Source organism: Phocoena sinus, chromosome 9 (genome assembly GCF_008692025.1).
Source record: "Phocoena sinus isolate mPhoSin1 chromosome 9, mPhoSin1.pri, whole genome shotgun sequence".
In the NCBI taxonomy this organism is placed as follows: Eukaryota; Metazoa; Chordata; class Mammalia; order Artiodactyla; family Phocoenidae; genus Phocoena; species Phocoena sinus.
This window is the reverse complement of record NC_045771.1, coordinates 98,446,771-98,590,949: the sequence shown is the minus strand read 5'-3', so window position 1 is coordinate 98,590,949 and position 144,179 is coordinate 98,446,771.

The following is a 144,179-nucleotide window of genomic DNA, read 5'->3' as shown; positions in this document are numbered from 1 at the left end:
CCTCCCCTCCAGGCATCCTCAGCCCTGCACCCGGGGCTCTGCCACTGGCTTCTCTTCAGCGGAATATGCCACTCCTGTGCCATTTGTCTTCTGAGAGTCCTGGCTGGTGAGAAAGGGAGTGAACAGTAGCAGGGCTTGTCACGGGAGCCCCAGAAAGGGCTGATCTCCAGCTGGCTCCATCTCTGGGATATGTGAGGATGCATGTGCTCCTGTATATGGATTTTGGTCACCACCCTACCTGGTGGTGGTTTCCCCAGCTGTGGAGAGAGACTTCTGGGATGGACGGTGATGGACGCGAGGCCCAGGGCATCAGCCAGGACCCCCGTGTGGATGCTCTGCCACCTCACTTTTCCCTCAGACGTGGGGGGCTGCTTCAGTGTGGTGAGGTCCCTACTTCTGGCAGAATGGCCCCCAAGTTCCCTAATGCGGCAGGATTTTTGTGTGAATTCAATGAGGTGATACATTTCTTGGTGAGCTTTCAGCTCTCTTTAAAAAAGCCTCGGTGCCATGTTCCCTGTTGTCATACGCTGCTGCTTCTTACCAAATGACCCTCTGCTCCCCCTCTTCCTTACAAAAGGCCCCAACTTGGCTCCTGCATGGGGAAGGGCGCGATCAAGGCCATCCACAGACCTGGGCCAGGGCTTGGCAGGGCGTGAAGCTGTGAGCCGGTTGGTAAGCATGTTGGAGCTGCCTCCAGACATGCTCCCTGATGAAAGAAGGGAGGACAAGCCCCCCTTTCATCCTTCTTGGGGTGCTGAGGGAAGACACAGTGCTTGAGCCAGCTTCTCGAAACCACAAACACTGAAAGAGGCTTGCAGGATGCCCCCGGCAACCAGGACTACCAGTCCTCCCAGGAGCGGAGAAAAACAGCTTAGGACTAAGGGTCCTGTGATATTTCAGCCAAATCAGGTCACACTGCACACCCATGCGTGGTTTCTGCAATGCTGTGTGTATCCCATCATTGTGCCGTGCCTTTACAGCTCTACGCACTGGCTCAGGACTCCCTGGGCTGCTATGCCTTCTTCATGCCCTTCCTCCCTGTAGCCTGGTTCCCCAAAGACACTGTGCCCTGGAGATCAGTGATCATCCTGACACTGGAGTCCCATCAGGGCACAAGCAGCAGCTGCCGCCCATCAGGATCAGAGGACAACGCGGCACCAGGCCACGGCTCACTCAGCCCCTTGGGCCCTGTCCCCTGCTTGTCAGGCCTCCTTCCCACCAACAGAAGCACATGTCCCCTCACCCGCCACGTGCACGTTCACATCCCTCTCCAGGTCCTGGGATGGCACCTCCTCTCCTTAGACCAGGGAACCAGAGATGGAAACACAGACCTACACAGACAGGGAGATAACAGAACCCTGTCACTGAAACAAGATGGCCTGCCCCAGTTCCTTTACCTCCATTTCCATAGCATTTCCTAGCGAAGACCTGGAATTGATACCAAGATTCTGCTGGATTCCTGGTGTGTCTGGGCCAACCCCCGGGCAGAAGAGTCTGTGGGACGGCTGGGCTCTCTGGGTGGCCAGGGCAGTGGCTTTCACTCCCTTCACTTGCCCAGCACACCTTTCTAGGAGCAAACTTCAGACGCATGCTCTGGAAACACCACCAGAGATAAGCTTTTTCATTAGGAAGCACGTATATCGTGTACGTGACATTGGGGTGAACTCCCTGACCGCCTCATGGGGGAGGAAGACACCCCATGGCACCTGTAGCCCCTCTGGTCCAGGTCCCCCTGACGTGGCTGTTGAGGAGTCGGGAGTGGCCACTGGCGGCAGTGCATTAGGCGGACCCTGAGGATAAAGAGTGAGAGAAGGGAAAGCTTGTCCAACAGCTCAGAGGTGGGAAAGAGCATGACTTTTGTGGAAACACAAGCTGCTTGATGCTTAGAAAGGAGGTGCCTGGGTTGAGAAGTCAAGGTGGGCCACCAGGCACTCCTGCTGCATAACCGGAAGGGGCAGCACTCTGGAATCCTGGCCACCACGTGGTTCCTGATACAGGAGGAATCATGCCACACCAAATCCATTGTTGAAGCCCTAAACCCCAAGACCTCGGAATGTGACTGTATTTGGAAATGGGGTCTTTAAAGAGGTGATAAAGGTAAAACGAGGCCATTAGGGTGGGCCCTAATCCAATAGGACTCGTGTCCTAATAAGAAGAGATCAGGACACAGACCAGCACAGAGGGATGACTACGTGTGGACACGGGGAGAAGACGGCCGTCTACACACCAAGGAGAGAGGCCTCAGAGGAAACCAGCCTTGCTCACGCCTTGATCTTGGACTCACAGCCTCCAGGACTGTGAGAAAATAAACTTCTGTTGTTTAAGCTCCCTGATCTATAGCACTTATCATGGCAGCCTGAATAGATAAAGGCAGCCCCGTTCTCATGGTGTCTCCAGAGCCCATGCCCCTGTCTGTCCCGAGAGCAAGCTGCCCTGTTTGTCTGTCTGTGACCTTCTAAGAGACCAGGATGGGGTGGAGTACTTATTCCAGGATGCAGTAAGTCCTGTGACAATGGCCTGAGTTCCGTGGCCCAGGGCAGGAGCCCCCCTCTCCAGGGCGTAATGCAGGTCAGGCGCAGGATACCAGAACTGTCACATGAGGGCTCAGAAAGGAAAAACAAGATCAAATGGCTACTACAGAACCGCAAACATAGTAAGTCAGGTTAGCTGGTTCCACATGTGCAGTAAGCAGAGAGACCCACGCTCCTTTGTAAATCTGTGTTCTGGCCATGGGTCCCCCATCCTCATCCATCCTCAGAGAAGGACCCCAGCCCAGAGAGGAGCCAGACTGCACAGGGAGCATGCCTCACATTCTCTCACACCTCTTCAGATGCAGGCTTCCTGCTCCCTCACCGGATCAGAATCCCTGCAGGCACTAGGAGCCCCTGGAAGACCAGATGGAGATGGGGACACCCTCAAGGAACTTGGAGCCACCGGGCATAGTAGGCCGGCCCCAGAGGCATCGTGAACAGACAGCCTGCCCAGTCTGGAGACAAATGGGATTTCCTTTCAGATGGTGAATTTCACCAGCCGGCCATGCGTCTGCAATATCTGGGCTCTCCCTCTCTCCCTTATGGCTTGGGGAGGTCACCTCGCCTTCCCCACCTCCACACAGAAACGGTGTCAAGAGGAGGTGATGTCGAAGCCAGCGGAGGCTGGGAGCACAGGACAGGCGTGTGGGGCTGGCCCGCCCCCTGGGCACTACCGCCCATGTGTGCCCAGCCTTCTCACCTGGCTCCCAGCCCAGGCCCCAGGCCACATCACTCCTCAACAACCAGTAACTAGAGTCTGTCTGAGACAGGACCTTTGTTCCCTCAAACAGGAACGGGGTCTTCTGTCTGAATTCATCTCCCTCAATCTTTGGGTACAACTTGTGATGACAGGTTTGGGGACCACAGCCACATCTCAGGGCCAGGAGGAGAGGAGCTGTGGGGTCAGGTCAGCATGCTGCAGGTGGAGGGCCGAGCACAGGGATCCCGTGCATGACCCTGGCTGCCACACGCCCAGCTCCACCTCCAGCTCTGTCTCATGTGTCCGGAGTTGATGTTTGGCCTCCTGGGCCACATGTCACATCCTGGTCATGCATCCCCACCCTGGCACTATTCTCACATTCAGCACCCCGTAAAGTAAATGGATGCCACTGACGGCCACAGTCCCTGTCCTGCTCCCACGCTGGGTGTCCAGGGGCCTGAGCCCTGGACAGTGAGGCTGGCTGACCCTCCTTGACCTTTGGCTGCTACAAGATTCAGTACCTTCAACTGTCCGATGAGCCGGTGGGAAAAGAGCATCCCTAGGCTTCCTTCTAGCTCAGCCTCTCTCAAATTTGTGCTGACATTGCATAAGTGCTGTTCACTCTCTCAATCTCCTGGGAGACGTGCTGAGAAAACCATTTTCTAATGTAGCTTCTGCCTTTTCACAAGCTTGTCTTCCTCTGCATTCCTTCCCAGCGTCATCTCTTCCTCCCCAACCGCTCCTGCTGTGGGTGCTGGGATGGCCCAGTTCCCATGAGATGGTGAGGCCCAGGGACTTTCAGGGAATCACCCAGGGTTGTGCAGACTAGATTCAGCTCTGCCTGACCCCACATGTCAGTCCTTTGAGCTCTGCCAAGAACGAGGCTCGCCCTTCTCACAGAGCCGTGAAGGCGAGGGCTGCACCCTGTGTTTGCAGTTCGGAAAGCTCCTGGGGCCCACGTAAGCCATGACAGGCTCGCTGGCTGCGTGCCCCTGGAGGAGGCCTCGTGCACACTGACCCCTGCATGGTCTCCAAGGAGCTGGTGGAGGAGACAGACAGAGGAAGCACTGAGTCAGGAAGGTGGGGACAGCGGCAGGATTTAGCAAGCACCCTGGGAGCACCAGCACTATTTCAGGAGTTGGGAATGCAGGTGACACAGATACGGTTTCTGTGGGATCCTTGACATAATTTGGGGATTGGGGGCTGTCCTTAGGAAAAAGACACAAATGATGAAATCAAAACTAGGCACAGGGTCCCAGAAAGGGTAACAATCTAGAGCCCCATTTGCTTCCTGGTAACCACCTGGGTGAGCGGGAGGCAGGAAGGCCTGTCCTGAGGTACCTGCATTTTAGGGGATCAGACAGCAAACACAGATATTCAGGGAATCCCGCTGAGGAGGGAAATGAGCACGGGTCTCAAATAGGGGGATACCTGTGAAGCGGGGCAGAGAGCCAGGAGAGGAACCCAGGGGTGGGCAGAGCAGATGAGGAACCCAAGATGGCTGACCAAGGTGACTGCAGGCTCCAGGCACACAGGCAAGGGTGGAGGGAGGGAGAGAGGAGAGGCAGGCGCAAGGTGGGTGGGAGCAATCTCCGGCCTGGGGGACTTTGGAGAAAGATGGGGATGCAGGGATGATCTGACCCAGTTTTCACACCCCACCTCTCCTTCTCCAAACTCCTACCCTTACCTGTATGTCATCCTTGCGTTCCATTTTCATAGCTCGTAGACATGCCCCACATCCTTGCTTGACCATAAGTTGCTGGAAGTGTCAAAACCAAATTCTTCTGAATAGCCTACGCTCTGGCAAAATGCCTTGCATGTAGTCATTGCTCATGAAAGGTTTCCGTAGAAAAGCTTATTTTTTTAAATGTGTGTATATGTATAACCAAATCTCTGTGCTGCACAGCAGTAATTAACACAACTCTATACATCAACTACACTTCAATTTTAAAAAATACTAAACAAAAAAGAAGAAAAAAGGTTTCTATCAAGAAGAAAACCTAAGAATGCTGTCCTGAATCATTCTCTCTGTATTTTTTTTTTTTTCGGAACGTGTAATAAGAAATCATTTAGGTTGGAATATATCTCTCCAAGCAGTTTCGTGTTATGCAAATTCTTGGAGATAAGTAAAGGCATTTATCTTCACTCTCTTCAGAGGGAGGCCGCAGACACTGACTCCACTCACTCAGGCATCTAAGAAAATAGCTCATGCTCTGGGCTGTATTTAGCAACCAGTGATTTCATTTGGCAACTTCTAGAGAAGCGGTAAAGACTTTTAGGGCTCCAGGGTGGGGTGGAACGGGGCAGCCCCATGGAGACGCGCTTGGATGGATAGATGGCCATGAGTGTCAGGACACGCCCGAGTGCACCCCAGCATCAGTGCAGGAAGCGTGGGCACTGTGGTCCCTGGTGCACTTAAATGAATGGAAGGTAGAAAAGTAACTTTTCTAATTTCAAATTCCAGGAAGATAATTCTCTGATTTACCTTTCTTTTTTTTCCTTTCCCAAATAAAAAGACGTGGATGAAAGTGCAGAGTCAAGAGCAGAGCGGCCACAGCAGGACACCTGGGTCCCGATCAAGTCGTGCCCCAGCATCTTTCACAGGCCAGCCCACCTGCTCCACGGGGACATCATGGAGGGCAGCATGGGAGGCATAAAGGAGGCAAGGTTTCTGTCCACAGAGCTGGGCTGTGAAGAAACAGGGAGCCCCATGAGTAATAAGAGAGCCAGGAGACTGGCAGTGCGTGCATGTGTGTGTGTCTGTGTGTATGTGTGTGTGTGTGTAAGCTTTAGGGGCTGAAGCTAGAGCCTGCTTTTCTGTGATGGGTAAAGGGCAGCAGAAGATGGACATGTTCGGGAGAGACAAGAATGGACCAAACGTGTGGAATGAGTGCTCATTTCTGTCTCTTGTCTCAATCTAAATCCCACTGACTTGATAGAAGAAATATCAGATGCCACCCAGGTGGCCCAAGGCGCTGTCAAAGCCCATCCTCTTTCTCCCCTCCTCCCACAAGTGCTGAATTCAGGTGAGCACCTGGCACCTCACCTCCATCAGCCTCTGCTTCTGGGGGATTCAGCCAGATGCAGAGAGATTTCTTCATGTCAAGGATAAAGGGACATTTCTAAAAGCCTCTGAGAAGTTCATTATCTTCAGAACAATGAGAATAAAATGGCCTTAGCCGTCATCCACAGCACTGTATACTGTAGGAAGACAGGTCAGAGTCCTCAAGGAAAATGATTGTGAACCTAATACTCCTGAGGCAACTTCTCTGGAGTTCATCTGTGAAGGGGAGGAGGGGGAGGGAGGAGGAAAGCCTTACACATACAGAGACTCAGAAAACCTACCAAACACAGACCCTTTCTGAAAGCATTATTCAAGACTATAAACTAGCAAAATAAAAGTCATTCTCAAAGGAGGACAGCTTTGGCTGGAAGAAACAATGAAGGCAGATTCACAAACCACATTGTTATCTCTGCATAATTATTATTGCACAATGCCAAACAAGGATCTGAGACTAAGTCTTCAGATAATCTCAGTTTGTAAATGTGAAGCAATGAAAACAAAACGCAGGGAGAGGGGGAAACAGGAGGAGGGGAGGGGTGGGGGGAGAGGGAGGCAGGATGGAAGAAAAGCAAGAAAGGAAAATAGGGGGGACCTTCAAGATGGTGGAAGAGTAAGACGTGGAGATCACCTTCCTCCCCACAAATGCATCAGAAATATATCTACGTGTGGAACAACTCCTACAGAACACCTACTGAATGCCAGCAGAAGACCTCAGACCTCCCAAAAGGCAAGAAACTCCCCACGTACCTGGGTAGGGCAAAAGAAAAAAGGAAAAGCAGAGACAAAAGCATAGGGATGGGACCTGCACCAGTGGGAGGGAGCTGTGAAGGAGGAAAGGTTTCCACATGCTAGGAAGCACCTTCACTGGCAGAGACGGGGGGTGGGCAGGGGGGAAGCTTCAGAGCCACGGAGGAGAGCACAGCAACAGGGTGTAGAGGGCATAGCAGAGAGATTCCCACACAGAGGATTGGTGCCAACCAGCACTCACCACCCCAAGAGGCTTGTCCGCTCACCTGCCGGGGCAGGTGGGGGCTGGGAGCTGAGGCTTGGGCTTGGAAGGGCAGACCCCAGGGAGAAGACTGGGGTTGGCTATGTAACACAGCCTTAAGGGGCCTAGTGCACCACAGCTAGCTGGAAGTGAGTCCGGGAAAAGGTCTGGAACTGCCTAAGAGGCAAGAGACCATTGTTTCAGGGTGTGCAAGGAGGGGGAATTCTTTCCCCATCTGCCCACAGAAGGCAGAGCACCGCCTAAACAAGCTCCAGACATGGGTGTGAGCCATGGCTATCAGCTCAGACAGCCAGAGACGGGCATGAAACTCTAATGCTACTGCTGCAGCCACCAAGAATCCTGTGTACAAGCACAGGTCACTATCCATGCCCCCCAGGAGCCTATGCAGCACGCATGGCCAGGGTCCTGAGATCCAGGGACAACTTCCCTGGGAGAACATACAGCACACCTCAGGCTGTTACAATGTCATGCTGAACTCTGATGCTGCAGGCTCACCCCACATTCCAATTATGACTACCGTACCCCTCCCTCTCCCCGGCCTGAGAGAGCAAGAGAGCCCTACTCAGCCACTGCTTTAACCGCCTCCTGTCTGGGCGGGAAACATGCTTGAGGGCGACCTACACACAGAGGCAGGGCCAAAACCAAAGCTGAACCCCAGGAGCTGTGCGAACAAAGAAGAGAAATGGAAATTTCCCTGTGCAGCCTCAGGAGCAGCAGATTAAATCCCCACAATCAACTTGAGGAACCCTGCATCTGTGGAATACCTGAATAGACAACGAATGTTCCCAAAATTGAGGTGGTGGACTTTGGGAGCAACTGTAGACTTGGGGTTTGTTGTATGCAACTGACTTCTTTCTGATTTTTATGTTTATCTTAGTTCAGTTTTTAGTGCTTGTTATCATTGGTGGATTTGTTTATTGGTTTGGTTGCTCTCTTCTTTTTTAAATTTATTTCTTTATTCTATTATTATTTTTATTTTACTGTTCTTTTTTTAATTTTTAAATATTTTTTCTTTTGAGCCATGTGACTGACAGGGTCATTGTGCTCTGGCTGGTCATCAGGCCTGAGCCTCCAAAGTGGGGGAGCGAAGTTCAGGACATTGGACTACTGGAGACCTCCCGGCCCCATGTAATATCAATCAGCGAGAGCTCTCCCAGAGATCTCTGTCTCAACACTAAGACCCAGCTCCACCCAATGGCCAGCAAGTTCCAGGGCTGGACGCCCCATGCCAAACAACTAGGAAGACAGGAACACCACCCCATCCATTAGCAGAGAGGCTGCCTAAAATCATATTAAGTTCACATACACCCCAAAACACACCACCAGACACGAGCCTGTCCACCAGAAAGACGAGACCCAGTCCCACCCACCAGGGCACAGGCACCAGTCCCCTCCACCAGGAAGCCTACACAGCCCACTGAACCAACCTCACCCTCTGAGGGCAGATATCAAAAACAACAGGAACTATGATGCTGCAGCTTGCAAAAAGGAGACCCCAAAACCCATTAAGTTAAAAAAAATGAAAAGACAGAGAAATATGCAGCAGATGAAGGAGCAAGGTAAAAGCCCACCAGACCAAACAAATGAAGAGGAAATAGGCAGTCTACTTGGAAAAGAATTCAGAATAATAATAGTAAAGAGGATCCAAAATCTTGGAAATAAAATGGAGAAAATACAAGAAACATTTAACAACGACCTAGAAGAACTAAAGAGCAAACAAACAATGATGAACAACACAATAAATGAAATTTTAAATTCTCTAGAAGGAATCAATACCAGAATAACTGAGGCAGAAAAATGGATAAGTGACCTGGAAAATAAAATAGTGGAAATAGTTGCAGAGGAGAAGAATAAGGAAAAAAGAATGAAAAGAATTGAGGACAGTCTCAGAGACCTCTGGGGCAACATTAAACACACCAACATTTGAATTATCGGGGTTCCAGTAGATGAAGAGTAAAAGAAAGGGTCTGAGAAAATATTTGAAGAGGTTATAGTGGAAACCTTCCCTAACATGGGAAAGGAAATAGTCACCCAAGTCCAGGAAGCACAGAGAATCCCATACAGGATAAATTCAAGGAGAAACACACCAAGACACATATTAACCAAACTATCAAAAATTAAAGAAAAAAATATTAAAAGCAGCAAGAGAAAAGCAACAAATAACATACAAGGGAATCCCCATAAGGTTAACAGCTCATCTTTCAGCAGAAACTTTGCAAGCCAGAAGGGAGTGGCAGGACATATTTAAACTGATGAAAGGGAAAAAACTACAACCAAGATTACTCTACCCAGCAAGGATCTCATTCAGATTAGACGGAGAAATTAAAACCTTTACAGACAAGCAAAAGCTAAGAGAATTAAGCACCACCAAACCAGCTTTACAACAAATGTGAAAGGAAGTTCTCTAGGCAAGAAACACAAGAGAAGGAAAAGACCTACAATAACAAACCTGAAACAATTTTTAAAATGGTAATAGGAACATACATATCAATAATTGTTAATCCTTACATTTAATCCTTAAATGTAAATGGATTAAATGCTCCAACCAAAAGACATAGACTGGCTGAATGGACACAAAAACAAGACCCGTATATATGCTGTCTACAAGAGAACCACTTCAGACCTAGGGACACACACAGACTGAAAGTGAAGGGATGGAAAAAGATATTCCATGCAAATGGAAATCAAAAGAAAGCTGGAGTAGCAATTCTCACATCAGACAAAATAGACTCTAAAATAAAGACTATTACAAGAGACAAAGAAGGACACTACATAATGATCAAGGGATCAATCCAAGAAGAAGATATAACAATTGTAAATATATATGCACCCAACATAGGAGCACCTCAATACATAAGGCAAATGCTAACAGCCATAAAAAGGGAAATCGACAGTAACACAATCATAGTAGGGGACTTTGACACCTCACTTTCACCAGTGGACATATCATCCAAAATAAAAATAAATAAGGAAACACAAGCTTTAAATGACACATTAAACAAGATGGACTTAATTGCTATTTATAGGACATTCCATCCAAAAACAACAGAATACACTTTGTCTCAAGTGCTCATGGAACATTCTCCAGGATAAACAATATCTTGGGTCACAAATCTAGCCCTGATAAATTTAAGAAAATTGAAATTGTATCAAGTATCTTTTCCGACCACAACACTATGAGACTAGATATCAATTACAGGAAAAAAAAACCTGTAAAAAATACAAACACATGGAGGCTAAACAAAACTCTACTAAATAACCAAGATATCAGCGAAGAAATCAAAAAGGAAATTAAAAAATACCTAGAAATAAATGACAATCAAAACACGACGACTCAAAATTAATGGGATGCAGTAAGAGCAGCTCTAAGATGAACATTTATAGCAATGCAATCCTACCTCAAGAAGCAAGAAACATCTCAAATAAACAACCTAACCTTACACTTAAAGCAATTAAAGAAAGAAGAACAAAAAAAACTCCTAAGTTAGCAGAAGGAAAGAACACATAAAGATCAGATCAGAAATACATGAAAAAGAAATAAAGGGAAAAATAACAAAGATCAATAAAACTAAAAGCTGGTTCTTTGAGAAGGCAAAGAAAATCAATAAACCAATAGTTAGACTCATCAAGAAAAAAAGGGAGAAGACTCAACTCAATAGAATGAGAAATGAAAAAGGAGAAGTAACAAGTGACACTGCAGAAATACAAAGGATCATGAGAGATTACTACAAGTAACTATATGCCAATAAAACGAACATCCTGGAAGAAATGGACAAACTCTTAGAAAAGTACAGCCTTCTGAGACTGAACCAAGAAGAAATAAAAAATATGAACAGACCAATGACAAGCACTGAAACTGCAACTGTGATTAAAAATCTGCCAACAAACAAAATCCTAGGACCAGATGGCTTCACAGGTGAATTCTATGAAACATTTAGAGAAGAGCTAAAACCTATCCTTCTCAAACTCTTCCAAAATATAGCAGAGGGAGAAACACTCCCAAACACATTCTATGAGGCCACCATCACCCTGATACCAAAACCAGACAAAGATGTCACAAAGAGGGCTTCCCTGGTGGCACAGTGGTTGAGAGTCCGCCTGCTGATGCAGGGGACACAGGTTCGTGTCCCAGTCCAGGAATATGCCACAGAGTCGCTAGGCCTATGAGCCATGGCCGCTGAGCCTGCGCATTCAGAGCCTGTGCTCCACGACAGGAGAGGCCACAACAGTGAGAGGCCTGCACACCGCAAAAAAAAAAAAAAGATGACACAAAGATAGAAAACTACAGGCCAATATCACTGATGAACATAGATGCAAAAATCCTCAACAAAATACTAGCTAACAGAATCCAACAGCACATTAAAAGGATCATACACTATGATCAAGTGCAGTTTATCCCAGGAATGCAAGGATTCTTCAATATACATAAATCAATCAACGTGATACACCATATTAACAAACTGAAGGAGAAAAATCATACGATTATCTCAATAGATGCAGAGAAAGCTCTCGACAAAATTCAACACCCATTTATGATAAAAACCCTCCAGAAAGTAGGCATAGAGGGAACTTACCTCAACATAATAAAGGCCATATATGACAAACCCACATCCAACACCATTCTCAATGGTGAAAAACTAAAACCATTTCCACTAAGATCAGGAAAAACACAAGGTTGTCCACTCTCACCACTATTATTCAACATAGTTTTGGAAGTTTTAGCCACAGCAATCAGAGAAGAAAAAGAAATTAAAGGAATCCAAATAGGAAAAGAAGAAGTAAAACTGTCACCATTTGCAGATGACATGATACTATACACAGAGAATTCTAAAGATGCTACCAGAAAACTACTAGAACTAATCAATGAATTTGGTAAAGTAGCAGGATACAAAATTAATGCACAGAAATCTCTTGCATTCCTATACACTAACAATGAAAAATCTGAAAGATAAATTAAGGAAACACTCCCATTTACCACTGCAACAAAAAGAATAAAATACCTAGGAATAAACCTACCTAAGGAGACGAAAGACTTGTATGCAGAAAACTATAAGACACTGATGAAAGAAATTAAAGATGATACCAACAGATAGAGAAATATATCATATTCTTGGATTAGAAGAATCAACATTGTGAAAATGACTATATAACCCAAAGCAATCTACAGATTCAGTGCAATCACTGTCAAGCTACCAATGGCATTTTTCACAGAACTAAAACCAAAAGTTTCATGATTTGTATGGAAACACAAAAGACCCTGAGTAGCCAAAGCAATCTTGAGAAAGAAAAATGGAGCTGGAGGAATCAGGCTCCCTGACTACACACTATACTACAAAACTACAGTAATCAAGACAATATGGTACTGGCACAAAAACAGAAATATAGATGAATGGAACAGGATAGAAAGCCCAGAGATAAACCCATGCACATATGGTTATCTTATCTTTGATAAAGGAGGCAAGAATATACAGTGGAGAAAAGACAGCCTCTTCAATAAGTGGTGCTGGGAAAACTGGACAGTTACGTCTAAAAGAATGAAATTAGAACACTCCTTAACACCATACACAAAAATAAACTCAAAATGGATTAAAGACCTAAATGTAAGGCCAGGCACTATACAACTCTTAGAGGAAAACATAGGCAGAACACTCTATGACATAAATCACAGCAAGATCCTTTTTGACCCACCTCCTAGAGAAATGGAAATAAAAACAAAAATAAACAAATGGGACCTAATGAAACTTAAAAGCTTTTGTACAACAAAGGAAACCATAAACAAGACAAAAAGACAACCCTCAGAATGGGAGAAAATATTTGCAAACGAAGCAACTGACCAAGGATTAATCTCCAAAATATACAAGCAGCTCATGCAGCTCAATATCAAAAAACCAAACAACCTAATCAAAAAATTGGGCAGAAGACCTAAATTTCTCCAAAGAAGATATACAGATTGCCTACAAGCACATGAAAGGATGCTCAACATCACTAATCGTTAGAGAAGTGCAAATCAAAACCACAATGACGTATCACCTCATACTGGTCATCAAAAAATCTAGAAACAATAAATGCTGGAGAGGGTGTGGAGAAAAGGGAACCCTCTTGCACTGTTGGTGGGAATGTAAATTGGTACAGCCACTATGAGGAACCGTATAGAGGTTCCTTAAAAAACTAAAACTAGAGCTACCATATGACTCTGCAATCACAGTCCTGGGCATATATCTAGAGAAAAACATGATTCGAAAGGATACATGCACCCCAATGTTCATTGCAGCAGTTTTACAATAGTCAAGACATGGAAGCGACCTAAATGTCCATCAACAGAGGAATGGATAAGGAAGATGTGGTACATATATACGATGGAATATTACTCAGCCATAAAAAAAGAATGAAATAATGCCATTTGCAGGAACATGGAGAGACCTAGAGATTGTCATACTGAGTGAAGTCAGTCAGACAGAGAAAGAGAAATATATGATACCACTTATATGCGGAATCTAAAAAGAAATGATACAAATGAACTTATTTACAAAACAAAAACAGACTCGCAAACTTAGAGAACAAACTTATGGTTACCAGGGGGGAAGGGAGTAGGGAGGGAATAGTTAGGGAGTTTGGGATTGACATGTACACACTGTTATATTTAAAATGGATAACCAACAAGCACCTACTGTATAGCACAGGGAACTCTGCTCAATGTTACATGGCAGCCTGGATGGAAGGGGAGTTTGGGGGAGAATGGATACATGTATATGTATGGCTGAGTCACTTTGCTGTGCACCTGAAGCTATCACAGCACTGTTAATCGGCTATAGTCCAATATAAAATAAAAAGTTAAAGAAAGTAAAAGCAGAGAGAGTTAGAGGAGGGTGAGGGCAGCACTTTTGCAGTCTTGCATTAGGGAGGGTCCCAAAAGAAAGAAAAACGTGCCCTTCCTGTGACCTTCCCATCCTGGCAAGTTCACCCCAGAGCCCAGGTGGAGTGAGCAGTTGGACACATAGGCGAGAAAAGGATGCCCGCTGCGGGGGTGGGGAGGGAGGAGGCAGCAATGTGCATCCACCGTTCCCTCCCACTCCCAAGCCCCGGGCCCTCCCCTCCAGAATGAAGGTGTAGTTGCCTCCTTTATCTTGTCCCTCATACAGCTGTACTCACAGCGATGTCCACTCCTGAGACAAGCCTCAAGAGCATCCCTCATATTAACCTGGAATCAATCATGAGTGGCTGACACCTTTCAGAAAGGGGGACAATCTAGAATTTTCTACTGGCTCCCACCCTGCCCAGGTCTTCAGGACCTGTTCCCTGTAAACAGCCACACATTTGCAGAACGCCTTTCTCTTGCCAACGGGTCCTTTCCTCACTAAGAATGCCCGCATTACCCAATTTCCCTGGTGGGGCCAGGAATACACTCTATGGTGTGACCCAACACTTCCCTGTCTCACGCTGACCTCTTGGCTTTGCAGAAAGTCGGAGAATGCCATGTGAGAGGAAAGACCAGAAATACCCACTGAGACAGAGACAGACAGAGACAGGGGTCTGGGCATGAGACAAGCATGATATATGAACTCAGCCCGAAAAATCTTCACGAAAGTTCCCCTGTCTCAGCCAGTCGTTGGCAGAGCAATTCCTGATGCCCTTAGATTCAGCTGATGCAGACTCAGGACTGTCATGGACCCTGTGTGGTTTTACCTTTTCCCACACACTCAAAGCCATCATGGAGCCTTAAAAAGGGAGGTGACCAATGGCCATGTGTCAGTAATATTCCAGCCCTGCTGGCTGGGGTAACTCGACACTTCAACTCACAGAATCCAGAGATCTGACAACCACAGGCATCCACAGCTGAGAAGCGCCTTGTCTGCTGACTGTGGATTTCACTCGGACCAGGTGAGCGGGTAGATGAGTGCAGAGGTATCCCGTGAGCTGGTGGGGAAAGGAACAAGTCACAAAATCACGATGCAGTTCCTGCACTCAGGGGTTTCACAATCTTTGCGGGGGGCACAAATGGACCAAATTAACCCTAAAAAAGACAGATGGGTAGAGATGCCCAAAGAGAGATGTTCTGGGTCAGCAATTCTCTGAGCTGAGCACTGAAATGGACCAGAAGACTGAGAAGGGTTTAGACAGCCCTGGGGATCCCAAGCAACTGACCAACACAGCCATCTAAGAGGCAGAACGTGCTGGAAGCCTCATGTTTCATTTCAGAAAGGCACAGGGGGCAACAGAACCTACCCAAGCGGCAGGGCAAGAAGAGTGAGTGCCAACTGGGCTCTAATGCCCCTGCTAATGTAAGCCCTGGGGAAGGCGGCAGACATCGCATCAGACTTACTTGTTGGCAAGCCTTTGGCCACAGAAGTGTCTCATAGAGCAGTGAACAAACATAATTTCTTATTCCACAGGGCACATTTTTCTTCTGAAAATATCAGCGTCCACTCCCATTGCTACTATTGTCAATTTTGTTGCTATCGTTTGTGGTTGAGATCCGTGTTTATTTTCACTGAGTAAATTCTATCGTTAGTCCTCACCACATTTCTGCAAGATTTAATTGCTATTCCTCCTTTTCTAGTGGATGAAGCCAGGTTCAGAGATATTAAGCCATGGGCTTCTGCAGCCATGCAGGAGAAACAAGGCTGGCATGCCCAGCTGTCAGAGGCAAAGCCGCTGTCCCTCCGCTCTCCCCACAGTGTTGTCCCTTAATGAACACCAGTCAGAATAGCAGTTGAAACACAAAAGATACCCACATTTCCATGGAAAGATGCTGGCAGGATGTCTTGGTATCACGATTAGGCCAGTCTGGTCACCTGATGGTAAGATAGACACACAACTCAACAAATTGCTCTGTTTGCATCAAAGTGAAGCCAGAGAAATGTGACCGGACTGACCAGTCAGAGTAACTCACCCAGCAGTGTGTTCTGGAGAGCTCGGGAAACCCAGATCCACACATTCCACTCTGTGAACGTTGCTGGCATATTTACTGAGGCAAAGGGGAGCAAGTGGGCCGTACCAAGCAAGCAAGCAACGTGCACTGAGACAGGACCAGGAGGGGTTTACACGACTGATCACTGGAACGTCGCAGATGACACATGATTCTTGGCTGGAAAAGTACTGGGAAGGTTACTACATGGCCAAGATTTTGGAAGATGGTGACCAGCAATCAAGACAGGACAGGAGTCAGGGACAGCGGCGGGGGACACCTGCAACCCTGCGGCAAGGGAGGGGGGCGGGAGGAGGAAGGTAGTGGGGTGGATGTCCAGGGGTGACCGCGTAGGAACATCTAAATTCTGAATGAACAGCTGAAAGGGGGTTCAGTCATTCATGTATCCACTCATTCACTCACCAAATCCAGGGACACCCTGGGACAGGCCAGGTCACACCCTCTCCCCGCTCTGAAATTACGGTCTGTGGGGCTTAGAGAACAGGGGGTGTGGAGGACAAGAGCACGGAGTTGACACCACCAGGTGAGGATGCAGGAGTGCACACAGGTCTAAGAGCCACGGGGATGCTCTCGTGACTCCGGCTGCGGCGGCACTCAGCCGTAGCTCCAAGGACCATGGCTCAGTCTACGATTCTCAGATTTGCTACAGAGTGACACCCTAGTACTACTGGGCCATGTGGTCCAAACAGCAAACAGGAGGTCGTTTTTCGGGGCTGTGGACCTCAGGGAGAGGAAGTAGGTTCTGAAAGGGGTCCCTAGAGCCCACCCAATGTTCCCATAGACCTCTTCTTGTTCTGCTGCTCGACAGACTCCAATCTGTGTGACCAGGGTGTCCCTCCCCACGCTTCTGACACTGCTTTGCATTCCAAGAAGGCTCAAAGCCTGAGTCTGGCTCCTGCCTCCTGGAAGATGAAAGGCCATTTATCCAGCAGGACGGCTGAGGTCCCGCTTAGCACAGAAGACTTCCACCCAATTCTCCAGCCTTTACCTGCTCCTCCATCTATTTCCAGAGCATAAATTCCAGTGCAAGGGTGAGCGACCTTTAATCTTAACTAAAATATCTGTTCCAGCATTCCCATTATGCATATCATAACATCAGCTCCAATATCACCACATCTAAGTATTTTTCTGGGATCCCAAGAGCTGAAGAGTATCTCTTTTTTCAAGCCACCTTATTGCACTTGGGCAGCTCATCCCTCATGGGCTTGTCATTTCCAACTTTGTGGAGAAGATGCCTCTGTCCCCAAAGGGTGGAAGCTCTTCACCGACTTAAATCTCATGATGTCCAGACGATATTACCTGAATGCGTAAGTGAAAAATCGTATTGGATTTCCATCTGTGACACTGTACACACGTCTACTCTTTGCAAATCTCACTGACATTCAGTGCCGTCCTTCATCCTCTCCTCTCCTTAATTAGGCGGCAGCCTGCTAACTGCTGGTGCACCTGCCGTCAAGACTTCCTTCTCTTCTTGACCTGACTGAAGCCTCCATCTGACCAGGTCAGCAGCCTGCTCAGAATGTCCCGTACCCACCAAATTCTCCCAAGCTCCCAGGGGCAATGCACCCCTTGACTCCTTTGTCTTTCCCCCCAACAAGTTGACATTCTGCATTCTGCAATGAAACCAGTCTTGAGAGTTATCCAGTGATTTCTCGGTTCAAAAGTGTGGCCCCCATCTCCCCTTCCAGAATGCTTCCTTAGCTCAGCCTGTTGCTATGATGCCCATGTTTCCAGGTCTAGCCAAAGGCTTGCTTTTTTTTTTTTTCTTTGAAGTCCTTGAACCCCACGTTAAGGTTCACCCCTCTCTCTTCTGGGCTCCAGCGGTCTCTACGCCCATGTCTTGTGCTGCCTTGAGAAAGCACGAAAAAAAGATGGGGAGACCCCAGGCCCAGCACCCACCAGCTGTGCAACCCTGACTAGATCCTTAACTGCTCTCATGTCAGCAGTTGGGTGATGACACCTTCTTCTCAGCTGTTCTGAGCCTTCAGCTCAATTCTCTGTGAAAGGCACCTGGTCTATTACTGTGACCTAATAAGTGTACAGTGTTTTTTGTACTAGGCGTAAAGTCTCCTAAAGGACTAACAGAGCCAAACAACGCACCTTCTCAAAAGGAACTAGTATGTGATTTGCTTATGGAGAGATTTAATAAAAACTAAGCTGTGCTGCTAATATTTAATAGAATCGTAGAGATCACTGTGATTACATTAAAATATAAGAAGACTGATTATTGAAAAGGTCTAACTCACTACTTTTCAAACAATATGGCATCATATTGACTACCTATTAAAAAATCCAACAAAATAGTCATAGAAAAACAAAGGTATTAAGTAAAACTACTAGATATTACATAAATCCAGAAATGTCAATATGTTCCCATAGGAATATTAATAAGATAGAAAATATAATGAAGAAATCCAATTTGCAACCAAAAAATGAGAGTTAACTCAATAATGGTACACATGAGTTTTTCTTAGCATTAAAAATGAAAGAAATAAAAATTTGTGTAGCAGAAAGACATATCATATCCATGAATTAGAACACTTAATACATTCAAACAAGATCTCTTTCCAAGTTAATTTGTGCTTTCTATGCTACGCCCCCAAAAGTTAATATTTCAAAATGTCTTTGGATTGAGATTTTTGACATATAACACACATACACAGAGCAAAGAGTTTTGCAAAATTCCAGCCATCATCTTATATTGAAGGGATTCCACTGGCCTTTCCTCACAAAATAAAGGTTTTTTTTTTTCTTTCTGTCAAAAGTAAGCTATCACTCTTGCCTTGGAATTTATACCAGCTTGCCAAGTTAAAAACAACTTCTTGAAAAGTTAAATGAAAAATAATTAGGAAATGTTTTAAAACATTTAGATGGTGAGAGAGAGCAAATCCTTCACCCAAAGTAAGTACTTTAAGGATGAAAAAAGTCTTTGAAGGCTAGACTTCAGGTTGTCACCTAGCGAAGGCCTGTTTGGGTCTGCTTGTCTAAGTCAATACCGCATGTGTTTGTACCTTGGCTAACCCACTTGTTACTTTATGATCAAGATGTGAAACCTTGATCACTTTTTCTTACATCAAGATGTAAACATAATAATAGAACTTATTAATTCTCTATGGAAGTAGGAGAACATTTCACAATGACATCATGAAGGTAAAGTTCTTTTATCAAGTACAGGTGCATAGACACAGAGAGAACCTATAGCTTCTGTTCTACAACTTCAGCCACAGGGCAGCACTAAACACCAAAACTCCCCAGTTAAAATCTCAGAGAGATTTTTTTTTTCCTTCTAATTGGTACAAAGTTCTTAATTGACTTAAGCTCATAAATAGACAAACAGAAAACCAGAAAAGAATAACAAACTATATTCTCCATTATCTCTCTCACATCAGAGAGATCATTCATCTAACATATATCACCAAATGGTCAGACCATTGGTCTGAAACTCACCACAAGGAAAAGGGTACCAAAAAGCAGAAAAGTTTATTCATATTGATCTCATTGTCCAAACTGTCCCCAAAGGTCCCAAATTCGTCATATGAAGTAAATGTGCATAAGGGAAAGTGCATGCAAATTCTTCAAGTGTGTATTGGATATTTCTCATGTCCTTGTCCTTACAGTGAATTGCTTGGATTCCATATCTGAGATCCCACCTATTAACCTGCATGGCAGAGGGAGAGTTTAGTGTAGTTTTGACAAATTCTGATGCTGGCCTGTGCCCAGATGCCAAGGTCAATAGCTGGGGAGATTGTTCTTGAAGTCGGTGACCCACTATCTCTTTCATTAAACTCCCCTCTGCGGGCTTTCCCTAACTCCAAAGGGTCTGCACTACACCTTTCGGGTCCCAAACCCCAAGGAGAGGCCAATTCCTGCAGATCCAATATCCAACAGACAAGATACAAACCAGAAAGCCAAACTGTTAACACAATAAGGATCTACCTAGCAGACTAATTGCCCTTGACATAAAATTCTATTTAAGAGATTGCCATGCAGGTCATTGCACTGTTGGAGAACCCAGGATAAAAGGATGACAATGAATTTGCCCAGATGGGAGCAAACTCTTCCAGCCTGGAGCACTCTTGGACCACCTTCTTCTTCTACTCTCTTGCAGACACCGTGTCACAACTACCAACTACAGTCACCTTACAGGACCTCATGGTGGACGGGTCATTTGCTCACATCAGCCTTTGGAAAGAAATACTTCCCCAAGGATCCCTGAACATGGAGAAGGCCTGGGCATTGTTTGGGGCCAGTGATTGGCAGATTAAAAACAACTAGTAGAAAGGAAGCTCCTAGGGATGTCCTTTAACCTCTAGAAGTTCTAAAGAAAAACTTATTTTTAAGACTTCTTTTCAAGCAATTATACTCCAATAAAGATGTTAAAAAAAAAAAAAAAAGACTTGTTTTCAAAACAGTTGCCATCTAGAGACTCACAGCAGAGACGGTACCTGATTCAACACCCAGTGTAGACAGTGACCCAGGAGGGGTGTCACCAAGACACAAAGTTCTTAATGTGGTTCCTGGAGCCCCTCATCTCACCCCTCACAGTCAAGCCACAGTCACTGTGAACTCATGGTTTCCTAAACATTCCTAATTCTTTCATACCTCAAAGTGTTTGGCAAATCTGTCTGCTCTTTCTAAGGTGTCTTGCCCCACAATATCCTTTGGACAGTTTTCTCTCTCCATTCAAACATGAAGCATTCCCATGGCCCTAAACAGTGCCAATGCCTCTCCGCTCATAGATCTTTAAACCTCTTAAGAACACCCACCTCTGCATCACACTTCTTGATTTCAAGCTATAATAACTAAAATAGTATGGTACTGGAATAAAAACAAACAAATAGATCAATGGAACAGAATCCAGAGCCCAGAAATAAACCCAAGCCTATATGATCAACTAATATTTGACAAGAGAAGCAAAAATACTCAATGGAGAAAAGGCAATCTCGTCAACAAATCGTGCTGGGAAAATTGGATATTCACAAGTAAAAGAATAAAACTGGACCCTCATCTTACACCACTCACAAAAACTAACTTGAAATGAATTAGACTTAAATGTAAGACCTGAAACCATGAAAATTCCTAGTAGAAAACTTAGGGAAAAAAGCTCCTTGATGATTTTTTTGAAAAATCACACCTAAAGCACAAGCGACACAATCAAAAATAAACATGTGAGATTACATCAAACTAAAAAGCTTCTGCACAGCAAAATAAACCATTCACAAAATGAAAAGACAACCTACAGAATGGGAAAAAAATTTTTTGCAAACCAGGTATCTGCTAAGGGGCTAATATCAAAAATAGATAAAGAACTCACACAAATCAATAGCAAAAATCAAATAATCAAATTTAAAAATGGGCAAAGAATCTGAATAGATATTTTTCCAAACAAGATATATGAATGGACAACAGAGACATGGAAAAAGATGCTCAACACCACTAGTCATTAGGAAAATGCACATTAAAACCATAATGAGATATCACCCTCCCACCCATTAGAAGGGTCTTTATCAAAAAGACAAGAGATAACAAATACTGGCAAGGATGTGGAGAAAAGGAAACCCATGTGCACTGTTGGTGGGATCGTAAAACGGTACAGCCACTGCGGAAAACAGTATGGGAGATCCTCAAAAAATTAGAAACAGAATGACCATGTGATCCAGCAATTCCACTTTGGGGAATATATCAAAAAAAAATGAACACTAACTTGAAAATGTACACCTCCATGTTCATAGCAGCATTATTTGCAATAGCCAAGACATGGAACTAACCTGAATGTCCATCGGTGGCTGAATGGATAAAGAATTTCTGGTATGTATATAAAATGGAATATCCAGCCATAAAAAGCAAGGAAATCCTACCATTTGAAATAATACAGTTGGACCTTAAAGGCATTATGCTTATGAAATAAGTCAGTGAAATACATATATGTATGATTTCACTTATATGTGGAATCTAAAAACAAAAAAACCCAGCTATCTCATAGAAAAAGGGATGAGATTTGTGGTTGCCAGAGGTGGAGGATGAAGGGCAGGGGAGAGGCATTGGAGAAAGGTGGTCAAAATGTATAAACTTCCAGTCATAAGATAAATAAGTACTAGAGGTATAACATGTAACACGGTGACTGCAGCTAACACTGTTGTATGATATATAGGAAAATCATTTTTTAAAAAAAGTAGATCCTAAGAGTTCTCATCACAAGGAGTATTTTTCTTTTATTTTTATTATATCTATATGAGATGACGGATCTTAACTAAAACAATTGTGGTACTCATTTCACAATATGTGTAAATCAAACTGTACATGCTGTACACCTTAAGCCTACACAGTGATGTATGTCAATTATTTCTCAATAAAACTGGAAGAAAAAAAAAAACCTGCCTCTGGGAGAACTCTTACCATTCTGGGCTTTAATCCAGGGACTCTGAGTTCTAGTACTGTGTCATATACATTTCTGTAGTTCTGGCATAATGGCAGGCATAGACTAGGTGCTAAGTAAAATAAAAGAAGAAAGTAATGCAAGCAAAAGTATACACAGAAAGGAAACCAGAAAGGAAAGCTGGAAGAGCTCAGGACAAAGTGAGGAGTAAGTGCAGTGTGAGGGAGGGAAGTCAGGGTATCAAGCTGGCATCAGGAGGACCAAGGACATAATCAAAATCCAGGTCAAGGTTCTAGTAGTTGGGATTCAATAGCATGATGAGTCCAGGACACAAACAGACAGCTCCAAGTTAAACCACTTCAATGGTCTTGTTTTTCAAAACTGAAATGCACTCCTTGGTCTTGGGATGTAAGGAACGCAGTACTGACACTAACCGGAAGTGGAAGACTGATGTGTTTCTTACTAGCTGCACCCCTTGCAGGGGGTGAGGGTTGGCTTAGTCTCTGTAGACCTCAGCTTCTAATTTGTGAACTTGGAATCAACTTGAGTCAGCACAATGTAGGAAGATTCCTGGGCCACAAGTCAGGATAAATTGTCTTTACTGCAGCCCGGCCATTACTTTTGGTGGGACCCAAGAGCATCTGGGGCTAACAGGGATGGAGCAGGACCCACAGGCTCTCGAATCCCATGATTGTTGGGCAGAAGAAAAACACTCTCCAGTGTGAAGTAAAGTCCTCCCACCTTGGTTCCTGGACTGTCCAGAGCAACCCCGTTTGACAAGAGGGGTTGGACCTCTGAGTCCCTTTGCTTATGTTTCTCAAGGATGAATGGATGAGGATCTTAGAGGAATAGGGGTCATTGGGAAACAGAAGTAGGTCCCTCCTGTGTTCCATAGGCCACAAGGGTGCTGAGAATGGCCTGGAATGACCTGAGTTGACATCCCTGCCTTGCCAGTCATCATCTTACTTCACATGTGGTTCTGTTTTAAGCACATATTTGCCCTTCTCTTTATTCCAAAATTAGAACCATTTAGGATTCCATTATTAGCCATTATAAGATATTTGCATGCTTATTTGTTGAGTTTTTAAAAGCATTTTTCTTTTTAAGTTATGGGGACATTTTGGAATTGCACTACAGCGTAGTATTTATACAACATGCTGGAGAAGCAGTCTTTAAAATATTGCTCACTCTTTTACAAAAGTCACGCTGCCTTCGTGGGTTCTGAAAGTGCTTATGAAAGGTTCTCATCCACAGATGAGTGTTAGTTACATTTATGTGAGGCCACAGTGGTGCTTTGGGAAGAACTAGGAGAATAAGAACAGGAGAATAAGTTCTTTTCTTGGTTCTGTGATCTGAGTGGAGTCTTTTCATCTCCATATTCCATTTTTTCACCATAAATGAGAGTTTGGACAAGGTCATGGTAGGTTGAGCAAAGGCCCCCTAAGTATTCAATGTCCTGTTCCCCAGAACTTGTGAATGTAGCCCTCTAAGGCAAAAGGAGACTTTGCAGGCGTGGTTAAGTTAAGGAACTTGAGATGGGAGATTATCCTGGATTATCTGTGAGAGCCCAGAATAATCACAAGTGTCCTTATAAGAGAGAGGCACGAAATCAGAGGAAGGAGGAGGGAATGTGAAGATGGTCAGATGCAGCTACAAGCCGAGGCATGCCAGCAGACTCTACAAGCTGGGCGAGGCAAGAAACGAATTCTCCCCTGAACTCTCCAAAAGGAATCAGCCCCCCTGACACTGTGATTTTATTTATTTATTTTTGACACTGTGATTTTACACCAGTGAGATCATACTGGATTTCTGACCTCTAGAACTGGAAGAAAATTCATTTGTATTGTTTTAAGCCATGAAGTTTATAATACTAACCGACAACCCAGAGGGGTGGGATAGGGAAGGTGGGAGGGAGGCTCAAGAGGGAGGGGATATGGAGATATATGTATGCATATAGCTGCCACTTTGTTGTACAACAGAGACTAACAGAGTATTGTGAAACAATTATACTCCAATAAAGATCTATTAAAAAAAAAAAGAAAACTAACACACAACTTTTCTTCTTTAGGCTGCAACATTACTCTAGCAAAGAAAATTTTATTAACAGAACAAAATGCCCACATTTTACAAGGACGGAGACTTGTAATTGAATTTTCCTCATAGGTACTCTTACCCTTATGGTAAGAGTAAAATCTGAAAATTGACTTATCATATTATTGGAATTACTGAAAGTATATTGTATGGCTATCTCTTTAAAGCAAATAGGTAAAATTATACTTTGAGTAGTTAGGCAGTAAAGTTGATCTGAGAAGGGGGAGAAAATTAGAAGTGTTAAGTGCCAAGTATGACCAGGAGCACAGCAAACACCTTCAACATTCATTGTTGACCTTGGTGTATCATTACTTAAAAACATGAAATGGCTCCCTGGAGATGGACAGAATATAGTCCAGTCTTCTTGGCATCATGAAAGGTGGGAATAAGGCATTGAATGTTCTTTCAATTTAACAGATGTTTACCGAGTTGCTCTCGGCCAGGAAGTCTGCCAGAGGCTAGGAAAAGAGCAATAAATACTATATAGCTCTTAAGTTCAAGTCACTCTCTTACGTCTAAGGAGGTAATCAGACATGCTAAAGGATGCTCAGAGAACTCAAATACCAGTTGGTCATTTCCTCCCACCCCACCATGGGAACTGACGGCATTTGGATGCAAATGAAATCACTTCGTTTTTTTCCCCAGCATTTCCTGTCATCTCCAGCCTTCCAGGATTTCTCTAGGAGGGATCCCATCATGCAGGACCCAGAATGTCTCTCTACACTCTTCTCCAGAAGGATTGCTTCCCAAGGCTCCTCTCTCTATCTGCTCGGCCAGCTCCAGTCCTCTCTTCTCCCCCTTTTTTTTCCCACCAGTGCTTAGCTTTGTTCCCTTTAGAAGTTCCCTTGGGCTTATGGATCCTGCTTCTCAGCCAGACTCCCAGATTCTGGAGGCTGCTCCGAGCCCACTGGCCTTATCCAACCTCAGTCTCAGGATGGTGAAGCTCTCTATGCAAACATCATCTCTGGCACAGTGGGGAACCCCACCTAGCGTCACCTAATCCAGCCTGTGACCCTCCAGGGAAGTGAACTGAAGATGGTGATGTTTGGTTTGAGTGTCAGGAGACTTTATAAAGATGAAATGTCAGAGAGAAAAACATAAAGAAGGGAAGAAAAGAAGTTGGTAGGCAATACAGGGCAGCATAAACAACAGCCAGGCCACAGCCTATGTGAAGACAGAGTGACGATGCTTTTACTGCTGCCAGATGCAGATTGAGAACCAAGGAGCGGTGAGCAGGTAGATGCTACAAGTTCATGATGCCAAGGAGACTGGACCATATTCTGTCCATCTCTAGAAACCCAGATAATAGTCTTCAGTAATGATGCAGCACAAAACATGGCTGTCTGTGCATCACTGGTGTGCGGCCATAAGGAGAAGAGAATTGAGAGGTGAATTGGAAGCCAGGACCAGTTAATCTGAGCAGAGCTGAGAGATGAAGAGTGTTTCTACCGGGGAGTCATAAAAGGATTGAAAAGAGGGACAATTTCAAGAAATGTTTAGGAATTAAAATGAGTAGGACTTGGGAATTTATTACATATACAGGGTAAAGAATAAAATTAGAGTCAAGAATGAGATCTAATTTTCTATCTTCAGTGACTAGCTGGAAGAAGGCCCAGCAAATGACACTGAAACTATACAGGTAAAGGAATATTAAAGAATTTGATGATAACTTCTGCTTGGGCATGGGAAAATAGAGTGGTGCAGGGCTCAAAATGTTTGTCATCACCCTAAGGAGGTCCAGGAGCCAGTGGTGTCACAAGATGAAGTTCCAAGCCTGAGCTGAAAGACGCGTGTGTCGGTCGTGAACATGGGCTAATGCTAACGCTTAGGCAGAGTGACAGAACATAGGAGGGCAGCGCATTTCCAAATGACTCACGGGTCAAAAAAGAATCTCAGGAGTAATTTTAAAATATTTCAAACCAAATTAAGATGAAAATGCAACTTATCAAACTTTGTGGGATGCAGCAAAGCAGTGCTTGCAGGGAAACATGACACTGATGCATATATTAGAAAGGAATAAAGATCTGAAATCAATAATCTACCTTAGGAAACCAGTAAGTAAGAGGAATTTATGCATACAGCAAGTAGGAGAAAAGAAATAACAAAAATTAGAGCAGAAGCCAATGAAGTTGAAAACAGGAAAACAATAGAGAAAAAGGTCAATGAAATCAATAGTTGATTCTTTGAAAAGATATATAAAACTGATACACCTCTAGCCAGTTTAACCAAGAAAAAGAAAAGAAAACACCAATTACTAATATTAGAAATAAAAGAGGAATTATCAATACTGGCCCCATCGATGTGAAAATGTTAATAAAGGAAAAATTCAAACAGCTCCATGCCCACAAATTTGATACCTTAAATGAAATGGACCAGTTCCTTGAAAGACACAAACTAACAAAACACACACAAGGAGATATAGATAACCTGAATATCTGACATCTACTGAATGGATCAATTATTAGAAATCTCCCCCAAAATAAAAGCACCAGCCTAGATTGTTTCAGTGGTGAATCCTCTCAGACATTTAAGGAAGAAATTATACCAATTCTCTACAATATCTTCCCAAAAATAGAAACGGAAGGAACACATCCTAACCCATTTTATGACGTTACTATTAACCCAATACCAAAACCAGATTAAGATATTACAAGAAATGTACAGACCAATATTTCTAATGAACATGGACACAAAAATCATCAACAAAATACTAGCAAATCAAATACCACAATGTACAAAAAGAATTATATACCACGACCAAGCAAGATTTATTTCCGGTATGCAAGACTTGTTCTACGTTCAAAAAGAAATTCATGCTTTTAACCATTAATTAAGGTCTGTAATCAATTAATGTGTAATCTATCACATCAGCAGGCTGAAGAAGAAAATTATTATATCATCATAACGATTGAAGCAGAAAAAACATTTGACAACATGTAACACCCATTCATGATGAATACACTTACAAAACTAGCAACAGAGAGGAATTGCTTCAACCTGATACAGAACATTTATAAAAACTTGCAACCAACATCTTACAGGTCCATTAATAATAACCGATATGCCATGGTCAGGTAAGAGATTAGTAACAAGGGAAAAGGGTGTGAGGTAGATGGGAACTCTCTACTCTCTTTGCAACTTTTCTGTAGCATAAAATTATTCTAAAATTAACTGTTTATTTTTAAAAAAGAAGGTAATGTGATCCTTTCTTTAGTAGAGAAGAGAAATATTTTCATCGCCAATTATAAAACAGGGCAGAACATGGAATAGGAATTGTTCTGTTGGCCTTAAGTGGTGGAACTCTAATCAGCTTGGGAAAATAAAGTTGAGAAATTTTAAACTCCACATAAAAATTCAAAGCACTGCTTGGTTGAGAGTCCGCCTGCCGATGCAGGAGACACGGGTTCGTGCCCCAGTCCGGGAAGATCCCACATGCCGCGGAGCAGCTGGACCCGTGGGCCGTGGCTGCTGGGCCTGCGCATCTGGAGCCTGTGCTCTGCAATGGGAGAGGCCACAGCAGTGAGAGGCCAGCGTACCACCAAAAAAAAAAAAAAAAATTCAAAGCACTGCTAAAGGAAGCTAAATGGACGGCCTTGGGAGCAGGACATCCAGTCACCAGGGGCATTATGCAAACAGCAAACGTGGGAGTCCTTGCCTGCGTGGTGTCTCACCCATCGGAGGGGGTGCCAGACCGTGTCTGTGCTTCTGTGCTTGTCCCGTGCATTAAAACCAAAAGAGTTGTTCTTTAAAATTACCATTCCCCGGACCACCCATGGTGGTATTAATTGAGTAGGTCTGCAATGGGACCCAGGAACTTTTCTATTTAAAGTGGGTGTACATTTCAGTCCTAAGCCCTTCTGTTTCGATGTTTACAACCCCCATTCTTTCAAATAAATTATTCAAATAGTGGTTAGAATCCACATCCACATCCTTTTCTCCTGACTGGAACTGAGGAAGCCATTTCCCGTTAGCCCATCCTAGACACGTATGAGTCATTCGTCACTTCCCTGTTACAAACAATGCCCATGCTCCGTTGTTTGATGAATGCAATTCCAGGTACTAATCTCATTTGAACAGTTTCCTCTACGTTTGCACAGCTGCCTGTTTGTCTTTGTCAAGGTTTCACGGTCCCTCCATATTTCAACACATTTGCTCAAGTCACAAGTTCAAGCCTGTGAGCTAAGTGGGGATGGGTCTTTAAGCTAGTGAGAATGAACCTAGGAGTTAGCTAATTTGAATGAAGGGTGTAGCTCAGTAAAGCCTACATTGGATCATTTTGCTTCTCAAACTTCAGTGGGCATTTAAATCCTCTGGATCCTTTTTAAATGTCGATGCTTTTTCAGGAGGTCTAGCGTGGGGAAGAGATTCTATCCCCAGGTGTCGTGGGCACTCTTGGTCTCTAAGTGACCATGATCCTCTCCAGGTGACGGGTGCTGTGTCTCTAAGGCAGTATCCGCTCCAGGGGAGTGAATCTCCAGTTACAGGAGCAGCACATAATCATTTCTCACTGAACTTTCTATAAGACAGAGCTGGGCTTAGAGGATCATGTACCTCGGTATGTATAGACTAAGTCTTTACTTGAAGCTCGGAAATGATGAAAGGGGAAGAATGGCATGACAGGGCATCAGTAGGAACTCATTATTTCTTCCCGGGAATCTTGCAGGCTGAGCAGATGCCACAGGAAGAGGGTCTTCTCCTACAGTCCCTGAGTATCCAGACAGATTTCCCAGACAGAGCCCCACCCTGTGAGCAGTTCAGAGATACGGGAGACACTCCACTCGCTGGAGGAGACTAGGGTTGTTACTACTGTTTACTTGTAAGGTACGTCATTAGTCCCTTCAAGTGCGCCATTACAAAAAAAAAATCAGGAACTTCCCTGGCAGTCCAGTGGTTAAGATTTCGCCTTTCAATGCAGGGTGTGCATGTTCAATCCCTGGTCAGGGAGCTAAGATCACAGCCACATGCCTCGGGGCCAAAAAACCAAAACATAAAACAGAAGCAATATTGTAACAAATTCAATAAAGACTTTAAATATGGTCCACATCAAAAAAAATTTTTTTTTAATCTGTATTGTAATTTGTGCTATGAACTTGAAATTCTGAGAGCTCCTGCAGTAAGATTGGAGCAGCCTTGAGCTGGTAGATACAAGTTGTACCCCTGGTTCTTCCGTTCAGGTTCTCACCCATTTTAGGAATGTCCATGTGTACGACGAGGAGGAAAACAGCCTCTGTTCTCACATAGCTTTCACTGTAGCTCAGGAGACAAGTACGTCAATTCATAAATCACAGTGCTGTTCTATATAAAGGTGACAATATTTACTCAACAGAGATTTTTTTTAACTGCCTATGATATACCCGCACCATCAAAATTTATAAATGGACAAATAAATAGCCAAGAAAAGAAAATCTGTGTCTCCATGGAACTTACCTTCCAGCAGGGGACATTGAGTAACAAACGTAAGGAATAAGTAAATGATATACCATGTGCCCATTAATACGTGCTATGAAAACACAGAGCAAGATAGGGGCTTGGATTCCAGCAAAGCACAGAGAAAGAAAAGACGGGTCAGGCCTCTGTTAACAAACTGTCTGGAATGGCTTTCTGGATGAGATGGCATCTGAGGTGGGCTTTCAAAGAAGCTGAATATTTAGAAATGCTTCCAGAACACCAAAAGGGCCAAAGTATGTCGACCAGAGAGAAGAGCTTAGGAAAAGCACGTGGAGAACCAACCCTGTGCTTTGAGACGCACCACCCCCTTTACAACTTAGGAACCCGAGACCAGAAACTGCAGGTGGAGGGGGTGTCCTACCCTCACCCCATCCTTCCTTCAGGGCCCCAAGTTTGCCCTTACCTTGAAGAGAAAGAGTCCTACTTGAGTATTGAAATTCCTCTTCATTTAAGAGGAAAGGGCAGACATGGCTTTGAAAGCCTTCCATGCTCACTGCAGCATTATTCACAACAGCCAAGACGTGGAAGCAACTTACGTGCCCATGGACAAATGAATGGATAAGGGAAATGTGGTCTATACACACAGGGGAATATTATTTGACTTCAGAAAAGATAGAAAGCCTGCCATTTGCTACAACATGGATGAATCTGGAAGGAGTTATACTAAGTGAAATAAGCCAGACACAGAAAGACAAACACTACATGACACCACAGAGATGAGGAATCTAAGTCAAACTCAGAGAAGCAGAGTGGAATGGTGGTCGCCAGGGCCTGGGGGGAAGGATAGTGGGAAGTATTAGTCTAAGGCAGGGGTCCCCAACCCCCTGCCGGGGCTAGGAACTGGGCCTCACAGCAGGAGGTGAGTGGCGGGTGAGCGAGCAAAGCTTCATCTGCCACTCCCCATTGCTCCCCATCGCTCCCCATCGCTCCCCATCGCTCCCCATCACTCCCCATCACTCCCCATCACTCCCCCATCACTCCCCCGTCACTCCCCCGTCACTCCCCCGTCACTCCCCCGTCGCTCCCTCATCGCTCCCCATCACTCCCCATCACTCCCCCATCGCTCCCCATCGCTCCCCATCACTCCCCCGTCACTCCCCCGTCACTCCCCATCACTCCCCCATCGCTCCCCATCGCTCCCCATCGCTCCCCATCGCTCCCCATCACTCCCCCATCGCTTCCCATCACTCCCCCATCACTCCCCATCGCTCCCCATCGCTCCCCATCGCTCCCCATCGCTCCCCATCGCTCCCCCGTCACTCCCCCGTCACTCCCCCGTCACTCCCCATCGCTCCCCATCGCTCCCCATCGCTCCCCATCGCTCCCCATCACTCCCCCATCGCTTCCCATCACTCCCCCGTCACTCCCCCATCGCTCCCCATCACTCCCCATCACTCCCCATCACTCCCCCGTCACTCCCCCGTCACTCCCCCGTCACTCCCCCGTCACTCCCCCGTCACTCCCCCATCGCTTCCCATCACTCCCCCGTCACTCCCCCATCGCTCCCCATCACTCCCCATCACTCCCCATCACTCCCCCATCACTCCCCCGTCACTCCCCCGTCACTCCCCCGTCACTCCCCCGTCACTCCCCCGTCACTCCCTCATCGCTCCCCATCACTCCCCATCACTCCCCCATCGCTCCCCATCGCTCCCCATCACTCCCCCGTCACTCCCCCGTCACTCCCCCGTCACTCCCCATCACTCCCCCGTCACTCCCCCATCACTCCCCATCACTCCCCCATCACTCCCCATCACTCCCCCGTCACTCCCCATCGCTCCCCATCGCTCCCCATCGCTCCCCATCACTCCCCATCACTCCTCCGTCACTCCCCATCACTTCCCATCACTCCCCATCACTCCCCCATCACTCCCCATCACTCCCCCATCACTCCCCCGTCACTCCCCCGTCACTCCCCATCGCTCCCCATCGCTCCCCATCGCTCCCCATCGCTCCCCCATCGCTTCCCATCACTCCCCCATCGCTCCCCATCGCTCCCCATCGCTCCCCATCACTTCCCCATCGCTCCCCATCGCTCCCCTCACTCCCGCGTCACTCCCCCGTCACTCCCCATCACTCCCCCGTCACTCCCCCGTCACTCCCCATCGCTCCCCATCGCTCCCCATCGCTCCCCATCGCTCCCCATCGCCCCCCATCACTCCCCCATCGCTTCCCATCACTCCCCCATCGCTCCCCATCGCTCCCCATCGCTCCCCATCGCTCCCCCGTCGCTCCCCCGTCACTCCCCCGTCACTCCCCCGTCGCTCCCCCATCGCTCCCCATCACTCCCCATCACTCCCCATCACTCCCCCGTCACTCCCCCGTCACTCCCCCGTCACTCCCTCATCGCTCCCCATCACTCCCCATCACTCCCCCATCACTCCCCATCGCTCCCCATCACTCCCCCGTCACTCCCCCGTCACTCCCCCGTCACTCCCCATCACTCCCCCATCACTCCCCCATCACTCCCCATCACTCCCCCGTCACTCCCCCGTCACTCCCCCGTCACTCCCCCATCGCTCCCCATCGCTCCCCATCGCTCCCCATCGCTCCCCATCACTCCCCCATCGCTCCCCATCGCTCCCCATCACTCCCCATCACTCCCCATCACTCCCCCATCGCTCCCCATCGCTCCCCATCGCTCCCCATCGCTCTCATTACCGCCTGAAACATTATCCCTGAGCTGTGGAAAATTGTCTTCCACGAAACAGGTCCCTGGTGCCAAAACGGTTGGGGACCACTGGTCTAAGGGGACAGAGTTCGGTGTATGCAACGTGCATCAGTCCTAGAGACTGACTGTACAAAGCAGTGCCTGTGGTTAACAATACCATACCGTACACTTAAAAGTTTGCTAAGAGCAGTGAATGCTGTGGGAGCAAGCGGATGACCCTGGCACCAATAAGGGCACTGGCTGGGCAGCCTGGGCGAGCTGGAGCCTACCAGAAAGCTTAGATCCTGTGGCCAAGGGCACAGACCTAGGCGAAGTGGAGCGTGGCAGGCAGCCTTATGACAGCTACTGTCCGTGAGAACTCTTCATACAGATGAAGTATATCCAATAGCTGGAAAGATGCAGTTTTGGAGGATCTAAAAATGGTGATGACTTCTACTCCAACTTAGAAAGGCAATTCTGTGGTGGACCATGACCCCAAGCTTCCTTGATGAGACCACTGCCTGGATAATCAGGTTTATCTATTGTTATTTTCTTAAATTTTGTTGGGAGGGGGGACCTTGAAGATGGCGGAAGAGTAAGACGCGGAGATCGCCTTCCTCCCCACGGATACACCAGAAATACATCCACACGTGGAACAACTCCTACAGAACTCCTACTGAAGGCTGGCAGAAGACCTCAGACCTCCCAAAAGGCAAGAAACTCCCCACGTAACTGGGTAGGGCAAAAGAAAAAACAGAGACAAAAGAATAAGGACGGCACCTGCACCAGTGGGAGGGAGCTGTGAAGGAGGAAAAGTTTCCACACACTAGGAAGCCCCTCCGCGGGCGGAGACTGCGGGAGGCGGAGGGGGGAGTTTCGGGACCGCGGAGTAGTGCACAGCGACGGGTGCGGAGGGCAAAGCGGGGAGATTCCTGCACAGACGATCGGTGCTGACCGGCACTCACCAGCCCGAGTGGCTTGTCTGCTCACCCGCCGGGGCGGGCGGGGCTGCGAGCTGAGGCTCGGGTTTTGGTTTTGGACGGAGCTCAGGGAGAGGACTGGGGTTGGCGGCTTGAACATAGCCTGAAGGGGTTAGTGCACCACGACTAGCCGGGAGGGAGTTCGGGGAAAAGCCTGCACCGGCCGAAGAGGCAAGAGACTTTTTCTTCCCTCTTTGTTTCCTGGTGCGCGAGGAGAGGGGTTTAAGAGCGCTGCTTAAAGGAACTCCAGAGACGGGCGCGAGCCGCGGCTAAAAGCGCGAACCCCAGAGACGGGCGCGAGCCGCGGCTGAGGGCGCGAGCCCCCGAGACGGGCGCGAGCCACGGCTGAAAGCGCAAAACCCCAGAGACGGGCGCGAGCCGCGGCTAAAACCGCGGACCCAAGAGCCGGGCGGGAGACGCTAAGGCTGCTGCTGCCGCCACCAAGGGGCCTGTGTGCGAGCACAGGTCACTCTCCACACCCCTCTTCCGCGGAGCCTGTGCAGCCCGCCACTGCCAGGTTCCCGGGATCCAGGGACAACTTCCCCGGGAGTACGCACGGCGGGTCTCAGGCTGGTGCAACATCACGCCGGCCTCTGCCGCAACGTCACGCTGCCTCTGCAGCCGCAGGCCCGCCCCGCACGTAGTGCCCCTCCTAACCCCATCCCCCAACCCCCGGCCTGAGTGAGCCGGAGGCCCCGAATCAGCGGCTCCTTTAACCCCGTCCTGTCTGAGCGAAAAAACAGACGCCCTCCAGCGACCTACACGCAGAGGCAGGGCCAAATCCAAAGCTGAGCTCCTGTGAGCTGTGAGAACAAAGAAGAGAAAGGGAAATCTCTCCCAGCAGCCACAGAAGCAGCGGATTAAAGCTCCACAATCAACTTGATATACCCTGCATCTGTGGAATACCTGAATAGACAAGGAATGATCCCAAATTGAAGAGGTGGAATTTAGGAGCGAAATCTATGATTTTTTTCCCTTTTCCTCTTTTTGTGAATGTGTATGTGTATGCTTCTGTGTGAGATCCTGTCTGTATACTCTTGCTTCCACCATTTGTCCTAGGGCTCTATCCGTCCATGACTTTTTTTTAAAAAATTCTTTTTCTTAATAATTAAGTTTAATTGTAATAACTTTATTATACTTTACCTTCGTTCTTTCTTTCTTTCCTTCCTTCCTTCCCTCCTTTAGACAACGAATCACCCCAAATTGAGGAGGTGGTCTCAGGGAGCAGGATTTATGATTTTTCCCCCTTTACCTCTTTTTGTGAAGGTGTATGTGTATGCTTCTGTGTAAGATTTTCTCTGTATAGCTTTGCTTCCAACATTTGTCCTAAGGTTCTATCCGTCCCCTTTTTTTTTTTTTTCTAAATATTTTTTAATTCAATAACTATATTATACTTTATATTATTTTTACTGTATCATCTTTCTTTCTGTCTTTTTTCCTTCTTTCCCTCCTTCCTTCCTTCCTCCCTCCCTCCCTCCCTCCCTCCTTTCTTTCCTTCTTTGCTTCTTTCTTCCTTCCTTCCTTTCCTCCTTTCCTTCTTTCTTTACTCATACTTCTACTAATTCTCCCTACTTTTTCTCCCTTTTATTCTGAGCTGTGTGGATGAAAGGCTCTTGGTGCTCCAGCCAGGAGTCAGGGCTCTGCCTCTGAGGTAGGAGAGCCAACTTCAGGACACTGGTCAACAAGAGACCTCCCAGCTCCACATAATATTAAACGGTGGAAATATCCCAGAGACCTCCATCTTAACACCAGCACCCAGCTTCACTCAACGACCAGCAAGCCACAGTGCTGGACAACCTATGCCAAACAACTAGCAAAACAGGAACACAACCCCACCCATTAGCAGAGAGGCTGCCTAAAATCATAATAAGGCCACAGACACCCCAAAACACACCACCAGACGTGAACCTGCCCACTAGAGAGACAAGATCCAGCCTCATCCAGCACAACACAGGCACTAGTCCCCTCCACCAGGAAGCCTACACAACCCACTGAAACAACCTTAGCCACTGGAGACAGACATCAAAAACAACGGGAACTACGAAAGTGCAGCCTGCAAAAAGGAGACCCCAAACACAGTAAGATAAGCAAAATGAGAAGACAGAAAAACACACAGCAGATGAAGGAGCAAGATAAAAACCCACCAGACCTAACAAATGAAGAGGAAATAGGCAATCTACCTGAAAAAGAATTCAGAATAATGATAGTAAGGATGATCCGAAATCTTGGAAGTAGAATGGACAAAATGCAAGAAACAGTTAACAAGGACCTACAAGAACTAAAGATGAAACAAGCAACGATGAACAATGCAATAAATGAAATTAAAAATTAAAATCACTCTAGATAGGATCAATAGCAGAATAACTGAGGCAGAAGAACGGATAAGTGACCTGGAAGATAAAGTAGTGGAAATAACTACTGCAGAGCAGAATAAAGAAAAAAGAATGAAAAGAACTGAGGACAGTCTCAGAGACCTCTGGGACAACATGAAACGCACCAACATTCGAATTATAGGGGTTCCAGAAGAAGAAGAAAGAAAGAAAGGGACTGAGAAAATATTTGAAGAGATTATAGTTGAAAACTTCCCTAATATGGGAAAGGAAATAGTTAATCAAGTCCAGGAAGCACAGAGGGTCCCATACAGGATAAATACAAGGAGAAACATGCCAAGACACATATTAATCAAACTGTCAAAAATTAAATACAAAGAAAGCATATTAAAAGCAGCAAGGGAAAAACAACAAATAACACACAAGGGAATCCCCATAAGGTTAACAGCTGATCTCTCAGCAGAAACCCTACAAGCCAGAAGGGAGTGGCAGGACATACTGAAAGTGATGAAGGAGAATAGCCTGCAACCAAGACTACTCTACCCAGCAAGGATCTCATTCACATTTGATGGAGAAATTAAAACCTTTACAGACAAGCAAAAGCTGAGAGAGTTCAGCACCACCAAACCAGCTTTACAACAAATGCTAAAGGAACTTCTCTAGACACGAAACACAAGAGAAGGAAATGACCTATAGTAGCGAACCCAAAACAATATATAAAATGGAAATAGGAACATACATATCGATAATTACCTTAAATGTAAATGGACTAAATGCTCCCACCAAAAGACACAGATTGGCTGAATGGATACAAAAACAAGACCCTTATATATGCTGTCTACAAGAGACCCACTTCAGAACTAGAGACACATACAGACTGAAAGTAAGGGGATGGAAAAAGATATTCCATGCAAATGGAAACCAAAAGAAAGCTGGAGTAGCAATTCTCATATCAGACAAAATAGACTTTAAAATAAGGACTATTAAAAGGGACAAAGAAGGACACTACATAATGATCAAGGGATTGATCCAAGGAGAAGATATAACAATTGTAAATATTTATGCACCCAACATAGGAGCACCTCAATACATAAGGCAAATACTAACAACCATAAAAGGGGAGATCAACAGTAACACATTCATAGTAGGGGACTTTAACACCCCACTTTCACCCATGGACAGATCATCCAAAATGAAAATAAATAAGGAAACACAAGCTTTAAATGATACATTAAACAAGATGGACTTAATTGATATTTATAGGACACTCCATCCAAAAACAACAGAATACACATTTTTCTCAAGTGCTCATGGAACATTCTCCAGGATAGATCATATCTTGGGTCACAAATCAAGCCTTGGTAAATTTAAGAAAACTGAAATTGTATCAAGTATCTTTTCCGACCACAACGCCATGAGACTAGATATCAATTACAGGAAAAGATCTTTAAAAAATACAAACACATGGAGGCTAAACAATACACTACTTAATAATGAAGTGATCACTGAAGAAATCAAAGAGGAAATAAAAAAATACCTAGAAACAAATGACAATGGAGACACAACGACCCAAAACCTATGGGATGCAGCAAAAGCAGTTCTAAGGGGGAAGTTTATAGCAATACAAGCCCACCTTAAGAAGCAGGAAACATCTCGAATAAACAACCTAACCTTGCACCTCAAGCAATTAGAGAAAGAAGAACAAAAAAACCCCAAAGCTAGCAGAAGGAAAGAAATCATAAAAATCAGATCAGAAATAAATGAAAAAGAAATGAAGGAAACAATAGCAAAGATCAATAAAACTAAAAGCTGGTTCTTTGAGAAGATAAACAAAATAGATAAACCACTAGCCAGACTCATCAAGAAAAAAAGGGAGAAGACTCAAATCAATAGAATTAGAAATGAAAAAGGAGAAGTAACAACTGACACGGCAGAAATAAAAAAAATCATGAGAGATTACTACAAGCAACTCTATGCCAATAAAATGGACAATCTGGAAGAAATGGACAAATTCTTAGAAATGCACAACCTGCCAAGACTGAATCAGGAAGAAATAGAAACTATGAACAGACCAATCACAAGCACTGAAATTGAAACTGTGATTAAAAACCTTCCAACAAACAAAAGCCCAGGACCAGATGGCTTCACAGGTGAATTCTATCAAACGTTTAGAGAAGAGCTAACACCTATCCTTCTCAAACTCTTCCAAAATATAGCAGAGGGAGGAACACTCCCAAATTCCTTCTACGAAGCCACCATCACCTTGATACCAAAACCAGACAAGGATGTCACAAAGAAAGAAAACTACAGGCCAATATCACTGATGAACATAGATGCAAAAATCCTCAACAAAATACTAGCAAACAGAATCCAACAGCACATTAAAAGGATCATACACCATGATCAAGTGGGGTTTATTCCAGGAATGCAAGGATTCTTCAATATACGCAAATCTATCAATGTGATAAACCATATTAACAACTTGAAGGAGAAAAACCATATGATCATCTCAATAGATGCAGAGAAAGCTTTCGACAAAATTCAACACCCATTTATGATAAAAACCCTCCAGAAAGTAGGCATAGAGGGAACTTTCCTAAACATAATAAAAGCCATATATGACAAGCCCACAGCAAACATCATCCTCAATGGTGAAAAACTGAAAGCATTTCCACTAAGATCAGGAACAAGACAAGGTTGCCCACTCTCACCACTCTTATTCAACATAGTTTTGGAAGTTTTAGCCACAGCAATCAGAGAAGAAAAGGAAATAAAAGGAATCCAAATCGGAAAAGAAGAAGTAAAGCTGTCACTGTTTGCAGATGACATGATACTATACATAGAGAATCCTAAAGATGCTACCAGAAAACTACTAGAGCTAATCAATGAATTTGGTAAAGTAGCAGGATACAAAATTAATGCACAGAAATCTCTGGCATTCCTATATACTAATGATGAAAAATCTGAAAGTGAAATCAAGAAAACACTCCCATTTACCATTGCAACAAAAAGAATAAAATATCTAGGAATAAACCTACCTAAGGAGACGAAAGACCTGTATGCAGAAAATTATAAGACACTGATGAAAGAAATTAAAGATGATACAAATAGATGGAGAGATATACCATGTTCTTGGATGGGAAGAATCAACATTGTGAAAATGACTCTACTACCCAAAGCAATCTACAGATTCAATGCAATCCCTATCAAACTACCACTGGCATTTTTCACAGAACTAGAACAAAAAATTTCGCAATTTGTATGGAAACACAAAAGACCCCGAATAGCCAAAGCAATCTTGAGAACGAAAAAAGGAGCTGGAGGAATAAGGCTCCCTGACTTCAGACTATATTACAAAGCAACAGTAATCAAGACAGTATGGTACTGGCACAAAAACAGAAAGATAGATCAGTGGAACAGGATAGAAAGCCCAGAGATAAACCCATGCACATATGGACACCTTATCTTTGATAAAGGAGGCAGGAATGTACAGTGGAGAAAGGACAGCCTCTTCAATAAATGGTGCTGGGAAAACTGGACAGGTACATGTAAAAGTATGAGATTAGATCACTCCCTAATACCATACACAAAAATAAGCTCAAAATGGATTAAAGACCTAAATGTAAGGCCAGAAACTATCAAACTCTTAGAAGAAAACATAGGAAGAACACTCTATGACATAAATCACAGCAAGATCCTTTCTGACCCACCTCCTAGAGTAATGGAAATAAAAACAAAAATAAACAAATGGGACCTAATGAAACTTCAAAGCTTTTGCACAGCAAAGGAAACCATAACCAAGACCAAAAGACAACCCTCAGAATGGGAGAAAACATTTGCAAATGAAGCAACTGACAAAGGATTAATCTCCAAAATTTACAAGCAGCTCATGCAGCTCAATAACAAAAAAACAAACAACCCCATCCAAAAATGGGCAGAAGACCTAAATAGACATTTCTTCAAAGAAGATATACAGAATGCCAACAAACACATGAAAGAATGCTCAACATCATTAATCATTAGAGAAATGCAAATCAAAACTACAATGAGATATCATCTCACACCAGTCAGAATGGCCATCATCAAAAAATCTAGAAACAATAAATGCTGGAGAGGGTGTGGAGAAAAGGGGACACTCTTGCACTGCTGGTGGGAATGTGAATTGGTTCAGCCACTGTGGAGAACAGTATGGAGGTTCCTTAAAAAACTACAAATAGAATTACCATATGACCCAGCAATCCCACTACTTGGCATATACCCTGAGAAAACCAAAATTCAAAAAGAGTCATGTACCAAAATGTTCATTGCAGCTCTATTTACAATAGCCAGGACATGGAAACAACCTAAGCGCCCATCATCGGATGAATGGATAAAGAAGATGTGGCACATATACACAATGGAATATTACTCAGCCTTAAAAAGAAATGAAATTGAGCTATTTGTAATGAGATGGATAGACCTAGAGTCTGTCATACAGAGTGAAGTAAGTCAGAAAGAAAAAGACAAATACCGTATGCTAACACATATATATGGAATTTAAGGGAAAAAAAATGTCATGAAGAACCTAGGGGTAAGATAGGAATAAAGACGCAGACCTACTGGAGAACGGACTTGAGGGTATGGGGAGGGGGAGGGGTGAGTTTTGACAGGGCGAGAGAGAGTCATGGACATATACACACTAACAAACGTAGTAAGGTAGATAGCCGGGGGGAAGCGGCCGCAGGGCACAGGGATATTAGCTCGGTGCTTTGTGACAGCCTGGAAGGGTGGGATGGGGAGAGTGGGAGGGAGGGAGACGCAAGAGGGAAGACATATGGGAACATATGTATATGTATAGCTGATTCACTTTGTTATAAAGCAGAAACTAACACACCATTGTAAAGCAATTATACCCCAATAAAGATGTTTAAAAAAAAAAAAAAAAAAAGTTTGCTAAGAGGGTAGATCTTATATTGAGTGTTCTCATGGCAAAAACTAATAATAACTAAAGAGAGTAGGAGGAAACTTTTGGAGGTGATGACTGTGTTTATGGCGTTGATGCTGGTGATGGTCTCACAGGTGTATACTTATCTCCAACCCTTCAAGTTGTGTACATGAAGTATGTACAGCTTTTTGTATGTCAACCATACCTCAATAACATGGTTTATTTAAAAAAAAAGAAAAAGAAAGGGCGAATGATCAAATGCTAAATTTATATGAAATTTGGGATAGAACAATTTCATAATGGATACAGACAAGTTCAAAGTTAATAACTTACTCCTCCTCTCTGGAGGAATAAGGTCAGTCCAAACACTAAGCACTTACCATGGGGCTTGGCAAGCAGTGTTGTCCCTGACCTTTCTGTGAGTGTCTTTCCTCTGGTGCAGCCATTGTCTGAGGGGAGAGGGGTGGCAGGCAAGCCTTCTGCAGAGGTGAGCGTTTTGACCATGAGCTGTCAGCTCTCTGATGAAGATGGCGGGCAGGGTGAAAGCACAGGCTCTCTCCAGGGTCAGCTCCACATGCCAGAACAATCGTGCAAACCGAAAAACCTATCTGACTACAGCCGGGTGTGTGGCGGCATCTAGACTAAACGTCATGATCATTCGATTTTCAATTTTCACTTTTCTTCCAGATATTTTCTCATTGTGTAGCCGTGACCAACTAGGAGTACATTTATTCGCTAACAAGTAAGTGTTCTGGGGCTTCCCTGGTGGCGCAGTGGTTGAGTCCGCCTGCTGATGCAGGGGACGCGGGTTCGTGCCCCGGTCCGGGAAGATCCCACGTGCCATGGAGCGGCTGGGCCCATGAGCCATGACCGCTGAGCCTGCGCGTCCGGAGCCTGTGCTCCGCAACGGGAGAGGCCACAACACTGAGAGGCCTGCGTACTGCAAAAAAAAAAAAAAAAAAAAAAAGTAAATGTTCTTGTTTGAGGAAACACATGAATCTTGTCTTCCTTTATGAGGATATATGTCTACATATAGTTTTACCCCAAAAGCTAAATAAGAAGACAATCAGTCACCAGACATCACACCATGCCAGTAGCATCTCTTAAATAACGGGCAGCATCCTCTATCTCTGTATTCCATCCTTCAGCACAGAGGGAACCTGCGTTCCACCGTACTCAGCCCAGAGGACACAGGACCTGGGAGAAGCGTTCCTGACACAGGGATGCAGAGAAGAGTAGACTGAATAAATCCATACAACAGACTGCAAAGTGCACCACAGTCGAGGAGCCCCCAGAGCATGTGCGAGACCCCTGAGGATGGACAGCGGGGGAGGGCGGGGATTGAGACTCAGCCAGGAAGGAAGAGCTACAACTGTGGTAGAGGAGAAAATTAGGAAGACTAGGTAGAAATGTGTACTCTACCATTTAAGTGAAAACTGGTTACAAACTCGTATTTCCTTTTCTCAATTGTATTAAAAAAAAAGTGCTTATCTGAGAAAAATGATAGGAGTTGTTTTAAGATGTAGAAATTATAGGTGATTTCTGGGAGGGGCTTAATTTTTATTTAACAGAGGGTATATTTTAGTGTTAACATGAAAGAGGAAAGCCACAAATAAAAATGTCAAAGGTAAATTAAAATATATGAAGAAGATTTAAAGGAACTAAGGTAGAATTTGACACCTTTCTCAGGACTAATACAAATCAAGCCATTTGGTCAAAGAGAATACAGAACACTTCTGCAGAGGTTTTAAAAATGACTTGTTCTCATCTGGGTGGATTCTGGTGTCTTTCTGTCCAGAATTTAAAGCATACTCTAGATGCTATCTCTAGATCACCCTCTAATGTGATTTCCTGAGTATTCAAGCCAATTCTCTCAGGTTCCAGGAATTAGCCAAGCCAAGGAGCAGAAAGAAGCATCTCCTTTGGTGTAAGATCTGTCCTCTCACACCCCTGCAAACTCACGTGGTAAGAAGCAAGCCTCCCCTGAGCTATGCCTGATCCTGTGATAACATAGAACAGCCCCGTGTGCGGGGAAGTCGAGAGTCAAAGACCTGATCTGCAACCAGACTACCCCTCACCTTCTGAGCAGCATATCACCCCGCCCGGGTACCAGCCCCACATGTCAAAGTCAGGATGAAATGAATATTCCCACGAGTGCTGTGAAGTGCAGTTTTGTAAACTGTGACATGAAACAGAAAAGTGGGTGGTTCATGAAGTCCTTAACATTTATGCAGTGTGGATAATGTCAAAGCCTTTGTTTTAGTAAGTAGCATCTAGGGACTCAGGCTCCTGGAAGAACAGATGCGTGTATTAATAATTCTGATGAAAGGAGACGATGGCTCTGCCATGAAGTTGGAGGGTCTTGAGATGGTATCGTGAGGGTGGGATGGGAACAATGGTATTTGCAGATGGTGACAAGGGCTTTCTGGAGCCAAGAAACATAAAAATGCCTTGAGATTGGAAAGTTGAAAGTGTAGCTCAAGAAATGGCAAATTTTGGAGGCTGGCTCTAGAATGTGTGATGAGGGGAGAGGCCAGATAGAAAAGGAGACCAGACTGAGCAGGGCTGAGAAGGAAGCCTGGATTTCATCCCACCAGCAATGGGGAGTCACTGAAGGCTCCTCAGGGAAGAACATGGCACGTCTGGCAGGGCAAACACCAAAAAAGTAGAGTGGGGTGGCTGACCAAAGGAAAGGTGTGATCTGCCAGACACTGCCTTCCCCAGCGACTCTTGCAAGCTCTTTTATTTGAATTCAAAGAGCATCCAGCCTTTGTAGTGACACTTCTGCTGAAGTTTTTACGGCCCTGATCTCAATGAAATCAGCAAAATCATACTGCCTCGTGTTTTGGTAACACGGTTCTTCAACTGACCCGAAATATGGCAATTTTTCTCAGTATTCCACAGGATAAATTAAACTATCACGGTCCCAGCTCCACAATCTGGTTCACTGCAAGCCCTCTTAGAATTTAAAAACTAAGGAAATTGTGTTATCAAAACACTGTATGTACTCAAAGCGAGACTTCGAGGAAGAGCAGGACATAGCCTGCAGGGGGAGGCCGATGCCCGCTGGACCCGTCCCCCCCGTCCCCATGGGTGCCCAGCCCCAAAGGGTGACTGCACACGATGCTACGTTTTTTTTAAAAGATGATAATGGATATTTTTTAATAGTGCCAATCTGTAGTTAAAAGCAGGTTATCAGAAGGAAACAAGCCCTCCACTCAGAATGCTGTCTGAGATGTAGACAGAAAAACTGGCCAGACAAAGCCCAGTGTCTACACAGGCGGCGCTCACGCTGGTCACATGATTCCCCAGTCATGTAGTAGGGAGGGAATCATTGTAATGTCTCTGTGGCCGAAGCCTCACAGCGAAGTGATCTTCCCCTTCCAGCCACAGGCAACCAGGTGGGGAGGGAGGACATTGGATGCATGGACCAAACCAGGAAGAGCCAGGTCCTCAGAGCTCCGCCCACCTCATCTTCCCTAGGATGTCACCTTCTATAGCCACAGTCGCCAACCTCTGGACAAGGTTCGGATCATGGTGCCAGAGTTTGCACGAGAGTAATTTCAGATAAATACCCTGAGCAGACGGTGCTGGAAGGCGTTGCAGGCCAGAGGAGGACCAGAGGCGGGGAGAAGAGAGACGGGCCAGCAGGCTTCCCGGTGGGAGGACGTGGTCCTGGCCATCCGCTTCACCAGCTCCACCTGCCCTGTTGGCTTCTCCTAGGAAAATTAAAGAATTCTATATTTGAGCAGAGGGAGAAAATAGAGCACACATGTCACACTGTGCAGTGCTCAATTCATTTGCACAAATACTTGCTGTTACACGCCCTGTGCCAGGCCCTGTGCTGGGCATGTGACAGGGGTGCCTCCTCGGTTCAGTGGACACTCAGTGCACACACGCGTAAACGCACCCACGGAGCACAGGACACACGTGTACACACAACATGCGTGCACGCACACACACTTGAACCTCATCCACTGTGCCAAATAACAAGCTGTGCATCACTCTCGTCACACCCCGTCTGCACTCCACATGTGGATTTGATGTAGATGTGATGGCAGGTGGATGCGGGAGAGTGAGCTGACCTCAGGGGTGATGCTTGGAGGATGAGGATGAATGATGTAGCCTGGGGGACCAGGCAAGTGGGTGTCCCGTGATGGCACCTGCCCTGACGCAGGAGACCAGGGGGGGACTCACTGTCCTGTGTCCAGCCCCAGAGAGGCCCTGGACAGCAGTTTTTGTTTGGGTCCGGGTCAGAAATCAGAGGTAGGTGCATTTGGAGAGTAAGGGACAGGAGGGAACATTCCAGGTTAATGTATGACGGGTTTTCAATAATTAGAACAGTTCTGAAATGGATGAGACTTCTTCTCAAAATGAAGAGGGGCTTGCTCACCCTGGGGAAATCCCCAACAGCAGCCAAACGGCCACCTGTTGGGGAAGAGGTCCCAGCACTAAGTAGAGCACAGGTGTCTCCAGGGAAGCTCAGCCCTCCCCGCCATGTGCCACTGGCGTCCGCCCAGCCCACAGAGTCTGCAACAGAAACTGAGAGCGGAGAAACAGGGAACGTTAGAACAGGCAGGCCTTGGGAAATAATTCACGTATCCATCCCACTTTACAGATGGGAACACTGAGGCCCTGAGAGGGAAAGGGGTTTGACAAAAGTCACAGATCGTGTGCGTTTATACTTGTGAATATTTTGTAAATATTTGTGTATATTGAAGTATAATACACACTGAAAAAAGTGCAGGATTTGTCAATGCACCGCTGCCATCCACACATCTAGACACAGAAGTGCTGGCTATGCTGCCTCTGTCACAGTCCCCACAGAGATGACCGCTTTGCAGACCACTCACGCCGCTGGTCATTTCTGACTTTTTGAACTTTAAATAAATGGAATCATACAGTGTGAATCTTTTTCTCGACATCACATTTGTGATATTCATACAAGTTTTACGAAGGAGTAATTTGTGATTTTTCACAGCTGCATTGTATTCTATTGTAGGCCTACAACAAAATATACATATCCATTAAATTTTGCAGACATTGGATCCTTTCCAGTTGGGAGCTAGTGTAACACCGCTCGTGGGAATATTCTTGTAATGTCTTTGGTGATTATATATGTATGCTGGTGATCTTGAAGTGCAACAGCTTGGGTGCAAGGGTATGCATGTGTTCATCTTTAGTACACACTTCCAGAGTGTCCCAAAGTGGTGGCTTTGATTCGCACGTCCCCTGCAGTCATTCACTGCACGACCCAAATAGACCCCAAGAGGCCGGTCTCCACCGTGAAGTCGCTGTGACCCGGAAATGCATTTCACTTCCTGGCACCTTTGTTCTTTCTTCAGATGTGTGCGAGGGTGCCTTCCAGCCTTAATTTTTTTCTGATTCTGGAAGACACATGTTTATGTCTGTTCAGGTACCATAAAGAGAGAGAGATTATAAAGGTACGTTTATGCCGATGGTACGTGCATCAAGATTTTGCTTCAAAATGCAAGGTTTTCTGATTATCTGAATCACTCTGAAAGTGATGATGGAATTAAGGAGACAATAATTTTGCTACAATGAATAGTAAAAAACACAGATCTTTGTTTTAAAAAAAAGCCATTCTGGCAGACATGTGAAGAACAATCTAAACACTCACATACTCATTATGAGTATTTGAAGTGTTGACAACAAGCTATGCTTAAACAGGAAACATTAACTCTTATAACTCCTAGGTTGAGTATTGTGATGTCTTTGAGTTAGAAGCCCAATTTCATGTGAGAGAAACACACGTAACTCCTGTGAAAGGGTCAGCCAGGACCTTGTGGTTATATCTTGTGCAAAACCATAGAGCTTTTTACATAATCAATTAAGAAAATCTCTCTACCTCTCCTGAAAGGGGAGGATAAAGGAATACCCAAATATAGTTGTCAGTATGGTACGGACATTCCCCAGCCACCTGCTTATTTTTGACTGTTGGAGAGGAAGCAGACAGCTTCATGGAGAAACTTGCACTAGAATTGAATCTTAAGGATGTGTAGAATTGTTATAGACATAAATAAGGTAGCAAACATTACAACCAGAGCTTGGGGGGGCTGTACATAGGTATTCCAACCATCCATCTAATAGAGAGAAAGTACAGTAAAAGAGCTAAGGGAGACATGCCTGTCTGTGTTGCCAGACAGACCTGTGTAAACAATGGGAGAACTCGGTTCCAGGACTTTCACAGAATTCTGGGATTTTTTAATCACCTTTCTGGGTCAGTTAACTTTGTTCCACTTCACATGTTTTCCCAAGGAGCTTTCCAAAGAGATTCCTAATAAAGAAAAAGGTCAAGAATTCTTGGCAAGATACAGGCAGTAACATGTGTCTCTCTACTTAGTCTTCTCTGAGATTGCCACAGTAGAATATACAATATAGAAAATCTTAAAACAATGCTGGGAATGACCAATCCATGTACCAGAAACAGTGAGGAATTAATGCCAGATAAATTAATTCACGGGTCCAATATGAAGGACTTCCAAGAGGGTGAGTACAAAGCCATGAGGCTGTCTGGGAAGATATTGACCTCCCTGACATCCCTGAGCTTAGAGGGGAAAAGGTGGGTGTTTGCAAAGGTCCATGAGGCAGGACAGGAGGAACACCAGACATCCCTTCTCGCCTCTGTGATCTAGAAGTGATTGGACCCCACCAAGGCACTGGACAATTTCAGGATACTGGCTAGTTGTCCCAACCCTGTCAACACTGTTGAGAAGAGAGAATGGCACACTGGGGCCCTGAGTGGATGCCTGCACCACTCAGAGACTATAAATGCTCTGTCTCAGCTCCCAGAGTTGTAACCTAATACTAAATATGGTCAAAGCCATTTCCAAAACGATGAAAAATGAAGGCAAAAAAGAAATTGCTGTTAAGAGTGACGCTCTTATGAATCTAAAGAAATGCTCCATGCTGAAAGCATCTTCTCCAGGAAAGAAGAAGAGTTCCTAATTATGTTCTCTACAAAGCTGAACACATGATATGATATTCACCCAATTAGAACCAGTATTCAGTAGTAGGAAAAGAAAATTAGGAATTAAAAAGTGAAGTAGACAGAGACAGGCATGCTCAATTAGAAATAATGACAGAGACAACGCAAAGTTGAATAGACAATGTGAGATACTGAGCTATTAAAACAAAAGGCTAACATGAAGCGTTCACGTAAAATGTGGAGGAAGGTGGATGAACAGGGGAGCATAGTTTGGGAAAAGCCATGGAATGAGGAGAATGGATCCAGGGAAGCCACGTTGGCTCTTATCACGAAAGAACATGAAGAAATGCAGCCAAATCGATGATCAAAGAAATGAGGGCAAATATCTGAACCAAAGAAAGATTCAAGTACCAGGTACAGGCGTAACTTAATGAAAAAAGAAACCACCTTGACGGTCTTTAAAAATAATGAAGGTGTATAGATAAAGAAACAAAGTCGTCTACAAAATACATATGTATTGGTTTCCATTTCCACTAGGTTGTAATTAAAACTAATTTTTAAGAGAAACTATTTTCACTCTAGAATTCATTTTCTGGATAAGTTTTCTTTCATGAATAAAGACAAAAGAGTGGCATTTTCAGGTACCCAGGGCATAGAACATCAACACGTACGCTTCCTGAGTATCACTGCCTGAAAATTAACACCAGCCAAGCAAAAGGTTAATCAAGGCACAGAACTCATGACAGTGACTGGAAGAGAAACTAAGTTATGGCAAACATTTTGGTTGGAAATCTAATGTAAGGAACAAAATAATTCTTGAGAGAAATGAAATATTGTTTAAAAAGTACAAGATAATATTAAACTGGCCCTAGGGGAATGAATGATATCAAGAACTGTAATGGAAATCATTACTGGGGGAAATTAATAGAAATAATAGCTTATTAAATTATTCATCTTATTTACTGGTCAGAGGAATTTAATATAAACTGAATGACATTGGGCATTAGAGGGAAACTGTATTCAATATTAGAGTGGAAAAGAATAAATAACTTCCAGAATATTAGAGAAATATATAAGAAAGGAGACCTATTCCACAAATGAGCAGAAACGGGGTGGTGGGGAAAGAAGGTACATAAGATTGAATAGTAATAATACAACTATCACTTATAACAACAAAATGTAAATGTGTCATATTCTTCCATTAAAAGTGATTTTATATTGAGGCAAAAGTAAAACCAATTATCATTTATAAACTGTACACCCACAAAAAAAGAAAATATACAAACTTAATATTAGATATGGTAGATTGCATTAATGGTCCCAAATCTTCTGCACAAGTTCTACCCATGCTCTCTGCCAAGTCAAGATGCAAGCTCTCCAACTATGGGTCCCATAATTCCCCAAACCCAGACTGAGTCATGTGACTACACTTGGCCAATGAGACACTAGCAGACATGACATAAGTAGAGTCTTGGTAACCGCTTGTTCCCTCTTGTATTCTGCAGTCACCAGGAGAAGAGCCTGCCTATGCTAGCCCCTTGGTTACAAAAGATTACGACAGACATGTGCAGTGAGACACCCCAAGCTTCACCTAGACCTGCTCAGCCAACCCTCAGCTGATCCCTGGAACCATGAGTGAGCCCAGCCAGGAGGGACGAAAGGCTAAGCCCCCAGATGCAGGAGAAACATTGTTATTGTTGCATGCCCCTGGTTATTTGTGCTTCAATGTCCAGAAAAAGCTAACTGATCAGAGTCTTTCAACCATAGTACTACTGAGATTTAGAGTGGGATAATTTTAACTTAACAACACCATCAACCAACAGAATCTAACTGACATTTATAGAACACTCCACCCAACAACAGTAGAATACAAATTCTTTTCAAGCACATGGACCATTCACCAAGTTAGGATGAGGGAGACTTTGTGGTGATGGAACAATTCTGTATCTTGATGGTACTGTTGGTTATACAGATCTACACACGTGATGGAATGGTATAGAACTACACACACACACACACACACACACACACACACACACACACACACACACACTGGTGAAATCTGAATTAGCTCTGTAGATTGCTCCAACATCGGTCTCCTGGTTTTGATACTGTACCGTAGTTATGTAAGATGTTATCAATGGGGGAACTGGGTGGGAACACAGGGCCTCTCTGTACTATCTTTGCAGCTTTCCTTAAAGTGAATCTGTAATTATTTATAAATAAAAAGTAAAGAAAAGACACTGTGGGTTATGGTTTATACCCTTCTATACAACGTAATTAAATTTACAAACCAGAAGACCAACCAAGGCAAATGTAACGTTGAGTTAATTTCATGGTGAATATAATACTGGCCTTATTTGAAATAGGCTTGGATTAGTACCTGTTACTCTGCCCCTTCTCTTTTTAAATGACTGATTCTAATTAAATTAATGCTTCCTGACAACAAAGCAATCTTAAACAGAAGCACAAATTTGGTCTTTGGAACCACAAGGCAGTGCTGGAAAATGATATTTTTATCCACATAATCCAAAGTATGCTTACATTTTAATTTATTCTTTATTATTATCAAAATGAACAATTAACTTTTAGAAATCTCACAAAATTCTGAGAATGACTCCAATTAAAGAAACACATAATGTCAAATCTAGCTCAACTGTATCACCGGTATATTTTATACTATCATCCAGTTTAGCTTTGTCGGCCTCCAGTGACAGAGTGACAGATTAAAACAAAAAGAGGCAAGAAAAAAAGTAATGTGCAAAAATGCTCACAAGTTAAGCAATGTGATATTTTTAAAAGCACGATACAAGGCTATGCATATTCACTATAAACCCTATTTTTGTTTTCATATGTGTGTACATTTATGGGTCAGAAAATAAAATGGTGTGCAGTACTGGTTTTGCCTGAGCAGCGATATGACATACCCTTTGTATTACTTTTATAACTATTAGATTTTCTAATGTCTACTAATGAACATGCATAACTTTGGCCCAAGAATCATGTTTTTAAAACAAATTCTGTGACGACTGCTCTTTACATTGCCGTGGCTGACACACCACCTTTCCACACTGGACTTGCCCAACCCCATGCTTCAGAATGTTAGAATGTTAGCATTCTTGATACATTTCTTTTGAAAAATGCTTCACACTTTCCAGGGGATGAAAATCATCTGGGAATTGGGGAAAGACATATATAAAAACAGCAGTTGAGCTAGGATTTCCCATCACTGGCAGAGCAACTACTTCTATCCAAGAAATCTTTAGAGCATATATTTTCAAGAGAACGAAGCTTTTATTTAAAACAGATCTTTATTGGAGTATAATTGCTTCACAATACTGTGTTAGTCTCTGTTGTACAGCAAAGTGAATCAGCCATATGCATACACATGTCCCCATATCCCCTCCCTCTTGAGCCTCGCTCCCACCCTCCCTATCCCACCCATCCAGGTGGTCACAAAGCACCGAGCTGATCTCCCTGTGCTATGTGGCTGCTTCCCACTAGCTATCTATTTTACATTTGGTAGTGTCTATATGTCAGTACCACTCTCTCACTTCGTCCCAACTTACCCTTCCCCCTCCAGTGTCCTCAAGTCCATTCTTTATGTCTACGTCTTTATCCCTGCCCTATGCTAACACATATATATGGAATCTAAAAAAAAAAAAGATACTGATGAACGAAGCTGTTTTTGAAATGGCAGAAGAGTAGCAGTGTAATCCCTCCAACCCTGGGTACGGGGGTAGTTCTGTGAGAACTGAGAAGTATCTCTTACTTGTGAGCAAATGCCCGGGTTTTCTATTCAAGCACATACACATTTCTAAGAGTGCTGGATGAGTCCATAGGAGAAATTAACTAAGTTGCATGTTTTTACCTAACGGTCTGTTTTGGTTACATTGGAGACACAAGTGAGTAGCAGATGACAACTCCACATCATTGATCAAATGCATCCCCTGAACTCTTTGCCGAGTCCTTGAGAGATGGTGGGGTGCTGGCCACTGTCCCTCTTACAGAAACCGGACCTCTCCAGGACACACATTCCCAGGGCACAGCTCTTGTGATGAGCATGTGTTTTTACAAGGCACCTGTGGTTTAATGGAAAGAATTCTCACAGCCAGCCATCTGAGCCACACCCCTGAGAACCAGGCACATAAAACCTGCCTAGAGCTGCATAGAGAGAATCCAAGGAGGTGTCTTGTGATGGGTGTGAAATGACAGGATCAGGCTCACATGCCATGCCTGTCTGTCTTGAAGACATCAACAAGAAAACAATGTAGGAAAAGGATTAAACTTAGCTCACATTTATATGCGTGCAATCGTTCATTTGCACCTTGAATCAAATGTAAGGTATAATTTTCTTCCAAATATTTCTCCTTAAATGTACCTGGTCATCGGCAATATCAGTGAACATTCAGAAATTTACCGTCATTGTGCCGCTCAGCTTGTAAAATGGAGCTTTCGGTATCTCCCTTTCTCCAACTTAACAAGCATGTGCTTTTAAAATGATTACCTCACTTACATTCCGTATGGTTGATAGTACATTACCTAAGTACATAACACAAAATCCATTTAACTGGCCAAGTAGACTACGCAGTTAGTAATCTGGTTGTAATTGCCCCAGTTTAGCTGGGTATAACTGTGGGGCTAGGTGGACGCAGAAGGTGTGGAAGAAAGGGCTCAGGTCAAGAGACAACTGGTAAGAATGAAAGGCAAGGTCCTAGCTGTGCAACCAGGGCAATTATTTCAAGTTGGGGACCCTCAGTTCCCTTCACCGAAGTTGAGCAGAACAAAACTGACTTAGAAATTAAAGGAATAACGTGCTTCAGATGCTGGCCTATCACAAGATGGCTGCTTTCTAATAACTATCCTCTCTTCTGATTCAGAATCAAAGTGCTTCGTAATACCTCCCATGAGTGGCAGGTATTAGATCTCCCAACACTGTGGAAATGGAATAAGTACCAGTCTCGTACACCAGCGTCTTTTCCTTTTGAAAATACCAGCTGTAACAATGTAGGCAAATAGTTAAACGTAACCAATTTTTTACACTACTTACTCTATACCTTGAATATAGGGTCTTTTGAAAAAATAGCGATGATTTTATATTCGCAATTTTACTTTTATTGTCAACAAGAGGAACGTGTAGGTGAGAAGGGCAGTGATGCAACTTACAAAAAAAGAGCCGATGGTCCCACGAGTAACCTTCACCTGGCGGATGTTGAAATATGCTACAAGAGTTACCATAGAAACTGATGCCAGATTCCTGAAAACAGGGGAGGGCTTACAACCACTGTGGTAGTTTACTTTAAAACATTCGTCCCATTTGGGACAGGGTGGTATGTGTTTCCATGGAAACAGGAGCTGTTTGCTGTTAGGAGGTATCTAAGGCATCTAGAATCTGGTTTCCAGGGGCATGTACTGGTTTTCAAAGAACCCACAGTCTTCTGCATCCCAAATTCCCCAAAATCAACTGGTTCACAAGCTGAGAAGTAACTTCATGTCTCTTTGAGGTAAGGAGTTGAAGGCACGTAACCCCACAATCCTAGTGTAGTGGATTCAGCCGACCTGCCTGTCTGCTTCTCGAGCTGGGTGCAGGCTGCAGTTCTGTCCTTTATGAGCTGGTCTGCCTGCATGAAGCCTGAGCTTCTGAGAGTCCATCCTTTTCTCCAAGAAGGAAATCCTGCACTTGTGCATAGGGATCAAGGGATGGGACAGGTTGACCCTGCATGTCTGCCTAACAGATCACTTAACAGAGCTCTTCCTGGAGAAATGTCCACAACACAGAGCCTGACTTAGTTGACAGAAGGAGGATATTTCCCTAATATTTTTTTTTACTCGGTTTATTAAAACTGAGCCTAGAAATCTAAACCTGATATTGAAAACAGAGCACATGATAAAGAAGACGTGGCACATATATACAATGGAATATTACTCAGCCATAAAAAGAAACGAAATTGAGTTATTTGTAGTGAGGTGGATGGACCTAGAGTCTGTCATACAGAGTGAAGTAAGTCAGAAAGAGAAAAACAAATACCATATGCTAACACATATATATGGAATCTAAGAAAAAAAAAAAAAGGTCATGAAGACCCTAGGGGCAAGACGGGAATAAAGACACAGACCTACTAGAGTGTGGACTTGAGTATATGGGGAGGGGGAAGGGTAAGCTGGGACGAAGTGAGAGAGTAGCATGGACATATATACACTACCAAACATAAAATAGATAGCTAGTGGGAAGCCGCACAGCAGAGGGAGATCAGCTCAGTGCTTTGTGTCCACCTAGAGGTGTGGGATAGGGAGGGTGGGAGGGAGACACAAGAGGGAAGAGATATGGGAACATATGTATATGTATAACTGATTCACTTTGTTATAAGGCAGAAACTAACACACCATTGTAAAGCAATTATACTCCAATAAAGATGTTAAAAATAAAATAAAATAAAGAAAACAGAGCACATGACAGGGAGTCCTTGGATTTCTTATCTGTAAAATAAGTGTGAAAGAAGATTAAATTCGAGACATCAATGTGTGTTCCATCACCGACACTCTCAGACGTGTTGAACAAGTCCTCATAATTCTTCATGATGTAGTAATATTTTAAAGAACAGCCATCCTTGTGGAGGGAGCTCTAATACAAAACCCAAAAACCCTTAACTGAGATGAGGAAGACCCAATAATTTCTAACAATGATCCCTAAAATTAACTCTTTTTGTTAATCTAAAAAAAAAAAAAAAGCGCTAGAATTATGCCAGTTAGCTTCTGCTGTGTAATAAACCACCCCAAAACTCTGTGACTCGAAGACAACTATCATTTATTCATCTCTTGATGTGGGGATGGTAAAAGGTGGTAGGCTCAGCTGGGGGGTTCTTCCCATCTCGATTGGTCTCACTGATGTCTGAGGTCAGCAGCTGGCCAGCTGGAAGCAAGCTGACCTGGGTGGGCCTCGGCTGGAAGGGCATGTCTGTTCCACGAGGTCTCTGATCACCCAACAGACTAGCACGGGGTTATTTACTTGGCAAACGTGTCAGAGAGGGTGGGGGGCACGTGTGCAGAGCTTAAACTCAGAACAGTCCCAGCGTCACTTCTGCTGGGGTTGTTGATCACAGGGCATCATCACAAGGCCAGAGTCGGGGTGAGGGATGGCCTCCACCTCTTAAGGGGAAGGGCTGCATCGTCACAGTGTGGAGAGCAGCAAGACGGGGGTGGAGCCGCTACAGCCATGTTCATGATCTATAGCCGTAAACCAGTGGCCATAGACATCCTCTGTGACACCAACTAGTGCATATATGTTAGAAAAATGCTAATTTATAATAGCTTCATGGGAGGAAGATGGGCTTTGGGTTTAAAAAAATAAATAAAAACACTGAATTTAAGCCCAGTGTTTCTCTGCAAGTGTGAGTTGTTACCTAAACACTCAGAACCTCTATTCCCTCCTCCTGCATGGCCCTACCCTTAATTTGTCACTTAAACATCAGACTGAAGTTGGCCAAACCTAATTTCACAGCCTTTGATGGTTCACGTCACCTTTCCTGAACCTCTGAAGATTCCTACAACTTTATTCGTTTTTTTACTTCTGTCCACCTCCCACTCTGCCCACACGGTCAAGGATCAGTGCCAAGGCTCCCCAGTACATACACAGTCCACCCCCTGGTTCCCACAGAACTCCACTGATTTCAACCTGTTAACTGCATCCATGGGTTTTGTAAAAGCAGTTGGGAATTCCCTGGTGGCGCAGTGGTTAAGAATCCACCTGCCAATGCAGGGGACACGGGTTCGATCCCTGGTCCGGGAAGATCCCACATACCCGCGGAGCAACTAAGCCTGTGCGCCACAACTACTGAGCCTGCACTCTGGAGCCCACGAGCCACAACTACTGAGCCTGTGTGTCACAACTACTGAAGCCCGTGCACCTAGAGCCCATGCTCCGCAACAAGAGAAGCCCCTGCTCTCAGCAACTAGAGAAAGTCCCTGTGCAGCAGCGAAGACCCAATACACCCAAAAATTAAATAAATGAATAAATAAATTTTTTTTAAAAAAAGCGGTTGATGGTGAGAATGGCTGCCCATTGCACTAACTCGCCCCCTCGTCTCCACCTTCCCCCTCTTCCCTCCTAGCCCCCCACACAGCTTCCCACTCCCACCCCAAACCCCACATACGTGCCAGCACACACAGGGCCTCTCCCGAGTTCCCCATCTCCCCCCAGCATTCATCCAAGGCGCCATTCCTGCAAACACGGGTCCCCGCCCAGTAGCACTCTGGTGCTTGATATCATTTCACTCTTTCATACTAAGTAGGATAAACTTCAGGTCAAAGACTTGCTCTTAGCATCAGAGCTAAAGATGTTAAAACACCGAGACGAATTCTTGACTCTTTAGAATGACCATCATTGTTAGGATTAGCAGTAATAGGAATAATAATTTTTTTAAAAAACATCAAGCCAAAATGCACCGCTAGCAAAACATAAAACAGGGAAATCATGAGGTATGAAATTGTTTCCATCCATGTGTTCTGTTTCCGTGAATAGGAAGGAGGCACTCATTCCTAGGATGTGGCCACCAGCACCTGAAGTGAACACGAGCTCACGTCCGGGAGCAGCTCTCTCTGAAGCCGGGGGTTTCTCATCTCATCCCTTTCCGTTTCCGGTTCCTTGTCTGTGAAAATAGGAGAGCGGCATCCTGGCCGCAAGGACCTCTCAGCCCCACCCAGAGCTGGTGTCCCCAATTCTACCAGCGGAGTGGTGGGGATCCCACCCAGCGCTCATCTAGATGCCTGCCCTCCCACCCAGAACCTGCACCAGGGTAAAATGACCCCCTCTTTCTGCAGTGTGTCTCGCTTTCCCTCAACAAACAGGCTCCAGCCTGCACACCTCCAGCGCTGGGCACGGTCGCAGCTGCTGCTTCATTGTCAACCTCTAAGGCGGGTGTTGTTACCCGTTTTAAAGGTGAGGAACAGAGGCCCCCGGAAACTTGCCTTCTCCAGCATCACCGGGCCCCTAAGATGCCCACGCACCTGCTTCCGGCCCTTCACCACCCGGTCACCAGCTGGTTGCTCGTGACCTTGGCTCTCCCCTCTCCGCAGTCCCGAGGGGGCTCAGTCCAAGAGCCCCAGATGCCGTGATCTTGTCAAAACGGGCGCCAAGCACACAGACTGTCAGCCCAGCCTGCCCAAGGTCTTTGGTGCTGATGTCAGGATGCCGCTTCACTCAGGAGAGCTCCCGTGTCCGACGCCGCAGTTCCAGGCGCTGCTGCAGGTTCCTTCCTAGACGTGTGGAGGAAGCCCTGCTCTCCGATAACAGTACAGGGGCCAGGTACCACCCCCCTCCCGGGTACCACGTGACTCTGCCAGGTAGTCAGAGCGAGTTCAGAGTTCACAGGAGCACGTGCCCTGAGAGCGAGCCCCAGCCATCGGGGTGGGGTAGGAAGGGGCCCCAGGGACTGTGTCCCCACCGCGTCCTCAGGTCCCCTTCACCCAGCCGATCGCAGCGTGTGAGAAGTGGGAAATCACCTCTGAGAGCCGAGCCTCACAGCTTTGACCGCAACTCCCTGTGGGCAAGATTTGAAAGAAAAAAAGAAAATAAAAATATGGAGGGAGGCTTTAAAATCTGGATGCTTCCTGCCTTTCTAGAAATAGAAATGAATATTATTTATTTTCAAAATTTCAGGCAGGGAGTAATGTGACTAGCCCCAAGTAAAATGCTCAGGATTTCTCATTTTGGTCACAAATTGTTCACCTCAATCAGCACAAGTCAATGGGCCACTGGAGGGCAGGTGGTTAGAGACCATTTATATATCAAGTTCTGGCCCCTAAGACCTGCTGTCTAGATATTTGGATGCAACGGCTTCCAGATGCTGCCAGCAAAGTTGCTAAGACACTAGATCTTAATTGTTCTCACTGCAAAAAAAAAAAAAATCTGATGGATAGAGGTGTTGGCTGACCCTGCGGTGGTGATCACATTGCGATAGGTAAGCGTATCAAATCATCACACTACACCTTAAACTTACATAATGTTTATGTCGATTATATCTCAATAAAGTTAAATAAATAAATGAATAGGCAAGCAAGCCACACACGATTCCTGGATAATTGCATCAGGTCAGCAAGCAGGGTGAGGAGACAGCTCTCAGTACGTGCAGACACAGGGATGACGGGGTGTGAGCACCGCTGTAACCTTCCTACCCAGAGGTGGGAACATATTTCTATCATCAAAGTGTTTACTCCAAGAAAGCTTTCGATTTAGAATAAGAACCGTGGTTCAGTCAGTAGCAAGGTGACTAGACTAACCAGAAACCAAACTCAAAAATTACAACGTTACCACCTTATATCATCACCCCTGAAGAAACACGCCTTTCAATTCATTTATTCACAGCCCACATCATGGGTATAAAATAGTAAGGGAGGAAAGATAATCTAGAGAGGAAGAAACATTTTAGACCATGTAAACTATACAAGAATTTGTTGGTAATTATAGCAATGAAATGTGTGTGTGTGTGTGTATATATATATACACACACGTGGGTGAATGTGTACTTGTGTGTTAGTGTGTGAGTGTGTGTGTATATGTGTTTATAGTTTTTAAAGATCGCTCTGGCCATATGCGGAGAATGGATTGGACGAGGGGGCCTTCTTGGGGTAAGATAGTCAGTGAGGGGCAATCAACAATCGGGGCCTCAAGGTTGAAGGTGATAGCAGCATGACCAGGATGGAGGTAGTGGTGGTGAAGAGAGACAGATGGGTTTGAAAGACACTTAGGAAGAAAAATCAGCTGGACATGATCATGGCTAGAGATGCAATGTCCAGTATGACTCTCAGACTTTGGAGTAACAGGCGCATGGGTTGCTATCCACTGATCAGGAAACCATGGAAAAGGACCACATCTGGGGCAGGATTTCATGAGGTTGTTTGATGAGCTAGCAAAGCCTTGGAGAAATCCAAGTGTGGATGTCCAGCGAGCCCTGGCTGGACGTGCCCCCGTGAAGTTCAGAGGAGAGGTTCTAGTTCCAAAAACGCACCCAAAAGTCATCGTCCAGGCCTCAGGAGAGCCCACCAGAGAAGGGGTTGGGGGCTGTCTTCAGGATCTCCAGTTAGGCACAGAGGATGTCAAAGAAGCCCCGAAGAGTAAAAGCAAAGCCAGGATCCTGCGATGTAATAGAAGCCAAGGAAGTCCAGCCTTGACGGGAGCTGGAAGATGAAGTAGAACCAGGACCCAGAAATAACCACTGTACTCCTGGTGTTGTCAAGTGGAAGGAATATCGTTTACTCAGAGGGAAATCGCCCCTGGAGTGTTGTAAGGGAGAGCAACGAGCAAAGGAAACTCACTCTAGAACATTTGACATGAAAGAGGGCACAGGGTCCCATGGCTTGAGGGAACATGTATTAGAGTGAGGGGTTGCTTAAAATAGAAGTTTGGCACACTCAACTGAGACTAAGTAGAAAGAAGAGACGATTGATATCTTAAGATCTTAAGAAGGGAAGAAATCTAGAACGTGCCTGGGAAATCTAGCAGGAGACAGGAACAAGAAATGAAGAGATGCTCACCCAGGAATGTGACTTTAGCCAACTTAATTTGTCTAAATGTGGGCTGCATCATTTGTAAAGTGATATCAATTTCTCCTTCCTCATCTATTCCTCTTTGCTTGCCCTCTAACTACATTGGCTTTCTTTTTGTTCAACAAGCATGGGACCTCAAAAATAGCAATCTCCCCCCTGCCACAAGGCCTTTGCACATAGAGCTTCTTTTGACAGGAGTCTTTGCAGTGTTCTCACTCTCATCGTGCTGAGATGAAATGATAAAGGTCCCTCTTTCTGGCCTCTGTCACATCACCCTGTTAGTTCTTTTCATTGTACTCACCACCACTTGAAATTGCTAGTGTGTTTATTTCATATTTGAGTGAAAGTGCGATGAAAATCAGCCCTATATCTGTTGTAGATCATGGAACCGCGAGCATACGGTATAATCATTCCTTGTTCATAGAAATTTATCAGAAAAACATTTGTTGAGCGGATGGATACAATGAATGAGTGAGTGATATCTTAGTGATTAACCGAAGTAAAATAATGAAAGTGAAAATATCTAGAAGTTCCAGACACATAGTAGCCATCCACACGTGTCAATTCTATTCTTGCTACTTGAATTTCCCATTGAATCACTTCTGAAATGTGGGGATAGCTCCTAAGGATGACCCCAAATCAGAAGGCGCACACCTTTGGCGTGACCACGCAGAAAATCAACAAATACCCCCGCCTTTTCCCTTCCCTGTGTATGTTGACACGTGTCTGAGCTAAGTGCAGAGTATCTGCACGGAGAACAGCCTCTTTTCTGCATCTCCACACACTTCAGATACTGACTTGATTCACAGGGTGTGAAGGGCAGTGAGGGACCAGCCACGGGGTGGGGGGCGGAAGTGGGAATTCCTGGCATCGCCATCAATACCTGCAACAGTGTCGAGCATGTTCTTGCACAAGGATGTCCTCCTCAGGGAACAGGGAATATTCATAACCATATTCACTTTCTACACTGCGGAAATAGACTGCCACAACTGTAGCAGCTTCAAAACAATGCAGATTTACAATTTTACGGTCCTGTAGATCAGAAGTCTGGTACAGGTCCCGCCAGGCTAAAATCAAGGTGTCCTTTCCAGGGGTTCTAGGGGATGTTTTCTTGCTTATTTGGATTATGGGCAAAATTCAGTTCTTTGGATGTTATGGGACCGAGAGCCCCATTTCCTTGCTTGCTGTCAGCTGAGAGCTGTTCCTATTTTCATTCCTTGGTTTGTGGCCTCTTCCTCCATCTCCAAATCCAGCAACAGCTTTATGAAGCTGTCAAGGTCAGCCATGGTGAAACAGAGGGCCTGAGAGAATGCCAAGGGTCCTCTGGTCTTTGTCATCAGGACCTCTCCTGATCCAGGGACCTGCTTTCACTCCCAGACCTAGGCTGGGGAGACAGAAGCCCGCAAAGAGCTGGTCAGCCAGGAGACATGCCGTGAATCCTGAGGGCTGGTGCTTCCACCTGGGCCAAGCCCATATCCTCCCAAACTCCCAAAGGGAGCCCCCCAAGGGGTGTTCCTGCAACAAGTTACAAGCGAGAATTCCATTTCTGCATGAGGCCGCGAGGGTGGGGTAACCAAATTTAAAGTGTATGTCTACGAACATTAGTAGGCTGAAAACATCAACCACCATGGGATTTTGAAGATAACCTATTTCAAAGGGAACCTATTCCCAGGCAGCGTTGACTTTTACTGAAACCACAGGAAGCTATCATTTGTCTCCAAGTCGCATATGGATCCAGGCTCAGCTCCCTCCCAGTCTGGGCTCACACAGCACTTCCTCATCGGGCTGCACGCAAGCAGAAGAAAAGTCTACTCAGCCACGGCCTCCTTTTTCTCCTGATGTCAATAGCCAGTGTGATTCTGTCCATCTACTCACTTCTTCTCGACAACCATTTATTGAGTGGGTTCTGTAAACCAGGCACCGGTAATGAAGTTAGTTAAGATGTACTGAGGCTGGTATGAAAAGCCATACCAGGCTGCATTTTGAAGGGATGGGGCAAAAAAGGGCCACTAACTTATCTAATTTCATCAAATGAGGCATTTGAATTACTGAATTCCACAAATGTTACATCCGACTTTCAATTTCTTAGTAAATTTTCCATTGAAAAGCAGTGGAGCACAAACATAAGTCCTACTGAAAAGCTAAGCAAAGCATTAGGGAAAAAAAAGTCATCAAGAAAAAGGCCACATTTTCTCACAGATTCAGTAAACTAATTTTAAAAGTTAAAACAGATTGCTGTCTTTTGCAAAAGCTTTTAAGTATTGAGTAGCCGTGAGAATTGACTTGTGTTCGTTATTCTGGAGATGAGGAAACACGTTTTCACACATGTAACTTCACATTATAGGAAAAGGACCCTGAATTAAAATAAGGTGGTGTGGAATGTTTGCCCTTCGAAACTAACCTCTCTGGGCTCCCACCGTATCTGCACGGAGGGTGAATTTTCACTTCCATTTTTTCTGTCCAGTGCCTTTGTCAACACAGACCCCATCCTGCATTGCGCTGTCCCCTCCTTCAAAGCCGTTCTCTTGAAAACACCTCCTTTACCTTCCAATGCTGGGGAGGATTCCGCTCAAAACTGCTTCTTCTCTACTCACAAAGCTATGGACTCCTAACAGGCAGGTCCTTAGGAAGGGCAGGTGAATTCTGATCAGAACACTGTGGTGGTGACATCCCAGCTTTCCCCAGCCAGCGCTGGCCCCTCTGGACAAGGCAGGAGGGGGGCAAGCTCTGAGACACATTTGTAGTGATATCAGCCACCACTGTATGTCTGGCCATTTCTCATGCTTCAGGAGGTAACTACTAATGATGCTGCTCTGGGAAAACTTGACAGAGAGGCTACAGGAAAGCAGGGTGGGCAGCGTGGCCAGATACTGGCTGCCTTGCCCTCACTCAGGTTCTGTTGACTTTGCCGGACAGATACTCATGTGTCCGGCCCATTTCACACACAGCACTCACTCCTATGTCTTCTGCAGTCATCATACTTACAGTTCATTTGTTCTTCTTCCCAGACACGCTAGGTGACTGTGAGGGTTGATTTTCTGTGTCAGCTGGACTGGGCATGGCTGCCCAGACAAGTGGTCAAACCTCATTCGTGGTGTGTCTGGGAGGGTGTTTTTTCTGTACCAGATTAACATGTGAGTTTGTTGCCTGAGGAAAGCAGATTGCCCTCCCTAATGTGGGTGGGCCTCATCCAATCCATCGAAGTAGAAATCAGAACAAAAAGACAGTGCAAAAGGGAACTCCTACTGTCTGACCACTTGAGCTGGGACACCGGTCTTTTCCAGGCTTTGGACTCATCCTGAAACATCAGTTCTTCTTGGGTCTCGAGCGTGTTGGCTTTTGAACTGGAACTCACACCATTAGTTCTCCGGGGTCCCCAGTTCACTGACTGCACCTCCTAGGACTTCTCAGCCTCCGTAAGGTTATGAACTAATTCCTTATCATAAATCTCCTCTTGTGTAGATATAGATATAGATGTAGACATAGATATAGATACATAGATGATAGAGATACAGACACAGACAGATACACATCCTACTGTGTAACTTCACAGAATAGCTCCCCTCTCAGAATCACCCTAAGCTATCAACATCCATACATACGGATGAGGGCCCCAGAGCTCATGGTGACTGGTCCAGGATGACCCTGTGGGTGAGTTGCGGGGTTTGGGAACCCAACCATCCCATGGAATCTCACCTCAGGCTCCCTCTGACTAGCAATCATTGTTCCTATGTCCTCGGGCCCAGGATTCCTTTGCAGGATCTGAGTGTCTGAGGTGAAGCGATCGTCTTCCAGCCAAAATGCCACATCGTGAGTGGGGCAACTGGCAGCACAGTTTGCTTTTTAAAAAATTAAAAGCTAAGAAAGCACTCGTATTTTCCACACTGAGGCTTGGGAAGCCCTTTAGTGTTTAGGAAAGGATAGGAGCAAAACATACTCCTTTACTGCTCACTCTGGCCCTCGGTACAACTTACTTTCTTGTAAGACCTGCATCCTGCTTTTTATTTTTGCTCACCAAAGCATTACACTGCCATGCACCTATGAAGGGGGCACACATGCAAGAGCATCAACAGGTGTGAGGACATCCTGGCACATCCCTCACCAGGTGACCCCACCGGACCATGTCTGCTCCAGAGCCTCCTATTTCATAGTTGACTTTTTCTGCATATTTGTAACTGCACAGGTCAGCACCATCCTCACTCAGGGGGCAGGTTTATGATCAGTCTAGGCTTTGGTCCCTGGCACAAGTGTGGTGGGAAAGAAGAGAGGCTGGCCCTGTGTGTGAGTGGGTATCAAGGCACGGGAGAGGGCTTCCCTGGTGGCGCAGTGGTTGGGAGTCCGCCTGCCGATGCAGGGGACACGGGTTCATGCCCCGGCCCAGGAAGATCCCACATGTCACGGAGCAGCTGGGCTCATGAGCCATGGCCGCTGGGCCTGCGCGTCCGGAGCCTGTGCTCCGCAACAGGAGAGGCCACAACAGTGAGAGGCCCGTGTACCGCAAAAACAAACAAACAAACAAAAAAAGCGTGGGAGAGGAGTCCCCCACCCCAAATTCTGTGTTGACTTTTATCAATGGCACCCATCCTTTGAGAGAAGAAATTCAGTGTCTCTCTCTTTTTTCACCTTCTGTCTAAACCTCAGTTCTTTATAAACAAACTGGCTTTGAAACCACAGAGGCTCATGCTAAGTCTTATCTTGGAGGAACAGGAACACATGCAAGCGGAAGTGGGACATGTGGCAGGAGCACACTGTGTGTGTGCCTTTGAACATAGGCTGCCCTTTCTGAAGTGCAGATTCTTGGGACCAAGAGCTTCCAGGGAGCCAAGCAGAGGCACACAATTCACCAAGGCTCCTTCTGGGAAGATTCCTGCCATCCCACATACCTACCGACCTCTCCATTCCCCAGATCCAGATGCCTTCCACTGCCAGGTACTGTCCCCCTGACGACAGGCTCCTTCACCCCCAGGTCCATGACCATCGTACACCTGATGCTCCACTGTTCTTTACGTCCATCTGTATCCATTACCTTCGCCGCCCAGTTTACTCACACTATGGGACAGGTGATTAGCATCAGCTTCCTTCAAAACTGGGGAACCCAGGGCTCGAGGTAATGCAGCCACGCATTCTACTCAAGGATGCTCTTCCAAACACAGTCACCGACGGAACTTAGTGCACGTGGCAAACTGTTAAGCTGAAGAGGTGAGGAAGCTGCCATGCGTTCTGCTTTTTTGCAACACCAATGTAAGCAACATTTACTGTGAACTTGTTCTAACGGAAGGTTCAATGTGTAAGAAGGAAACCGTGACAGGATTTGGGCTGGGTGGGCAACTTGGGCGAGGGTCCACAGAGACAGGGTTTTGCACTAGATTGGATGCTGTCAGAAAGCGGGGGCAATTCTATGATTGGATAAATAAGTAGAAGTCACTTGTTTTGTAAAAGGGAGATATTAGTATTTTGCGGGTTGCTGTGACCTCATTTTTGTCTGTATATAGACACAGTTTTGAAGATACCTTATTCTGTCTCCTGTTCTTGTGGTCTCAGAGTAACCTTGTCTAAAGTTTGTATTCTGTGAGATTATTGTTATCTAATAACCAAATATCATGATGTAGCTGTGAGTTTCAGGGGCTCCTTTGTAGATAATAGATAGATGACAGGTAGATAGACAGACAGATTTTAAAAGACAGATGGTACACAGTCAGTGCCTCAGTGCTACCTTTTCTAGCCCCAAGACTAGGCCCCGGTTGACTGACACCAGCCGTCTTGGTTCCATGGCCCTAAACAGACAATTCCACAAATAGAGTTGTGTACTTCCCAAAGTCCAAACTGTTGAGTGCTTTCTATGCTCAACACGTAAAATATACAAAGGGTTTATAAATGACGTAGGCTTTTGATGTAATGTTAAAAGTTGAAGACAGGATAAAAATATGATGTAGATATAGACACAGCTATAGCTATAGGTACAGATGTTCTCCCTAATCCAGAATGAAACTTGTAAAATGTAAGGAAGCTCATATCACTTTTGTCACTGAGAAGAACTGGGTCCTCAGGACGGCCTCCAGGGCGCTGACCCCTAACCTCTTTGCTCCCCCCTCCAGCTCCCTCCACTGTCCTGAGCTGCTCCCCTGCCTGGTGCCCTTTTCCCAGAATGCCTGCTGGATTGACCCCTCACCTCCCAGGCGAGGCCCACCTGAATACACTAGGAAACTACGGCCCAGCCAGCCCCAGGCACCAGACCCTATGTCATCTCTGCTCTGCCCATTCCCCCTCCAACCTACCACATCATTTACCTGCTCTTTTTATTATTGCCTTTCTCCCCCCAAAAATCTAAGTGCAGGAAGGTGGTGATCTCTACCCATCTTGCTCATTGGTGGTGTCTGAGCACCTAAAACAAAGCCTGATGGAAGGCAGTAATACACATGTGCTGAACTTGTGAAACTGCATGTGAGAAGTGAAACACCACATGGAAGATGCCATATTAGAAGTTGTTATTACCAGGCTGTTGGGTAGATTATTGACTTTTCTTCTTTATGTACCATTTGGCTTTATTTCTAATGTACAGACAATGTTCAACTTCAATTTACTCATTAAGAAAATGGGATAATAATTTGTCTTCTCACCTTCATTTTATTAAACACATATTTATTAAATATCGATTTTTCTGCCATCAAAGTATAGAGTGATGAAATCATTTTTCTTAATTATGGTAAAGTGCAAACAACATATGTTTAAGATACACAATTTTAGGATAGTGATAAGTAAGGTGCATATCCATTGGCTGTTGGGCAACAGGCTTTTTGGGACAACTTTAGAGAGAAGGGTTAGGTAGGGAAGAGGAAGTTACACACTAAGACCTAAAGGAATTGTGTCCCAGGCAGAGAAAATAACAAGGACGACAAAAGAACCAAAAGGAAGGCAACTGTGACGGGGATTTCACTCACTCATTGTTCTGAGTGGATTTTCCTCTTCCTGCGGGAAGTGTACACATCCCTGCCCAATGGTTCTGTACCCAATTTCAATGTGTGGAGATTTTTCCCACACCACCAAGCAATTCTCCAACACCAGCTGGTGTCCTACAATTAAATCAATTCTGACGCTACTTGCCTAAAGATAGCTTCAGATTCCGAAGGTTGAAAGTTCAGTTCTGCAAGACTTCCCACCCCTTTCAGATGCAAATCGCAAGCCCAAGTGCCTCTGACCGACCAGGTATAGATCCCAGTTTCCCAGAACCCCTTCTCTGGGTCTGATTAATTTGTAGAGCAGCTCACAGAATTCAGTGAAACATTTTGATCAGTTTATTATAAAAGGATATAATTCAGGAACAGCCAGATAGAAGAGATGTAGAGGGCAAGGTATGTGGAAAGGGCACAGAGCTTCCACGCCCTTTCCAGGCACCCCACTCTCCCTGTATCTCCACATGTTCACCAACTTAGAAGCCCTCTGAACCCCGTCCTTTTGAGTTTTTATGGAGGCTTCATTACACAGGTATGATTGACTAAATCACTGGCAGTTGGCAATTGAATGCAATCTCCAGTACCTCTCTCCTCCCTGGAGGCTGGGGGTGAGACTGAAAGTTCCAACCCTCTAATCACATGGTTGTTTCTCCTGACAACCAGCCTCCAACCTTAGGTTACCTAGAGGCTTTCCAAAAGTTACCTCGTTTAACATAACAGAAGACACCTAGATCTTCTCAGAACTAGGAAGTTCCAAAGGTTTAATTAGCTCTGTGCCAGAAACAGAGACGAAGACCAAATATATATTTCTTGTTATAAATCCCATCAGCACATTGCCCATGGTGTGTTGTTTGCAGGCCCCAGTGGGACGAGTCTTCCCTGCCCCATGGATGGTGGATGATGGTCACGATCATATGACTGGCTTGCGCACTGGAAGGGGCGATGACAGTACCATTTGCACGCAAGCAGAAGAGTTACAGCCACTGTATGCTTTAACCACTCTGTCCTCCCACAGCTGTGGAATGGTGTGTCCCATGTAGGGGTGCCCCTTGGCCTGGATACTGGAGGGAAGGTGGTGCATGGAGCGGAGATGTGGCAGCCTTGTGAAACTGGCTACCGTGAGCCCAGTGAAGATCAGAGCTTAATGAAGCTTTAAAAACTGCCCAGGGCTCAAAAAAAAAAAAGTGCTTATTGAGAATTCCAAAAAGCGTGCGAGTCTTAGTGTTTTGGTAGATTGGGAGGTTCCTTTCCAACATGCCTTTGGGAATGTGTGCCCTTCCTGGGGCCCCTCCATGGTTGACTCAGGGTTTAGTCTGCAAACTGCCTTGGCCAACGGATTATGAACACACATGATCTCAGCAGAGGCTTTGAGGACCTTGTACATCGGGAGTCACTTCCTCTCTTGCTGGTTCTGAAACCAGCCCCCATGAGAAGAAGCCCAGACCAGCCTCTGACATCTATAGCCCATGGGGTAACCAGCACCAACCACCAGACATAGGACAGAGGCCATCTTAATCCAGGCGGCCCCAATCAAGACTGTAGGTCAGTCCGTCCAGTAGGACTTTCTGTGCTGGTGGAAATGTTCCGTAGCTGTGCTCTTTTCCATGGCCCTGTGTAGCTAGTTTGGCTGAAGATCTGAAATTTTATTTTTTAAGCTAATTTGAATTTTAAGAGCCACATGTGGCTGGTGGCCACTGTACCAGACAGCATAGTTTCAGATGACTGTAGCTGCCAGTGACCCCAGGCGATACCAGCAAAGAAACGCAGAGCTGAGTACAGTCCACATGTCTGACCTGAGCAACAGACCGATGCGGCTGTTTTAAGCCACTAAACTATGGAGTCGTTTGTTACCCGTCACTTGATAACTGATCCACTGTCCCAGAGCGCATAAATAAAAATCTTAATTCATTGCTTGCCTCCAAATCAGAGGCAAGCTTATGGCTGGAAATCATGCTATTTCAGTATAAAAATCTCCATTTTTAGGTTTCACTTTCAAGTGGTATAAATTCCTATGTCAGGAAATTTATTCTCCTGAAATGTCATATGCTTTCCTGAAAGTCACGTAGCACACATTCTTGGTCAAACAAAATACATCTGGATGCAGAAACCAGCAGTGCAACCTAGAGTAGAAATTACAATCAGCACTGACTTATCATTAGGAATGGACCCAGACGGTATAGTCAGAGTCCCAAACCCATCTCTAGGAGCTTTGCATCTCAAGTTACCATCTTGGAGCCAATGAAAAGGAAATTAACACAGCTGTGAAACAAGATCACAAACAAAGAGCCGAACATACAAATCAAGTTGAGGACCACCCGGAAGCTTCCCTCGGGACCAAGGCAGCAACCACACGTCCCCACTGGGGCAAGTGAGCGGCTCGGCTGTGATCTCGGCTCTGCCTTCGTGGCTCCCAGTGGGCTGCACACTGATGTCAACCAGGGGACCCTTCCAAGCTTGAGCCTGTTCCTCCATAGAACCGTCTCTGGGCATCGTACACCACATGACAGGAAGCTGACTGCCCTTTCAGGCATGCTCAAGAAGGGCCAGAACAGGGCATTTATCTGGAATGCTCTCCTTCCCATCCCCCCACCCACCAGACAGGAGTGGACGACATCAAGGCTGACAGCCACAGGAACTGGAGGCACCTAGGCCTTCAGGTGGGGTTACTTGTACTGAGCCTCAGTTTCTTCATTCATAAAATGGGATGAAGGCCCATGCTGAGTTCATCCTCAGGTAGCCTTGGGTTTGAAAAGGGAAAATGAGCAAATTCTTGAAAGTACAGTGAAACCATAAACGATTGTTATGACTGGTATTTCTAGCTCAACTCTCTGTGCTAATTTAGAATAATCTCAAATCTCCACTATTTGTGTTATAAATGTATAGTTTGTAATTCCTATAGTTATGTTATACATCAAGCTTTAAAAATTAACAAAAATCCATCAATCACACTCCTTGATATTTACCCAAGGGAGTGAAAGACTTCTGTCCGCACAAAAACCTGCACATGGATGTTTACAGCAGGTTTATTCGTAACTGTCAAAATTGGAAGCAAAATGTGCTTCGGATATACAAACTGTGGTTCATCCAGGCAGTGGAATATTATTCAGTGCTAAAGAAATGAGCATCAATCCATGAAAAGACGTGGAAGAAACTTAAATGCATGTTACTAAGTAAAAGAAGCCAATCTGAAAAGGCTATAGACTGTATAATTCCAGCTACATGACACTCTGGAAAAGGCAAAACTATGGAGACAGTAAAAAGATCAGAGGTTTCTAGGGATGGGTGAAGGGTGGGATCAATAGGCAGAGCACAGAGGATTTTAGGGCAGTGAAACTTCGGTATGGTACTGTAGTGATGGATACATGTCGTTATACATTTGTCCAAACTCATAGGATGAACAATGCCAAGAGCGAGCTTTGGGTGATTATGATGTGTCAGTTTCGATTCCTGGATCCAACAATTTCTCCTTTTCCATTTCTAATTTTATTGATTTGTGTCCTCTCCCTTTTTGTCTCGATGAATCTGGGTAAGGGTTTATCAATTTTGTTTCTCTTCTCAAAGAACCAGCTTTTAGTTTTATTGATCTTTGCTATTATTTTCTTTGTTTCTATTTCATTTATTTCTGCCCTGTATTTATGCTTTCTTTCCTTCTACTAACTTGGGGTTTTCTTTGTTCTTCATTCTCTAATTGCTTTAGGTGTAAGGTTAGATTGTTTATTTGAGGTTTTTCTTATTTCTCTTCTTGTTTCTTGAGGTGAGATTGAATTGCTATAAACGTCCCTCTTGGAACTGCTTTTGCTGGATCCCATAGGTTTCGGGTCATTGTGTTTTTGTTGTCATTTGTTTCTATGTATTTTTTAATTTCTTCTTTGATATCTTCAGTGATCTCTTGGTTATTTAGTAGTGCACTGTTTAGCCTCCATGCATTTGTGTTTTCTGCAGTTTTTCTCCTGTAATTGATTTCCAATCTCTTAGGTTTGTGGTCGGAAAAGATGCTTGATAGGATTTCAAGTTTCTTAAATTTTCTGAGGCTTGATTTGTGACCCAAGATATGATCTATCCTGGAGAATGTTCTGTGTGCTCTTGAGAAGAAAGTGTATACTGCCACTTTTGGGTGGAATGTTCTATAAATATCAGTTGAATCTATCTGGTCTATTGAGTCATTTAAAGCTTGTGTTTCCTTATTTATTTTCTGTTTGGATGATCTGTCCATTGGTGTAAGTGGGGTGTTAAAGTCCCCTACTATTATTGTGTTACTGTCAATTTCCCCTTTCCTGGTTGTTAGCATTTGCCTTACATATTGAGGTGCTCCTATGTTGGGTGCATAAACAGTTATAATTGTTATATCTTCTTCTTGGATTGAACTGTTGATCATTATGTAGTGTCCTTCCTTATCTCTTGTAACAGTCTTTATTTTAAAGTCTATCTGATATGAGTATTGCTACTCCAGCTTTCTTTTGATTTCCATTTGCATGGAATATCTTTTTCCTTCCCTTCACTTTCAGTCTGTATGTGTCCCTAGGTCTGAAGTGGGTCTTTTGCAGACAGCATATATATGGGTCTTATTTTTGTATCCATTCAGCCAGTCTGTGTCTTTTGGTTGGGGCATTTACATTCAAGGTTATTAGCGTATGTATACTCCTGTTACCTTTTTCTTGTTTGGGGTTTGTTTTTGTGGGTCATTTTCTTCTCTTGGTTTCCTGCCTAGAGAAGTTTCTTTAGCATTTGTTGTAAAGCTGGTTTGGTGGTGCTGAATTCTCTTAGCTTTTGCTTGTCTGCAAAGCTTTTGATTTCTCCATCAAATCCAAATGAGATCCTTGCTGGTTAATCTTGGCTGTAGATTTTTCTCTTTCATCACTTTAAGTATATCCTGCCACTCCCTTCTGGGTTGCCGAGTTTCTGCTGAAAAATCAGCTGATGACCTTATGGGGATTCCTTTGCTGCTTTTAATATTTTTTTCTTTGAATTTAATTTTTGTTAGCTTGGTTAATATGTGTCTTGGTGTGTTTCTCCTAGGGTTTATCCTGTATGGAACTCTCTGTGCTTCCTGGACTTGGGTGATCATTTCCTTTCCCATGTCAGGGAAGTTTTCCACTATAATCTCTTCAAATATTTCTCAGACCCTCTCTTTTTCTCTTCTTCTTCTGGGACCCCTATAATTTGAATGTTGGTGTGTTTAGTGTTGTCCTAGAGGTCTGTGAGATTGTCTTCAATTATTTTCATTCTTTCTTCTTTATTCTACTCCTCGGCAATTATTTCCACCATTTTGTCTTCCAGCTCACTTATTCGTTCTTCTGCCTCAGTTATTCTGTTATTGATTCTTTCTAGTGTATTTTTCATTTCATTTATTGTGTTGTTCATCTATGTTAGTTTGTTCTTTAGTTCTTCTAGATCTTTGTTAAACATTTCTTGTATTTTCTCCATCTGTGCCTCCATTCTGTTTCTGACATTCTGGATCATCTTTACCATCATTACTCTGAGTTCTTTTTCAGGTAGATTGCCTATTTCCTCTTCATTTATTTGGTCTTGTAGGTTTTTAACTTGCTCCTTCTTCTGTGACATATTTTTTTACCATCTCTTTTTTTTTTTTTTTTTTTATGAGTGGGATTGTGTTCCTGTCTTACTGGTTGTTTGGCCTGAGGCTTCCAACACTGGAGTTTGTAGGTTGTTGGGTAGAGCTGGGTCTTGGTGCCAAGATGAGGACCTCTGGGAGACCTCACTCTGATGAATATTCCCTGGGGTCTGAGGTTCTCTGTTAGTCCAGTGGTTTGGACTCAGAGCTCCCACTGCAGGAGCTTCAGCCTGACCCCTGTCTTGTGAACAAAGGTCCCCCAAGCCATGCAGGGCAGGAAAAAATAAAAAGAGAACAGTTCGCTTGGGGGTTCCTCCCATCTCCTTGGGCATCAAGGTCTCCCACCAGCATCTGGCAGGTGCTCTATTTATGCGGAAGTGCAAACTCCATGTCTTACCACACTGCCATCTTGACTCCACCCTCCAAGAGTAAAGTCTTAAAGGTAAAAATTAAATTTTAAAAGTGAAAACAAATAAATACAATAATGCAGAAACAAGCTGTGTACTTACATCATCTATAGTGTTCACTCTGATGTGGACAGTGAATGGTTTTCCTAGGCATAAAGGAAAGAAGGCTCCCCAGGTTTCTTTATCCCTAGTCTCCCCTCCCCAGAATTTATGCCCCTGGGTCCAAGGTAGACTGAGGCCAAAGCCAGGTGGCCCTGCACGGCAAGGCACATTGAACAAGCAGCACCACAGAGCCCAGAGCTAACAGGCAAACTGCAGGTATGGGCCTTTCTGCTGGTTCATAGGCCCCATGCCAGGGAGCGTGTGTCAGCGCACAAGTGTGTGCACACAAAACCCCAGCTCCACACACCCCCAGGCAACTGCAGCACCTCTTGGGAAGCCCCTTGTTCCTGCCCCCACAAGAGTGCAAGCAGATGACCCAAAGCAGGAAGGTGCAGCGGGGCCCAGCACTCAGCTCTCCTCTGGACCTCACTTCTTCACCCCAACAGTGAGGAATGACCACCCGAGATCCCTCAGTTGTTTCTGATTCCTCGGAAGACGTTAGTATTAAGACATCACAGTCTTATAACAGCTTCCCAGGGGCCGTGAGGACCAGAGGTGATGCCCACTCATCTTCCTCCTGCCCAGGGCTCTCCCCTCAGCATGGTGCCCCTTTCCTGCCAAACACGTTGGAAAACTCTTTTTCCTGCCCTTGGAGCCCACTCAGGCAGGAGGGCAGGGTTCCCTACAGCAGGAACTGAGGGAGGAAGTGACAAGAAGCTGAAACGTATTTCCCCACATCAGCATCAGCCAGGAAGAGCAGCCCTGGATACTCTTTCTTGGCTGCTGAGCACGTGGCTGGGGGAGCATGGATCAAGGCCAGTAATGCTGCTTCCCCTCATCCAGAGCCTTCCACCACCAGGCAAACCTCCTGTGGGACAGCCAGGCCCAGGCCTGACACAGGAGTGTCCTCTCTTCACTGCTCCCCTCCCCTAATGTGTCCTACTGACCACACCTTGCTTCTGGAAACCCTCCTTTCCAACACATTCCTCTCTGGACACGCTTAGGCAAACCCCCTTCTTGCCCATGTCCTGGATATGTGGACTCACCCAATTCAATCCTCATCCCCTTTTCATTCACTCTCAACATGCTCTTCCTGGCCAAGCTCGTCCAGGCTTTCATCGCTGCCCACTAATGGTCCTCAAACCCCAAAACACCAGGATCCTAAGGCACCTGCCCTGGGGTCCTCTCCCCTTGAGTTATTAGCAAGCCCAACACATCCAACATGGCCCTCACCTGTGCCTGCTGCCCCTGGTCTTCCTCCTCTCGTCCTTTCCCCTTGGATAGCATCAGTATTCCATGGAGAATACTCCACAGAACCATCACTGAATCCTTCCTCTCCTCCATACATAGATCCAACCTGCTCCCTTGTTACCACACCTGCAAATTCAAGCCTCACTTCCATCCACTTATCCCCTCCTTTTTAGTCTCCCTCTGGGTCTCCATTCACTTTGTCAAGATTATTACCACCCTCACCTACTTAGGTCTTATTCTCTTGATGATCCTACCTCCATTCAGCTCTGCACAAATACTCAGAGTAATCTTCCTGACCTACACACCAGGTCAAAATGCAGATTTCTGTATAAAATGAGGTTCAAGGTCCTTCTAAGTGAGAGAGGGTGGCCTGATTGGCCCTCTCCCCTTCCTGCTCTCTGACCTCATGGAATGACTTGCTGTCTCCTTCTACCCACTGCCCCCCTGCCTAAGATGCCTTCCACAGACCCCATTTCACATCCCTTCAAGATCCTACAGATCCCACCTCCTCACGATGCTTTAGGCTGTAACTGCATGTGGCCAGTGACATGACTCTCAGATTCTAGTAGTTGAAGCAAAGGTCTTTCAGACTTTACAATATTCAGAATTCCCCCAAAATGTTAATACAAGCTTCTTGGAAATGGGCTAAAATTACACTTAGGAAAAACAACAAAACTCCAGGGATGACGTGATGTACTTTCAGAAGTAAAAGACAGAGATTGGGAGAAAAAAATTTCTTGTCGTATATACCATAAGTCAAATTTAATATTGTCGCAAATGATATACCACAATCTCCTTGGGAGTATTTCCTCAAGGGCTGTTTCTCATCCATTTCAATTCTCTGGGGAGCTGTAAAAATGAGACAACATGATGCAATAAACATAAGACACTAATATTTCACAATCGTATAGCTCTTGAATGTCAACATTTATCCTTATATGACGTCATTCAAATTTTCATTGCCTCTTAGAATAGCTGTTCCGTGGTTATAACCAGTTTTTCTCAATAGTTTCTCATAGGACCTTATTTATCATGGTATCACGTTGTCTCTCTTTCAAGCACTGCCCTTGGCATTGAAGGGTTGTGCACACAACACAGTGGGGAGACTGCAGCTCCCTTAAGTCTCCCTACACCTGCATGAGACACACAAACACTCTGAGGTCCAGGGAAGTGGCATTGGCTCCCTGAAGTACATAGTTATCCTCCTAGGCTTACTTTATTCTGTCCGTATCTCCTCCCTCTTGTCCACAAACATAGTCTCTTTTCTGTTTTTATCTCTAAGAACAAGATTGTCTTATTCTATGTCTAGTTTGCCTTGACAATCCACAGATGTACATATCTATGATAGTGGTAAGTAACGTGACTGTCCATTGGCCGTTGGAGAGTCAGCTTGTTGAGACAACTTTAAACAGAAGCATCTGGGGGAGAGGAGATCAGAATAGTAAAACCTGAAGGAATCACATTCCAGACAGAGAAAATGACACGGGCAACAAAAGAACCAAAAGGAAGGCTGATGTGACAGGAATTGCACTCCTTGTGAGGTCCTTTGGTCGACTGAATTATTGTTCTGAGTGCTTTCCTCTTTTTGTGGGAAGCCTGTACTCTGCTGCCCGTGGCGTGTTGCTTGCAGGCCCGGTGGGAGATTTCCCAACTGGACGTTTCTATGGCCAGAGCAATCCAATTTTCTCTCCAGACCCATGCAGCCTTCTTCAAGGAGCAGAATAATTTTTTATTGCAGTAATTCTCTACATCTTGGGAGGCAAATAATGAAACAAAATAAACCCTGCCATTTTAATAATAGGATCTTACAGAAAATGTCTTCTCCATTCTTAAAGGGTCACGTGGTACATATTTATGTACAAAGTTAGAACAAAGTAACGTTCCTTCAGACCCCTGGAAGTGAAGACAGCAACCACGCAGTGTGGAGGACACACCTATGTGGTCTGAGTGGACTTCTCACAGCCCTGAAGAAACAGGACAGTGTTTGGTCAGAACTCTACAGACAGTTACGGTGAAACTCCACCATTCCTGTTGGCTTTCTGTCTACCTCAACATCAAGTCTGGCTCATAAACCAAGTGTATTCCCACTTTATAAACTCAGCCATTTACACCAGACACCCTCTTGTAAAGGGCACACTTTCAAAGGGTGTGGGCTAGATTTGGACTTGAAGTCAGCCAAGTCAGGAGTACTAAAACTTTGCAACCTTGGTCATGTTACATTCACGCACCATAATATATTCCTGAGCAAAATGTTATACCTCAAGATAAGAGTGGCACTAAATTACATAGAAAGCTGAATCAAGGTGGTATTCAGTCTAGACACTGTGACTGTAAAAGGGGCCTTGAGTGTGTTCAGATCCTTTTCCCAGCTCTGAGCTGTGCTCGGCCCCGGGCGTCCCCGGGAGTCCCGACCAGCAGGACAAATCCTTGTGAGTCCGAGGAGGAACCTGTAGGGGTTGAAAAGAGAAGAAGGGGCAGGAGACGCGAAAGAATGGAGGCAAGACAAAATCCTGATCAAGCCTCAAACCTTTATTGCTGCAGTAGCTGTATTTATACAGTACAGAGAAAGGGGGGCGGGATCCAGAATAAGGGAAGTACTTGGCAAATTATCATTGGTGCTGCGTGCGCGGGCTTTCGTTGGAAGCGCGGGCTTTTATCTCATTAAGCAGGAAGAGAAGCAGGATGTCGGCCATCTTCTAATGGCGAAAACTTCTTGGCTCCCAACACCGAGCACCATCCTTGGCTTCCATGGGGGCTGCCTCTAGTGCCACCTGGGGCCTTCCTCAGAGGACTGCCCTCAGGCTACTGGACTGAGTGTACAGGGCAGTTGACATCCCCAGGGTGGCCCCAGTTAATATCTCATTCCAGCAGGAGAATAAAAGCCCAGCTCATTCCTTCAGGGGCAGAATTTCTGCAAACACATTGCTCCTCCCCCAAAGTCCCCAAGTGTCACCTGAGCCTGGATATTTGCCTGGATCTTAATCGGTTCCTTCCTATACCCCATCCCTCCCCAGCCCCTTTTCTTTTCCAGTTTCTTCTTGGAGCAGATGCTTAATGATTATTTTATACATGAAGCCTTGGCTCAGTGTCTGCTCTGGGATAACTTGATTCAACACAAGCTTTAAAGGGCAGGGAAGCTGTAACAAAGTAGAGTGTGTTTGACTCAATACGAACTACCTTTCTCATGGACTCATTGATAAAAGAAATAGTGTTTTCTTTATCACTGGAGGCTTCAAGACACGAGGAAACCATTTGGTCCATAATGATCAAATCAAACATAAAAATAATTATTTCAGAGCGTTTCGGACTTGACCACGGGCACTCCGTTGGGTGACATCAGCCATAGAGGTAGGTGGTCGTCAACTCAGGCATAAACATACACGTGACAGACCTCTCAGCTTTTGTAAGAGGATATCAACCAGAGAGGTCAGATAGGACCACACAGGCTTAGAGCACACAATACCAGAGCATGTACAGCACCCCCTAGAGCTGTGCAGAGCACATGTAGCCAAGCCGGTGGTTCTGTGTAAGCATCATGGTGGTGCTTCATTGTACACCTTGGAAGGGCTCTTGCATCTGAAAAAGGTTGGCTTAGATGCCCTCAGGGTCTCTCTCATCTCCTGGAGACAACACTTGCATGATCTCTGATCATATGAAACCTAACACATCACCATGACTCACTGTTCACCTTCAGAGGAGGATTCTACTGACTCATGTAGAACCCACGGCAGGTGTTCTTGATCTCCGCGAGGAACCTTGATCCTCCCAGCAAAGCTGAGCTGTGAGCAGTGACAGCTTCTCTAATATGCTCAGATAGCATATCTTTCCTGAAATTTGTCCCTGAAGAGGCGCATGGGAAGAAGCAGTGAGAGCCCAAGCACCTGCCAACTGAGCCTGTGGGTAACACACGGATGGCTCAGGGCAGTAAGTGATAGCAGTGTGTCATAGCTCATTGAGGCCGGGAGAGAACACACAAGTTCCGACAATGGAGCTATGAAAATTAGAAAATACCTCTGGCTCACAGATTAGTTCTCCTCTCCTCTCTGCATTTCATGGAATGCAGGAAGTTAAAACACTCATCGTGAACACCAAATAACAGCACTGAAAGAGACTGCCCCAAACAAGCTGGCTAAAATCAAACACTGGTCTGTGCAGCCCTACCTGTATGTAAGCTCAACGTTCAGCAAGAGCTGCCCAGATATTTTCAGAACCAAGCTTCTCTTCCCGGGTAGATGGTAGAAAACTTCAGGGTGGAATTTACTGCAATCATTAGAAATGTAATCCCTCCATTTCCCATGACAGATTATTAAGGATCTCAACGCCTCACCTGTTTAAAGCATAGCCAAAGATAGAAAAAAAATCACAGCGCAGGAAAAATTTCCCTTTGCTTGTGCAATAGCTTTTCTTGTGACAATACCTTGCTTATGAGACTACTCTGGGTAAAAGCTCTTCCAGATGAGACTTCATATATAGAATAGAAATTTTTACAGAAATTCTCTTATTGAGTCATGAGTTAACGGGGGAAAAAAATTGTACTGCTTTCATTCGGTGGATGTTTGCACAGAGGTGCGACGTTTATTCAAAGTTGAAGCAAGGCACGAACAATTCCATGGAAGGTGTGGGCTGTCCTTCCCAGACTCTGCATAACGCTGCTCAGACAGCATCTGATATTCTTCTGTTGACATCACAGTCGGTGTCATGGAATGGTTCTCTAACTTCAGCATTTATATGGTTCAAACTGGGCAAGCTAAAGGACCCTGGTGACTTCGTTGGCATTTAGTGTTCGCTTACATTTAAAAACCACTTGGCTCTCTTTAACAAATGCCCTTGAGAGAATCTTCACTTTACTTGAAGCAGCGAATTAATACTTTAATTCTGAAGAAAAGTCCCTAAATTCATGTTGACTTTTTAAATAATTCATTGAGTGAAGCCTTCCTGTTTCTTGTTTATTGTTTTCAAGATTTCTGCTGCAATAGGATTATGCAAATCCAAAGATAAACAAATAACATTACGACACTTAAAGGGGATCTGTTGAATGCAGGACAGAAATAATAGAACAAAAAATGCATCCCTTTAAGCGCCAAGGCTATTATTAAAAGGAACAACATGGCTTATAAACAGGAAAAGACATTCTGAGTTGAAGTGAATAATTATGATGGCCCTTGTCCTAACTGTGTTTGAAATGGATTTCATCCCTTTAAGAATTCTTTGACACAGGTGTTACTAAAAACTCTTCCTGCATGGGAACGGGTAAAATCATATTGTGTAATGTTGAAGAGGAAGGGAATAAAAATTGACAGTGGTGATTTTGTGTGTGTGTGTGTGTGTGTGTGTGTGTGTGTGTGTGTGTGTGTATGAACAACATTTTAAAAAGTCGTTGAACAAGAGATGCTACAGAATCCTGAAGAATGGAAAAGTAACTTCTACCAGAGAAGGTGGTATGATACGCCTCCAGAGCTCAAATTTGCTGGACAGTTCTCAGAGCTGCCGACTTTCTGCCTGTACATGCTCGGTAGACCAGCTCATAATGCTGACATTAAGCACGTCTTCTCACTAATAAATAGTCAACAGACAAAGGAATGAAATAAGGGGTAGGTGGAGACTTACCATTTACTTCAGATAAATAAAAAGTAATTTTTAGTACGAATAGCTCCCATGCAATATTTTCTTTTATCTCAATGTACGCATGCATAGGCAATTAGAAATCAAATTAAACCGGGCATCCTGCCTTTTTATTTGCTGAATCAGGCAACTGTACAGTGAACCCAGCCTGACTTGGAATTGGAACTGGAGTTTGTGGGCTCAGCTTCCAGGCTGGCCTCTCCCAAGCTGGAGGACCTTCAGCAAAGCTCTTGCCCTCTCTGGTTTTTCTCCTCATTTAAAGAACAGGGAGAACGCTCATTTAATAGGGCTGTTATGTTGAGTAAATGAGAATGTTTACGAGAATGAAACTATATGTAAATGAACACAAATGTGTTCATTTCAAAAGAAAAGTGAGTTGCTTACTCTCCTCCCCTTTTTTCTATATGCCTTAAAAGTCAATTATTATCTAACACATTCCTAATGTCTTTACTTATTTGACCTAACTATTCAGCTCAATCAATGTCTACTTCGGTCATTTTTTAAATTTATTTTTCTTGTTTTTTTAATATTCTGTTTCTGATCCACAAAATGTATTCCCCACTGAACCATCTTCATCTTGACGCCTTGTCGAGGTGACCCTTAGCTTTCTGGATCTTCTTCAAGCTCCTGAATGAAGAGGACGAATCTGGGGTGTGCGGGTCCCTTGGCCCCGACCGTAGCACGGAGGACGCTGCAACACGGGACTGGACCCTTGTGCTCCCAGACATCCTGCGCCATAGCCAGATACAGGGGACCCATGCCCACTTCCCTGGCATCCTCGTCCAGGATCGGGGCTGGCGCCAGGAGCTCTGCATCCCCAGGTAGGGCTTCTCCCCTCTCCTCAGGGGTAAGATGGGGTCCCAGAAGCTGCCCCCCTTCCCCCCACCACTCACACCTGGGATCTGCTCTTTCTCTCTTCTGCAAGGCATCCCTCCCCACAAAAGGCTCCCAACGCAGCTCCCACCCTGCTCCCCATGCGGTCGGCCTGCCCTGTATTTCACAGCTCTTCCCAGCCCTCCCGGCCCAGTAAGGCCCTTTCACCATCTCTCTGGAGCACTCCTGCAGGAGCCTGGTAACAGACCCCGCCCTGGGCTTCTCTGTGGTCCGTTCACGCAGCAGCCAAGCGCTGTTTCACCAGGAGCCTGACCGCTCCTCTCCCAAAGCACCTCCTAAGGCGCTGCCTCAACTCCACCCGCGGCCCTGCTCACTCTAGCCTGTCGCTCCAGCCTCCTCGCAGCCCCTAGCGCTCACCTGAGGCTCCTTCTGGTCTGTCTGGGACCCTCGGCCCACAGTGCTTTCCAGGCGGCTGGCTCCCTCTCTCGCCCCAGTCTCTGCTTCTGAGAACCAATCAGACCACCGTCCAGCAGCTGCACCCCACCCCCTGCCCCTGCCGCGCCCGAGCCCCTGTACCTGCGCACTCTTCATCCCTGTAGTTTGCTCTGGCTTCTTTTTGCCCTGGTGCTCAGCACCTGCCTACTTCTCTGTGATTCACTCACGTATCCTGTCTATGGATTTTGAAGGTTTTTTTCCCTGTTCGAACCTAAATTCTGTAAAAGCAGGGATTTCTTTTGTTCAGCAGTGTGTCTTAAGTGCCCCCCGTTGAGACCTCTACGTAAGAGGCACCTGGGAAAAATATGTTGGATGAATCAATCTACACCATAGGAGGGATGTGAGGGCGCACTCCAAGGATGCTGTAAGCCCAGCACTCCTGTGGGTTTGACTTGGCTTGTGGGAAGCAAGCCTGCAGCACACAAGCTGGGCATGGTTCTAGGTGATGCTTCATAATGCAAAATCTGGGGAGATAGTGACAACAGCAATGCCAGGCTTCCGGGTCATTCTGCTGCCCCAGGAAGGTGAAACACAATCACTGGACCCGCATGCACCAAACACACAAGTGGCCACCCAGCATCTTCTTTTCATAAATGTGCTCTTTGACCTTTGTCTCTCTCCCTACCCCACTTTCTGAAATGTCTATATATTTTAGGGTTACAACTGAAAAATATATCAGTTATAGAAGAAAATCCATTTCTTTTCATTGCTGACAAATCTACTTTCTGAGGAAGAGAGTATGGTTCTTATTGTTTTTCTTTATTAGAGATGAAATAATTGATGAAGTCATAATAAATTCTCAAATATTTGCCGATATCAGGAAACAAAGTCGAATTATACCATTTTTTTTTTCAAATTCTGCAGAAACTTTAATTCCTTAAAAAAATTAATAAAATCTGGTTTCTGGCCAGGAGAGGAAATGGAAATGTCAAACCTCCCCCAGAAAAGCATATTTGGCCGTAACTTGGAATAGCAGAGCCAGAAACCCCATGAGAAAGCCTGATTTTATTGCCCTCCCAGCTTGGTCAAGACTGAAAACAGCTACACCCCAGCTTCACCCCTAACCGTTGGCACAATGAACCCCACACTGCCCTCTTTTCATACATCCATAATGGAGATGCCAGGAGTAGAGCCCGGCTGTCAGACAGCCACATAGATAGTTAAGATTACCCTGAGTCTCAATACATTACGAATTAATTCCAAGGATAAAAGGTAGTTAGCCTGACATGCCTTTGAATAACTGTGGAAATAGAAACAATGGAAAACAAGGTGGGTTATTATTATTGCCCTAGAAAATACCCTCTTTCCCTTCCAAGCCCAATGTTCTAAAAGCTCTGAGAAGTCGAGAGCAGTGCTGGGTAGAAGAGATCAGAGAGGTCCAAGCAGGAGGCACAGACCAGGAGGAAGTGTGGCAGCTCGGGGGTACATCCTGAGACCCAGTCAAAGCAAACTGGTCCCTCTATAGGGGTTCAGGTAGACTCCAGCCAGGGGACGGAACTGGCAAGGATCTGATTCTCGGTAGGTTGGCTGAGCCTTGCTGCCGGGGGAAGAAGATGATAGCAAATCCCAGAGGACAGGCCTTGACCCAGTGACAGGCTGGGCAGGGCAAAAGTTCCTGGGTCTGGAGCCTGGATCCAGGGCAGCCTGGGAGGAGCAAAGTCACTCAAGGTCATGGCTGACTAGCAGGGCCAACACCACTGACCCTGACCAGAGGGGGGCCATTCCCCTTGTGAATACATAATGAACCCATTCACACCTTTCACACCCCAGCCTAGATTCTCATGTTCTCTGGTCTGAACAATTAACAGCCTCCGAACGGGTCCTCCTGACTTCAGATGCCCCCTCTCTGTACTTCCCGGATTCCAATCCTCCCTACACTCACCTGCGAGGATTTATGAGTTCTCAGGATTCGCCCGCATTGCGTCACAGGAGGGCTGGCCAAAACCCAGGTTGCTGGGGGCACCTCCAGAATTTCCAATTGCATAGGCCTGGGGATGCGCCCAAGAATTCACATGTCCATGAAGTTCCTAAGTGAACCTGTGGCTGCTGGTCTGGAGGCCACACTTTTAGGACCTCTGATGAAAGGCTACGATGCCAGGGGAAGAGGCCTTCAGAAAGCCAACCAATCAGCAAAGAATGGAGACAAAATAGCTTAAGGTCTTCAGAACGCACGTAGCAAAGCCATGTCCTAGACCAAAGAACCCAGCAATGCCTTGTGAGAGCTCAAGTAATGAGGTGTTAACAGGACGGATCTTACTAGAGCCAGCCCCAGATGAGCCCATTTACCCAGGAAATGGTATAAGGACAGTCTATGAAATGAATAGGGTGTAAGGAGACGTAATCACGCATCTTATTTCTGGCTGTTGAGGGAGAAAGCAGGAGCTGCATCGAGAGAGGAAGGCCTGGGTGCCAAGGCCCAGGCTCCAGGAAGACTCAGCTCGGCCCCCCTCACCCCTCCACCCCCGGTCCGTGAGGATGCCTCCCTCCAGCCTGATCTGTGCTTATTCCTCACCATGGTTTGTTCTCATCTCCCCTTGTAAAGACAAGGGGAGGAGGAATGAGGCTAATGATGGAGAGGTTATGCATTAGTCTACCAGGGAAGGGACAGGGCTTTTTCTGAGGGAGTGGGTACCACTCCCTTTTTATCCTTTTTTGGTCCTTAATGCCCCATCATGGCCACCGGTAGGTGTGTCACTTAATATGCTAATGTAGTAAAATCAGCATATAATGAGACTCAGGGTCTGTTGGAGGTCAGATTCATCACCATCGTGGTCCCAGCTGGTTCCATCTGGGTTTTTTTTTTTTGTTTATAGCTTCCTTCTCTCTGGACCTTTAACCTAAAGATTCATGCTAACTCCTGCTAAAGATGGGGGTTGTCAGGTTTTGAGCAAAGACCTGGAGCAGCTCCAACTGCAAAATCCCTAGACCTTCACCCCAGAAGGGGAAGACGACGTGAAGGTGGACAGTGCAACCACGAGGCTGCCACCCAGTCTCTCCATTCCTTCAACAAATACTTACTGAACTCGGCAGGAGACCAGCTGTCATCCCCTAAGTGCTGGAAGACAACAGTGAACAAACCAGTGAAGGCTCAGAGCCAACTAGACTTTGACAAAAAAGAGGCCACTGAAAAAGGCCACATGTTTGAAAGACTGGCCATAAATGAGAGAAAGGGCTCAGAATGTGAGCATCAGGGCAGCAGACAGAGGTGAAAGGGAGAAAACACCAATTGTATGTGAGAGCCCAGAATAAGAGCCAACACGCAGGGCACAGAGAGGTAGGACGAGGGAGAAAAGGACTTCGATGCTCTGACACAAGGAAAGGCAACTCTTCCATTGAAACGGAAAGAAAACTGAGCATGTCCGCAACAAAAAACATGAAGAAAGGAGATGCCTAGGGCGCAGGGAGGATGATAAGCTTGCTTCAGTGGATCTGTGGTGCTGGTAGAACCACGGGGTTTGATCGGGACTTGGCCTCTGGAGCGAGGACAGGGTGCCACTCCCACTCAGTGAGAGGGAGAGAGCCTGCCTGCTTCCTTTCACCCCCAAACCCACAGAAAATCAGACCACAGTGCAGGCAAGGGCTCTGTCCTTTGACCCCAGGTGATAAAAAGCAGAGGAAAAAGTCTTTGGGAGTAGAATTTCTGCACTCAGCACCTGTTCTCAGAGTTATTTCTAAGCCAGGCCACTTCCTACCAGGTGTGAGGACCAACTCCAAGCACGAACAGCCTAGGATCACATCCAGGCTTTCGGAGGTCAAGTCCAGGTCCGCCTTCTGCCTCAGCTTCCCCTCCCTCCCCACCATGACCAATCCACTCCCTACTCCAGGAGACGAGGAATGTATTATTTTTCTTTTTAAATGTGTCTGTGTACTTCCTTCCGTCTTTCTTCAGGACCCATGTGCCAATGCTGTCTGGCATGTAGCAGGTGGTTAATAAATATATAAGGAGTAGAAGAGAGAAAGGAAGGGAGGAAGGGAGGGTGGGTGAGCTCACCAGTATAAAGAGTTTAAAAGCAAGTCAGGAGGAGAACTTGGTGGGAATAAGGGTACGGATTCAAGTATTGGATATAAGGGTTGGTTATAAGACTTATAAGTTCCTTCCAGCCTAATTTTTCATATATTTGATTTCAAGCCCTAATCAGGACTTGAACATTCCAGGAACTCTTCTTAAGGAATTACCTACAGATTTGGTGGCATGTGAGATCCTTGATACCCATGCCTGGGCCAGGAGCTGGTCGTCAACTCCCTCAGCCCTCCTGGAGGCCATAGAGGTTTGGTGTCTGCACCGTGACAATGAGAAAACAGGCTGTGAGATTCAGGCGATGGTGCCCAGCATCGCAGGAGAGCAGACGAGAGCTGAGCGTGGTCCCGCACCTCTGGGTCCAGGACTCCTTCAGCCCCATGTTGTGCTAGAGCCACCTTGTGAGGCTGGGCTTAATTCTGTAAAACATTCAAGTGTATTAAGAACCGACTGAGGTAAAATAAAATTAAATTGTTCCTGTTATGTGATAAGCTCACTTTGGTGTTCTATGTCACCTTCACCTTGACTTAAACCACCTCCCAGGACCAATATGCTGACTGCCAGGACCTTCATGCCCTGCTACCCTTCCACCCTGGGAGGGTAGAACTGTAACTCTGGGGTCTGAGCCCTCAGACCAGGTGATGCATTGGTCCCCTCCCCCAGGGCCTCAGTCTAATCGCGGGGCAGGAGGGCAGGCAGGAGGCTTCTGAGCTTGAGAAATGAGTCATCCACCCAGGGCTCTGCTCACGGCCACCTTGCCAAGGACAAGCCAGGGAAGGACTTTATTTTGTCTTATTACTCATGGTTTTAGAGGAAAAAAATTTTAGGTGGCTATTTCAGTACTCCACAGATTAATCAAATTTAATCAAATCAGCCTATTTTCAGATAACAAAGGAAGCAAATTTGAAGAAGCAGACGAATTACTCTGCACCACAGATGGCCACCTTTCACAGATACCAGAGGTTGAAGAAGGGAAAGACCTAGAATGGGCCCGTTGACTCTATTCCTTCATTCCAGTTCACGTATTGAAAGACCAGTGTGTGTTACTGCATTGATTCAAACTCTGGGCTGTGAAATAAAATTCATATTTTATGGCAAGACGTGAAAAAATTTCTCTGCCCTTTGGCCTCCCCTCTCTCCCCACTGTACATTGTGTGTCTGCATTATGCATCAACCTCCCCATCAGCAGAAATACCTGCTCAACCATAAAAAGCAACATTCTTCTAGCACCAACAAGACTACCCCTTAAACGATAACCTTCCTTCCTTATCTAGTAAGGGGCCATGATGACGCATGACCCACCACTCGCTACATGGTGTTAACTGTCAATACTACGTCATTTAGTGTACAGCCCTCTGTCTCTAAATGTACAGCCCTCTGTCTCTAAAACTTATAAAACTGTGCTTTGACCTCTAACAAGCGGGGTTTTCTGAGAGGCTGTTCCTGTGTTATAGTCCTCAAATTGGCTTGAATAAAATTTTCCATTTCTTTCTTAGATTACTTTTTCTGTTGATAGGACCTAACCACTCTCCTCCTCAATCGTTCTAGGTCATATTTTCGTCATTGTAACTAAATTAACATTCAACATTTACATTCACTTTTGCATTCAACGTTGTAATCCCTCAGAACCTAAACACATAAAGCAAACACCATGGGACAGGGCTTCCCTGGTGGCGCAGTGGTTGAGAGTCCGCCTGCCGATGCTGGGGACACGGGTTCGTGCCCCAGTCCAGGAAGATCCCACATGCCGCAGAGCGGCTGGGCCTGTGAGCCATGGCCTCTGAGCCTGCGCATCCAGAGCCTGTGCTCCGCAACGGGAGAGGCCACAACAGTGAGAGGCCCGCGTACTGCAAAAAAATAAAAACAAACAAAATAAATAAAGTGTCTCTCTGAGTTAATCAAACCCAATTGGGGATCACTGGAACATCCAATCTATAGCCAGTTAGTCAGAAGCACAGGTGACAACCTGGACTTGAGATTGGCATCTGAAGGGGGAGGGTGCGGTCTTGTGGGACTGAGTCCTTAACCTGTGGGATCTGACCTTATCTCCAGGTAGATGGTATCAGAATGGAGTTGAATTGTAGGACACCCAGCTGGTGTCAGCATGGATGCATGGGAAAAATAAACCCAACACATTTTGGAATTGGGTGCAGAACCCTTGGTAGCATTGTGTGTAGGGTTCTGTGCTTTGGAGAAAATGTGTTGAACACTTTTGAGGAGACATAGCAGCAGTTTCTCCGTGTCCATTGAGGAAATCAGGCATGGAGTGACAGTTACTGCCGCCCTCCCTGGATAGGACACTGTTCTCCAATATAATAGGGAGATGGTCAAAGCTTGGCCTGCGAGAAAGGGCCATGGTGTTGGAGAAACACCACTTCCAGCTCAGTGGGAGAGTCTCCCAGGATCCCACTGTGGCGATTAATTTTGTATGTCAACCTGGCTGGGTCCTTGTGCTCAGATATGTGGTCAAACAACTCTGGATGTTTCGGTGAGTGACTTTATGTGAAATTAACGTTGAAATCAGTAGACTGAGTAAAGCAGATTGCCCTCCATAAGCAGATTGCCCTCCATAATGTGGGTGAGCCTCACCCAATCAACTGAAAGCCTGAATACAATAAAGACTGACCTTCCCTGAGCAGGAGGGAATTCTGTGAGCAGATGGCCTTTGGACCTGAACTGCAAGAACTGCAAGTTTCCAGTCCAGCCTGCCAGCCCACCCTGTAGATTTTGGACTTGCCAGTCTATAGTTGTATAAACCAGTTCATATATAGATATAGATATTAGATATATAAATAGAGATAGAGATAGATTAGTTCTGTTTCTCTGGAGAACACTGATAATACACCCAGGCAGTGATTCGAGGCCCCCCAGACATGACTTAAAGCACAGGGACTCTACCGGCAAGTTTATCTAAGACTATATTAGCCTATAAAAAAGGCAGAAACAGCCAATGAAGTTCTAGGCTTGAACTTGACCCCTCTGCAGTGCAGATGGTTCCAAAGTCCCTCCCCAAAGGCAAACCCCAGGTTAAACACATTTACATTCAGTGCCTACTAATCCACTGGTATGGAAGGCCTGTCCTCACACCACAGTCGAAGGAGGCTGGCCATCCTACCATAGCCCCAGACAGTGGAGCTATGACTGAAACCAGAAGTGAGCCCATCAGCCAGAAGTGTGGGAAGCAGGGCAAATCCAAGCCTATCCCACTTATGATCCTAATGGGGCATCGAGTTCTATGGAAGCAAGGGCAGCTTCACAGCGAGGATGAGGCATGGATGAGCATGGAGTTCATCCCCAAATTTGTCAGTAGCATGAAATGATTTTCATATTACATTTTAGAAGGGTGACTCAGGTAATAAGGTGACATTTATGCCAGGCACTGTGCTAATCAGTTGGGACCCAGAACTGAATAAAGATGTCCTTTCCCTGAATGAACTCAGAGTCCAGTGACTGGATGAAAACACACACGTCACCTACAGAGCATGACTGTCCACCTTGTGGAGATCCCATAACCATGGAAGAGAGGCTCTGACTTGAGTGTCTTAGCAGGGGGTTAGAGAAAGTGGAATCCTTTCATCTACCCACCTACCCATCTATCCAACCTGCCAGACTCCAGGTTCCTTAGGAAGTATCTTCTATGTTTTTTTAAGTACTCGTGTTGAGCACGGTTTTATTCTATAAGCAATGACAAGTTGTGTTGGCTATTCTGTGTCTTTTGCCTTTGTATATCAACTTTACTTTGTCAATATTCATAAAATAACTTGATGGGATTTTGATTAGCATTGCACTGAATCTATAAAGTTGCATTTAGATTATTTACATCCAAAGTGATTATTGATATAGTTGGATCAGATGAAACTTTAAGGAAGTTTTTAAACTGGGGGTAGAAACATGGAAAGTCCTGTGTACCTCCAAAAGCATCTTTGAAAAAGATATGTGCATTATCTAGGGAGCAGTTTCAAGCATTTTTCATAGTTTCGAAGGGCTCAAGGATTTTATAATCTGGGGACACCCCTGCCCTGGAGCTGATACCACAAACCTGCTAACCATTTACAGGGAATCTGCTGTGCAAGGCAGGACAAAGAATGTTTCCTAAGAGTTTCTTTCTTTAATACTCATGGCAACTGTGTCAGGTGGGAATTATTTTCCTTATTCAATAAATGAGAAACCTGGGCTTCTGTACAACTTCGTAACTTTGAGGAAAAAGACATAGCAAGTGGTTACTGGATCCAAAATGCAAAATCATGTCCCATCTTCTACTCAGCGGTAGACTAGAAAGTCAGTATTATTTTTACCCACAGGTTTCAATGCAGAAATTTAAAAGATCTCCATTGAATCATTGATTTATTCTAAACATGTATATTCACTGGATTGTTTCCTAACCAACTGCTCCTCTTTTCAACTGGTTTGTAAGCCCCTCCAATTCTCCGTAAGAGACCTCTCATCTTCCATTTTGACACTCCTCATAGCTCTAGCACAGTCCCGGGAGGTGCAGGGTACAGGGGAAAATAACTCTTTTATGCCCAAAAGATCTGAGTCTGCATCCCAGCTCCTCTGTTTACCCCTGATTCATCATTGGACAAGCTCTACATCCTCTACGCCTTCTCTATAACACGGGGTGATCTTAGCACCTGCCTGCTGACCTCTCAGGGTTTGGCAAGGAGCAAATGAGACCAATAAAGTGAGAGCTTTGTAAATTGTAAAGCATTCTATATTTGTTTATTTTGGTGGGCACTTAGCAAATAATTGCTAAGTTGATGTCAATAATGAATGAAACTCAGGGAATGATTAATGGAATTTTTATCTAGAAAACATAAGTAAGACATTTTATACAATATTTTGAATTATATTTTGTACTCTTTTTTATTTATAGTGTGGTAAAATATGGACCTAAGACAAAAGCATTAATAACCTAGCCTAGTAAAAGACAATATGATTGAACAAATTGTCCCTGTACAATTTATGAATGAACAGGAAAAATAGACATTTTATGAAAGCCTTCACAACCGTGACCTGGTTCCACTTATTCTAATCAAAATAACCAGTGTCAACCCAATATTTGAATGAGTGAATTCTTCAAGATTTTCCCTGACAAATATTATTTGCTTCTAAAAAAGTTCCTTTTACCCATGAGTTGTAGTCTCTCCTGTGTAATCATATTTTAAAAGTTCATGAATATAGCAGCAACTCTCATCAAGACACAATGTTCTTTCTAATGAAGTCGTGAGAATGAAGCCACGTGCCTGCTATTTGTCAAAACCGTGACCATCTACAGCAGCTGTTTAGGGCGAGCGAGTTCATTCAGCCCGTGAGGTTCCAATTTTGTTCCACCTGTTTTGAGTTTTCTTATAAACTGCACGTGCTTCTGTACATAAATTTCAGGACTCCCATGTTGGCCCTCAGACTTCCTGCAGGGGGTTTGTAATGAAGTTATACAATTACGTGGTCTGACAAAGCTTTGTCCCTACAGCTGCGAATTATAGGTAATCATCTGTTCCAACGTAATACTAACCTTATGGGTCCCATGAGTGCACTTTCTATGGCCACGAAAGCTCGCATAACTGGTGTCTAGTTCCATATTTAGAAAAGCAATTTTTTAAACTTTGAATATAAACACTGCAGATAGACCATGCTAATGGGCGCATACTATTTCTCTGTGTTCTGAACCAAAGAGGAAAAAATAAGCAAATTTTTAGACAAATCAAAGAACTATTCATAAATAGATGAATGGTTTTAAAGCAAAACTTAGAATATACATTTCGGAGAAAATATGCTTTCAAATGACAGATTTAAATTATGGGGCTTTTCCTCTTCACTGTGGGAGAATTACTGTGATTTTGAGAAAATAAGTCCAAAGTATAGTCTGACTTGAATATTCTGGAACAATCTTCATTATTTTGCTACTCAGTTTAAAAATATTGTGTGTGTGTGTGTGTGTGTGTGTGTGTTTAAGGAACAATGTTATGTTTTATAGAATTCAACACAGGAAGGAATGACAATTCTCAGAAAATTAACCCTGAAATTTAAATTACAGGTTAAAATTTGTATTGCATATGTTCATAATTAATAGAACTTTCAAACTGAAAGGTGTTTATATTTCATTTATTTGATCTAGATACGGAATCAAGACTCGCCTAAATGATACCCACGAGACATTTTTCCAGGCCCCATCTGACTGTGCCAACAGTAGAGAAATGTCCATCCCTTGGACTTAATTCCCACTGGCCACAACCAACCAGTGGCTGGAGGTCAAGGGTGCCCAGTAATGCCACTTGCAGAGGTCAGCCCAGTAGGAAACAGGACTAGAGGGGCCAATGGAGAACATCTGGCACAAACCAAATATGCCCCACAGTCATGAATGTTAAGGATTAAGCAGTTCTTGGAATTCTTGTCCAGACCTCATTCTCATATAAAGGGTCTGAGGCCTGGGGGAGGAATGTCACCTCCCCAGGGTCACCTAGAAAGGCAGGCAAGGCAGGTTTGAAACTCCAAGTACACTAAGTCCCCTACATACACACATTCAAGTTGCAAACTTTCAAAGATACAAACATGTGTTCCATCAACATCAGGCATGAGTGACATTGCAGCTTGCCCTCCGTCTCCTGTTGCTGGCGATCCTTCAGCTCTACCATCTCCCACCTCCTCTCCCTCCTCCAGTCAGTAACTCTTCTTGCCTGTTCACTCAATGCCAGCCTCTGGATGCCAGCTGTTGTACTGCACTGCTGTACTTTTCAAGGTACTGAGCTGTAAGATTAAAAATGTTTTCTTTATTTTTTGTATTTGTTTTTATGTATTATTTGTGTGAAAAGTATTATAAACCTATTACAGTACAGTACTATATAGCCGATTTTGTTACTTGGGTACCTAGGCTGACTTTGTTGGGCTTACAAACAAATTGGACTTATGAATGTGCTCTCAGAACAGAACTCATTTATATGTAGGGAACTTTCTGTGTAAAACTTTTTCATGCTTTAGGTGGATTTGTATGGCTTTCTCTTAGGACAGGGATGATTAGTCTGTTGTGAGAGAAGGCAGTGAAGTGTCCCCATATGAAACAAATCCAAAAACTTGGCCTTAAGAATCTTGTGAATTATCCAAATGAGTGAAACAGTAAGAGGCCCACCTCCTCATCTCAGAAGGCAAGCTGTCTTGATCTGCAGGGCAAAAAGACAATCAGTGCTCTAAAAACATGCTTAACCCTTTCTAAAGAGCCAAAGTTTGTGTCTCTAACCCTTCTTCATTTGGAAATTAAAAAACTACAATGAAGAAAATGAGAATTTTATTTGCAAACCACATTTTAATGAAAATATAATTAAAAATTCAATTTTAAAATATCATATAAAATGTGTTAGTTATGTTTTATAGATGTGAACTCAGAAATTCATTAACTTGGTAATTATTTCCAAGTGCCCACCAGAGTTAACAAACAGAATGAGTCACAGTTTACAAACTAATTGCTTTGAAAATGTCAAAGAGCTCAAAGTAAAAACCTAAGAGCCCAGCAGGTACATGATGATAAAAGAGAGAAAAGATAACCCTTAAAAATGGGGGCAGCAGGGCTTCCCTGGTAGCCCAGTGGTTGAGAGTCCACCTGCCGATGCAGGGGACATGGGTTCATGCCCCGGTCTGGGAAGATCCCACATGCCGCGGAGCGGCTGGGTCCGTGAGCCATGGCTGCTGAGCCTGCGCGTCTGGAGCCTGTGCTCTGCAACGGGAGAGGCCACAACAGTGAGAGACCCGCGTATCGCAAAAAAAAAAAAAAAAAAAAAAAAAAAAAATGGGGGCAGTGAAAGGGAAATAAATACTAACAAACTTTAAAAAGAGACATTTCTCTGCGTCCTGAGAAATACAGCTAAAATTAAATGGAAATAAATATTTAAAACAACTAAAAGTAAAATGTTAGATAAGGGAAAAGAAACAAAGGAGTTTCATGAATATGTAATTGGTATAATTGTAGAAACAAGCTATATAGGTGGAAAGGGAAAAAAAAGCTGAAGACATAATTCAAGAAAATTTTCCAGAAATAACATGAGATGAATCTAATCATTAAAAAAACACTCCATCTCAGGGAAAGTTTTCATAGGGCAAAGCATACCTATAAATATATTAATAAACTGACTGGACTTCAAAGATAAAAATGAATATTTGGGGCATGAAAGCATAAGAACCAAATTGCCCATAAAGGAGAAAAGACAATAAAGATATATTCAACCAGGCTTCCCTGGTGGCACAGTGGTTGAGAGTCCGCCTGCCGATGTAGGGGACATGGGTTCGTGTCCCAGTCCGGGAAGATCCCACATGCCATGGAGTGACTGGGCCCGTGAACCATGGCTGCTGAGCCTGCACGGCCGGAGCCTGTGCTCTGCAATGGGAGAGGCCACAACAGTGAGAGGCCCGCGTACCGCAAAAAAAAAAAGATATATTCAACCACCATTGTAGTGAGAGAAATGTAAATTGAAACAACAATGAAATATCATTGTTTTATAAAAATTAAACATGTATATAGTTTTGTCCAGGAATTCCATTTCTAAAAAATTTATCCAACACATATAGTGTCACATATGAGAAGTTAGGTATCTATGTTGGTGCATATGACAGTCAATTTTTTTCTCAATACCACTAGATAGGAAACAACCTAAATATCCATCAAAGGGAAATGATTGAATCAATTATAATCAGTTTGTAGAAAGGAATTCTAAAAAGCCATTAAACAAAATGCTACCATTCCATGACTGTCATGTCCAGTGTGTTTATTACTTGCATGTTATCCATATATACTCTTGGCACATGGAAGCACGTGTCAGCGTTGGCATATAAAGAAAGGCTGGTTATGAGCCCTTGGAAGGACTGTGTATCTGGAATGATAAATAGGAATCTGATAATGGTAACTGTCCCCAGAAAGGGGGTACAGTAGTTATATAACAGAGCAGGGCCCCATGAGACCTTCCCAGGACAGACCACCCCTCCGTGTCCTCTGCCTGCCTCTTGCCTGTAGAAAGACTTTAGTCAAAGAATAAATTTAATCAGAAAATGCAGAAGTAAAGGAAAGCAGTCAAACAAGACCAAATAATAATAGTCTAGTCATTAAACAAAATCAAGGACCTTTAGTTCCTCCTCAAGGGCTATAGATAATATTCTGAGTCATATCCTTTGAGCCGTTCTGTAGATACTGAAACCCCCACCAGGTGGAAGAAGTTAACTACATAATGATTGGAATATAGCCATGACTCCAAGAACTGAGCTCAAAGAAACGGGAACAAACTGGCCCTGGAACTGAAGATTAACTGTACTTAAAACAATCAAGATGCCATTGATCAGACCACTGCATGACTAATTTTAAGGTGACTATCAGAGCTGACTGTCTGTTCTGCATGTAGCCCCCTCCTTCTGCCTGTGCACCGCTGAAACTCCCTTTTAAAAACTCTTGCCCCCTGATCAAAAACGGAAGTTAGTTCTTTGGGACATGAGTCCACCTTCTCCCCAGGATTTCTGGCTTCCTCAATAAAGCTATCTTTCCTCCTAGCCAGCACTTGTCTCTCAGTATTGGATTCTTAAGCAACTAGCAGCCAAACCTGACTTCATTAGCAGTTGGGACAATGGTGGAAGCTGACGTCTGCTCCGTCTTTTTAATTTTGTGCCATGCACATATGCAACAGAGAGTGACCCAGAAACGCGGTGAGTCAGGTAGAATGCAATACTGTTGGTTTGTAAATATTAAATTTCTTAAGTAGGATGATGACAGGAAGAGTGAAAGAGCAGTCATCCAGTGACTCCAACTCTAAGACATCTGTGCTGCAGAGCTGACACCCGCTCTGGTCACAAGTTCCCCTTGGTGAATTCAGGACCCGATGATCTCGTGGTCGGGGAAAGTTCCAGATGTGAGCCCTGCCGGTGACTCCACACCATGGGTAAAGTGCTGCTCTGCTTTGCAGAAATTCTTTCCTCGGAATCCTGGTTGATTTGCCCTAAGGTTCTCACTTACTTTCTCTTACTCAAGGGTGAGATCACCTAGGAAGGTAGGGAGGCACCATGTGTTTTCTCCCTACTTCATTTGGAAATCTCCCTAACAAGCATTACTAAGGCCAGCCCTGCCTAACTGGTGAAAGCCCACTAATCTCTTGCCTGGGGCACTGCAGCTCCAATGACAGGTGAGTGTGGGGAGTAGAAAAGCAGGTTTCTGTGTAGTTTCAGCTGCCTTAGTTGTGAAGCAGGCGATACCAGGAGGGTGCCACCCTGGAAGGCTCCAGGTGCCCCGTTTCTGCTCCAGGCAATGCACATCAGCAGGCAGTGCTCTCGAGGGGCGGGGGTGGCCCCTTGCACCCCCAGCACATGGTGGGAATACTAATTCACCCCAGTGGAGAACTTTCAGTTCCATGACCAGCTCAAACTGCTTTTGTGCCACATTAGAGAAGCTGCCCTTCCTCCCAAAAGGTAGCTGCTGTGGTAGTAACACACACCTGCAAGGTTTGCTTGTGAAGAGATCCCTGTCCTCGGTGCCCAGTTCGGAGAGCAGAGACATGGCACCCATGTCACAGTGTGGACCACAGTTTCAGAAGCACCAAATGATGCACCTCACGTCATGCTACCTGGAATGGACTAGCTTTAATTCCATGAGGAGAAACAAGACCTAACACATGCGGAGCTGAAAATGGTCAAATATTTATGGGAGATGCCAACATTGCAAGAGAAGAGCCATTTAAAATCTAAAATGTGCTGGAAACAAACAACCCTTGTTTATGACTAAGTCTGCATAAAGTATGATTAAGACTGCTAAAGTGTTAATTGGCAAAAGAAAAAAAATCCCGGTAGCTTACATCTCTGGTGTGGCACCTCCCTGTTGCATGTTGGTAAATCTAATACTCACGTGGATAGGACGTATTGGAAAAAGACAGAATCCTCCACATTTTGATGTTAGGAGGACTGTGAATAAAAGTTCACCAACACAAGATATTCAGTGACAAAGTTCAAACGTGTAACATCAGTAGTTGTCAGAAAAACACAAATACCATAACACACCTTCTAGAGCAGCTGAAATTCATAGCACTTGCCATGTCAAGCATGGGTGAAGATCTGGTGGGAACATAAAAGGTACCACCGCTTTGGACATGTTTGGCAATTTTTAGTAAAGTTAAACACACAATTTCCATGTGACCTAGCGGTTCTACTCCTGGATATTTACCCAAGTGAAATGAAAAAATTCTCAGAAAGTCTTGCACACAAATCTTCAAAATAAACTTCTTTAAAATAGTGAAGGATGAAAACAAAAGATACGTCATGCCTGCAGTAATCATGAGAAAGTTTTGCTTGCTAACATCTCCAGGTCTCCCTTCCCTGGACCTTAGCTAGAGGCACATGAGTGCCTGCATTCATTTTAAATGCCCATCTGGCATTCAGGGTCACATGTATGCAAGCTAAAGATGGAATGTACAAGGAGAATCTGTCTAAGCATTAAAATGAAAGTTTTGCCCAAAATGTCAAGACGAAATAGAAAGAAAATCCCAAAGGTAGACGATCATGAAAATTTTCCAGGGAAAATTCAAAACTGGTTTTTTAATACACACACACACAAACATACACACAAATATTTATATATGTTGAACCCTTGTTATTGGGTGTTAAGCACTTAGGCTAAAATAACTGGAAACAGCCCTAACTTCTGTAAACAAGCAAGTGGATAAACAGTCTGTTGTATATCTATACAATTCAATACTACTCCGTGATAACAAGAAACAATGATGCACCCACTAACAGGAGTCTCTAAAACATTAGGCAGTGTGAGAGAAGTTAAGATTTTTTATATTTATTTGTTGGTTGGTTGGTTTACCTGACAAGATACACATGGTTTCCAGGTTAGAGACAGAATTTTAATTACTCAAAGAATACCTTGTGATTTCCCCAAGCCCCCACTCCCTACAGGCTAATGCCATGAGAGCAGGTGACACCTGTGCGTGAAGTGGGGTTTGTACCCTGGAAGAAGAGCTCCAAAATGCCAAATGTATAATTTTGGTCTGTGGACACTGCTGTCCATCCTCCCCTCTGAAGAAGAAGAGAGAGTAACCCCATCTTACTTATGTAGCCAGGTCTTCTCCTGGGAAGGAAGGGGAAGGGCTTCAGGTCCATTACCTTCTGGAATGTAATCTAGTGGTTCCAGGGGAGATAAACTGTGAATGTCTCTGGAGAGGTTCACAGGCTCTCACCTCCCCAACATGGCTACATCCTTCGACCCTGGTTGGCAGGACATTTTCCTCAAAAGCCCTGATCACGTGAAAATTTGAAAACACTCACGGAGCGTTGTTTCTGAACAGAAGCCAGCCATAAGAGACTCCACGTGGCATAATTCTATCTTTATGAAATTTAAAACATAGAATGCAATGTACAGGGACAGAATCTAGTCAGTGGTTGTCTGGTGCTGCAACCAGTGGCATGACTGACTGAAAAAGGCACAAGGAAAATTTTTGAGGAGATGGAAACATTCTGTATCTTGATTTGGGTAGTAGTCTCGCCTCTGTAATATTTGTCAAAACTCATCCAGCTGAACACTTGAAAGTGGAGCATTTCTATTCACGCTGGCATCTTCAGTAGCATTGCCCATGAGCCCAGCTTGGATAGAGCCCTTTTGAGCTGTTTCTATGGAGATCGTTGGGCACCTTCCAGCCACACTGCCCAACACCCCTATTTATAGATCACCCTTTCTCATCCTTCATCAATTCACACATATATGTGATCATATGCTCAGTAATGTATACATGATGTGCTGCTATAACATAGGCACCAACAACTACAGCCTTCTATTTTCCATTTCTTACACATTCAGGCCTTATCCTTAGCAGACCACATGTTCTTTGCAATTATTGTAATATCTCGTTCGTCGAGCACGCGACCATTGCAGGGATGGTTCTATAATCGCTACCACTCCACCAACAGACATAGGAATATGTCAGTGGGAAAGCTAAGGGTCTGCACTGTGTTCTCACCATATCTAAGGGTTTACTGAGCTCTTTCTTTCCATTTGTGTACAGCATACTCAGAACTAACAAAACGTCTCTTTCCTTAGTTAAAATTTAGCTATTGCCATATGGCCTTAAAATTGATGACAAAAGTGCAGCTTCTCTAAACTTGCAACCTGGGTCCACAGGGGAATGTTTAAGCACACTTGGTCTGTTTGTCTTTTCACTGGTGCTAAAGGGTTGAACTCAAACCATATCCTCTAGCAGCGAGTGATATATCAGTGTAAAATATCTTTTAAATATTTTCTATATGTTACAAACATAATATATTGCCATTTAGAAACATTTAGAAGACAAAGAAAAAGAAGAGGGAAAAAATATCAGCCACAGCATATATTCAAGCCTTTAGAAATTGTTTTCTGCTAAAGGACTCATGATTTATTTACTACCTTTCCCCTTGCCCCTGACTTACCCAATGATTGCTTCACTTCTCTGCTTTGCAGACTCCTCTGCCCCGTGAGCCCAGGAAAAGTCATCATTTTTGTGCCAGCAATCAACGTCATTTAGGGTTTTCACAGGGCGAGAAGGACTTTTGCGTTAGAGACTTGCCATCTCGTGTTTCATGTGGAAATGACGCATGACCCAGACGTCATCCACCTTGCTAATTTTGTATCATTCTTTAGTCTGGAAACACCTTCTTCACTCCAGCTGCCTCCTACTCATGTTCATACCCATCATCACATGCTTTTCTTGTTAACAGAAGTCTAAAGTTTGCATCCATTTATCCCTCAGAAAGTGAAGCACTCCTCCTGAGGGGGTCCTACAAAATAGGGAAGAATCAGGTACAAACCTGTATGTAAGACCAGCACATAAACACCGATACAAGGCAGGAAAGAACTGATAGCTTAAAAAGTGAGTGGAAAGAACAACTCGGATAGCTATATACGCACACTGGGATTGAATGATTAAGTAAATGGATGGTGGATGGTGGCAGCTGGGTTTCTCACTGTTGGGTGGAAGTTTCAGACAAGCAAGGGGAGAAGGCTAAAACGACCTATGTGAAACGGATTACAGTTGGAGACGGATTACAGTATGAATTCACGATTAGCTTAATCTAATATAAATACAGATGGATACATATAGAAGTTTTTATAGAAAAAGATGAACACACGTGGGTTAGTGAGTTTACATATTGTCTTGCTCTGTGAGCTGAAACTCAAAGCAACTACACTCCAGTAACAGCAAGCACACATACCTCGCATCCAGATCTTGGTTTCTAACACAATTGTCTAATAAAAGAAACCAAGGGTCCTCAGAGAAACGGCTGGTTCTAGGGCCAAGTCAGGAAATATACAAGATGAGCCTGGAACATCTTATAGAGCCCGAAAGTAAGGAAGTACTAAAAAAACAATAACAACAAACACGATGATGGGGCTATGCCAGAGGGACACAGAAACCTACCAGAAAGCTCCCAATGGCCAAAGCTGGAACAATTTGAGAACAAAATTAAGTAATATTGGATTATAATCCAAAATAGGAAATAAGTCAACATGAGCCCACACTAATAAAAATCAAAGACTGAATAAATAAATAAATGGGGGAGAAGAGACACATCAGTGCAAAAGCATTCAGACTAATTTATGTAGATTCTCTGCCCTCTAGGAGGAAAGCACGACTGCCCCTCCTTAGGTGTGAGCTGCACACAGCGGTGTCCCGCCAAAGAACAGAGTATGGAACGCTAGGCAAAAAAGTGTAACTTTATGGTGGAGAAACGACAGGCCCCGACCTCAGCCAGGTGATCAAGATGGTATCAGCAGTGACAAGTCACACTGACAGCAGGGGCCCTTGATATGAGGCGGTGAGGACGGCACTCCGACTCTGCTGTTCTCATTTCAACTATGAAGAAACTCAGAAATGCAGCTACTTATCCAGTGTCACAGAGCAAATTCTGGGTAATGTATATATGTGTGTGTTTATAGTATTTGCTGTACTTTTCTATGTTTGAATATTCTTATCAATAAAAACAATCACTGCTGACTCAATAAATACAGCAGCAGAGAAGTCAGGAGAATAAAACATCTCGTCTACATTTAGTAATGAGTCCCCAACATTTGCCTGGTATTTAGGGACATTTTCTTCTCCTTCTTCATGTAAGTTTGGAGTGGGGCCTGTCAGGTAGACTGTAGAATCCTGACCTTCTACAGCCATAGAAACTGACCAGTCAGAGACCCCTGGTCCCCTGACCTGGGCTCCACTGGGGTCCATTCAGGAACCCCGAGGAAGACAAGAGAGCACCCCTCTCCTTCCAGGATCGTAAGATGGACTCAGAAGACCTGACAGTTCAGAGACTTCCTTTCCACCCCAGAGAGAGGTCAGGCAAGAAGGATGCAAACATCATTGAGAGAAGCCGTTCTGGGGGTGGGGCGTGAGAAGCACCTCCATCAGCCCTGTTTGCCAGGTACCACCTTGGGTCGCTCACTTATGCAAGCAAACAGATTTCCCTCTTTGTTCACACTATTTTGTTATGTTGTATGTAAGTGTTTTTTTCCACATCGTTTCACGCATCTACGAGCTACATACAACCCTTATCCAAAAATACCTGAATATCTTTTTTAAGTGCCAAACACTAACAAGGCTGGCCGGGCATCCGAAAGAATGACCCATTTTGCTGCTTTTAGAATAAAGCGTAAGTGCTGTGGTAGGAGTATATTGACAATTTAGTAACATGGCAAATACATACATACATATACATATGTATAGATTTTATATGTATATATATACACACACACACACACACACACACACACACACACACACACACTAAATGTCTATTGAATTAATAAAGGAACAAGTTAATGAGAAATAAAAGTCACCAAAGTCACAAACCCATGGTCTCTAACGACGAGGATTCCACAGGCACATCTTCGCCCAGGGCCGACCCATGGATGCTCTTCTGATAACGTGTTCTCCTCCAAACTCCATCTGGAAGGTTTTCCATCCTGAAGATGGGGCAGTTAGGCCCTTCCCCTACATCCCCTCCGAACTGCAATCCTCGCAGAAACCCTGAGACCATTACTGTTTAATGCTTTTCTTCTAAGTTGTTTGGGGGAAATAAATTGGATAAATCATATATATCAAAACTGGTCCCCCACATTTGATATCTCCCCTCTGGGCACCCAAGGGGAGATTTGGATAAGGACCACCTTGCACATCCTGGAAATGTTGATGACAGCTGGGGGTCATGTTTTTGTTTTTTCCTTTTTCTTTTCCTGAATTTTGCTTAGTGTACAAACATTATTGAAGAATGAAAATTTTTTAAATCCCCAATACCCCACCACTCTAATTTGTAACTGTTTGAATTTCTTCCTGCACTGAAGGAACTATTGAGGATGATGGAAATTTTCTATAACTTGTTTACACAACTATATTCATTTTTCAAAACTCAACAAAATGTTTTCATAAAACTGTGAATTTTACTAAACATGAATTATATGTCAATAAACCGGACCAAAATGTATTTTTAAATGATTGTGTCTGCCTGTGTCTATTGTGTCTGCCTGTGTCCTGTCTTGCAGACACAATCTTGTGGTGTTATAATAACAACATATGTATCATTTTCTCATAACACTATTTCTGCCTGATGTATTTTTAAAGAACCTTCCCATGTTGCTACACTGTCCTGATGCAGCGATTCTAAGAAGCTGCTCTCCAGGACGATCAGGGTCTCTAACCACTGCAAGGAAACAACACCTGGTAACATCAGCATCTTTAAGACATTTCTTGGTGCTATGAAAGTAATTCATTATAAAGTTAATTCAGAAGTGCCACCAACCCCAAATTCATATTAGATCACAGAGGAATCTGGAGGAGTTCAAGCCTGTCAGAGAGAAGAAGGGCATCGTATGTGGGGCAGGAACAGACACCCTCTGAACAGGTCAGGGTCAGGTTTCTCTTCCCTTTTTTCTCATGCTCCCAGCCTGAAGCCCACAGGCCCACGCCAAGTGCACTTTTAGAGACAAAATGCACCAGCCATGCCACTCTTTGTATGTACATGTTGGAGCAGAGGCTGAAGTTGAACATCTGCTTGGGAATAGAGAAGGAACCCAAACAGATGCACTGTGACCTTTTCCAAGAATTAAAGACGTAACATTTTCATTATCAATACCTGATCATCGCTTCACATTCTTTTCACTTGGTCTGTTGCAACGTCACCTGGGCCATTACTAATGTGAAATGAAAATTATCAAGCAATAAAAAAAGCCCAAGGTTCAGATCCCCACAGTGAGCCTTGCCCCCGACCCATCAAATCGTCCTCCTTCATACCAAAAGCAACCGTTGGATGCTTTCTATGACTACCCCCTCCATGGGCCTTTCACTCCCCCCAATTTCTCCCATTTCAATGACCCATCACATTGTAATTTCATGATCCCCTAAGAACCCAAATGTTCTGCAAACCCTTTCAACTCCGGAAACCCCAGAGGCAGCAGTAGATTGAAGTACAGACCAAAAGAGGACACTATAAAAGAAAAATGGTGGGGCTTCCCTGGTGGTGCAGTGGTTAAGAGTCCGCCTGCCGATGCAGGGGACATGGGTTCGTGCCCCGGTCTGGGAAGATCCCACATGCCGCGGAGCGGCTGGGCCCGTGAGCCATAGCCGCTGAGCCTGTGTGTCCGGAGCCTGTGCTCCGCAACAGGAGAGGCCACAACAGTGAGAGGCCCGCGTACCACAAAAAAAAAAAGACAAATGGTGCCATTTCCTTCCCAGGGGATAAAAAGAGAGTCATCAAGCAGGGTCATTGATGTGAGAAATTATAAAGGGGTTGAGAAAGCAGTAATCACTTCTGCAAGGCAGGAAGAGTATCAGTAAAGACATGGTTGGGAAGCCAGTGGAGCACAGATAACTCAATGGTGTTGGGAACATGAGGAAGTTCCAGGGAAAGAAACAGAGGATTCAGGTTTGAGGGGCAATAACCTAGGGAAACAAGGTCCTGAGAGAAATGTGCCATGAGGGCAGGTGGAGAAGTGGTCATTTCAGCAAGTGAGGGGAGCTGTGCATAGGAGACCTGGAAGGAGGAAGGGGGTGGACAGGATGGGACAGTGGGGCTTCCCTGCACACAGCCCTGTGCCTTGGGAAGCTTTCCTCCTTTATTTTTTAACATCTTTATTGGAGTATAATTGCTTTACAATGGTGTGTTAGTTTCTGCTGTATAACAAAGTGAATCAGCTATACATATACATATATCCCCATATCTCCTCCCTCTTGCGTCTCCCTCCCACCCTCCCTAACCCACCCCTCTAAGTGGCCACAAAGCCCCGAGCTGATCTCCCTGTGCTATGTGGCTGCTTCCCACTAGCCATCTATTTTACATTTGGTAGTATATATATGTGCATGCCACTCTCACTACGTCCCAGCTTACCCTTCCCCCTCCCCGTGTCCTCAAGTCCATTCTCTACGTCTGCATCTTTATTCCTGATCTGCCCCTAGGTTCTTCAGGATCTTTTTTTTTTTTTTAGATTCCATATATATGTGTTAACATATGGTATTTGTTTTTCTCTCTGACTTACTTCACTCTGTATGACAGACTCTAGGTCCATCCACCTCACTACAAATAACTCAATTTCGTTTCTTTTTATGGCTGAGTAATATTCCATTGTATATATGTGCCACATCTTCTTTATCCATTCATTTGCCGATGGACACTTAGGTGGCTCCCATGTCCTGGCTATTGTAAATAGACCTGCAATGAATATTGTGGTACATGACTCTTTTTGAATTATAGTTTTCTCAGGGTATATGGCTTTCTTTCTACTGAGTGATTTCTGAAACTAATAAACTGAAGCTTGAGCCCCACTGGAAGGCTATCTCCCACACCCAACACTCGTAAGGTTTCTCCCGCTGGGATTTCTGGTGCTGTACCTGGGTGGTTTTCTGACTGCACGTGTCCCCATCCTTCTGACATTCACAAAGCCCACCCCAGCATGGTTCTCCACTGTGCTATAAAGCAGAAGGCACCATTGAGCATTTTCCAACATTCATTACGTTTGTAGAAGGTTTTTTTCAGCATGGAATCTCTCATGCTGAATAACACCCAACTCCAGCAGAAGGCCTTGCACCCTCTACATTCTCTGATGCCGAATAAGTTTGTAGTTGTATCTGGAGGTTTTCTCCACAGTCAGAGGACTTCCCTCCACTCTGAAGTTTCTGGTGCCGGAGAAGGTGGGCTTGCCACCTACTTCTTGGTACGAGTAGAGTGTTCTCCCCAGGGGCGATTTTCAGCTTCTCTCATGTCAACCTCTGGCACTGGTGAGAGTCTGAACATCGGCTGAAATATCTGTCACAATCACCATATGTATAACACATCTGTTTTCTAGAAATGCTCTGAGCTGCATTGAGATGTGTGTTGACTTTATGCTTTTCCCCCAACATACTGGCTAACTCCTCTTTCCATAGCGAAAGATGATGGCCCTGGGCTGTCAACTCTATGAAACCTCTATTCTTTGACTTTGTTTCCTTCCCTGGATCACATAGCTGGGCTTCTCTAAACTGCCCTGGAAGTCAGGGTGCTGGGGAATATCCATCAACATCCCTGCTCTCGATATCAGTTTGTGGGACTCAGGTTCTTCAGAAACTTGGAAGATGGTTCTCATTCTCAGTCAGGCACCTCTCAGGAATCCTCCCTCCACAGGAGCCCATGGTCTGAGCCCCGAGATGCTTCCCTTCGTTTGAGCTGGGTTTTCAGTTTTTCCTCTACATGCCTTGAGCTTCACGTTAGTAAGTGCTATCATTTTTGCTCCAATTGTCAAGTATGATTTAAGAAATTCATAAAAAGTCTATTCTATTTATATAGTCTAATATTATATTTATTCATATTTTACCCACTCAGTTGTTCTTCTTTCTGTTTTGAAGTTCCAAGTCTTTTTTTTTTTTGCGGTACGCGGGCCTCTCACCGCTGCGGCCTCTCCTGTTGCGGAGCACAGGCTCCGGACGTGCAGGCTCAGCGGCCACGGCTCACGGGCCCAGCCTCTCCGCGGCATGTGGGATCTTCCCAGACCGGGGCATGAACCCGCGTCCTCTGCATTGGCAGACAGACTCTCAACCACTGCACCACCAGGAAAGCCCATCCAAGTCTTCTTCTTTTATCATTTCCTTTCTGTTTGGAGAATTTCCCTCAGCCATTCTGTCAGAGTAAGCTAGCAACATATCCTCTTACTTCCATTCATCTGAGAATGCCTTTATTTCTTCTTTATTCTCACAGTACATTTTTACCATATGTAAAAATTCATGGCTTGGCACTTCTTTTTTTTCTTTCAACACTTGAAAAATGTGGTGCCATGTCCTTCTGGCCTTCATGATTTCAGATGAGAAATCTTCTGTCATTTGAATAATGCATGATTTATTTTGCCTGTTTTCAAGATTTTTCCCCTGGTCTTTAGTTTTCACAAGTCCAATTATGATGTTTCTGTTTGTATTTATTTGGGTTGATCCTGCTTGGAATTAACTCAGCTTCGTGAATCTGTAGAGTTATGCCCTTTGTCAAATCTGGGAAGTTTCCAGCCATTATTTCTTCAATTACTCTTTCAACCCCACATTTTTTTCCTCTCTCCTTCTGGGACTTCAATGATACAAATATTAGTTCTTATGTTACTGTCTCACAATTTTCATACCATTGTTCAGATTGGGTAATTCTACTACTCTAACTTCAAGGTCACTGATACTTTCTTATTTCATATTCATCCTGCTAACAAAACCATCCAGTAAGTTTTAAATGTCAATTGTTATGTTTCATTTCCATCATTTCCTTTCAGTTCTCTTTTATGCCTTCTTTGGTGAGACTTGCTATGTTTTCATTTGTTTCAACAGTATTAATTTTTGCTTGTTGCAGTATTTTTATGAGAGCTGCTTTAGAATCTTTGTCAGACAATTCCAACACCTGATTGTGATCAGTGTTGTCATCTGCTGCTTGTCTTTTCTCATTCAAGTTGTGATTTTCCTGGTTCTTAGCATGAATGAATGTCACTTGTATCCTCAAAATTTGGCATATTATATTGGGAGACTCTGTCTCATACTTAGGCCTTCAATTTTAGTAGGCAGTCACTCTACTTAGGTTTAGTATGCAAATTCTTGGCTGCATTTGTGAGCTGTGGTTCTAATGACAATTTTCAGATGCCTGGCAGTACGATTCTGTACTGTTTTAATCACCTGGAACTTCTGGGGCTTCCTCTCAGACCCTACTTGGGCTTCAAGGACAAATTGTGTTTCCCTGGGCCTGATATGCCTAAGTGGGCAGTATGGTCACTGGGCCAAATGCATGAAAAGTCCCTCCCCAGTCTGCCTGATGCCACTAAGTGGGAGCCCACAGGATGGAGAATGTTTCCAGGGATTCCTCTGGTCCACATAATGCATATGGAGCCCTGAGGCTATCCATGCTGGTACCACACATGTGGGTGAAAACTCCCTCCCTATGGTATGAGGTGCTGTTAAGTGGGGAGGGGGATATGCCAGCCCAGAGGTCTGAGACTATTTCCCCAAACCCACTCTCTGAGTCACCCAGTGTCAGCATGTCTCCTGTTCCAGTTTGCTGATGCCATCAGGAGTGGGAAATGCCTAATAGCTCATCTTCTGACACTGTGTGGAGGTTCTGGAGGAGCCAAACTTGACGTTCCCTCTGTTGAGTAGAGGACTGGGAGACCCCAGGCCCAGGCCACCCTCTGACAGTGGGTGGAGGATTGGGAGATACTGGCTCTGGGTTACCTTCTGCCACTCAGAAGGTGGAGGTCAGGAGACACTGGGTTTCTGTATTGTTCTCAAGTCCCAGGGTAACTAGCCAGTCTGACATCCTCCTTCTACCCTTCAGAGTTTTCTTTTGACTCTCTACTGTATTATTTTCAGAAACTTTAGTTGTACTTAGTGAGAGAAGCAAGGAGAGATGACTTTATGCCATTTTGTCCCAAATCCATGACTACCTGTTTTTGTAAACTAAGTTTTATTGGAACACAGCAACACCATTCATGTACACAAAATCTATGACTGATTCTCACTATACTAACATAACTGAATACACAGAATTGCGATACAGTCCATCTGGCTCACAGAACCTAAAATATTTACCATTTGGCCCTTTACAGAAAAAGTTAGTTGACCCTCGGCTTAGATATAATCTTAAAATCATTTAGAGTTTAAAGCCCTACTACATTAGAATTTTGATAGGGTTTGCATTCAGTCTCTAAGTGGCTTCAGGTAATACGGACATTTTAACAATTTTCATTCTTCCTGTTCATGAATATGGGATATCATTCCATCCATTTGTGTCTTCTTCATTTCCTTCATCAAATTTTTGTAGTTTTCAGTGAACAGATATTTTACCTCCTTGGTTAAACTTATTCCTAAGTATTTTATTCTTTGTGATTCTATTTGTAAATGAAATTGACTTCTTAATTTCTCTTTCTGATAGTTCTTTGTTCATGTATGAAAATTCAACTGATTTTTGCATATGATTTTGTATCTTGCAACTTTACTGAAGGTTTTTTGTTTATAAAATTTCTTTAAAAGATTATTAACTTTTTTTAGGTAAGCAAATCACTAACAATGAATTTGGGGGTTTATGACAAAAGAGGAAGTAAAATTTATGCCAAAAATAGCACAAAGGTAGGCAGACATGTAATAGGAGTATATTGTTGTAAGGGTCTTACATCACACAAAAAGTGCTTTAATATTATTTGGAGGCATTTTGTGATGAGATATATATATATATATTATTTGGATGTGTTTAACAAATTAATACCCCTGTGTATCCCCCAGAGGGGTGGGATAGGGAGGGTGGGAGGAAGACGCAAGAGGGAGAGGATATGGGGATATATGTATACATATAGCTGATTCACTTTGTTATACAGCAGAAACTAAAGCACCATTGTAAAGCAATTATACTCCAATAAAGATGTTAAAAGAAAATAAAACATAAAAGGAGGATTAAAATATCCATCTTGCAAGGTTGTCGTGACAATGAGCTAGTACATACGGGGACCCAAGAAGTAGCAGCTACTAGTGCGTTAATATTATTAATAATGATAAAGATTTTAAAACAATTCCACTGTAATACCTTATTGGCTTGTTTTGTGCTCAGTCGTTTATTCTTTTTTTAATCGGTGGTGTTAGTTGTCAGCTTTACATTGTGTATCTTCACAGGTTCCGTGTGCGTGTGTGTATACACACATGTAAGTGTTCCAACAGGAGTTCCCATTTTCCCATTAGAAGTTTTCTTCTGGAGTCTGTATAATTACAAAAACAAAACATTCAAAAAAATACCCCCAATAAACAGCAAGAATGAGATTGGAATGCTCATTGTTCTTCATAATAAATTTCATTTCCATAAAAAAAAATACCCCTGTGTGATCTCCACCACAAATAATAATAGTAAAACATTAGATTAATAAGACATTTCCAAGATCCCTTCTCAGTCAAGGCTCCACCATTTCAGCACCAGGAAATTATTGATATGCTTTGTGACACTAAGACAAGATTTCCTCTCCCTACAGTCTCAATAAAAATGGAGTCATACAGCATGCACACTTTTGGGTCAGGATTTTTTCCCCCCCGAGCATGTTTTTGAGATTTATTTATATTGTTGTGTGTTCTAGCATTATATTTCTTTTCACAGCTGAGTGGTGTTCTGCTTTTTGACCATACCACAGTTTGTTTATCCATTCATGAGTTGTTTTCAGTTTGGAGTCATTATAAACTAAGCTGCCTTGAACACTTGTATATACATTTTATGTCGATATAGGCTTTTATTTATCTTGGGTAATTACCTAAAAATAGAGTTTCAAGATTGTAGGGTAAGTGAATGTTTAACTTTAAAAGAAACAGCAAAATTGTTTTCCATCATGTTGTACCACTTTATATTTTCAAAAAATATATATGCTAATACTTTTTAATTTTAGTCATTCTAGTGAGGGTTTAGTATTTCTCACAAGAACAGTCAAATGATTTCGACAAGTTTGCCAAGATCATTGAATGGAGAAAAGACAATCTTTTCAACCAGTGGTGCTGGGAAAACTGCATATTCTCATGTAAAAGAATGAAACTGGACTCCTACCTAATATCATAAATAAAATTAAGTCAAAACAAATCCATGACCTTAATATAAGACTAAGGTCTATAAAACTATTGGATTAAAAGAGGGCAATAGCTTCATGACACTGGATTTGGCAGTGATTTCTTGGATATAACACTAAAGGCATAGGCAATAAAAGAAAAAATAAACAAACTAGACCTCACAAAATTTTTTTTTAATTTTGTACATCAAAAGACACTACCAACAGAGATCCCACAAGCAAACCACAGACTGGGAGAAAATATTTGCAAATCACATATCAGAGAAGGAATTAATATCCAAAATATATAAAGAACTCCTAAAACTTTACAAAAAAAAAAACCCAACCCTGATTCAAAAACAGGTAAAGGACTTTAATAGATATTTCTCCAAAGAAAATATATAAAAGGCCAATAATTACATGAAAAGATGCTCAATATCACTAATCATTAGGGAAATGCAAATCAAAACTACAATGAGATACCACCTCACATCGTTTAGGAAGGCTAATATGAAACAAAACAAAACTGAAAAGAAGTGTTGGCAAGGATGTGGAGAAATTAGTATCCTTGTACACCGTTGGTGGGAACGTAAAATGGTACAACAACTGTGGAAAACGGTATAGCAGCTCCTCAAAAATTTACAAGTAGAGGGACTTGACTGGTGACACAGTGGTTAAGAATCCACCTGTCAATGCAGGGGACACGGGTTCAAGCCCTGGTCTGGGAAGATCCCACGTGCCGCAGAGCAACTAAGCTTGTGCACCAAAACTACTGGGCCTGCCCTCTTAGAGCCTGTGTGCCACTACTACTGAGCCTGTAAGCCACAACTACTGAAGCCCATGCACATAGAGCCTGTGCTCCACAACAAGAGAAGCCACGGCAATGAGAAGCCCGCGCACTGCAACCCTGTAGCCCCCACTCACCGCAACCAGAGAAAGCCCGCGTGTAGCAACACAGCCATGAATAATGCAGCCATAACTAAATAAATAAATTTATTTTTAAAAAATTACAAGTAGAATTACCATATGATTCTGAAATTCCACCTCTCGGTATATACCCAAATGAATTGAAAGAAGGATCTTGAAAATATTTGCACACGCATGTTCATAGAAGCATTATTCACAACAGCTAAAACATGGAGACAAATTGTCCATCAACAGATGAATGGATAAACAGAATGTGATATACACATACAATGGAATAGTATTCAGTCTCAAAGAGGAAGGAAATTCTGACACATACTACAACATGAATGAACCTTGAGTACATTATGTTAAGTGAATTAAACCTTTGACATTTTATCAGATTATGTGTCTTACTGAATTGTAAGAGTTTGAATATTCTGGATATTCAAGTCCTTTGTCAGATAGGTAATAAAAATACATATATGTGTTCATTTTCTTAATAGTACATTTTGAGGAATTGAAGATTTTAATTTGATGAAGTCACATTTAGAAATTTTTTCTTTTATGGTTCCTATAATTTGTGCCCTGTCTGAGAAATACTTGCTTATCCCATGGTCATAAAAAATTTTCCACTGTTTCCTTCTAGAAGTTTTATGGGTTTAGCTGTTATCTTTAAATCTATGACTCATTCTGAGTGACTTTTGTGAGCTAATTTTTGTGTATGGCATGAAGTAAGGGCTGAGGTTCATTTATCCTCACATAATGCTTATCCAGTTTTTCCAACACTGCTTGTTGAAAAGACAATTTTTCTCCCCAGTTAATTACATTGAAAATTTTGTCAAAAGTCAAGTTGGTCTATTTCTGTACTTTCTATTCTATTCCACTAACCTACAAGTTTACTTCTCCAATGCCACACCATCTGGGTTACCGTAGTTTTATGATGAGTATTGAAAGAACATGGAGTGATTGATCTCTTTAATTTCATTCACATTTTTCAAACTTTTTGGATAGTTTATACTATTTGCCTTCCTCTCGAATTTTTGAATCAACTTGTCAATTATAAAACAAAAAAACTGATGTTTTAATTGGGATTTTTTTGAATCTCAGAAATGGAGAGTGAAGAATTAAAATCTTAATAATGTTGAGTCTCCTGAAGCATCAACATGGTATATCTCTTTATTTAGATCATCTTTCATTGTTCTGAGTAATATTTTTTTACCTGGCACATATTTCGTTAAATATATTTCTGACTATTATTTTAAATGGTATGATTTTTTTAACTTCAATTGCAATTGTTCTTTACTATTGTATGTATGCTAATTTTTTGTGTAGAGACTTTGTATTCTGTGTCCTTGCTAAACTCGCATGTTAGGTTTAATAGAATTTTGTAGACTCATTAGGATTTTCCATGAATTTAAACATGCTACTTGTTAAAAACAATTTTACATCCTATTTTCTAATATATGACTTTTGTTTCTTTGCCTTGCCTTATTGCCCTGGATCTCCAGTTTAATGGAATCAGTGAGAGTGGGCATCCTAGCCTTGTTCCTATTCATAAGGGAAGCATTTGGTCTTTTACTGATAAGTTTGATGTTAGCTGTAACTTTTCCATAGATGCCCTTTATCAGCTTGAGGGAGTTTCTTTCTATTCCTAGTCTGCCAAGAGTTTATTTTTTTAAATCATGGATATGTGTTGAATTATGTTTATCTATCTATCTATCTATCATCATCTATCTATCCCTACATACATGTATAGATAAATACGTATATATAATATACATACAAAAATTATATACATACATAATTTTTTGCATCCATTGTGATAATCATAGGGCTTTTTTCCTTTATTCCTTTAATATGATGAATTACATTGTTTGATTTTCAAATGCTTATACAATCTTGTATTCACTAAATAAAACTCATTTGGCCATGATTCTTTCTGCAATTTGATAAATTCTACTTGCTAATATTTTATGAAGGATTTTACTGTGACTTTTCATGAGAGCTCTAGTTCTATGATTTTCATTTCTTATAGAGCTTTGGTCTGGTATTGGTATTAAGTTAATGCTGGTCTTCTGAAACGAGTTGGGAAGTATGCCTTCCTCTTCTATGTTATGGAAGAACTTGTATTTCCTTCCCAGGGACCCTACAGCTGATGTGGAGGCTTGGAAAGATGTTTCAGAAGTGAGTCCAGCTGGGAGAGTCAGTGGTTGAATGGGAATAATTCACAGCAGCTGGTAACATCTGAGCTACAAGTCCCAAAGACCGCCAGCCATGGAACAGTGGAGGGAGAAACTTCCCTGCTCTTGGGACACCTCAGCGGAGGGGTGGGACTGACCTGCTGTGTAACTGATGCTGTGGACAATACAGCCCATGGGTGCTGTTACTGTGAGATGCTCACAAAAGTGCCAAACTTCTGGAATCACAGAAGAAAGAAGCAGGAGGAGAAGAGAAGAGGAGGAAGTGGGGAGGGAGGGAGTGCTCTTCCTTACAGAGCCTTCCCTCTGTTTCATTCATCCCTTGTGGGTATCACCGGAGCTGTGGTACCAGCAAGTCGGGACCAGCTGAGATACTGACAACCATTTTAAGTCTGCTCAAAAGAAAAGGATGAATGACAATCTGTACAGTTTTAAGACCAAGTTGCAGTAGTTGTGTTGTGAGCCAAAACGCTAACTTTGAAGGAGTCTCCAAAGCCTTCAACAAGCCTAAATGGAAAAATCCATTTTCTTCCCCAGCAAAGGCTCTCTGCCATAGCCATCTGCGTGTAAACCCAGTTACCATGGGAGAGAGCATTTTTGTGGCGTATCAACTGAAAAAATGACCGACTGCTCTTTCTTGTGCTTTTTGAGCTGATGAGAAGTGAGCCTTCCCAGCAGGACCTGCACGGGGCCAGCAGGGTGATTCTTGAGGAAGGAAACGTAAAACACAGCTCGTGTTAATCAGACAGAGGGAGAGCCTGCACAGCGTGGAGAGAAAAAGAGAAAATGAGCATTTTCCACTCAAAGCTATTTGGAAAATATCTTTTTGATACACTGACTATTCTAATGTTATTTTGTCAGTAGTACATGAAGGCATATTCTATTATCAAATCCTTCTGTAAAAGCATTTCCTCTCTCACAGAATTCACAGAACAGTCATAAAGACTCAAAAGTTTTGCCTTTCTTCAAAGTTTGCTCTAGCCAGAGGAAGACTACTTCAAACATATTTCACAGTCTTTCCTTCATGTTCTAATTGATCCACATCTCACTTTACTTGGAATGCATCCTAGGATGAAATGCTTGTATAATATAAATGACTCATGAAAGTTGCAGTCACTGTGGTGATGCCCAGAGTGGGTGCACCAGCCCGCCACCTGGACGGGCCAGTGTTTCCAACCCTTCCACCACCTGCTGCCTTCATGCCCCAAGTACCTGCCAGGTCTCACTGCAGAACTGCCACCTTGAGATTCTCCCTAGATTCCTCATCCTGTACCAAGAGGGGTCATACGAAAGCAATCTACCCATGGAAATGTCTGTTTTGAAAACTTTGCTCTTCAGACAAGTTCCAATGGCCCACAGCTGCTCTCCAGGCTCTGGCTGTAGCACTGGCTGACCCCACAGGGCCACCTGGAGACCAGGGAGTGAGTGAAAGCCTACTGCCCTCTGCACTCCACTGCAAGCCAGGCTCCACTCTGCTCAGACTCATGGGCACAACTGATTCTGCCAGAGCATGCTTCCACCTTCCTTGTCCATCAACTTCCAAGCGTCCTGCAGGGGTGAGGAACATCCTCAGCATCAGCATCGCTGGACGGGCGCCAAACTCATGTTCCCTTCCTTCTCAGTGCACACAGCTCAGCCCCGTGTCCCAGCCTCCCTGGCAGCCCAGAGTGGCCGATGATGGAGCTCTGGCAAATGCCATGCGAGCAGCAGTCATGGTGACTCTTTTCATCTGGGTCCTGCAATCCCCTCCTGAGAGGCGGTGATACCCACAGCAACAGGCAAGTCACACACTGGAAATGAGAGAGTAGTGGCCCTTCTGGCTTCTGAGTGACCACACGGAAGAGAATGGCTGCCGACCAGAACACTAGTCCAGGAATGTCACATGAGAAACACGCTTCTGGGGCTTCAAGCGACTGCAATGTTGCTTACTTGCTCCCAACCTAAATCATATCCCCTCTCTGATCACCTCCCAACTAAGTCAAGTAGCCTTCTTATGTATGTCTCTAGACCCTCTACTTGTCTGCATTGTTCATTCAAAAATGTGATGAAATGATTGTCTGTGGAATTATGTTTTTTTATATGGGTATTCCTCTGGGAACTATAAGCTCTATGGAAGATTTCAACCTAGCACAAAATAGGTGTTTAACAAATATTTGTTGAATGAATGAACAGTATGCACTCATATTTGTATTATCCCGCTGAGTTGGCTTAGTGGCCTGGAGTGGTCGTCTTCATTATCCTCCTTATTACAGGTAAGTAGGTAAGATGAGTTACGTAATTTGCCAAGTACCCCCAGAAAAATAAAGTTAGCTCTGAGATTTCCACCCAGGACTGCCCTCCATGGAGTACAGTAACTGGGATCACACTAGGGACATAAAGTTAACGAGACATCAGACATCGTGTCTGCTCTGCAGACCCTCACTCTAGTAAGACAGACCTGAGCACACAACGGAAGACAGGTGACATCCACCTGGCCTTAGAGAATGGATAGCACCTTGTTGGCAGAAGGAGGAAGGGCATGAAAGGAGTAAGAAAGGACAGTGCAGAAGCCCAGAGGGAAAGAGAGGCATGGCATAGTCAGGAGGGGTGGAAAGCTGCTGCCTGGGTTCCCGGGTTCAGGACAGGTGAGGAGTATGAAATACCGACTCAGCACTTGGCCTGAGGGCTTCTGTTCTCAGGATCTCGGCCTTCACGCTGCAGGCCAGGAAGGAGGGGAAGTGGCAGGGACGGACAACCTGAGGCTTTTAAGCATAACTGTGATGTGATCAGTCAGTTCTTGGATTTGGAATGATGACTCTGGCAGCCAGGACAGGGGACGATAAGCTGGCTGCATCTGGAGGCAGGAAGAGCAGTTGGCACGTCGATGTGACGCTCCCGGATCCAAGAGCAGCACATCTGGCATCAGGAGGAAGCAGACACAGAAGGGCGAGTCTTCCTGGGGTGGAACCAGCCGGACGTGTGGCCGTGGAGAAGGGGGCAACACGTGAGGAGGAAGAGACAGAGGAGGAAGAGACAGGCGTGGGAAGGGGAGGGGGGTGGCGTGGGCTTTTGAATGAGATCTGGGTCTGAAGGACCACAGTGCAAGTGAAGACCGGCTGACTGACTCGGTCCATCAGGTTTGAGTTTAATTCAGAGCCACGTCCTGGGTCTTCAGGAATCTTCTGCACTCGATGGTAAATGAACTGTCCATCCTCTCACAATGCAGGCTAAAGAGTTGTGCTTTTGGGTTTGCCTTTGAAAAATATTCCATGAGCAGGACTTCCCTGGTGGCGCAGTGGTTAAGAATCTGCCTGCCAACGCAGGGGACATGGGTTCGATCCCTGGTCTGGGAAGATCCCACATGCCGCAGAGTAACTAAGCCCGTGCGCCATAACTACTGAGCCTGCGCTCTAGAGCCCGCGAGCCACAACTACTGAAGACTGTGTGCCTAGAGCCCACGCTCCGCAACAAGAGAAGCCACCACAATGAGAAGCCCGCACACCTCAACGAAGAGTAGCCCCAGCTCGCCACAACTAGAGAAAAGCCCGCACGCAGCAACGAAGACCCAACACAGCCAAAATAATAATAATAATAATAATAATAAAATTCCATGAGCAATTTTAAACAGGCAAAAGCTAAGCTAATAGGTGAGACATTTATGGGACTGTGTCCCAACCAAGCAAAGTATTTGATTACATATGCAGTTAACTACTCTAAATCATTTTTTGAAAGAATCAGCCTCTAGATGAAATGAATTGTGTAGAGAGAGCAAAGCTGCAAGCAATTTCTGGTCTCTAAATGAAAACACTTGCATTTTAAAAAGCTGTGTGCATGGAATCTAGAAACATGGTACAGATGAACCGATTTACAAGGCAGAAATAGAGTCACAGATGTACAGAACAAACATATGGACACCAAAAGGGGAAAGCGGAGGGGCGGGGGGGGGATGAATTGGGAGATTGGGATTGACATGTATACACTAACATGTATAAAATAAATAACTAATAAGGACCTGCTGTATAAAAAAAAAAAAGGAAGTTAAGGGAGCCTAGTTGATACAGTCCATGGAGGTGAACCTTCCAGCACTCAGAATAAATGGGAAATAACCAGAATATAGCCTCTTATAATTAAGTCATTAATTATGCAAAATAGAAATGGAACAATCAACTCTACGAAGAGTACAGCTAGGTTTTCCACTCACCTATTTTTCTATTCAGTCCTTCTTAAAGTGAAAGACTCCCCCACTTTTCATAAACTCCATTGCAGCAAATTTAATTTAGAGAACAACCAGCTTTGGTGAAGAAATAAATATTATTATTCTTTTTTTTTTTTTTTTTTTTAAAAGCTATGTTCAAAGACTGATTTTCCCAATTTTTTCTTGGGAGCTCTGGGAACTAAAGTATACACTCCTGGCAACACATCTGCTCCTAAGACATTGTGAGAATAAGAACAGCAATCCATTTTTATTGAGCACCTACTGTGTTCCAGGGAATGGGCTAAGTGGTTGGGGAAGGGGGTATAATTCTGTAGAAATCCTATTTAACTTTCTTAACCAGTCTGTCAGGAGAGTTGAGGGTCCAGGGGATGCCACCTCCTCTTCCTTGGTTCACTCTCCCGCTCCTCTGAGAGTCCTTGTTTCAGCAGCCAGCACTACCATGCAGCCAGTGTCTGTAGCAAATCTCGGAATCCTTCTGGACTCCGCTTTGAATTCTCAACCAATAAATCCACCCACAAGCCTGATTGCGGGTATTTCTGAATGCATTGACTTCTATTCCCATTGCCGCTGCTTTCTCTAGGTCCCTGGGCCTCCCAGCCTGACCCTTCAACAGCCTCTTCCCTGGTCTCCCTGACTGTAAATCGGTCCTGCTCCAATCCAGGACTCAACCCACAGCCAGAATGGTCTCTCCAATATGTCTCTCATCTTAAAAGGAATGTGAATAACTCACAACATCACCGTTTACGGGGTGTTGTCAGGACTCTCAGTGGTACTGTTGAATGATTTCCATTACTTAGGATAGCTGAACATTGAGAGGCAGCAATGTTAAGGGACATTCAGAGCAGCACTGTTGATGAAAATAAAAACTGGAGACAACGCAAATGCCTACCAAGATACTGTACAGCGGATGAGTGGCTTGTGATAGGTTAACACAATGGTTAGTATAAGGTAGGGAATACGAATGCATCTCAGCTACAAAGTCAGTAGAGATAAATCTCAAATACATGTTGCATTTGAGAAAGAAACACAAGTGTCAGAGGGACACATGAAACGTGATGCCACTTACATAAAAAGCTCATCATCACTCAAGTCAGGCAATGTTTTGCTTAGAGAAATATATACATGATAAAACTAAAGAGTAGGGGGAAATAGACACAAAACATGGGGAGGGGAAGGGGAAGTAATTGGGGTAGCCTCAACAGGGGCTCAAAAGCTCTGCTAAGCTCTCCTTCTGAAGCTAGGCTTTGTGTCCTTTGGTTTTCATTTTAGCATTATTCTTTGAATGGTATAAATAGGTTTTACATATTGTGCATATTTTACAAAAAAATAAAACAAAAGGAGAAAGGATTCAATGGGAGTTCAACCCCCAGGATGAAAGCAGAGCTCCCCAGCATGGATCAAGGGGCTTAGATGACCTCCGCATCCTGGTCACCCTCATCGGTGGAGCTTGTCCTTCTGGGAGCATCCTTGCCCTGGCTTTGGTTCCCTTATCAGCTCTGTCCCATAGAACCTGCCTCCTTTCCTCATGGACTCAGTTAATGCTCACTAGACTTCGGGGTCACTCCAAGGCTCAGTCTGCCTTGGTTCCCCTTCAGCAGGTCCCTGTGCCCATCGGGTTCAGAGCATTGGGCTCACTTCCCCCAGCCACTCACTGCTCCCGACACCAAGCTGGGACCTCGGAGCCCCAGGACCACTCTCGTCCATTTCTACCACTAATAATGCTGTACCTGTGATGGACACGTGAGCTTTTCTTGGAGAAGGTGGAAGGGAGAAGGAGAGAAAATGAGAGAGACAGAGAGAGAGAGATTAAAGCCAATAGATACCCATCAAATATAGGGAACATTCTTTTCAAGAAATATGCTTCGGTTCAATTTCTCCATCACCCGTGTGAGTTCATATGCTGAGTTTAGTGTCCTGTTTTTATATCCCTCTCCTTACCTATTTAACTACTAATTAGTGGAGCATCTGGTAATTAGCTTCACACTTGCATCAGCTGGTGATTCTTCAAAGTAACTGGCACACAGTTATGTCGGCCAGTTCCCGGAGTTGAAATTGAGGCAGACATCTGTAGAAGTTCTGGTGCCAGAAAGGGATTCAATTGAATTAATATGATTACTTTCACCCAATTTCAAAGGCACATGATTGACTACTAATTCCTTCTGTGGTTTTTAAAGTTCAGGTCTGCTTAAAATGAGAGCAGTTGATGAAATACAAGACTGCTTTAATTGGGATATTGAATAAAGTATGAAATAACAGAATAAGGTAGTACAACTGAAAGAGCAGGGTGGGCTCCGAGCTAAACCCACTAATCCATTGCCCTATTTTGCACAGGAAGTAAAACAGAGTCCAGAAATAACTCCCCAAGTCACCCAACTCCTCCCTGGTGGAGTGAAGACCAGTTGTCTCCTGAGTCACATTTTGGTGGCCATTCCTCTCCAACCTCTACCATGCTACCTCAGATGACAATGTTACAAAGAATAAAATAACGAGCACCGATCCAATGCAGGGTGCCAAGCACTGCTTTTAGCATTTTGTGCACATGAACTCAGGGAACACGGGGGCCATCTCAGGATAGAACAAGGTCATAATGTCCATTTCACAGACAAGGACACAGAGCTATGGGTGCTCCCACACATCACCCAAGGTCCCACCACCAGGTGAGGCCTAGCCAGTACCTGGACCCTCCCACCTGGGAACACACAACTCTCTCTATATCATTCACCTTGGTGAGTGATTGCTCCATCTGGGGGCTGCCCCTGTACTCCCTGGATGGTTTTTTCCTGAATGTGGAATGTTTTCAAAGTAGATCAGGAAAATGTTCAGACTCTACACACAAACACACACACACACAAAAGCTGGTTCCACCTTGCTGAAGATTCCCATCTAGAAACTCCAAAGCTAAAAGCAGCATCACCTACAGGGAATCCACTTTATAGACATGCAGGAAGACGTGCCATCAGATAGCAGGAACGGCAGGCCACATGTCCCAGCCACATCTGTTCTCTCTACACGGAAGTGGATGTACGTGCTTAAGATAAACATGGGCCTCCAGAACCAAGTGTTTAAATGGTACTCTGCATCGGATGGCCAAGGAGAATCACATGTATATCCCAGGGCTGGCATAGTGGTGGGGGCAGGGAGGAATGATGGGATGAGCTGAAAGGAGACTTAACCATATCGTCAAATCCCTGGTTAGTTACATATTCTATTTCTGCCCACAACAACCCCAACCAGTAGAATCCATCTTGGCTTGCAAACTTTCCAGTAATGCAATACAATTAATTGATGCAAAATCTCTCCTCAACACACTCTCCCTCCCTCCTTCTCATGCTCATGGCCCCTTTACACAGTACCGTGGCACATAAATGACATGAAGGCAACAGAATTATAAAGACAGAGGAAATGCTAAATTTACTTACCAGCGTCAAAAGTCTTGGGGAAAAAAAAGTAACAGGTTCAGGCCAACCAACTGTCCATTCAAGGAATGTCTGACAGTCCAAACAGCCTCTCTGACAGGATACAGAGAGATGCTTATCTCTTGCTGCTACAGGGTATCTTGCACTGAAACTCAGACTTTAATTGTAATGATACCATTGCTACAAAGATAGCTAAATGCATATATTTGACACATAAACTATGCCAGGGTCAAGGATCTGATAGGACATTGGACGACTGACACTAAGAATGCTTCTAATTTTATGTTGATGTAAAATTTATTCAATATGTATATTGAAATCAACAGAGTTTAACTATCCAATTAAATGAATTTTGATATATGTATACACCTCTGTAACCCATGCCTCAGCCAAGATATGAAATATCTCTGTCATCCCAGAAAGTTTCCCCATGGACACTTCCAATCAATTCCCACCTCACAAAGGCAGCACATGTTCTGATATCTATCACCACAGATTAGGTTTTCTGGTTCTTGATATTCATATATATAGAATCATGAAGTGCCTAACTTCTTCCACTCACTATGCTTTTGAGAAGTATCCATGTCATTGCATGCATCAGTAGTTTATTCCTTTTTATTAATGAGCAGTATCCTATGGTATAGATATACCATAACTTGTGTATCCATTTTTTTGTTGTTGATGAACATTTTGGTCCTTTCAAGTTTGGGGCAATTATTAATAAAGCTGTTTTGAATGTTCTTGTACAACTCTTTTTGAGAATATGTGTTTTTATTTCTCTTAGAAAAAAATATCTAAGAGTAGAAGTGCTAGAGTATAGGGTTGCTGTATGTATACTTTACAAGAAGCCACCAGACTTTTTCCAAAAAGATTGGACCATTTTATGTTCTTATCAGCAATGTATGAGAGATCCAGTTGCTCCATATCTTAACACAGAGTTTGTCAGTTTTTTTCATTTTAGCCATTCTAAGGGATGCAAAGTGGTACCTCACCATGGATTTAATGTTCATTTCCTTGCTTACTAGTGACATCAAGCACCTTCTCTTGTGCTTATTGATTATTCATACATCTCCTCTTGTGAAATGGCTATTCAAATATTTTGCCCCCTTTTCGTTAGCTTGTTGGATTGTTGTTTTCCTATTACTGAGTTACAGAGCATATTCATGTATTCTGGACACAAGTCTTTGTGTACTGTGAAGCTTTCCCACAGTTTGTGACTTGAACATTCATTTTATTACTTGTATCTTTTGAAGAGCAGATAGTCTTAAATCTGATGAAGTCTAATCTATCAGGTTTTATTTTTCTTGTAGACTTTGTGATTTGGTGTCTTATGTAAGAAATCTTGGGCTTCCCTGGTGGTGCAGTGGTTGAGAGTCCGCCTGCCGATGCAGGGGAGACAGGTTCGTGCCCCGGTCTGGGAAGATCCCACATGCCGCGGAGTGGCTGGGCCCATGAGCCACGGCCGCTGATCCTGCGTGTCCAGAACCTGTGCTCCGCAACGGGAGAGGCCACAACAGTGAGAGGTCCGTGTACCATAAAAAAAAAAAAGAAATATTTCCCTACCTTAGGATCATAAAGATTTTCTCCTATGCTTTCTTTAAAAGTGTTGTAGTTTTAGCTTTATATTTAGGCCTATCACCCACTTCAAGATCATTTTTTAGTATGACGTGAGGTAAGGACTGAGGTTTATTTTTTCCATGCAGACATCAAGTTTGGTTTCAGAATCACTTGTTGAAAGAGAATATCCTTCTCCAATTGGATTACTAGGGCACCTTTGCTGAAGCAGTTGCCCTTACATGTGAGAGTCTACACTGTCGTGATTACACTCAGCTTTATTTCTCCCTCGTATTCCACTATGTTCCATTATATAATTTTGCCTCATGATTTTAAGCTTGGTTATGATTTTACATAAGCTCCATTATGAGGTGGTGCACACACATTTCCGATTATCAGATCTAGCTGATAAAATATTCCTTTGTCTTTATGAAATATCCCTTGATCTTGTCAATGTTCTTCGTCTTGGAGTCGATTTCATTTGATATTAATATTGTCACCCATCTCCATGAGCTTGTGGTTTGGATGGTTTCTTTCCTTCTCTCTACTTTCAACTGATTCCATACATTTTAAAATGAATCTATTAAGAACAGCATACAGGGTTTTCCAGGCTTTGGCTTTTTTATCAAGTCTGACAATCTCTGCCTTTTAGTTGGAGTGTTTAATCTGTTATTTGCTTTGGAGAACATTTGTTTATATACAGAAGCTCTCTATAGTCAGAAAGCACATAGAGCTATGCTTTTTACAGGGTGCTGCACGGTTAAAATATAGGCTGTGACAATACCTTATGTGCATATTTTGAGGGCATTTAACATCATGGAACAAGCTGGACGTGTTTCGAAACTATTTGAAAGCACAGCTCCCACCAACACTTCAGAATACTCTTACTCAGTTGCAGCTAAATAATCTCACTTATAACGTATGTATCCACCATGGAGGCTTAGAAACTGTTACCAGTATGTACCTGCAACAGCTTTCCAATGGATGACTGAGAAAGATATTAAAGGAGTATGGATAATATTGAGCAAGAATCCATTTCCGTTCTTTTCCGATTCTGAAAGAATCACTGAAATCATGTATACTACAAAATACAGAGCTGGAAGAGTCTTATAAATCCTAACAGTCATAGAAAATCAGAAATGCCAGATCTTTACATCCGTTCCTTGGAAACCAACTGGGAAACACCTGGATCAGAGCTTCCTAAAAGGTCAACAGTGCCCTAGGACCAGTGTATGATTGCTAGAATGTTCTGGATGAGGCATGGAGGGTGTTATTTGATCGTTGAGAGGAAGGGAAATAGAAGAATGAAGAGAACAAAGCAGAAGGAGGAAAGGGTGAGGCAGGAACAGGCAGAAGATTGTGACCGCAGAGCTCAGGGGGCAGGGCCACACTAGGACTATAACAGCTCCAAAGCCACCCTAAGAGGTGGTCGGGGAGGACCCGAGGGAATAAAAGAGAAGGAGAGTTTCATTTTTAAGTTGTTTTTCTGTACTGCGTGAAGATGAATTAGCAATCCACGACAACCCAAAACCTTGGTAAAACCTGGTATTTTTTGCAAAGAACTTCTGTTTATGGAGAGATCAGTAAATGTTACATCTACAAAGTTTGACACACATGGTACAGACATAGGAACTGAAGGAAGACTGGTGGGAGCCCAGGGACCTAGAAATAAATTAGACCAAGTGAGAGGAATGCTTGGAGTTTCACAACAAACCATAGCATTCAGTTCTAGAGGTCTTATTGAAGTCTCCCAAGCCAAAGACCAGAGCTGGCATCTGCTAAACATTATTATAGGTGCTACAAAGCACTATCTGTATGGTTTCTCAGTTGACTCTCATAAGAAATCTAGGTGAGCTAGGCTGAGAAAGCATTTTAAACCCACATGAGAAGATGGAGCCTCGGAAATCACCATCAGACCATTGCCATTTGGTTTTCAACGACAATTAATCATGCTGAAGGGCAAGCATCAGAACCAGACTCAGATGTGGCAGAGATTTTGAATGATCAGATAGAGAATTTAATTATGATGAATATATTAAGAGCTAAAATAGAATAATTAGATAACATGAAATAGAGAGGTAATGTGAACAGAGAGATGGAAACTCTAAGAAAGAATCAAAAAGAAATGCTACAAATCAAAAACAAACAATGTAACAAATAAAGAATGCCTTTGATGAGTTCATCAATAGACTGACACAGTGAAAAAAAGCCAGTAGGCTTTAAGGTATGTCAGTAGAAACACCTTGAACTGAAATGAAAAGAGAAAAAAAGAAAAATATTACAAAACATTCAAAAAGAGTGAATATATTTCAAAAAATATAACATGCACCTAATTGGAATAACAGAAATAGAAGAAAGAGAGAGAGGAAAAGAAATATTTGAAGACATAATGGCTAAGGATTTTTCAAAATTAATAACAGACACCAAACCAGAAATCCAGGAAACTCAGAAACACCAATCCAGGGAAATATTAAAAAAACAAACAAAAATAACTGCACCTAGGCATATCATATTCAAACTATGGAAAAACAAAGCAAAGAGAAAAATCTTGAAAGAAGCCAGAGAAAAATAAAGTTTACCTATAGAGGGATAAGGATAAGAATTACATTGACTTCTTAGTAGAAACCATGCAGTAAGAAAAAAGTGGAGCGAAATATTTCAAGTGTTGAAAAAATATGTATATACAAACCTAGAATTCTGTATCCAGTGAAATTACCCTTCAAAAGTGAATGTGAAATAAACACACGCTCACATAAAAACTGAGGGAATTTGTTTCCAGCAGACCTGCCCTTCCAAAAAACAAAACAAAAAAAAATTTAAAGATGTGTCTGAGGGAGGAGGAAAATTATTCAGGTCAGGAATTAGATCTACATAAATAAAGGAAGATCAGAGGAGGAGTAGATGAAGGTAAATGAAAATCTTTGACTTCCTTTTCTTTGTTGATCTAAAAAATAACTTTTGTTTACAGAATTAATAGTAGCAATGTACTGGGTGATTATAGCTTATGGATAAATTGAATTAATGAAAGGACTATAAGGAATGGAAAGGAGGAAAGGGAGTAATATGTTACAAGGTACATGCACTACACAGTCTAGTATTATTTGATGGTAGACTCAGAATACTTGAAAGTGTAGATTGCAAACTTTAGAACCTCTACTACATTTTTTAAGAGACTTAATTGATACCCTAGGTGAAGAGATAAAATGGAATCATATAAAATGATCAATTAAAACCAGAGAAGACAGCAGTCTGGAGGAAAAATAAATAAATGAAGAACAAGTATAATGAAGAGAAAATAGCTACAAACATGGAATGTGTCAATCCAAGTATGTCAAGGATTATTTTAAATATGAATGGTCTAAATACACCAATTAAAAGGCAATGATAGTCAGAGTGGATAAAAGAAAATAAGACCCAGCTATCTGTTGTCTACAACAAGCCCACTTTAACTACAAAGACTTGGGTTAAAAATAAAGGAAGAGAAGGAGATTACCACGCTAATGATAATCTAAAAACGGGTGTAGCTGTATTAATTTCAGAAACAAAACAACAGGGAAAATTATCAGAGACAAAGAGAATTACATAACGTTAGAGGAATCGATTCTCCAAGAAAATATAACAATCTTTAATGTGTATGCACCTAAAAACATAGCTTCAAAATATGTGAAGCAAACACCGGTAGAACTAAAATGAGAAATGCGCAGTCTACTATTATTGTTGGAGACTTTTTCACCCCTCTGTCAGTAATTGCTAGGAAAAACACGGTAGAAAATCACGCAGTTGACCTGAACATAATTATCAATCAAACTGATCTATGGAGTTTTCTACCCAACAACAGCAGAATACACATTCTTCTTAAATTCACATGGAATATTCACAAGATAGATTAAATTCAATGTCCTAAGACACATCTGAATAAATGTAAGAAAATAGCAATCAAAGTATGTTCTCAGATCAAAATGGAATTAAACTAGAAATCAATAACAGAAATGTAGATGAAAAATCCACAAATACTTGAAGATCAAACAACACACATTTTTAAATAGAATATGGGTTAAAGAAGAAGTCTCAAAAGAATTAATCTAGGTTACACTGAGGAAACTAACAAGAGAGCAGCATTATAAATCTAATGGAAGTAGAGGGAAAATGATAAAAAAATTAGAGCAGAAACAAATGAAATTGAAAACAAAAACAGCAGAGAAAATCACCAAAACCAAGCTCATTATTTGAAAGGATCAGTTAAGTTGATAAGCCCCTAGCCAGGCTAACTAGGAACGAAAATATAGAAAACACAAACTACCAACATTTAAATGAAGGAAAGTTCATCACTAATGACCCCACAGACATGACATGAATAACAAAGGAAATCTAGGAACAACTCTATGCCCTCAAATTTAATAACTTAGAGGAAACTGACAAGTTCCTTGAAAGACATGAAGTATCCATATTCTCACAAGGATAAATCGATAAGTAAGTAGGCCTATATTCATAAAAGGAACTGAAGAATTGAAAATTGAAAACTTTCTAAAAAAATCATCACATCCACATGGTTTCACTAGCAAATTCTACCAAATAATTAAAGAAGAAATAATACCAATTTTCCACAGTCTCTTCCAGAGAATAGAAGTAGAAGTGAAGTAAGTCATACAGAGACAGACATATATCGTATGATATCACTCATAGGTGGAATCTAATTTTTTTTAAAAAGATACAAATGAACTTATTTACGAAACAGACTTACAGATATCAAAAACAAACTTCTGGTTACCAAAGCGGAAACATAGTGGGGAGGAATAAATCAGGAGCTTGGGATGAACATACACACACTACTGTACATAAGATAGATAACCAACAAGGACTGACTGTATCGCACAGGGAACTCTACTCAATATCCTATGATAATCTATATGAGAAAAGAATCTGAAAAAGAATGAATATGTGTATAACTGAATCACTTTGCTGTACACCTGAAATAACACAACATTGTAAATCAACTATACTCCAATAAAAGTAAAAGAAAACAGTAGAATCTGAATGAATTGGAACATGTATGATTTAAAAGCATGATTCACAACCAGAGGCACAAAAATTGTAAATATTGCCATTATTTTCTGAGACTATAATTGTATACTTATAAAAACACTTATAAAGAATAAAATATTTCACTGTCAAATTTTCACTTTAATATTTCACATTAAAGAAAGGAAAACGACAGATCAGTATCTCTTATGAACAAAGACACAAAAATCCTCAACAAGGTATTTGCAAGTGAAACCAAGCAATGTACAAAAACAATTATACACCACTTCCCAGTGGAATTTGTTCCAAGTATGCAAGGCTGGTTCAACATTCAAAAAATATTAATCAAATATTAATTGGCCACATAAACATGCTAAAGAAAAAAAATTGTATAATCATATCAGTTGGTGCAGATCAGCTTGTATCTACAAGCCAAGGAATGCCAAGGATTGCCATTGCCACAGGAAGCTGGAAACAGAGGCAAGAAAGAATTCTTCCCTACAATCTCCAAGGGAGCAAGTCTCCCTGCTGACACCTTCATTTGGGCTTCTAGCCTCAGAACTAAAAGTAGATGGCTCACAGATGTCTCAGCCAAATGGGCATGAAAGGTCAGGATAGTCACGCAGCTGGAATGGAGAGCTCCAGGGTCAGGGCCGCAGAGAAGGGCTGGTCAGGGACATATAGGCTTCATCAAGGCCCAGAGGCACAGCGCAAATTCACAGGAGCAGGTCCCAAGGGGCCATCTGGCAAACTAAAGTTCAGCTGCAGGGGGAGAGCCCCCCTGGAGTCAGGGGAAGGGGAGGCCAGTATTCAGAGAAGCTTCAACATGGGCAGTTGAGGCAGAGACCTGCCCAGCTCTCTGGGCAGCAGTGATGCCCCCATAATAAAGCAGGGTGGAGGGCGTCTCCCATCAGACACAGATAGGGCTGGCAGGCTGCAGAGCCACGGGCAGCACTCCTTTCCTTCTTGCTGCCTTTTGGGGGCTCTGAGGAAGCCTTTGAGCCTCCGGGAAGGCAGTAGAGAATCATCACAGCTGGACAGTGCTTGGTGATGATAGAACTTGTATAGAGATAAATATTTCCCCAAGAAATAGAGTTCCAAACTGAAAGTGAATAAAAAATTTCCAGAACACACTGAGGCTACCAGATTGGATTTTTCTTATCATTATTTGTGGTTGTGTTGCAATGGCATTTGCAGGGGGGCTCATAAAAATTATGCAACATAAAAATGAAGTAACTTTTATCTTTTCCTCATGATGTCTGATTCTCGTTCACACCTGCTACACGAATACATTTAAACATCTTGTTGAAATAGATACATTTCTAGAGAAAACAATTCCAAGATACATTCAGGAAAATAAGGAAAGCCCATTACTATGAGAGAAATTATAAAATTGGACGCCACACACACCAAAGAAATCTAAAAATAAAAACCATAAGAGCTCAATGATTTTACAGTGAACTCTAGTGACACTGCTGAAAACAGGTAATTTAAGAGGTTTTGATTGTTCTCCGGCAGCACAAAAGATGCATAATTTTCAAGCCAGCAGGAAAACGTATACCCCAAGAGAAAAATCAGGCAACAGAGACAACTGACAAAAGGAGAAATCCAAATGTTCCATAACAATAGGAGAGTAGACAAAAGAGAGAGTCCTGATTTTCACGTATTGAAACGGTGCCGCATCAGAGCACAAAAGAAGCACCTTCGTGCTGTGAATGCAAAAGCCTCAGGTAGGTTTAAGTCTGAGCGCAGGATGGCAGAGACCTGCCTGGACGCACACCTGACACCCTCCAGGGACTGAGCTTCGGGTTGAATGGGCTGCTCACCTGGCACAGGGACAAGTCCAGGCCGTCGTCGTGGGAGACCACAGCCGGAGCCTTGCTCCTGGGAACCTGAGCCCAGCTGCCCTCCCAAGAGGATCGCAACGCTCTAAACCTCACAATCTGGATAACACAACAATAAAGCTTAGAAAGGAAAGGAAAGTCCCTGGCCAGGAAACAAAGACAGAGTGACCTGGGGAGTGAATGCCCTTTGCATTTGTCAATGAAAATAATCAATAAACATCTATAATAGGAATAGAAAAGAGGTTTTCTTGAGCCAGACTGAGGACCATAGCCCGGAAGACGGCCTCCCAGATAACTGAGGAACTGCTCCGGAGAAGCACGGTTTTCAGCACAGTTTGTCTTGTCAGAACAAAGAACATCAAACAAGTCAGGGTTTAAAAAAAAAAAACAGATCGGCACGTACACAGCGTATCAGTAAGGACTTGGCCCCTGAAAAGGGAGTCTTATCATGGAAGGAGGACCAGCATTGGCTTGCAGGAAGGGAGGCATTCAATCCTTATTTTTAACATGGACATTCCTTACTTCTGGTCAATGTGCCTTTTTCCTTAATAATTAAAGCAGATGTACAATGTATGTTTGATAGGCCACACACAGGCTGTTCTAGCTAGCGTAAAATTCAAGTTAACTCGTGTACAAGCCAGAATGACCTCCCCGCACCTCAATATGTGAAAATTCCTTTATCACATTGATGGAGCCCAGTGAGCCCAGTGAGCACGGTCCGGTCCAGAAGCTCCCTGGAGAGAGTGGTACCGACTTCCAGGGTGACTGGTGACGGAGGGAAGCAGAACCACCCACTGTCCTTCAGTAGGGAGGGGAGAGCCGTGTGGTCACGAGGGATTGCGGACCCCTGTGAGACCCTGTGTAGCAGAGCTGGCTACCGCAGTGTGGCCTTCTGGAAGTTTCCGGCCATCCCAACACCGTTTCTGCCTCTGGGTCTAGCACTGCTTTCTCCTGCTCCAGGACCCTCTTCCCCAGGCCTGCCCTTTGCTTCCTCAGCTCTCTGCTGGGGAGGCCACCTGCCTCCACTCAGCCTCACTTGCCTTGCCCCGGCTTCACGCATGGCCCTGAACTATGGGGACACTTCTCACATGGCTGGTTGCTGCCTCCTGCAAAGGGACAGAGCGTTTATAGAGATGCGACAAGCGCTCTGAAATGCACCGTTCTCGTTCTTAACGGGCAAGACGAGATGAGCTCTGAAGCACGTGGGCACAGCGCCCAGCCTGCAGCCCTGCACCCGGAGTAGCCATGGGACTGAAATTGCCCTCGGCTCCGAGCTGGGATGGCATGAATTCATTTGTCTTTGTCTTATGTGAGAGAGTGGCATGGACATATGTACACTACCAAATGTGAACTAGATAGCTAGTGGGAAGCAGCCGCATAGCACAGGGGATCACCTCGGTGCTTTGTGACCACCTAGAGGGGTGGGATAGGGAGGGTGGGAGGCAGACACAAGAGGAAAGAGATACGGGAAACATATGTAAATGTATAACTGATTCACTTTGTTATAAAGCAGAAACTAACACACCACTGTAAAGCAATTATACTCCAATAAAGATGTTAAAAACAAACAAACAAACAAAAGGTAAGATGGCAACCTCTGGACTGACCCGATGCTTCCAGGGCCCCAGGGAAGAGAGCTGTCCATGCCCAGACAGTGAGCCCTGGGCTGGTGGCTGCTCCCCCTCTCGGCCTGGAGCAGTGCTTTCCATTGTGAGACCAGTGCCTCCAAACCCTCTAATGAGCTGTGCCCCCTCCCGGCGCCAGCTCCTCCCACTGGTGTCTGATTCTTCCACTTCGCCCTCAGAAACGTCGTAGAAAAAACTGTCTTATAGGGCTTCCCTGGTGGCGCAGTGGTTGAGAGTCCGCCTGACGATGCAGGGGACACGGGTTCGTGCCCCGGTCTGGGAAGATCCCACATGCCGCGGAGCGGCTGGGCCCGTGAGCCATGGCCGCTGAGCCTGCGCGTCCGGAGCCTGTGCTCCGCAACGGGAGAGGCCACTGCAGTGAGAGGCCCGCGTACCGCAAAACAAAAAAAACAAAAAAAGAAAAAACTGTCTTATAAGTTGGGGGACAGTGATCGAGTTCCCTCACACATCACCCCTCCAGACTTAGCATCTCACGTCGTCATATAACAGGGCTTTCAGATGCCTGTTAGCCATTTTTATTAGCACAGTTGCTCTCCTAAAAGCCAGTAAAGTAGCTCTGCTTTCACTAATTATTTGAAAGGACTGGCTTTAAGAAAAATCAAGGCAATCTGTGTTGCTATGTTTGGCTGAGGTCAATCTGTTCCCATGACGTTGTCACATAGGCATTAATGATAGAGGCACCACGGATCCCCGGTGTCCTCATTACACAAGGGAACAGCTTCTGCGATGGTGAGCGGTCCCCCCCTGCAAACCAGAACTCATAATGTGAGTGGCGGTGGGGCACTGGGCTTTGCAGTGACTGCTTAGGTGTGCCTGCCGTATCTCAGACACAGAGACATGGTCCACCAGTTGGGAGGTGCTGTCCTACAGGAAACTGCATATTCTTCCATAGCATATTTTCAGGCCTATTAGAGAAGAATGGTACACAGGGTGGCAATCAGATATATGAAGATTAATAACTCCCTTTTATGCAAAGGAAAATTTAACTTCATGAAATTGATAACAACGGTGCCCTAGTATTCTGGTACATCTGTCACTTCAGAAGAGCATAAAATTTTTCTGTGGGATAAACCCTCAACACTAGAATTGTTCTGTAAAAATAGAATATTTTTGCTTCAATGGATATTTCTCAGTTATTGTCCATAGATGTTTTAGCAATTTATGCATGAACTATAAATTTATGAGAGGATGTAATTTATGAGTTTTTCCATAATATATTTTTGACAATCTCTTAAATTAAAAATAAAAGATTTCTCTTGTTCTGTGTGAGGTTGAACTTATTGTCAAATATTTAAACATTTATGCCTTTTCTGTAAACTGCTCGGGCTATTATACCTTTATCTAGAGGTTGTGTTTGTCTTTTTCTAGGAGATATTTTAATATCAAGGAAACTCACTTTTTGTGATAAGAAGTGAAATGTATTTCCTATATTGGCATTCAAATTTATGAATCTTTCCTCAAATGTCTTATAGGCTGATACATGCTATCTCTACTCTAAGACTGTTAAAAAATAGTGTTTTTCCATGTTTACTTCTAGTATTTTTAGGCCATTATTTTTGCATTTAAACAATTTACTCATCTGAAATTTATTTTGCTGTAAGAAATGAACTAAGTGTCAAATTTCCAATAGTCTCTCAATGTCATTTATGGAAAATCTATCACTTCCCAACTCATTTTCTAGATTATATGTTTCTGTTTGTGTTATTTTTGGACTCTACTCCATTCTATTGTTTATACTATTTATTCACAGATCTCTGTCACATTGTTTTAATTATAATAGCTTTATAGTATGTTCTGTCTGCCTAGGACCAGTGCCCCTTTTTCATTCTCCATTTTTCAAAATATTTCTGTATAGTTTTACTCCTTAACATGAGATTTTAGAACCAACTTGTCAAATGTAAAAAAAAAAAAAGTGCAGTATTTCATTGTGATCATGCTAAAGTTTTAAGTTAATGTGGAAAGATATAATGTCCAGGGGATATTGAAACTCAGTGTGTTGTTTTCTAAGTTTGTTAGTTTCTTAGCTCGTTGTAAATTTATTTTTAATACTTTTTCATAATGTGTTTTCTGTTATATATGAAATATATTCTTTGATATATTTTCTAACTGGTTCTTTTTGACGCATGAGAGATATGATTTTTATATATTTGTACTCAGCTATCTTTCTATATTGTTTTATAATTTTCAGTTTTCAAATTTTCCATGCATACAATTATATCATTTCCAATGAATACAAATTGACTTGTTCTTTTCCAATTTTTACACTTCAATATTTTCTCTAATTTCTTTTCAGCACTAGTACCTCCAGGACTTTCCTGAAAAATCTCAAAATGTCTTCTCATGATGTATAACACTAGCTATTTCATCTTATAAAATGAGTATCTTTTTATTCTAATTTCATTAAAGGTTTTTGTTTCCTTTATAAAGAAGAAGGGATGCATATTTTCATTGCCTTTTCAGCATCTATGTTGGTAACAATATTATTTTCTTCTATGTGATGAATTAGAACATATTATATTGTATTGTATTGTGACATGTTATATTATACTAACACATTGTCGTCTTATATTGAACTATTCCTGAAATAAATTCCTCTTATTTAGAATATATTTTTCTTGTGCTCCTGGCTTTGGCTTTCTAATAGTATTTATGGATTTTTGCATTTATGTTCATAAATGAAGTTGGACTACAGTTTTTTAGTATTTTTTTTGGAGGAGATTTATTGAGATATAATTCACATACCATATTATTCACTCATTGTAAGTATACAGTTAATTAATTATTAGTATATTCACCCAGTCGTGCAACCATACCACAATCAATTTCAGTACATTTTATCACCCTGGAAGAAACCCAGTACCCTGTAGCTGTCACCTTCTAATTTTCATGTCACCTGCTCTACACCTGGCCCTAAGCAACTATTTTTTTTTAACATCCTTATTGGAGTATAATTGCTTTGCAATGGTGTGTTAGTTTCTGCTATATAACAAAGTGAATCAGCTATACATATACATACATCCCCATATCTCCTCCCTCTTGTGTCTCCCTCCCACCCTCCCTATCCCACCCCTCTATGTGGTCACAAAGCACCGAGCTGATCTCCCTATGCTATGTGGCTGCTTCCCACTAGCTATCTGTTTTACATTTGGTAGTGTATATAAGTCCATGCCACTCTCTCACTTTGTCCCAGCTTACCCTTCCCCCTCCCCATGTCCTCAAGTCCATTCTCTATGTCTGCATCTTTATTCCTGTCCTGCCCCTAGGTTCTTCAGAACTTTTTTTTTTTTTAGATTCCATACGTATGTGTCAGCATATGGTCTTTATTTTTCTCTTTCTAACTTACTGCACTCTGTCTGACAGACTCTAGGTCCATCCACCTCACTACAATTAACTCAATTTCGTTTCTTTTTATGGCTGAGTATATGTTTAAGAGTTTGGGTAGTGATACTATGCTGGATTCAAAAAAAGCTTAATTTCTTTCAAATTTAAATATAGTTAAAATAGCCTAATTTTAAGGTATGTTAGATAGAATTCCTCTGAGAATTTTCTTTTTTTTTTGCTGTTCGCGCGCCTCTCACTGTTGTGGCCTTTTTGCTGTTCGCAGGCCTCTCACTGTTGTGGCCTCTCCCGTCGCGGAGAGCAGGCTCTGGACGCGCAGGCCCAACAGCCATGGCTCACGGGCCTAGCTGCTCCGCGGCATGTGGGATCTTCCCGGACCGGGGCACGAACCCGTTTCCCCTGCATCGGCAGGCGGACTCTCAACCACTGCGCCACCAGGGAAGCCCCTCCTCTGAGAATTTTAAGACAAGTAGATACTTGATTATTTTTTCATGAAAGAGTTAGCTAAATTATTTTTATTTTTAATATGTTTTTTTAAACATTTTCTCTTTTATGACTCACTACTTTTCATTTGTGTCTGTATTAATCCTTCCATTCTCTTTTCTTGGATTTATTGTGTTGTTTTTAGCCACAGATTCTTAAATAAGATTCCCAATCAATTTATATATGTTTTCCACTTTTACATTAATTCTTGTATTTAATAACATAAATTTCCTCTTTAATAATGTTATAATTCATAACTCCTATGTGCAGTATTTTGTTCATTTTTTTTTATATTCTTCCAAATGAATTTAGTTTCCAAGGGGAGATGTAAAGATAGTTTTGCTTTTTATCAGTAGTATTTTTAAATTCTAGGTGGTAGGGTTTTGTTTTAAATTACTTTATCAGTTTGTGGTTGTACTGCATTGAGGTCAGAAAACATTGTCCTGTTTCTACTATATGGAGTTTTTTGACCAGATATGTGGTCCATTATCATGAACTTCCATGGGCAATTATAAAGAAAGTGTATTTTCTATTTTCAAGCTATAGAAATTATCATATATCAATTAGACTTGCCTTGATAATGTGCTTATTATTTCTTCAAACTCATTTTTTCCACTTTCTCTCTTAGTGAATTAAAGTCTTCTACTGTGTTTTTTTAGTTCCCTTTATAAAAAGAATTTTAGTACTTCGTTTCCCAGTGCACAGATACTTTTTAATCTCGTATGCTTGTTGTGGATTGTGCTTTGTTCTTTTGTTGCTATCCAGTGCTCATGGACCAGAATCTAAACTTGTCCTACAAAATGATCTGCGGTCACCATTTTCATCTGCTTCAAAACAGCAGGTTCTCAGGTGGATATTCTTCCTCTGCCACTTATTCCTCAGATTCTTTTTCTCTTTTCGTACTGGAGAATGTGTAGTTTCTTTGGGTCTTTATCAATAGATTATCATGTTGTCTAAGAATAAAGAAAAAGCTTTATTTCTTCATTTCCAATCCGTAGCTCATTCAATGTCTTATTATAGTAGCTAAAACTTTTGGTATGATGTTCCATAATTGTGGTGGGACACAACATTATTGCCTCATTCTTAATTTTAGAAAGCACATGTTCATTCTCTCACCAGTACATATGATGTTTAGTTGTAAGGGATTTTTTTTATGTATACCCTTTATTAAGTTATGAAATTTCCCCTATATTTCTAGGTTTTTTTGGAAAACTTTTGTCATAACTGAGTTTTGATATTTGTCAGATGCGTTTTCTGAATGAGTTATAATCATGTGTTCTTATTGTGTAACTGAAATTTTGTACCCCTGGACCAACATATCCCCAAATCCCCCTCCTCCCCAAACCCTCGTAACCACCAATCTACTCTCTGTTTCTGTGAGTTTAACACTTTTAGATTCCATATATAAGTGAAATCATGCAGTATTTGTCTTTCTTCATCTGGCTTATTTCACTTAGCATAATGTCCTCCAGGTTCATCTATGTTGGTGAAAATGGCAAGATTTAGGACTTCCCTGGTAGCACAATGGTTAAGAATCTGCCTGCCAATGCAGGGGACACAGGTTCGAGCCCTGGTCCTGGAAGATCCCAAATGCCGCACAGCAACTAATCCCGTGTGCCACAACTACTGAGCCCGTGCTCCACAACAAGAGAAGCCACTGCAGTGAGAAGCCCGTGCACCACAGCGAAGAGTAGCCCCGGCTCGCAGCAACTAGAGAAAGCCCGCACACAGCAAGGAAGACCCAATGCAGCCAAAAATAAATAAATAATCAATTAATTTAAAAAAGAAAGAAAATGGTAAGGTTTCTTTCTTCATAATGCTGAAAAATAATCCATTATAATATTATATATATAAATCACATTTTCTTCATTCACCTGTCTACAGTCATTTAGGTTGTTTCCATATCTATTGAAATAATGCTGAAATAAACATGAGAGTGCAGATATCTTTTCAAGACACTGATTTCTGTGATATCCTTTTTAACACAACCAATTGTATTTGCTAATATTTTGTTAAAGATTTCCGTCTATTTTGTCTATTAATGAAAGATATTGGCCTATAGTTTTGTTTGTTTTCTTTATTGTAATAATTTTATCTGGTCTTGGTATTAGGGTACTTCTGGCATCATAAAATCAGTTAAGAAGTGTTCTCTCCTATTTTCTGGAAGAAACTGTGTAGGATCAAGTGCTTGGTAGAATTCACCTGTGAAACTATATGGGCCTGACAACTCCTTTTCTGCTGTGTGTTTAATGACTATTCAATTCCTTTAGTAAAAGTAAGGAGAGTCAGAGTATCTATTTTTGCTTGAGTTAGTTTGATAATTTAGTAGTTTGAATCTTTCAAGGAATCAGTCCATATCATGTAAATTATCAAATTAATGGCATGTGGGTCAGTACTGATGATCCCATTTTCATTCCTGATGTTGGGAGTTTGTATATTCTCTCTGTTTTCTTGGTTAACCTGGCTAGAAGTTTATTAATTTTAGTGATCTTTTCAAAGAACTTATTTTTAGCTTTGTTGATTTTCTCTATTTTCCTGTTTTCCATTGATCTAGGCTCTAATTTCTTGAACTTCCTTTCTTCTGCTTGCTGTAGGTTCAATTTCCTCTTCATTCTATAGTTTCTTAAGGTGGATGCTTGGGTTATCAATACATTTCTGCTTTTCTAATATATACATTTAATACTATAAATTCCCTTCTAAGCACTGTGTTAGTTGCATTTACACATTTTGATGTTGTATTTTCATTTTTATTTAGTTATTAATATTTTTAATTTCTTCTAATAACTTTGATTCGTAAGTTATTTTAATGTGTATTCTTACTATCCAAATATTTAGGAATTTTCCAGCTAGCTTTACATTATTAGTTTTTAGTTTAATTTCCGTTGTTTTCTTAAAACATGCATTTTTGGTTTCTTTTCTTTAAATTTGCTAAATTGTGTCCAGAAAATGGTCTCTCTTGGTGAATATTCTCTGAGAAGAATGTCTGTTCTGCTCTTCTTTCATGAAGTGTCCGATAATGTAGAATTTGAATAGCGCCTCGATGGTAGTTTTGCATGGATATACACATCTTTAGATCTTCACGCATCTTCGAACGAGCGAATCGGTGGTTCACACCAGAAGGTATGCTTCCTGGTTCAAAGTGAATTTCTTTGTCGCTGAGTTACATTTTTGTGGGTTATAATTCTTATCATCTCCCAAGCCAACCAAGACAGCTGACTTTAACTTAGTTTTAACTCAGAGTATTACTACTTTCCCCTGTATTTTCTTACCTAGGGATTGCTCTCCACAATGATGGCATGTCAGTATGCCTCCTCCTTTATCTTTCCAACTCTGCTTCTCTGGGCTACCAAACAGCGTTGATGAAAGATCAGGGCACCAAGTCACAAACATCAGGTTGTCTCTCAAGTTGTCATGATACTTGAAGAATTATGGCCTGGAGGTCCTTTCTCAGACCTGTGGTCATTGGAGTCCTTTTTAGGTATGTTCGTGAGTTCCTGTTGGGGATTGCATTGCTTTTCAGCTTTCTTTGTGTTTTAGGGTAATTTTTAAAGAGAAGTATAATGCAATTTTTAAAATAAAAAGTCTACTATTTAACAACTTTTGCTATTAAAATTATTACTCATGACCAGAGGCTGAGAACACAAGGCTGAATCCTGGCGGAGGCTGCTGCTACAGGACTGGAAAATCAACAGAACTTTTGGTTCCTGACCAGAGCTGGAGCAATAAAATTGTTGGCTGGAGGAACCTCAGACGCACAACTGATTTCTTCTTCAAGAACTTTACCAAAGTATTTTCATACTCCATGTACTGAAAAGCTGAAGACTTAAGTACAACTTTCAAAGTTAAAGTGGAAATCCTCCCAGTGTCTTGTTAAAGAGGAAACAATAGTATGCCTTGATCTCACTTAGCTCAAGAGGTCCCAATCTAAAAATGAGAATATACCAGAGGAAAACTGAGCCTTACCACAACAGCAACTCACCCTTGACTCTCTTGCATTCATGATTGAATTAAGATGATCAGGGAAATGGAAAAACATCTTTCTGGTGGAAGACAGCATAATCTGGAACCTCTATAGTTTTTTAATATAAAATATCTGAGCTTCAATTAAAAAATGATTAGTTATGTAAGAAAAGGATGGACTGTGGGGTGAAAAGAGGACAGTACACGCACATTCAAAATTAATTTAGATTTGGAGATTTAAAAATAACTGCAATAAATATGTTTATTAACGTAGAGGAAAAGTAGGATAAATTGTTAAAAAGATAAAATATTTCAGCAAATATATATATATATATATATATATGGGAATTAAATTGACATTCTAAAACTTAAAAATGCAAGATCTAAATATAAGACCTGAAACCATAAAACTTCTAGAAGAAAACACAGGCAGAACACTCTTTGACATAATTTGTAGCAATATTTTTTTTGGATCTGTCTCCTAGGGCAATGGTAACCAAAGTAAAAATAAACAGATGAGATCTATTTAAACTTAAAAGCTTTTGCACAGCAAAGGAAACTGTCAACAAAACAAAAAAACCTACTGAATGAGAGAAAATATTTCCAAATGATATGACCAATAAGGGTTTAATATCCAAAATATATAAACAGCTCACACAACTCAATATCAAAAACACAAAGGGGCATAAGACCTGAATAGACATTTCTCCAAAGAAAACATACAGTTGGCCAAAAGGCATATGAAAATATGCTCAACATCGCTAGTCATCAGAAAAAGGCAAACCATGAGATGTCACCTCACACCTGTCAGAACGGCTATCACCGAAAAGACCACAAACAGCAAGTGTTGGTGAGGGAGTGGAGAAAAGGGAATCCTTGTACACTGTTGGTGGGAATGTAAATTGGTGCAGCCAATATGGAAAACAGTATGGAGGTTCCTTAAAAGACTAAAAATAGAGTGGCCGTATGATCTGACTCCTGGGCAAAACTATAATTCCAAAAGGTACATGCACCCCTATGTTCATGTTGCTACAAATGGCATTATTTCATTTTTTATGACTGAGTAATACCCCCTTGTATATATGCACCACATCTTTTTCCATTAATCTGTTGATAGACACTTGGGTTACTCCCATGTCTTGGCTTTTGTAAATAGTGCTTCTATGAACACTGGGGTGCATGTATCTTTTTGAATTACAGCTTTCATCCTTTCTGGATATACGCCCAGGAGTGGGATTGCTGGATCATATGGTAACTCTATTTTTAGTTTTTTTAAGGAACCTCCATACTGTTTTCCATAGTGGCTGTACCAAAAGAAAATTCTTTTTTTATTTTTAATCCAGCTTCCTAGGGCTTGCCTCTGGGTCATCATGGCAACATCAAAGGTGTTGCTTAAAATCCTTGAGTCAGTGAGATTCCCACCCTTTCCCAGTGGATCTGTGTTTGGTTTGGGAAATGCATTTTAAGTCCAGGCATTTTACAAGTCTTCCCAGCTTCTGCTTTCTGCATGTGCAAGGCCTCACATTAATTCAACAATGAGTAGGTAGCTGGGGATTGCTCTATTTTTCCTGAGCATGTGTGAAGTCTTGTACATATATACAGCTTTCAATACCATCAAAGATATGAGGCTGCTTAGCAAGACCCATTACAGTCATCTCATGTTCCAAGTATCTCTGCTACATATCTTGAAGTTCTACCAGTGTGTTGCACATCCCAGTCAGTATTGCAACCTCAAGCATTCTCTGATTATTTGCCATTGAAATTTCTATTACTTTTGACAATGCGCCTGGGGGCTTGGGTTTTTCCACACCCCACTGCAAATCAAGTCATCCTCATCTGGCAGCAGGGATGCCTGTTCTCATGGGTTGCCCCATGATTTGGGTAACATAAGAGGTGAGGGGGAAATGGCTGCACCCCCAAGCTGAAATAGCACAGATTCCTACTGTTTTTAACTGAGGTTCAGTAGCTTTTCTTGAATGAATGATTCTCATTTCATTGTATGCTGTTGATCGACTTTAGCGTCCTGAGATGATTGTTTTTGTCCAGTAATATTATTTGGGGGGAGGAAGAGAATTGTCCAAGCTCCTCACTCACCCATTCCAGGTACAATTACCTATTGATATTTTATTCCATTTTCAAATTGTTTCTAAAGTAAAAAGTATTTTATTAATGTTTGCTTTCTAATATTTATCCTAAGGCTTGGCACATATTAGATTATCTGTAAAGTATTTTGATAAAATGAGAAAAAACATATTTTAAACAGTCAGCATAAAGGGAAGGACTTTGAATATAAACCAATTTAGTGTTTCTTTTCCGGTGTCACAGACTGAACTGCCTTGTGAAATGTACAGAAGACCACACTTTCCTAATTTAAGGCAGGCATTGAAACAAAGATTTATAAATATCAATTGAGAAGTGCAGCTTCTGAAAGAATAATTAAATTTCCTGGAGCTAAATACATGTAAGAATAAAAACAAATATATTCCTACTCTAAGAAATATGGGTTCAATGTAACAATTATACAAATTATAATAGTAACGTGAGAGTATATTTTGTTGTTTTAGAACAAAGAACTTCCATATGCTAGCAATAGTAATGATGGCACCCACAATAATACTGAAAAAATATTGGTTTTGAAATGTGGAATATTAAAACCAGGAGTGACTCATCATTATTCTCAACCCTCAGGCCTTGTGAATGAGCTGTAATTTTATACATTCCTCCAATCATTCATTCAATAAATAAAATCTCTCTACCACGAGTGGAGGGCAAAGAGATGAGTCATCTCATGTTTACATTCAGGAGATCATTATTTCACTACTGTGTTATTGGTTGAAAATCATTGGTATTCCTGACTAAACAAATATTTGATAGAAAGTCCACATCTTAGCTTCACAGTTTTAAATAGTTTTAATTTTCCTTGTGATTTCTTCTTTGACTGGTGTGATATGTAGAACTTTTTTTTTTTAGTTTTCAATATTAAGCATTTTACAGATATCTGTTACTGATTTAAAATTTAATTGTACCTTTGTTATAGAATTTGTTTTGTATAATTTGAAGCCTTTAATGTTTATTTATAACTCAGAATATGGTCTATCTTGGTAAATGTTCATATGCACCTGAAAAGAATATATTCTACTCTTATTGGGAAGAATGTTCTATAAATGTTAATTAGGTCAAGTTGGTTGACAGTGTAATTCACTTACTGATTTTTCTTTCCTCTTGGTCTATCTGTTCTAGAGAGAGGACTGAAATCTTTGACTATACTACTGTCTATTTCTCCTTACAGATCCATCACTTTTGCTACATATACTTTGAAACTCTGTTATTAGTTACACAGACATTTAGGATTGTTACATCCTCTTGACAAATTGACCTCTTTACAATTATGAAATAATCTTCATTGTTCCTCATAATACTTCTTACTCTGATGTCTACTTTACCTGACATTAATATAGCTATTACAACTTTTTGATTAGTGTTTAGCATGGTATGTATTTTCATCCTCTTAATTTTAATCTATGTGGGTCTTTCTATTTAAAGTGCTTTTGTACAAGGAGTATATTGTTGGGATTTGATCATATATAACCTGACAATCTCTGCCTTTCAATAGGAATGTTGAGGACATTCATATTCAATGTGATTATTGATATGGTTTGGTTTAAATCCACCATCTTGCTATTTTTCCCTTTTCCCGTGTTTTCTTTGTTGCCTTTTTCATCCTTTCCTGAACTTTTTTGTAGTAATCAAATATTTTTTATGATTCTAATTTAATAGAATATAATTCTAATATCATCCTATATTCCTCTCTTTTTAAGTCGTTGTTCTAGGCTTTACAACATATATCTCTAACTTATCTCAGTCTAACTTCAAATATTATTATGCCATTTCACGTAGAATCGAAGAATCTTACAACAGTGTACTTCCATCCCTCCCAGACTTTGTACTATCATTGGAGGGAATTTTATTTCAAAATATGTTATATGTTTTGTTTTAAAATGCCAATTAGCATTACAGAGATTTTTTAAATGGGGAAAAAGCATATTATATATATATGTATATATATATATATATGTGTGTGTGTGTATATATATATATATATATATATAATTTCTAGCATTCTTTGTTCTTTTTTTGCACATCCTAATTTCTATCTGGAGTCATTTTCCTTTCCTTAAAGAACTTTCTCTAATGTGTTTTGTAGTGCTGGTTGCTGGCAATGACTGCTCTAGGATTTTGCATGCCAAGAAAAAAGTATTTATTTTTTCCTGATTAAAAAAAATTTTTTTGTATGTATGGGATTGTAAGTTTGACAGCTTTCTTCCTTCAGTGCTTTAAGGATGTGGTGCCACTGTTTCCTGGTTTGCATTGTTTCAGATGCCTCCCTGTCATTTTTACATTTGTTCCTCAATACATAATGTGTGTTTTTCCTCTGGCTGCCTTTAATATTTTCTCTTTATCATGGATTTCTAGCAGCTTTACTGTAATATTTCCTGGTGTGATTATCTTCATGTTTCTTCTGCTTGGAATTTGTTGAGCTTTCTGGAATTGGAATATAGCTTTCATTAAATTTGGAAATTTTTCAAATGCCCTTTCTTCGTTTTTTTATTTCTCCCTTATTCTTCTCTTCTTGAACTCTGATGACAGATGTGCTCAACCACGTGTCCCATAGCTCACTGTTACTCAGTTCCGTTTTTCAGTCTTTCTTTTCCTTTGTGTATGTTTTATTTTGGAGAGTGTCTATTGCTATTCCTTTAAGTCCACTAAACTCCTCTCTTCTGCACCCTGTCATCTGCTGTTAATCTCAGTGTAATTTTCATTTTAGAGAATTAATAATTCATCATTGGATTTGGGTCTTTTCTTTAATACGTCCATTTGGTTTAGGGCTAATTTGACCCCGTTACAAAAGAAGCACCTTCTTGAGAACTTTATATGTGGCTCATGTATCAGGAGGTCTTTCTGCTCTCGCTGGTGGGATCACAAACTATCACCAGCCCGTGTAAACTCTGGGCGTGTTTCTAGGTCCTCCTTTATGCTGGTTCCTTCCCTGTTCTGGGAGTTTCTTCCCACGTATTCACAGAGCTGTGCTCACCTGGATTGAGCTGCTGGCCCTCAATGTGCTCTCTTCTCCCAGGCTTGGATCTGCTACTCCACAAACTTAAACCCTGTCCCTTCACTCAGTGATATCGTTGGGCTACATTGGGGATCTCCCCTCCCATCCTGAGGAGCTGGGCACTCGTGGCACTCACCTCATTCACTTACCTTCTCTAAGGGATCCATTCCTTGATCTGCCTGTTGTTCTATATCTCAAACCTCTTGTTCCATATATTTTGGCTGGTTATGTAGGTGTTTTAAGGAAGGGCGGTAAATCCAGTCTTTTTATTGTGTGATAGCTGAAGAGAAATCCATGAGTTATAACTCACGCTTTTGTTCCTGAGGTGTTATCACTGGAGGATGAGTGCCTGGTGTGTTAATACCTGCTTCCCTGTCTCCATAGGACATTGCACCCTGAGCTTCCTTCCACACCTGACATGTTGGTAGGGATGGTTCTGGATGAGCCATATTTGAAGCTGAGGTCTTGGGATAGGAAAGGAAGTGATGCCCACTCAGATATCTGCCCTCATGACCTCATCTACCTGAAGCCCAGGAGGCACACAGAGAAGCATTTGATTCTCCTCCACAATTGGAGTTCTGGCAGTGGCTAACTTACTTGACTGCCAGATGGGGTGCTTGATACCAGAAGCCACGTTCCCAGAAGCATCCAGGGGACCCCAGGAAGACCCCTGGCTTCATGGGCTACACCCTCAAAAGAGCTCAAAAAACAAAAAAAAATGATCAGAAACCCTGGGCATAGTAAATGGCTGGGATGTATCTTACCTTTACTCACTGAAGGTTTTGGCTATAACATATTATTAAATTCATTTCTTATGTAGTTCTTATCTTTTATTTATGCCACTTTTTATGTTTCATTTTTACCTTTTAAGTGTTATTCCCTTCAAACACTTTATGTAAGAAACAAAGATTTTTAAACAAGTAAAAAATATAAAATTATATATATATATATATGTATTACTGCTCATATGAATGTTGCTGGCTGTGGTAGATTAATTGCAAAACTGACTGCACTTCTTCAGTCCTTACCTCCTGTACCCTCAGACCTTGCAGTGTAATTTTGCCATTGCTTCCATCCAGAAATGGAGTCTGTTTTCCCACTCCTTGAATTGAGATGGCCTTATGACCCACTTCTGCCAACCAAATATGGAGAAAATGATGATTCACCAGTTCCAAGGCCTCAAGAGACATTGCGTGTTTAGACCTACTGTGTTAGGTTTCCCACAGCGTTATGAGAACCAGCCTGGGCTCACCTGCTGGAAAATGGAGGACACAAAGCCCAGGGGTCTCCATTCCTCCAGTCTATAGCCAGCCAACCACCAGATTTGTGAGGGGATCCATCTCAGAGTCACTGACCCACCAGTCCACTGCAGAACAAGTAAGCCCAGCTGACATCAGCCACACTCAGCCCAGAACAGCAGGCATTCCCAGCTGATCTGCTGACTCACTAATAGTGATGATTTTTTAAAAAATAGATCTATTTATTTATTTTTGACTGCATTGGGTCTTCTTTGCTGCTCGTGGGCTTTCTCTAGTTGCGGCGAGCAGCTGTTACTCTTCATTGCAGTGCACGGGCTTCTCATTACTGTGGCTTCTCTTGCTGTGGTGCACGGGCTCTAGGCACGTGGGCTTCAGTAGTTGTGGCACGTGGGCTCAGTAGTTGTGGCGCACAGGCTTAGTTGCTCCGCGGCATGTGGGAT